The sequence below is a fragment of the Neolamprologus multifasciatus genome, chromosome 10 (genome assembly GCF_963576455.1).
Source record: "Neolamprologus multifasciatus chromosome 10, fNeoMul1.2, whole genome shotgun sequence".
Classification (NCBI taxonomy): Eukaryota; Metazoa; Chordata; class Actinopteri; order Cichliformes; family Cichlidae; genus Neolamprologus; species Neolamprologus multifasciatus.
The window spans coordinates 11,550,282-11,692,750 of NC_140448.1; the positions used below are offsets into that span (position 1 = coordinate 11,550,282).

A 142,469-nucleotide genomic window follows, 5' to 3' on the forward strand; every position below is an offset into this window, starting at 1 on the left:
TTTTTATTTTGACAATAATAATGGCTTTTGCAATAGATGTCATGCCATAAATGAGAGGGGATAAAATTTTAATGCGCTTTGTGGGCAAGTTTGATTTGTACACAATGTCAGGAAGGGACATGAGAGGTTACGAATGACGCCTTCTTTTCAAAAGTCACAGTGTTGGAGCATAAATCTCATCAAAAACGGAGAACAAGCAAGAGCTGTGTGAAAAAATAGAAGAGACGCACATTTTATAGACAAGCTCAGGTTTAGAAACATTAACTTAGAACACACTATAGGTAGAGAGACTAGCTTTCAATATATATAATAACATATTTATATATATCTATAATATATATATTTCTATAAAGGTTACAGACATTAGGTGAAATCAAAATTATTGATATGCTTCTTGCACTCTGTGTGGCTTTGTGAGGTCATTAAATGACAGCACAAAAGGCTGCAGTTAAAGAATGATCGCCTTAGGTGAAAGGCCTTTCCAGACCAAAGACCTGCTGAATTCATTTTAGGATCCAGACAGTAAAGGTGCATTGTAAAAAATAAGTGAATATAGGAGGATTATTTAATAACCTGGTCAAATAGCAGAAAGGCCCTATGGAAGGCTCAGTGTGAGTGAAAAAACTTTTTTTATGTGTCTCCAGAGGAAATTTATGAGAAATATGGTGAGTATTTATTACACCGTGAGGATTTCACAGAGCAAGGTTAGCATTTATTTTGTTGCATTGACTCTTTATACCCACACACAACCACAACTGTGGTTTTCCAAATGCAGAAAGGCAAAATAACAGTGGGGACTCAGCTGGAGACTGCAGTTTTAGATTATAAATGAATGGTTAAGGATGGTAAATGGTAAATGGACTGATTCTTATATAGCGCTTTTCTACTCTCCCGGAGTACTCAAAGCGCTCTATACAACATGCCACATTCACCCAATCACACCCATTCTCACAAGCACTTTATCTATACTTAGTGCTTTTTCTAACTACATTCACACACATTCATACTCCGATGGACGCATCGGAGAGCAACTTGGGGTTAGTATCTTGCCCAAGGATACTTGACATGCAGACTGGAGGAGCCTGGGATCGAACCTCCAACCTTCTGATCAGTAGGTGACCTGCTCTACCTCCTGAGCTACAGTGACAAGGATAAGATGTCACATCACTTATAAACATTACCTCCAGCGTAGCTTCCCTAGAAATACAAGTAAACGAGTCAGCGGCATGAATATGGCATCAGAAACCGCAGAGGAAGGTGCTGTGGTAGCGCTGCATGTGGTGTTTGCTCTTCATGTGGTGGCACTGAATGAATTTGGGTCAGATGTTGTGTAACATAAATTAGGAGGCAGGTGTTTTCCCCTGTTGGTGTTTTGAGGCAGAGGGCTGAGAGCTGAAAGGTCAGACTGGAGTTCAAATCCCTTTGAGAGGAAAACAAAGCTGTGAGGGGAGAAGGGGACAAGCTGAAAGCTCATTGATTGATTGATTCTTGCTTAATGTGCCAAAACTCACCGTGCACTTCATCACCTAATCAACATCAGTGTTTTACCTGACTTTGTTTCTATGAAGGTGTGCTCTTGCTGGAGAGGTATGCAGGCCTAATTGAATCACACACACACACACGCACACACACACAAGTCTCCTGGTAATAACAAATCAGACCTTCTGATGTAAATAGTTGCTCTGTAAAGCAACCACAAACAATTTATTACAGGGACTTTTTGAGTTGTTTGAATTTCTGCTTTTATCATAACAGCTTCTGCATTTCATTTCCTCTGAAACGACATAATCTGATTGTGACATGTGACAGGATGATCTTAACCTTTTACTTCACAAAGGTCTCAGAACAACAACAACAACATATGAGACCCATCATACACTAAATGCAAGTCACATTGTATGATGAAAGAAACAGAACCCCATGAGTGAAATATGACCAATTCAGGCTGGAAATAGAGCAACTTTTTTTTAACCTCTTAGGACCTGGCGTCCACGTATGTGGACATCACATTTTGGCTTGTCTAGACCAAAATAATACATTTTGCTCTACAAAGGCCTGATATCCAGATACGAGGACATTATACTGCCACTTTTCTATCAAAATTTAAAATAAATGTCCTTATATGTTGATCACATTTCTCTCAGAAACAAAAATCAGGTAAAAAAAACAAAACAAAACTGGAAATTCTTTGTTTGTACATTCATCAGGTCCCAACGTCCCAAATATCAAAGAGAAATTAAAAATTCATGCCATGGAAGAGTTCAGATCTTAGGAGGTTAAAGGAATGAACAAATTCATGTTTCACAACAACTTTGTGGGGATTTTTTTTTTTAAGTTGCAGGGTGGGAATCATAAAAAAAAATACAACTGCAAAACTTTTGAAATTATTGCATTTGTGTGTGTGTGTTTCAATAAATGGAGTCACAGGCATATCTGTGTAGCACAAGTGATTTCCTGAGCTAGGCGGCAGTGCCCCCTGCTGGGTAATAGAGTCACTGCAGCTGAAAATAATGAGTCAGGCTGCTGTAAGTTGAATAAATATGATTTATGTGGGGAAAACACAAATCTAGGCTGCAATTTTTGGCTTCTGCTATAAAAACTTGGGAACAACTGTCATGATAAATGAGCCTCTGTGGCTGTTTGTGTGAGCTGTTTATGGTCTGAGGGAGATGATCTATTGGTTTGATAGCCAGCAGCGTGTTTCATCTGCTGCACCGACCATTCCACCTGGCATAACGTTACGAACCTTTAAAACACAGGGTCATAGATAAGATGAAATCTGGGGCAGAGGTGAGCAGAGCAGGAACCGCACAAAGGACCAGGAGCAGATTACATCAGGGTGTTTCCTCTGATGCCTGCTGGGATTACAAAGTTCACATTCAAACAGTGTGTTGACAGAAGGAAAATTGCAATATTTATCCTGGGTCTACATGGCTGGCTTTTAGAGTTACAAAAACATTAAAGGGATATTTAGACTAAGCGGTCTGTAGACAGGGTGTACATGTGTTTATTTTCATTTTTCACTGATCCACAAAATTAAAAAAACTAAAACAAAACCTGTCAACAGGAAGAGCTCGTGCCTCTGACAGAAAGAAACAACTTTATTTGTACTTCAAATTCAAAAAAAGAGAGTTACAAAATGCTTCCCAGTTTGAATAAAAGCCATACATTCAAGATAAACATCCACATTCCACCAGACAGACACATTATCAACTTTACGATCAGACATTCAATCCAACATACACACAAATAGCGACACTATGGCCCAAAATAAAGGGGAAAAGATTAAGGAAAGGCTAAGCAATAAAATCAGAGCTGGGGACAGCTAGGAGACCCTGGCTAGTGGATGGGAGAGGCTGGCATTGTGCCAAAAACTGATCGTCTGCCAAAAAGTGATTCCCGGCATTTGCCAGAAAATTACTGCAGGAATTGAAACTGTTATAAAGGACTTGTTGGCCTGTAATCTGTCATCTCTCATATCACTCATGAATAACATGAAGTCATTTTGAGCCAGAAAAAACATTCACAAGGTAAAAGCTGTTGTTGGCAAAGTGACTTTCATATATTCTTTATTTATTTATCGGGATATAAAGTCTCAGTGACATTAAAAACGTGTTTTTCAAGAGAGATCAGGCCAAGAGTGCAGCAAAAATTGTGACAAATATAACTTCCAAGAAGGTCCCAGAAGCTCTGTCCATGTACAGCGTTTTATGTTAACATCGGGGTTTTAAAGTGGATTCTGAATTTCACTGGAAGCCAGTGAACGGATGCAGGAGCAGCTGTGACTATGGAGGACTGAGACGCATGTGAAAAATGAGTTACAATAATCAAGGCGCGAGAAAAATGTAACGTGCGCACAGAGTTGAGCAGTGCACCTAATCTGTTTAATGAGTCCACACTGCAACCAAGTGCTGTTGAAGTGTTACATTAGGGGGATAAACTTAGTGAAAGCAAACTAATTAAGCATTGAGAAACTCTTATGGAGCCAAGGAACAAGCAGTGAGCCTTATTAGTGTCTTTCTCAATTTGGCACTCTGATTAAATGGCTCCTTTGTTGCCGTGTAACACTTACACACAGCACTGAAAAATATAAGAGCGGATCCAGCACCTCAAATTCATGTTTCCTCTTATTTTACAAAGTAAATCATTATTTGCTGATGTCAAAGACAAAAAAACAAAACACGATTAGGTCCTTGTTTTTATTATTTATTGGAATGCTTTACCTCAATAACATAACAATAAGCCAGAACAGTGCAAATACTGTGTCACAGCAAACACAGAGTCCAGCCTACAAACATCATTCTTCCCCAACATTGTCATTTCATGACACTCACACAATCCGGTACCGGACACGCTGTACACACCCGCCCTCATGAACGCTTAAGGCACGCACACGTACACCATTTATATTCAACACGTCACACAAATGTGCAGAGCTTAAGACAGCAGTAACGTTTGACATCTCGATGCTCGACAGCAGACTCTCAGTCGCAAACAGTGTCTGTTTGCAGCAAGCTCACAGACAAAAGGTTTTCTTTACATGGCCTGTGATGCTTTATAGTAGTTAGCATGATTATAGTACGTTCAGCTTAACCGTGTGGCTAGACTCCCCCCCTTCAATAACTACACCATGTTTTTATTTTATTTATTTATTTAGGACAGTGCATGTTAATGAACATAAATGTAAAAAAAAAATTACATGAATGTAAACATGCCAGATTATAGCCAAAGGCTAATTTCCATCTGTTGTCCTTAAACATAAAAAAATAGACAATAACTCATAAAAAATCATCATTCATTCATAATAAAAACTCCATCACCAAACTTACACATACACACCATTCTGTTCCCAAATAAAACATTAAAACTATACAACTCATACATGATCACACACTTGATTTGTCCATAACCAGTTTTTAACCTTTGCTTTAAACAAATTGAATGTCGAGCATTCTCTAATGGGTTGAGGAAGACTGTTCCACAGATGGCCACCCTTAACAGAGAGGACGTTCTGCCCAAATGCTGTCCGTCTGTGGGGTATAAACAAGTCTCCTCGGATTGTAGCTCGAGTGGTCCTGTCTGAGCTTTCTTTATGCCTAATAAACTGCTTTAGTGGTGGTGGAGCAAGGGAGTGTAAGACTTTATATATTAAACACACTCTTTTAAGTTTCACTAAGTTATTGAAGTTCAGTAATTTATGTTTTTTTAACACATGACAGTGGTGGTGGGAAGTCGGTTTTTTGTCAAGTAGTTTTAAACTTCTTTTATAAATGTTTTCAATAGTTTTAAGTGTTGTTGGACAAGCAAGTGACCAGGACGTCAAACAATAGTCCATATGAGAGATGATCATTGAGTAAAAATAAGTTTTTGCAACATTCATATTTAAATTATTACGTATATGATTAAAATTTCGATTATTAAATTTAAGTACCTGGGACACTTTATTTATGTGACTCTTGAAGGATAATGTTGGGTCTAGAATGATCCCAAGATATTTAAATTCTGGAGCTAATTCAAGCTCTACTCCATCCAGGAATATGTTTGACTGCTTCAAGTTTAAGGGGCGTTTTGAAAAATACATACAGACAGTTTTTGAGGTGTTCAACATTTGGCATGAGTCCTCCAGCCAGCTATGCATTAATGCTAAAGCAGCTGTAAGATCTTTTGCCACCTGCTGGACACTATTTGCTTGCGTATATATAACTGCATCATCCGCATACATTTGAGCAAATATATTTGGACAGACTTCAGGTAAGTTATTGATAAAAAGAGAGAACAATAAGGGCCCAAGAACAGATCCTTGAGGAACACCTGTATCACAGTCTAAATATGGAGATTTAACCCCATCCAACACCACACACTGTTTCCTGTGTGAGAGATATGAGGCAAACCACTGAAGAGCCTGACTGGAGATATTAAACTGAGTCAATCTGGACAACAATATCTGATGGTTTACAGAGTCGAAAGCCTTCTTCAGATCTAAAAATACAGCTCCAACACAGGGACTCTTGTCCAGCAAGCTCTTCAAGTTCTCCACTAACATACACAGGGCAGTATCTGTGGAGTGATGTGCCCGAAAGCCAAACTGCAATGGATGTAATGAGGGTTGGGTGTTTTCTAGGTGAGCAGTGAGGAGTTTAACCACCCACTTCTCAGCTATTTTAGATACAACCGGGAGTATGCTTATGGGGCGATAATTAGCCATGTCAGTCTTCACACCTGCTTTGAAAATTGGTGTAACTGCAGCAATTTTCCAATCTGTTGGAACAATGGAATGTTCGAAAGACATATTCAAAACATGAGTTGTTGGACGTACAAGCAAATCCATATGTTCCTTTAGGAAATTTGTGTTAATACCATATACATCAAGTGCTTTTGATTGTTTTAAACCTGTAATTAGTTTAGCAACTTCAGTGTCTGAAATATGAGTGATGGTGAACAAATTTTGACCAACATCATTCACATTATCAGAGCATACGACTGAGTCAAAGCTCTGACTGATCTCCTTAACAGATGAAATAAAGAAAGTGTTTAAGTTACTGGCAATAGATAGAGGCTCTCTAACAATAGAGTTATTTACATAAAGTTCAATTGTATTTTTACTTTTGTTTGAATGACGGCCAAGTAATTTATTTAAGTGTTGCCAGATAATTTTACCATTACCTTTGGCTCTTTCAATTATATTTATAAAAAAATTTGCTTTGGCCTGTCTCAAACTTCTTGTTACTTTGTTCCGCATTGAAGTAAATCTCTGTCTATCCAGAGTTAGACCTGTTTTCAGGAACTGTTTTAGTAATTGATCTCTTGTTTTCATTAAATTCTTGCACTCTTTGTTTAACCAGGGCAAATTAGATGTTGTCTTTATTTTTTGTCGACCTCTAATGGAGTATGTTGATATAACATCCTTGACAATGTCAGTGAAGTGACTGCTGCAGAATTGTGGATCATCACTACACAATAAAGGCTCCCAGTTAACTAATGCTAATGCTTCTGCTACATTTTGTAGCTGACTTCTTGGTATAAATTCATAAAAGGATCTCCTATTAGATGAACTTTGAAAGTCATTCTTAACCCGTGATTTTATAAGTTTTCTAGAAAATAATATAAAATTGTGGTCTGAAATACCAGTGATAAAATTATAAGATTTAATAATTCGCTCGGGCTTATTACTGAAAACCAGATCTATTTTAGTTTTCGAGTGTCTCGTTATTCTTGTGGGTTGTTCAATGTGTTGAGTAAAGTTCAAAGTATCCATTATGTCCTTGAGTGTTTTTCTGTCCTTTTCACAGTCCCAGTTGACATTAAAATCTCCCATTACAATTATTTCATTAGACTTATTATTTATAGTATGATATTTAAGTAATCTCTGTAGTTGTTCATAAAAAATATTCTTTGCGGAAGGAGGGCGATATAAACAGATCAACGTAAATGACATTTCTGGGGAAAGAGTGATTTTAACAGAAATATGTTCTATTTCGACATCTATTGGTGAACTAAGTAAAGAGCAGTCCAGGTGTTTTTTTACATACACAAGTATTCCTCCTCCTCTTGTTCCAATTCTATCCCTTCTGAATACTGTGTACTCTGGAAAGACAACCGCAGACTCAGGAGAAGAACTTGTGAGCCAAGATTCAGAGATACCCAAAATAGAAATATTGGAATTGCTTAGAATATGTTCCAGTTGCTCATGCTTTGGTAACATACTGCGAATGTTAATGTGTCCACATAGAAGCCCCTTTGGTTTATTTTTAGTGTCCCAGATTACTTTAGCCTGATTAAATGTCTTGCAGATCTTTGTTCCTCTGTAAATTTTAATAGCAGGATTTCTTGTCCTTTTGTTGACAATGCTATGAGCATTTAATGATGAGAAACCCTTTACCGGAGACTGTAATTTGGGTAGAGCAGGTGGGGGCCCAGGCAGCCGAGATGGGGGCCCAGACAGCCGAGGTGGAGGTCCGAGCAGCTGAGATGGAGGTCCGAGCAGCTGAGATGTAGGCTCAGGCAGCCAAGATTGAAACCCAGTCAGCTGAGGTGGAGACCCAGGCAGCTGAGGTGGAGGCCCAGGCAGCCGAGGTGGAAGCCCAGGCAGCTGAGGTGGAGGCCCGAGCAGCTGAGGTGTAGGCCCAGGCAGCTGAGGTGGAGGCCAAGGAAGGTGAGGTGGAAGCCCAGGCAGCTGAGGTGGAGGCCCAGGCAGCTGAGGTGGAGGCCCAGGCAGCTGAGGTGGAAACCCAGGCAGCCGAGGTGGAGACCCAGGCAGCTGAGGTGGAGGCCCGAGCAGCTGAGGTGGAGGCCCGAGCAGCTGAGGTGAAAGCCCAGGCAGCTGAGGTGGAGGCCCGAGCAGCTGAGGTGAAAGCCCAGCTAGCTGAAATGTAGGCCCAGGCAGCTGAGGTGGAGGCCCAGGAAGCTGAGGTGGAGGCCCAGGCAGCCAAGATTGAAACCTAGGCAGCTGAGGTGGAGGCCCAGGCAACTGAAATGGAGGCCCAGGCAACTGAAATGGAGGCCCTGGCAGCTGAGATGGAGGCCCAGCCAGCTGAGATGGAGGCCCAGGCAGACCTAGGCTAACTAGGCTAATTAGTTGTAGCCAGTCCAAATCACTGATGTTTGAATTAGGTCCAGGATTTAGTTCTATATCACCAGCCAAAAGTAGCATCAGAACAAGTTTCAGAATCTCCAGCGACAGTTGTGGTATATTTGATTGTTCATGTTTACCTGGGGGTGGTCTAGCATGACCAAAATCCAAGAATTTTGTGAACAAAAGATGTTGACTCCATTTGGCTGGGAAAGTGGTATAATTATCCAGTTTTCTTGGACATGTCGAACTCCACAGAAGATAAAAATGTATAAAAACAAAAAGACAAGTTGATGTCAAGATCCAGGGGTTTTTAGGTGGGTTTTTTGGCAAACGCACAGGACCTGCCAAGCTGTGTGTCTGCACCCTAGCAGCCATCTTGGATCAAGATGTGTCAAGATGTACAGAAGTAAGTCAGGATGGCAGGGTCGGGCGAGGTTCAACCACAAACACGACGGGCCACAAATAAAGAGGCAAGAAGTGAGGAGGAGAGATTACTGTACATCTAGGTGTTAAGCAGGGAGAGGGAGAGAGAGCTGGTCTGAGAGTCTGAGTATGAACATTTGGATAATGCAGTATGTAGCACATCAATCAGCCTAACTCAGGAATTATTCATGATCAGAAATACTTTAAAAAGAAAAAAACTAAAGCAGGACAGCCACTGATTTTCTCCAATCTTCTTACTTTGCTTTATAAGACAAACAAAATCAAGCATACTGTTGCAAAAAAGCAGCACATTTTATGCATATAACCTATTTTAAAAACATTCAAATAATCTAATTAATGACGCTATTCCACAAACACAATGTAAACACTACTGCTAGCTTGGACAGAAGCTTCGTACTTTAGCAGAGAGGCTGGAGGTATTTTGGAAGACCTAAAGATTACCAGAGAAGTGGATTGAGCAGCATAAATCTCACTAATGAATATGCAGCAATGTGTGACATTCGCTGACTGAGTAATATAACACAGAAGCCTTTTTACATTTAAGCTGAGGCTCAGTTTCAAACAAGCATGACGCGAACAGCAAGATGTGGCTCGAACTGAACACTTGAGCAACACGGGAACCAGAATAATTTTAATGTGCGCGCGCATGTGTGTGTGTGTAGCAGTGAATTATGCAGTGATACATTTCATAGTGATTAACAGTTTCAAACAATAGTTACACACAAGTTCAAAAGTGAACATTAAATAAACTACGTGCTCTCGCTTCGCAGAGCAGTTGTTTACGTACACAAAGACATAATTAGTGAACTGAAAAAACTATTAGAGTGATTTAATATGCTCTATGCATTGCAGTGTTACACATTAAGCAAAAAAGAGTTAGTTCTTTTAGATACTGCTCACTGGTAAACAGCGTGCATCTCAGCGCTATCTTCTCTGCAGCAGTTGCTTTTCATCTCGTGGACTGTTGAGGGGTAACTTGATTGATTCTTTATGATTTTTGGGAGATTGAATGACACTGAAGAGATTTAAGTGTAGCAGAAATATCTCTTTATTCTTAAAACTGACTAATGAAAGTTTATTTGTACCTTCAAGGGAAGGATTTGGACCCCCTCTGTGTTGGAAACCACCGCTCTTTGGTGTACTGGCCACACTCATAACATTGTCCAGTGTTGACTAAGGTTCTGCCAGCTAAGCGCACGATGAGCAGGGACATGTGTTTGACAGAGATACTTGCCAAGGAATTGTTTTATGGATATTAAAACATGAAGAAATAAATTAGATGGTGCTTTGTGTTCCTGCAGAACAGGTGAGGGACAAAACACTCGTTTTATCCACGGGCCGAGATTAATTAGTGTGCACGTGCCACTGCAGTCCCTCGTGATCTCATTAAATCTAGTCTAAAATTAAGAGTTGCACGAACTTGGTGAATCCGTTTCACATTACTACTGCAATCACAGTGTCTACGTCGGTAATGAGGTCTCTCTCCCGCTTCGCCACCTCTCCCACACTCAACCCTATGCTCAAGAATGTGATCCCACACCCCACATGGGCCCACTCACATCAGGTTTCTTCATCCCCCTGAGCATGAGCCCTTCCTCCTTCAGGTACCAGGGGCATGTCTCAGCCACTGCAGCAGCAGGAGATGAGACATGCCTCTGGAGACGTGTGCTTCGTGGCCGTAGCCCTCAAACCAGCGATGGTCGTCTCTCCTCTGGCGTCTCCTCAAGAATCTGCAGCAGCAGGTCACTGAGGGGCTTGGCCACAGAGTCGTAACCTGCTGAAGTAAGGTGAAGGAAGTCAAACATGTCCTGAGTGCTGATGGTTCCATCGGAGTGGACGAACTCCCTGCTCACATCCAAGAGCTGAGCCTGGCTCAGCCGTGGCAGCCAGGAGCGCAGGTGAGCGTTAACAGCAGCGTTCTTCTCCCTGAGTGCGTTGGGCCGTTCCCCTCGAGGCAACAAACCCTGAGGACCACAGAAACAGAGCTGACTTATTTATTGAAATTATTATATTAAAGGAGACATATCGTGCTAATTTCAAGCGCCATATTTTTATTCTTGGACTCTACTAGACAAGCTCTGAATGATTCACTGTTCAAAACACTCCTTGGGCACCTCTGAAGAAGCTGTTTTAGCTTCCTTCTCTCTTTTTAAGCCAAATATCTCCTGATGGATGCCTCTGAAACAAGATTTGAATAGCAGATGGTGGGAGTTCTGTGCTCAGCCAGAGTTATAACCATGATCCTACTGACTATACCGATCCAACGCGAGAAAAAACTGAGCTCTGAGCTCACAGTGATGACTTGTACATAAGTAAAAGACATGTACTTTATTAGCTACACATGTTCAACCAATCTGTATGCAGACGAGTTTCTTTCACCGCAAACTAATATCAAACTGTGTGTCCACAACTAAAGGAAACTAACTTTCCTCTGTCTGTTGGTTATATTGTGGCATCAACTCCTCAGTCATGTTATTTAAGTCACCTGAAATCGTATTCAAGTTGTGTGCATATGACCACGTTAAAGAGCCTTTGTGTTAATGCTCAGAAAAAAATGTCAATATAATTAGAAGTTCTAGCTCAAAATATGAGTTTAAGACAAACAAGCAAGACAAGATGCAACATATGACTAAACTTACCAGGACAACTATCTTTGCCTTGGGGAGGCGGGTAGTGAGCAGTTCTGCAATGGCAAGAATTCCTCCTGCAACCTGCTCTGCTGTGTGCTCATAATTGTTGGTTCCTACCCACAACACCACCACCTGGACAAGAGGACAGACAATTTATTCACTTCCGCTAAACACGTCCAACCCTGCAGAATTTATATCAAAGCGAATGACATAACATATGAGATACAACACAATTAAGTGACATTTTGATTTTTTTTAGAGCAATTAAGCCAAATGGATGAATATCAAGTTTAACAAAGAAGTTAAAGTGCATTGACTTCTGCCGAGGTCAATGCTGAAACTTGCACTTATGAAGAAAGAGCTCAAGATCTACATGAAAGTCACAAAACTCAAGACACGGAGGTCAGAGTGTGTGAAATGTGAAACTGTGGACATCAGTGTGGACGCATTATACTGTCCTCATCTGCCTTTCTGTTAGCGGGCTCGTCTCACCTTGGGGCGAATGTTCTCCAGCTCTCCATTCTGCAGCCTCCACAGTACGTTACAGGTGGTGTCCCCTCCAATGCCAAAGTTGAGCGCGTGAAGAGGGGAGAACAACTTCCTCCACACCTTTGGACAGAAAACCATGAATATGCATTTGAGTCAGGTCGATTACGATAACTAGTGTGTCATCAAGAAAAATCAACAGTGAGCAAAGACAAACGTGTGGCTTTTATTTGCTGTCTTTATTGTGCAATTCAAGACACATGAATCACATCCAGATGTGTCCTGTTTAATTTAAAAATGTTTTCTAAGACTTTACTCTGACCTCATACTGATGCATTAGTTGTACCATGGAATCCCCCACAAAGAGCACATCTGGCTCAGCATCCTTGCACTCCTGTACAAACCTTGAATGCTGTAAAAACACAAGAGAGCTGGTGATACGGTGCATGACAGACCCGATAAATACAAGAACATCTTTAATTTATTAAAAATAAACACCTCTCTGCTTGATTCTGAGAACTTGCCCCCTGATGTAAAACTTTGCGCTTTGACTCTCTAAATCTGAGCGGTATGATGACAATCGTGAGCCATCAGAGTCAGATAAAAAACCCTTAAGCTTGTTATAGGTGAGATGCATCTGGTGCCCTATCTGACAGAGAGCTCTGAGTAAAACAGACTGTCTCAATGACTGCCCTATTAGCTTTGGGAGAGTTAACTTTGTGCAGACTTTCTAGAAAGATACACTAAACAAGCCAAACAAAGTGATGCACTGAAACAAACAAAGTCTTCTTAGTGACTAAAAATTGTGAGCACATGGTTGATATTTATTTAGGGGCCTTGAGTCAGATCATGAGCTTATAACTACTATAATAATATTATCAACATTATCATCCATTCTTATTCAGACACTAATATTATTAAGAAGATCAAAACATCAACTGACAACACTAACTGACTTCACGGGATTGCAGCACAGTCATAAACATTTGTGTTTAAGAATTAGAAATAAAAACATAATCTCAGACTAAGGTCACCAAATCGAAGCGATGTCTCGATCAACATGAGAAATGTATATTATACTAAGCTTTAGTTTAATTTGCAAGAGTTTTCAGCAATGAAAGTCTCACAGCACCATCCTCCTCCCCATTGTAAGCGCTCCAAGCGTCACACAAAAACTCCTGATGGGGACAGCGTGCAAAATTTAGAAGACTCCTACTAAGACTCCTAGCCACACATAGGTGCAGATCCAAAGTGCCATCCCATCTGAGCTGAATTATACAACTGGTTTTATTTATTTATTTATTTACTTTATTTAAACACTGACTTAATACTAACAATTACCATGGAAACACATAAGGGAACTATCTTTGATAAATAATGCACATCATTCAGACCGCCTCCATACATCAGAAGGATATGAGGTATTAATGATAAATGTTTGGTAAATGTTTACAACACTTTAACAATAGAGATTCCCTAATTTCCTTCGGGATTAATAAAGTATTCTGATTCTGATACCTGTGACAGCCACCGTCCATCTCCTTGAACATCTTCTACTGGCTGAGGGACTGCTGCTGGGTTCACGTCATCCCCACTCATCCTGAAAGAAATCCTAGCGCTTATTTACACATGCAATAAACATGGTGCGACCTACAGGAGGGGGAAGGACGTCATGCTGATGCAGGGCACAGAGGAAAGCATCTGCACCACCTAGCAGAGAGCAGCGGGGTGATGCTTAGCGTTTCGGGAGCAGACAGACTGGCCTAATGCGGATTGCAGGCCACTCTCGCTCTCAGTGCGGGTGTTTAGAGATCACCGAGCAGATCGTATTAACTCCGCTAGGCTACTGTTTATCTGACGTTAGCTTGTTAGCTGCTTGCTAATGACTGGAGACTGTTGTGGCTGCATCTCTGATACACGTCTGTCGTGCTCGTCGTTAATTAAAAAATAAACAAAATAAAAACATTTTTAAAAAATGAAATTACTTATTTATTTACAAGACAAGCTACCTGGCAGGGTGTCACTTGTCGGCTCTCCTGGGTGACCCTTAACTTTTTATTCCCCGGCCTCGCTGCACCGCTGTCAGGCAGTCGACGCGTATGATGCTCGCTAGCAAGTGTTAGCAGCCTCGAGCTAGACGAGACAACAAAAGGTGTGTCAGAGGGAAAGCACAGAGATCGTTCCAGTGGCAAGAGTGCCCGCTCGACACCACCAGCCGTAACACCGATGGAAGGAAGAGTGGATTCTTCCGAGTTCAAAGTCTTATCAGTGCTATCATGCACCTGACCGAAACCCGGGCACAGCTACCTTCTGTAATCTGCGGAGGTCGCTGACACCAAAACACAGCACCGAGGGGAGGTTTTTCCTCAGGAGAAACCGCAGGGCAAAAACACACCACAGCAACAGCTGATCCCGCGAGGAATCATGGGTAGGTGGTCGCGTGTTTGAACAACTTCGCATTTTTCTTACAATGAAATTAGACAATGAAATTATATCTAATTTTTTGATGGTGATAGTTAGTGTAAGACCAGACATGAAGACATGCTCCTATTTCTGAGTATGTCGTGCAGTTTAGTTTTCGGAGTGCGACGGTGATCTCTCGTTGATCCCAGCCCGGCGTCAGCTGACCGCAATGCATCACGGCCACGTTAGAGCAAATGCTGCATTCTAGTACTGTGGAAAACACAGGAAATAAAACATTCCTGCTCTCTGGCCGTAGGTCTACATTTGGCAGAAATATGCTTTACATCAATAATGTCAAACCACCACTAGCCCACCAGTGGCCACCACCACATACACCCCGCTTTGATCTTAAGTGGAACAAACAGTGAAATCCCCCCTTTCTGTCAAAGTAGTTTTACCAACACTCTGAGTACCTAAAGTATCTTAATATATCAAGAAGAAGTGCAATTTCAATAGTATGTTGCAGTTTTTCTAGATAATAGAGAAATCCTGCTGTAGTAAATAAAAGACATCTGTCAGCAAGACCTTTGGGGCTTAAATGTTAGCAAAAACAAATTTGTAAAATTACTTTAAAAAAACAAACAAACTGGGGGCTGTCATGTAACTATAAAACAGAAAGTTAAAAAAAAAACAAAAAACAGAAATTTCTATATTAGCTAATGAAAAAACAAGAACTATAATAAAAAACAGTTAATCTTTATCTACCTTTCACATTTTCCAGAAAAACAAAATGAGGAATAAAAAATAAAAGACAAGATTAAGACTGTGCAAAAGAGAATTCTACCACAAATGAGTACAAAACATTTTAATAAATGTCATTAATGAATCTAAGAAACAGCCGCAAGAAGGTTTGATACAGAAATATCTCTGTAATCCTATGTTCTGACAGGTGTGTTCACCTGTCACTAAAAAGGAGAGCTGTACAGTTGTTTAGACTAGGAGTGATTTCCTGAAGTGTTCAGCGAGGCTGAATGAGTCTGAGGAAGAATGGGCTTTGCAGTCTCTTTAGTGTGTGGCTAATGGAGCGGGAGCAATGGTTGTGAATGATGATCAGTTTGTTCAGTGACTTCCTGTCCCTCACTGACTCAAACACCTCCAGTTTCCGACTAAACAAACCGAGCCTCAGTCATTGTTAATGCAGATTTTCTTTTTTCAGTGTAAGCATTTTTCATGACTCCTGAAGAACCTGTGGCTTTTTCAGTAACAGAAATGAGCTTTATAATAGCCTTTCTTTGTTCCTGGGATACTTCGAGGTTGCTTTTGTTTGGCTCACTTTTACATTTTACAAACTGTCAGATAAGACATGCTAAAAATATATCCTGGGATATTTATTTAAACACAAATTGTCTTTACTTTGATTTCACATATGGCATGATTCACCATCACTAAAACCTTTTTAAATTCTTTTAGTTCTTCCTTTATTTTCTCCTGTTTGTATTATGTTTCTATAATGCCTTTTCCCTCTTAATCCTTACATTGCCCAGCCAAGTCCCCAGCGGTGTTTGTTAACCAACTGAAACAGTCCACTGCTTTACTGCGTGTGTAGACGTGCCCTGAAAGCTCAATGAAAGGTTTGAAAGAAGTGTCGCTACTCTTAGGAAAAAATAACTCATACCAAAATGAACCACCAGATGGAGCCCCTACACATCTCTGCTTAAGTTTTCAGTAGATCAAACCAAGCCACCCATACCAGCTAAAATACCCCGCACAGTACAACTGAGCCATGCCAGATCTCCAGGATTCATGTTTTCCATTTAATTTATCACTCATATTGTCAGATGCTATTTTTTATACAATACGTTTACCTCCTAAAACATACCTGGAAGACCTCTGAAAGTAAATAAACCATTATGAATTTTCCTCAATGTCAGAACTTTTTAATTTATTGTTTTGTCATTTTTTAAATCGAGAATAACTAAACATCAATTAAACTCAAATTAACAGTATCATCGGATTAGCTTTGTAAGTATTTGTTTGTTTGTGAAGACAAATCCTGAAGGATATCAAATTTATCAGTAAACAGATAAAGCCTTAAAATGAGATTTTTACAAACACTGGCATCCTCTTTACAGATTTACTGGTATCCCAGACCATAATTTGTAAAGCTATAGTGAATATCTTACTTAGATTTGGTGTGTAGACCACAGGTCCACTACGGAGGAAGACAGACTCAGTTGTAATGACATTAGTTGCCTGGTCAGACCTAATTGGAGAGCTTCTGATTCTGCTGTACATTGCATTATATTATAAAGGTATATATTCATCTAAGCATGTATCAGCATAACTACATTTTTAAGACAAGCGTATGACATAGACTGTATGTAAAAGCTGGATGTAGCTACTGTATATGTTGTCTAGAGAAGTTGGGAAAGTATGATGATAGCCTGTGTAATATAATATCTCTCAGTATTCATTTTGACAGCAAATCTTGGTATTATGGTGTAAAAATGTAAATGTGTCTATCTAACCTTAATTGCACAAAGAGGTAACTTCTGATTGCACCACTTCCAAACTTTTAACCATTTTCTTTGGATTTCAGTGAGTTCAGATTGGACCCTGCCTCTCGCCCTATTATAGGACAAGAGCGCCTCCACGCAAAGTGCTGTAATGCTGGTAACTCTTCTTTTCCAACTCTGGGATAGTTTTTGACTGACTGGAGGAAGCAGTTTGCCTTCAGGGCGTTTTTTGTTGTCTTGTTTACTGTTTTCTATAGCGGGTTGGTAAGTTTTAGGTGTCTGACGCATATAGCTGTGTAAATAACTGAATGTGCTCTTAGAAAAAGGTGCAGCCTGGAGGTCTGGAGTAAGAAGAAGGCAGGGTTCAAATGTGTCAAGTTTCGACTCAGCGGCTGTGAGATTGCGTGGGCATGTGTTATGCAATAGGCAAAACTCCGCCTACAGGTACACTGAGGTTTTCACTGTCCAAAAAAACGGCTTTGTCCTTTTGGCAGCGATAGTCGCGATCCGGACTCTAATAAACTTTCATGAAGGGATTTATACAGAAGAATTAATCAGGCGGAGTATGCATCGGATATTACCTCTGCTCCTCCTGGGAGGATTCTTCCTGACAGGTGAGTTTTAGGAACTTCCGGGAGGTACATCGCATTATTAACGTGTTTCACAAACATGGCAACCGTGTTTAATAAAACGAAACACAAACGAAACATCAAGTTCCGAATCTTATTTGGTGTCTGAGCTGTAAAGCCCGTGTTATTCTTTGGGCGCTCACGGTGTAGTACAGAGTATAAAGTACACTTACGTGTACTGCGACCAGTTTCTGCTAGTATGCCTGTAGCAGGCGTTGATAAGACTGTGTTTGGATTTGAAGCCATGGATTATTTCTTTGTATTAGATCATACTTTTAACTGATCTATCACTTTATCAGGTACACATATTCAGCAGCTTGCTAACGCAAATATCTTGTCAATCACATGGCAGCAGATCAATGCAATTAAGCAAGGTGACCTGCCGAAGTTCAAACTAAAAAACGGGAAGGAAGGGGATCCAGGTAACCGTGAAAGTGGCATTTTTGAAATACTTAGACCAGACAGGCTGGTCTGAGTATCTCAGAAACTGCAATGGTCTGAAAAAGAAAGCACATCCAGTATCCGTCAGAGGAGAATAATGGGCCACTACCTTGAGTTTATATGAAGGCAACAGTAACTTAAAATAACCACTTGTTACAACCAAGCTGTGCAGAAGAGCATCTGAATGCACAACACATCAAACCTCAAAGCAGATGGGCAGCAGCAGCAGAATACCACACTGTGTGACACTCCTGTCGGCTAAGATCAGTAAAATGAGGCTACAAGTTGCACAGACTCACAAAAATGGCACAACAAAATACAGATAGACAAAGTGGAAAAACGTTGTCTGGTATGATGAGCCTGGATTTCTTCTGTGACCATTCAGATGGTATTCGATGTAAACAACATGAAAGCATGGATCTGTTCTGCTTTGTGTCAGTGATTCAGCCTTGTGGTGGTTTAATGGTGTGAGGGAAAGAATTTCTTTGCGCACTTTGGGCCCCTTAGCACTAACGGAGCGTCGTTTAAATACCACAGTATTGTTGTTGACCATGTTCATCCCTTTATATGACCGCAGCACTCATCTCCTGATGGCTGCTTCTTAAACTGATCTCAAACTGTTTTCCTAAAAATAACAATTCACTAGCTAGGACCACATCCTCACTTTGGTTTCACACCATTTCTAGTAGATAATGGCAGATGGCTTGAGCATAAATTGAGGTTTTGGTTTGGGGAAAGCTTGAGAGTTGACTAGCAGCAGCTCTCAGGCCAGGCAAATCCCCGTGTACCAATGAGAAGTGAATGAATTGAAAAAGGAAGGGAGGGAGGGACGGTGGGGCACGAAAATGAGCAGCTTGTAGTGCCGGGAGGGTCGAACTACAATGAGTTCACTGTACCTAATAGTCTCCACAGTCACTAAATCTTTTTTTTTTTTTTTTTTTTTTGCCTGTCCCATTTGGTTCTTTAGCCGTCAGAATTGTTGTCTGAAGACCAACAAGGATACCCAATGGATTTATTTTGCCAAATGGATCATCATGGCATTGCCGAATTGGTCCATTTGATCGACCTTTGTTTTTATTATTTATTTTATTTTATTTTCAGTTGTTACAGATGGGACAGACATGAGTGAGGGATAGGAAAGGGAGAAAGAAAGAGGAAGGAAAAGAAAAACAGAAGGGGAGAGGGACAGTGAGAAAGGGGGAAAAAATATCTCCTGGATCACCTGTTGAGAGAAAAAGAATAGAAAACAAGCAAAAAAAAACAAAACAAAGCAACATACTAAACACAACACCATCGCATTAATCTAGCTAAGTGTAAACAGCAGTAAATACTAAATATTGAATGTTGTTGTGCAGCACGCAGGACAGACAGCGCACAATGTGCTTTGAAGTAGCAGCCAAGAAAGGTATGATTTAAGTCTACGAACAGTGAACACCCGTGTGCACACCTGTGTGGATCGGCGCGCTTGTATTCAAATGGTTTCCCCATGTAATGGTCTGCAAGAGGATGTAGAGAGCCATAGCCCTGTCCCCCAGGGCATGAAGCAGGCATGGAGGAGATCCAGGCCCCAGACATCCAGAGAACCCAGAGTGCCAGAGCCCAAGGAGGACCACCGGAGGGGCATCCGTGCCACCCTCATAGGAAGAGCTGAGGATCCCCAGACGAGGGGTCACCCAGTAGCCACTGGGCAGAAGCTAGAGGGGGCTGCACCACCGTGCCCGCCGGCTCCGCCGGCTCAGCCAGCAGCCAGCTGTGCCAGAGTGAACCGAGCCGCAGGCACAGAGGCCGGAGGCCCGAGGGCCCCCCGCGCCCCGGAAGAGGCCTGACCGAGCAACAGGCGCCAGGCCCCGCCAAGTAGCCACCGGGAGTGAGCTGGCACATGACCTGAGCGCCCAGCCCCGGACGCCAAGAACCACCAATGCACCGACCCCTGAGGGCATCAGTCACCGGCAGGGAGTGTGGTGAGGGGAGATAGGCCTCCACACTTGGAGGGCCTGGGAGTTCCCAGAGAGGTGGAGTCTAAGACCCGACCTGACATATAGACACAGACAAACAGGCACACACAGACACAGACATGCATTCCCACCCTCATGCACACATATACAAACACTCAGCACTCACCCAACGTAGGGATAAACATAAATGGACATGTACACACAATCATACTCCCCAAACATACTCTATACCCCGGGTCCAGGTACCCTCGCCCCCAGAGGGGGAAACGGCACCCAGACCCAAGAGATGTTACCCTTCCCTCCGGGAAGCAGACCGTCCCACAGTCACTAAATCTGAATCCGTCTTTGGGATGTGCTGGAAGAGGAGATCATCACGCATATGCAGCTGACAAATCTGCAGCAACTGTGCAATGCTGTCGTGTCAGTATGGACCAAAATCACTGAGAAATGCTTCCAGCTCCTTGTAGAATCTATGTCACAAAGAATAAACACAGCTGTGAAGGCAAAAGGGGGTTCAGCAAGGAACACCTTAGTATTAGTAAGCTGTACCTAATGAAGTGCCCAGTGACTATATATGCCACACATACCATTACTATCCACAATTCATGCCTTAATCCATGCAAGTAATTTCATTATTATTTATTTTGTTAATATCCACTTTTTTGTGGATATTAAAAAAAAATCAACATGCAATGTGTCGGTTTGACTGTAGACATTTGAGAATTACTATTTAAAGGCTTCAGCAACAGCTGTAATGTTTACAATTGAAAGCCAAACACTGTAAAAGCGTATTGTATAAGAACATCTTATATATAAAAGAGGAAGTCAGAGCCCCAACTTTCTATATAAAATGACATAATATAAATAAATATGTATACATAGCTGCAGCTATGTATACAAAGACTTTATGCAAAAGACTATAAAAATGACCTTTAATTTATTTTGGAAGAAGTTCAAACATATACATTCAAATTAAGTACAGCATGTTTGTGCTGCTCATGATGGATCCCAAACCTTTATTTTTCCTTTATTGTGGCTTCCTTTTCTTTCACTGTGTTTCTCTGCATGTTGTCTTGAGGTGTCTTATGACTGTTTTTAAGAATGCCAGTCACTCTTCTTCCTTTTTGCATGTCATTCTGAGCAACTGACGCCAAAATCCACTTGAACAAGCTGCTATTTGCAGCTTAACTTGTGTGGTGTTTTCGAATGTAAATCTAAGCCATATGCAACATGGATTTTGCATTCTTGTTTAACTAACATGTGATATGTGAGCTGGACAGCATTTGGTCATACAAAGTCATCTCTATATCTGATATCTGAGCAGGAATCTATTCAACATTTTAGGAAACATCTTTAGTATTAATTAACAAAAAATATCCAGGTTTGCAGTGTGATTCTTACTTTTAAACAGGAAACTTGCACATAACCTCTGACTGCAAGGTTGTTTGATGTGTGATCATAGTACTTTTGTTTTTTTCCAATTAGTTTTCATTTTGTTTAGTTTTGACTTTTTTCTCTTTAAGTCATCTTAGTTTCAGTTAGTTGCACAGAGTGAAGTTAGTTGTCCAAGAAAATAGTTTCAGTTGTATTTTTTTCCCCCCAAAAGTTAAATTTGATTTTAGTGAATTCAATATTTTTTCACTTCTGTTTTCAGTTTAGCTGTAACTAACGATATTAACCTTGGTCTGTAAACACAGCAGATACATTGACGGGGTGTTCCCACACTCTCGGCCATGGAGGAGATAATTGAGAGGAGAACTGAAACTGACCTTGTTTGTATTTGAAGTGAGCCTTGGAAAGGGTTGATAAGTTTTTCAGTAATTCAGATTTAAATAGTTATTTCTAAAAACTTACCTACTCTACTATTCTTTTATTAAGGTTAACGTGGTTTCTTAACTTTTATTCTTCTGTCTGTGTTGAGCTGCTTCCTTATTTACCGGGGATCTGTTAACCATTATACTAAAGAGCTTCACATCCCATTAATTTAGCATGCAAAGAAATCCTGTGTCTTACTGGTGCTGGAAGTCTCTGAAACTGCCATCTTTCATCTGCACCATACCACTAAAATTTGAAACATCCTAATCTGTTTATTGCTTCCAGGCTGGACTATTGTAATTCGTTATCATCAGGTTTTTCTAAAAGTTCCCTAAAAGGGCTCCAGTTAGCAGATCTTGAGGTAGATTAACACTAACCTCATAGTAGGTGTGCAAGTACAGATGTTGTTAAATTACAATTTGCTGTGTTCGTTGTTGTACTGGCAGACATGTAAAACCACAGTCAGGCTGTGGAATAGATTGTCATGTCGTTGCCATAAGAAAGTAACAAACTCACATTTTATATTGAAAGGCAGTAAAGGTCTGAGGCACATGACATGGTGTGTCAAGGACATTCCTGTGTTTAATGAAATGGGCAGTTTGAACTACTAACTTGAATCTTGATTGTTCTCGTTTGGTCGTGTTTATTTCAGGCGTGCGGCATGTTACTGGGATAGAAATTAGAACGGAGAAGGAAATGGACGGAGTCAACGGGACGGATGTGAAACTAAGCTGCACCTTCAGTAGTACTCATCCGGTGACTCCAGGTTCTGTCACAGTATCCTGGTACTTCCAACCCCTGAATTCAAAACCCGGCGAGTCTGTGAGTATAAAATAGAATTCTTTTTAAATGTAATAAAATTCAGTCCATAAGACTTTCAAATAATACCTCATTTCTTCCTCTCAATTTCAGTCTTGTATTAGCTTCTAGTTTTATATGTTTAAAGTTTCCAGTGTGTGTTAATATTTTCTATTTCTGCACTTCCTTTTTTTGTCTTTTTCTGTAATGTATGTGGCAGGTGTTTTACTACGAGAATGAAACGCCTCACCCTCCAACGTCTCCGCAGTTCAAAGGGCATGTAGTGTGGTCGGGAGATATCATGAGAAAAGATGCTTCCATCACTCTCCGGACAGTGAATCCAACTTTTAATGGCACCTACAGCTGCCAAGTGAGAAACCCTCCAGACTTTCACGGCAATATTGGAGAGATCAACCTCAGAGTGGTCAACAAAGGTTAGACTATTGGGCCTCAATACCAAAAATGACATCTCGTGGATTGAATGATATGATTCATGATTTGGTTTGCTACACAGTTTGTTATCTGCTAAACAATCTGCTAAACTGCTAAAAAACCAAATAAAGGAAGACTTTGAAAACATTAGCTCACAAGGATCAAAAAAGATCATGCTCAATATCTTTTCTGATCTGGACTGGATGATGTGCTAGGCGCGAAAAGATGCCACATCGTTTGATGGAAATTAAAATGATTAATCCACAGAGGGCTGAATTCAAAGACAGAGAAAAATACAGCAGGCTGGTCTATTTGGCCAAAATTTCATTGCAGTAACTTCAAATGATGGTCAGTAGTTTGTAGGGCACCAGAGACACTTGTATGTGTATGTATTAGAATAAGTCTTTTAAAGACTGATGCGTCGCATATATGACGACTCTGTTACTTTTGAGATGAAACGTTTGACTCACTCATCGCATCGTTAGAAGCACTACAGCGAGTAAAAAGAAACACTTAAATGGGGTGCCTGTAGCTCAGGTGGCAGAGCAGGTCAGCCACTAATCAGAAGGCCGGTGGTTCAATCCCAGGCTGCCTCCTGGCTGCATGCCAAATATCCTTGGGCAAGATACTAACCCCATGTTGGCCTACTGGTGGTGGTCAGAGGGCCCGGTGGCGCCAGTGTCCGGCAGCCTCGCCTCTGTCAGTGCGCCCCAGGGCAGCTGTGGCTACAATGTAGCTTGCCTTGCCGCTTTGGGGTCCTTGGGGACTAAGTAAAGCGCTATACAAATGCAGGCCATTTACCATTTAAAAAAAATAGAGAACGTTTTAGTATGTGTCATATGATTGAATGAAGCGGGACAGTGTGATTAACCACTGGGTCGCTCATTCATCTTTACTTTGTTGTCTTCTTTCTTGCTCCTAGTGTCCCTCTCTGAGATAAGTTTCCTGGCGATCATAGTTGGAGGTGCTTGTGGTGTAATCCTGCTCATTCTCACTATCATTATGGCAGTGAAGTTCTACAAGAAAAAGAGAAGGGAAGATGACTTTGAGCTGCACGAGCACGATTTCAAAGACCCAACTGTGTGGTGAGGGCCAGAGAACTCTGTCTTTTGGCACTGGTGTGGACTCTGGTTGGCTGTTGGGTTGATTTTGCTGGAGGAGATGACTAATAAGGATAAGGGCATCTTCTTCTATGTTTTTTCCTCTATTGTGAATGTCTTGAATATAAATGTATTTTTTTATTCAGTTATTTCAGTATTAGAGCTTAAACATATGTGTGTATATACTATTGAGAATTTTTTTTTACAAAGTTGGTCCGGATTGTGACTACTGAATACTTTGTAACAGAATTTTTTAAATGTAGGTTATGAATTGTAATCGTGGTTGGTTTTTATAATGGTGGTTATTAATACTTGTTCACAGCAGCAGTTCTAACTGAATGAGTGAGGCTGTTTTATGTATAATCTTTAGCATTTTACCATTTAGTTAGCATCTTTCAATCGCAGGTTATTTTATTGTAAATTTTTATAGATGTCAATTTTAACTAGAGCACCTTTTTGAGGTAATTGTACACGGTCTTCAACATAAAGAAAAGCTGATACTGCTGCGGTGAACTGAGTTGAATGCGCTCTGCTGCCTGCTACTAATGGGTTACATTACAGCTTTGGCAGATGAAAGCTGTCTGGGCAAAATCTTCTACTTTCTCGGTGAGCGGCAGCTGCAAAAACAACTGTTGTTTCACAGCCCTTGTCATTTTATAAATCCAAGATCCAGGGAACAGTGAATGGGTTTTAGTGCAGAAGTCTTGAACTGTCGAAGGTAAGAATCAGTTCATTGATTTTCTGGGCTCTGGGCTGGGTTGGTTTCAAGTCGAGGAGTCTGGGTGTCTCCTTCTCTATATATAATTTTTTTTTTTTGCTGAGGTAAACCAGTGTCTTTTGTATATTTGCTTCCCTTTTGATTGAAGCCAGTGTCCCACACATAGTCCTTCTCATTGCATCTGTGTTTGTGTGTGACTGTTTGGTGGGGGTGCTTCAGCAAACCCGAGGAGGCAGAGCATCTGACAGCCTTGCAGAAGAAAAAAGAGGTCAGTTCAGACGATGAAGAGTCTGAGCCCAGCAGTGGAGAGGATGATGATGACGATGATGATGATGCCGACGACGATGGTTAGATAGATGCATTTTTCTTGAATTCAGTTTGTTCATTCACACAAATTTATTAGGCTGATCATGCGGATGTGATGCATTCAGAAAGTTTTGTGAGCGCCCATGAAAAGCAAAAACTTCTTCTGATTGAAATCTAATTTTTCCCTGTAAAGAAACTCTCCCCGTGCACCTCTGGAACACTTCCACCACAGAGGCTACTTTTTAGATTTCTAGTTCCCAATAAGTTTAGCATTGTGCTTCCAAATATCCACCTACAACAAAAAGTTGTGATACTGTAAAATGTGAGTAAAAACAGAGAAAAGCAGTGACTTGCAAATAAGTTAAAATTTTTATTTATTTGGAAAAAAAACCCAAAACCAAATGTTGACATATTACAATGTTTTTGTTTTGTTTTTAAATTTTATGTCAGCAGCATGTTTCATAAAAGTCTGGACTTATTTCACAGTTTTTCTTAATTTCATCATGTTTTTTTAAGGAAGACTTGTTGACAGTATAAAAATGGACACTGCTCCCTGGTCTCTGAAGTCTTTGAAGTTTTGAAGCTTTCAGATGACGTTGCCATCTTGGTTTTAAAAAACTGATATGATGAGGCTGATATGAAACCGGATCCTTAGATGATGTAATGCTGGTTTGTTTTAAGACTCTTTCATACAGCTTCTTCTTCTTTCTTTCTTTCTTTCTTTTTTTTTTTTTGTCTCAAAGCTACTTCCATGTTTTATACTGTCTATGGATAAACTGAGCTTCTCTTGGATTCTCTTCTGAGACTTCTAGTTTGCTGCTCTCCAGTTTAAGATGAGCATATACAATAAAATATCTGTCAACATTTTATATCTCTTCTTAGTACTTTTTCAGTTAAATATCAGGTTATTACTGCATTCTGCTTTATTGACATTTTACTTGCTGCTATAGTGTAGTTGACAGCATTAAAATATATTTGGCTGAACCCACATGTTATCTTTGCAAAGCTACCTTTTTTTTCTTCCTTGCCAAAAAGCTTGCATTTGCAGACAGCAAATCTCAACCAATGACATTTCAGCTGAGAAAATCAAGTGTGTTAAGCTCCTAGCATTAAACAGAAATCATGTGCAGGTTACAACGGTTGGCTAAGCTCACTCCTTTTTAACTATTACAAATTATTTCCACTGTGATGCACCAACCAAAGCTGACTGATTCCAGCTTTTTCTGCACGAATAAAGAACTTACACAACTATTTCAGAACTCCACATACATACTCCAGTATATAGGCACCGATGTCTGAAATGTGTTGAGTTGTCATTTCATTTTTTAATAACTGGGACAAATAAATGCCAGACTTGTTCACTGTACTGTTTATGATCGCTATGTTGCTTTGTTGTTTGTTGTTGTGTAATCTCATTGGGGATGTATACTCAAAAACTGGACATGTATTGCCCTTCTGGGGTGTCCATGAATGTTTACTGTTAAATAATTGAACTGTAGATGTGTAAAGCGTAGGCCCTAGTAAAATGTTTCATTGCTAACACTACCCTGTTGCCAGTGTAGATAGTGCTTATCTGTGCTGCTGCCACAAAAACGTGTCTCTGCATAGATTTCTTTCTGAAAGTTCACCAACAGGTTTATGAGCAACGACTACGGTTTACTTCACGGACAAGTAGCAAGTTTGTGTTCTGCTTTTTGTATAAAAAGTGTAAAATAAAATTTTCTGTTCAGCGACTTTGGAATAAAGTTTTTTGTTTTAATCATAAAGGCTTGTGAATTCTTTTTGAATAGAAGTGATCAGGGTGTGTACAGAGAGGCTCGATATTAACAGCTCAGTACCGCGGAAGAGAATGCAACATACCAACTGTCAGCCACTCCTCGGTGCGTGTGTCCACATGTCAGTGAGTTATTGTAAGTCACTCTGCCCTAAAACAGTTGATTGCAGCTTACAGTTTGTGCTGGAAAGTCACTTTGATGTTTTCTGTGCCTTCAAATAATTTGAAACACTCTCACTGGGACAATTATTGAAAGGATATTGGTGACTTTACTTTGACACTGCTCACAAAGAGCATAAATTCACAAAAACATCAAACAGACGTGGAACACATCACTGGTAACTTGAATGCTCATTTTTTATATTCCTGAAATTGAGTTACATTGTTACCTGTTCTGTTCATATCTCTCCTAAGATAAATCTAACTCAAGCTGCTGGAACAATATTAGTTACTAAGGCGGGGTGGAAAGACTGGGACATGCAGGAACTTGCCTGGAATTGTCCAAGCTTGTCAAAAACCCCATCTGTCTCCCTACCATTCATTTTTTCATTTCATTTTATAATGTATTTGTTATCATTGAAAACAACTCGCTGAACCACTTTACTTTATTCCTTTTCATTAGATCAGTGTAAGTGTGCCATATTTAACAATCACAGAACCACATAAATGTGCTGTGCTTTTTTTTTTTTGCTGTGAGAGATTAACTTACCTCTCATTAAAAAAAAATAATGTTTTGGTGTGATATGACAGTTTAGTGGCTAGGTTGGGTATCAAACAGGTGTAAATGTTTTGAAGTCTCTGGTTGGATTCTCTGCTGGATAAATAGTTCCCGTCTTTTCCCACTGCCGATGTCAGATAAAGTCATTGTGGCCAAACATGTCGACTCTGGTCTTGTTTGTTCAAAGGACTTTTTCAGATGCAACTTTGTAAACCTAATCTGCGCTGCCATGTTCTCTGCAGAGAGAAGAGGCTTTCTCCTTGGAAGCTCTCCAAACACGCCAGACATATTCAGACTATTTCTAACTGTGCTGTCATGAACTGTAGCTTTTCACATGCTAACCGAGACCTTTTCACTGCTGTTTTTTGTACACATTCTAACCTTTCTCTTTGCACATAAATATATCTGTGAAATGCACTTTATGAAATAATCTTACTTTTTTTTTTATATAACTGTACTTACAGCTGTCAGTATATGTACACTCATCATGGGCATGAATGTCATAGTAATTTAGGACTTTTAATGATTTCTTTGTTCATTTTCCAGGATTACACAGTAAACATTTAATTAATGTAAAAAAACAAGAAGGTGCCCAAGTTTGAATTTATTTTGGAGAAAGTGTACATGTGGGCTGAAAATAAATATATACACTCACACAAGGCTCTACAGTGTTTTATAACTTGATAAGGCCAAGGCCTGTTAACTACTCATTGCTGATTATGAATGACTATAACTTTCTATAACTATTTTATAACTATAAAGTTTCTCTTTGCAAGCATAAAAAGGATTTGTCTCACAGCACTCACTGGATTGGCCAATATTTATCAGGAATATGGTTAGCCTGTTCAGCGACAACCTAGTAACAACAAAGTGAACACTGCTGGATGACTGGCATCACTGTCCACAGTGAAGTGAGTTTCACATAGCCACAGGCTGAGAAAGAAGCTCCTGCTCCAGAATCGAAAGCTTCAAGCTTGACTGAAATTTGCAGCTGCCCACAAGGACAAGGCAAATGACTTCTGGAGAAAATGTTTTATGAAAGTGAAGTAAAGGTGAGACTGTACCAGTTGCAAAGCATGGCAGTGGTATAATCATGCTCTGAGGCTGTTTTTCTTTAAGTGGTACAGATACATTACACGTGATTGGGGGCGACCGTGGTTGGGAAGCTCATCTTGTAACCGGAAGGTTGCCGGTTCGATCCTCTCTCCTGCTCTGTCTGTCCTGGTCGTTGTGTCCTTGGGCAAGACACTTCACCTACCACCTACTGGTGTTGGCCAGAGGGGCCGATGGCGCGATATGGCAGCCTTGCTTCTGTCAGTCTGCCCCAGGGCAGCTGTGGCTACAACTGTAGCTTGCCTCCACCAGTGTGTGAATGTGAGATTGAATGAATAGTGGAATTGTAAAGCACTTTGAGTGTCTAGAAAAGCGCTATATAAATGCAATCCATTATTACATTACACAAAGTGGGGTAAGAAGGTGAAGGAATACCTCCAAATTCTTTAGCTTCACCTCAAATCAACAGCTAGACAGTTGGAGCGTGAACATACAGCGGCATACATTACATCAAAACTGGTTTTGGAATGGATAAAGCACACTAACATTAAGCCGTTAGAATGATTTTCCCAAAGCCCCAGCCTCGACCCTGTTGAAAATTTTACAAACTACACTTGAAAATCAGGTCAGTTCAAGAAAACCAACCAATTTAAACAATCTCTACCAATTCTTAAGAGAGGAGTGCATGGTCAAATAAACAAGTAGATTTATGCCAGAAGCTTGTTGACGACTACCAAAAGCATGTGGTTGCAACTAGCTAAGGTAATTTTACCAAATATTAGTGGGGATGTTTGTATATATTTTGGCCTGTGTGCATACCTTTGACCCTGTGTAGATTAGAGAAACTCCAAAATCATTTCAATCTTGTGCCTCAATTCTTAGTTTTTCAAACTTTTTCAGGCTGTATGCTGTAGAATTATTCCACCCTGTAAAAAGTTCAAATAAATCATTTAAACACCAACATTAACATCACAGTCATGCAGCAACACAGGAACCACCAAGGCTCAAGCCTGCAACATTATGGAAACTGCTGAAACACCAGCGTCACTGTCCACAGTGAAGCAAATGTCACGTAGCCTCAGACTGAGAGTGTATCAAACAAGAAAGACACAAGAACTATGAGTGTATGCAAACTTCTGACCAGAGCTGTAGTAAGGCTAACAGGAAAGGATTTTTACTTGTACTGAAGTATTTTTACAGAGTCACGTGTTTTGCTGCAGTAAATCCAGATACCAAGATTTTCTTTTAAAAGCCTGAGGTAAACTTTAAAACATCTGCAAGTCATAATGCATTATGTGAGGGACATGTCTACCGGTAAATACAATATAATTATGTTTTGTACTGGTTGTAAATTGACGTGCTCTCTGCGTAGTTACAGTCATCCTGCACAGGTCTGCAGTAGCTCTCTTGTCTTCCTGCAGCACGATGCTGTTGTTTTTTTCCCTTATTGCAGTTCTGGAAGAGTTCCCGCTGCTGCTGCATTGATACTCCAGTGGAGGGGCCTGCAGAGGAGAGCAGCGAGCCTGCAGCCTGCCCACGTTATCTCCCACCCATGAAATGTCTCCACTCTACCTGCTGTGACCTTGCACCAAACCTTACCTACCTGTACGGGTTTACTAATGGAGGCGTGAATAAGCCACATCAGTAATCCCTGTTAGTGTATATTTGAAATCCTATGATTATCTTATTCATGACGTACGTGGGGTTACTCCATTCAGCCTCATGCTGTTTAAACAAGCACAAAGAAATAACTTTGCTCACTCAACTTCTTATGAATAATACTTTAGTTTACATACCAACATGCATGCAATGCCAAGCCTACTGATTGTATCATATACTATAGAAATAACAGTAATAACATAATATTTCTATTGCTGACTATCTGAAGTTTTGCACAACTAACACAAAACAATGTATTTTAAAGAGTGTATGAACTTGTAAATTAAGAAACAGAAAAGGTGCAGTTCGTTATTCCCCCCAAATAACACCTTTCTCAATAATCACAGCATCAACTTGCAAATACGAAAACACCGTTATTAGCATGTAAGGCAAATACTTGCAGTTAAAGCTCTTGGAATCGTAAATCTCTCCATTTCTTTTTCTTGTAAACGGAAAAACAAAATTTAAAAAAGTACTATCAGCAGCGGAAAACAAGCATGCATGGATGTGAGCAGATGTGAGTTGTCCCTGTGTCCTCTATCTGTCTAGCTGTACCTCGACTCAGGTGACAAGCTCTGTCACATGGCCTCTGCTGCATCCTCTTTAAAACTCACAAATCTCTCTCTTTCTTCTTTTTTTTTTTTGTATTTGAAAAACCCTTTGTGGCCATAGAGGCACCTAACAGATGGAGTCTGACAGGCAAATAAATAAATAAACCAATCAAATCTGTAAGTTAAGTGCTAAGCATTTTCTGCTGCGGTGAATAGTGCTGACACAAGGCATTGCTGAGCTGTTGTTGACTGATGGTCTGTACATTTATGGCAAAGAAGCTGCCGTGCTTTAAAAAAAAATGACTGTACACACTCGTGTATCATAATGGACTTGCAGCAGAGTTTTAGCAGATTAAAGAACAAAATAACAATACACAAGATAGTGTGACTTTGTATGCACTAAATAGGGCATACTGCACATAAAATATGCTAATTCATAGCTCTGAATGGTAATGCAATGCAAGAAATCTTCACCTTACAAGACAAAACGACAGAAGAAACAAAATAAGAGTAAGGGGCAGCTTTTAATGATTACAATTAAAAGAAAAAGACATTTTAAAACAAGTCTGTGCAAACAAGAAGCTACTTTACTGCTTTCCTCACCCATTGTAAATCTCTCACGTTGCAAAATATGGTGTTACCCAGGAAAGAACGATGAAAGAACTATTTATGATCGGAGCTTTTAAATGTGTGTCTTACAGGAGACCTGGGAGATCTGTGGTTACGTACCCAGCCTCCACGTCACCCTGCACTGCAGAACTTTTCTCTGAGCTTCATAAACACTGTCAAAAGTGCCTGGGTGTGTACACCAATGGGGGGGTGAATGAGACAAGGAGTTGTCTGGGGCATTGGAGGGGGGGGGGGGGGGGGTGCAGAAGTGAGGTAAGAGAGAGGTGGCATGCAGCCAACTGAGAGGACAGAGAAAAGTTGGGAGTTAGCCGGAGAGAAGAACAGGGAGATTTATCTTCACCGAGGCTGTGCTGAGGAGGGATAAGAGCCGCGGCGTTTTCCCTGGATGTCTGTCTCTCGGTACTTCCATTTTTTTGCTTACATCCCCCCTCTCTTATTTAATTGTCGCTCTTCTTGGCTGGCACTGCAATGTGGCTGTCTCTGCAGTGAAAGTGCTGCCTGGCAGATTCTCCTTGAGTGAACCCTGGTTGCGCAGTGAGTGCTGCTCTGCCTCCGTCCTGTCCACACTGACTCAGCTGTGCATGCAGTTGGTCAGCCCCTGAGTGAGCACCAGCTGCAGGAGCAGGTAGGCAGTGCTTAAACTGTGCTTATCATCAAGTCATGTTTCTTTTCACTCAGCATCCTTTATTTTTATTTATTTATTTATTTTAAAAAAAGGTTAATGTATGTGTAGGAGACTTGCATTTTCCGTGCACTAATATAACTTTTTACTGTACTGCCTGTGTGTTCATCGCGCCAGATTTTAGTTAATTAACCTTTTTCCTTCCTTCTTCTCACCCTCCTCCTCCTCTGCCCACTGTCTAACCGACAGTCCCTTCTAAAGGAGTGCTACCCTGAAACAGCTGCAGGTGCAACACTTGGAGTACAAGCATCCACAGAGCAGCTTCCTGATTTTTCCAGTGGATAGAGAGTATTCTCCTAGCTTTCGGGGCCAGTGTTGGATACTGCAGCATCATTTGTTTTGGAGCAGCTCTAGCAGCCATGGAGGTCCGGTGGATTGGGGTTGAACCCGTGAGGCTGGGCCCTCCACACACAACCTGTGGCCTGGTCTTCTCTTTGCTGCTTGGTAATGTCTGTCTTTATTTTTATGTCATATGATGTGTGCAGTGTTAGAAAGCTTAATCTTTTCCTCACATCTGTATTTATTCATGTGTTTAGGTAGAATAATGATGCTTTTGTATTTCTAGGTCTTATACTGACCTTCATCTCTGACCTATGCAGAGCACAACAATTTGTGTAAGAAATAAGAAACACTATGATTATTTTTGTTTGGGTTGTCCTTGTTTTTTTTGTTTGTTGTTTTTTTGCATGATGTTGCATTTTACATATTGCTCTGAGCTAGATGGAGTAGAAGTAGGACAGTAGGTGGAAGTCTTGTAAACTAACTGGTTTTGTTAAATTCATATGAGTCATAAAGTTTTGATGGCTTTTACAAGTAAGCACAAAGTAACAGTACAAGCCTGAGATTATTTATAACCAACAGATAGGTAATAATGTGGCTTGACACTTCAAATAATCATTCAGAGCTGTTACTTGATGCTGATACTTGTGCTTTGAAATACCCACATCCTTTTTAGAGTCATAACTTAATTTCTATTCATGCCTCTCTTGGGGCATCAGTGCAGCAAACACACATTAAACATTTAAAGCTCCCTTGTTTAAAACATCTTGTGTAGGAGATGTAGGCTGCAAGGTTCCCTTATTGTCCCAGTCCATTTCAAGTCCTGTAAGGTGCATAAAAATGAATCTATTGCAATAAATATCCTGTGTTCCCCACTTTTACCAAATTCTTTTCTTTGCATTGTGTTACATTCACACACAGGAACAGATGAGTCACTGTCACTGCCTGGCCAAGTTTTTCATAAACAGATCAGCGATTTTTCACAGGTGTTCTTTTTTTTTCTTTTTTACACTGTAAAAGAAACGTTCAAGAAACACGTGCGGAAACTGCACAATAGACCAAATCTGCAAATGCAGGTGGCCAGCAGCGAGAAAGATGCTACAGCAGTTAAACCATAGCTCAGGACAGTGATTATATTACAGGAGTACAGAATGATATTTGCCTTATGTAATGCATTTATTGTATGATGCACTGTAAGGTGCTTTAGAAGATGTGGCTAACAGCCTGAACAGAGAGAATAACAGTTTTATAGCCACATGTAGGATAAAGAGAGGCAGGTACTATGGAAAATAGATTTTATTTTATTTCTGAGTTATTATTACTATCTGAATTATGACTTAGACAAATCATCTTATGTCTTAAGCATTATGCCATTGATGGGCTTCATTTTTAGACAGTGTTTAGTCAGAGCCTTTAAAAGGTAGATGTCATTTTCATGGACGGTATGCGTCTTTATTTTACCTTCAAATAATGATCTGTTCTTGTCCCCACATAGCCCTCACAGTAGTTGGTGGTTTTTTGCATACATCGGTTAATAAAAAAAGAAGAAGAAGAAGAAAATGTTGACATATGTGGGTTAGAAACTGGAACACCAGTGTGCTACTTTTATCTGAAATACCAAGACTCACGAAACAAGTTTTAATGAACAGTTAGAACAAAGACACAAAGTACAGTAGTTGGATTTCGAAGAGAGCAGTAAATACCAGAAGGTTTTCAGTGTGTCAGGGATAAAACAGAAAGAAGATGGGTTTTTTTATTTCCTGATCTTGTGTGAGAGGTTCAGTATCTACACTGTTAGCAACAGTGTCCTTGTACTGGAAAATGTGTTAGTTAAGGACACACAGAGGGGCTAAAAGAATGAAAATAAAATCAAACAAATACTGTGAAAAAACTCTAGTGATAAAAGAATAAAATAAAACATGCACGCATGAGACTGCAGAGTGATTGTGCTGCTCTCTCATTACTCCTTTTCTGGGCTCGCTGGATTGCATATGAGCAGCTGAGGAAAGATTAGAAGGTGTGATTTCTTTTTTTGTCAGGGCAAGAGTGAGCTGAGAGTGAATCGATAGCATGCACACTTACAGTGCCCCTCCCCCGTCTTTTGCTGTGTCAGTTTGTGTTTCCTGTTCCTGCAAATGGTGCTTGTTAGATGTTGACCTTGAGCATGTTATGCACACAGTGTCCACAAACCACAGGGCAGAATCACAGGAATGTTAGAACGAGTGTAGAACATGTTACTACTCTCATGCAACTACTGATCATATAATAGGTCTGTGTTAGTGTTTCCCTGCATTAAATCTCCAACCTGCAAAGCACACTGTCAGCATGTACTTTACCTCACATCCTTCACAGGAAGCACTAAGCAAAAGGCACATTAGTGGTGTAGGCCAGAGAGAGAGAGAGGAGAGCTTCTGTCTGTCCTCGACCTGCTGAAATTATATACTGTAGCCATCTGCTGTCTGTGACCTTCACACAAAAGCAAGTGCTAAGTTCGAATGTCTTACAGTTGTGGTCTGAAGTTTACATACACTCATCACGGGCATGAACGTTAAGGTAATTTGAGGACTTTTATGATTTCTTCAAACTACATCTGTAATGACTTACAAAAAACAGGGATTGGGTGTTTTCTCCAATTCACACTGGGCCAGAAATATACATTTACTCACATAAAACATTCAGTAAGTGAGGTTGAAAGTTCTACACTGTTTTTGGTTTTTTTGGAGGGTTTTTTTGACAAAGCAAAGGCTTATTAACTACTCATGGTCATGACTGACTGCAACTGGAACATTGGAAGTCCAAGGTACCCAGTGAAGATCTCAGGAGAATTGTAGATTTACACACGTTGGGAAGGTCTCTTGTAGTTTTTTCAGATGTGTCACCACTTTGCTGAGGTCTGTTAGAAGTCCCAAACTGGCACCCTCAGATAAGAGGCAATTGGTTAAGAGGTCCAGGAACCACAGGGGCTCAAGCCTGCCATGAATGGAAAACTACTGGAACTCCAGCATCACTTTCCACAGTGAAGTGGGATTCCCATCATCTACTAAGCGGGCATCGACCAAGGAAGTAGATCGTGTGCCAAAATCAACACTCTAAAGCTCAGCTGAAATTTGCAGCAGCCCACCCCTGTTTTAAGGTCATTATAGACGTGCGCTGTCATTTCACTCTGATAAAAGAACAGTTCAAAGAAATTGTTAAAGGCCCCAAAATACCAGATCATGCATGTCCATGATGAGTGCATGTTAACGTTTGACCAAAACTGTATCAGGTATACATAAATTGAACATAAATAGATAAAAAAATAATTGAATTGAAATACGTAAAGTATAATCACAGCACACTCTGATGCTGATGGATGCTGATGGTCCTTGGTGTGCTGTTACAGTTTTCACAGCAAAGTCACAGCAAGGACATTATAGTGTTCTCTTACCAAGGGTTTGAATTGTTTAATGCTATGAATAGAAATAATATCTGTGGTGTTAAATATATTTTCATAAAATAAAAACTTAAGTGGTTGATAGGATAAATAATTTGTGATCCATGCCCATTACACGCAGTTCTAGTAAGCAGTGACTGTGTATATCTACTTAAAAATGGTACAAAATAATCTAAAAGGTGACTTTTCATTATTAATCATGCATCTCTTTTTACTGTACAAAAAAGTACAGAGCACAACATGTATTCTCCTGCCCATGAACATAAAAAGTTGAAGGTTTTCAAATCGGTTTTAGCATGATACTGAGGAAAATGTATCTGTGTTACTGACATTATAACATTTCTTACTGACAACTAAGATAAGAAATGTAAATGATGGGCTGACATTGTGGGAAATATCCCTTATTCACTTCCTTGTTTAAGTGCTACACTTATACCACATTTCTGATGAATATGAACTAAAATCCAACCATCAGTAATTCTTATTGCTGATGAATTTCTATATTACGCAAAATCAAACAAAATCTTGTCTTTTTCTTGACTTAAAAGCAGCGATGAACTAAAATCTACAGGAATTCACTGTTCCCAGGTCAAAAACACCCCAGCATGTAGCATCTATCTTATTTATTTACATGTGTTTTTCCCCAAATTAAACAAATAAGATGCTATGAGTCAGTGGAGGTTATCAAATCTATTTTACATTAATGTGCAAAAGACTTGAACCACATCCTTCTTCTTCTCATTTCTTTATATTACCCAAGCAAAATTGGTGCAGTGTTTTATTGAAAAGTGTAAACATAATGGAAATACAGTATATAGGCCAAAAACAGAGATTGTATGATACTCATGAGCTTGAAAGTCAATATTTGGTATGACCACCTTTATTCTTCAGCACAGCCTGACTTCTCATCGGCAGCTTTCTTCTCATTTCTTTAAGTATTCCTCAGGAATAGTTCTCCAGACTTCTTGAAGGACATTCAAAGCTCTTCTTTGGATGTTTATGCCGTCTGTTCTGTTCTCTGTCAAGATGATCCCACCCTGCTTCAGTAATGTTGAGGTGCAGTTCATGATTTATATTGTTAACCTGCATGTTTTTCTATTTATGTGTGCTTTTACTGCATCGGCAGTGTGTTTGGTATAATTGTTATTATTTCAGATGGTATTGCGTGAATCAAAATCAGACAGCGCTTTTCAGTTTTGATAAGATCACCAACACCGCTGGCTAAAATGAAATCCCAAACCATCACAGAGTCTCCCAGCCAGGGGGTGCAGATGGCATATTCTCACTGTACCTCCATCCTGACAACCTCCATACACAGTGTTGGGAAGGTTACTTTTAAAATGTATTCCATTACAGATTACAGAATACATGCCCCAAAATGCATTCTGTAACGTATTCCGTTATGTTACTCAATGAGAGTAACGTATTCTGAATACTTTGGATTACTTAATATATTATCATGCTGTTTACAACTACGTGAATGTACTATTGCTGTGATTTATTACTGTTACTGAAGGTCCGCGGCTCCGAACCGTAGTAAAGGGACCTCTGGCTAATACGTTAGGTTCTGTGTCGGGCTTGTAGCCAAAAACTAGCTTTACTTTGTTGTCTGGATCAACTTTGCTTGCGAGAGACAGAGAGAGGCGTTGAAAGGCTGCTCCAACGGAACTTATTGTTTTTGGAGGAAAACACGAACACGGTGTACAGTCGAGTCTTAATAGCTTACTTACCACTGCAGCCACTCTTCTTGGCTGCAGTGGTTATTATTATATTTACATGCTTCCAGCTCCCATTTTTCTCGATGACAACTTGTACTTTTCCTTTTTCTCCCTCCCTTGCTCACAGACACATAACGTGTATGGCAGTCCATTCTCCCTGCAGCACGGACTACACAGCCTATGATGCTACATTCTTTAGAGCTATACCTGTAGCATTTTGCCTATTAGCTTAGCACAACAACAACAAAAAGGCCTCTCTCACCCAGGAAACACGCAGAGAGCGTCACCCTGTAACCATGGCAACCGTAACGCTGCCGCCTGGAACAACAGAACGTAGCTGTCAAACAATACCCAAACAGTCCTGACCCGTGACAATATGAAACAAGGAAGTACCGCTGTAATGTAATCCATTTATTTCAACAAAGTAACTGTATTCTAAATACCACCTTTTTAAACGGTAACTGTAATGGAATACAGTTACTCATATTTTGTATTTTAAATACGTAACGGCGGTACATGTATTCCATTACTCCCCAACACTGTCTATACATATTAACAATGATTTGATCCAAGAAATTTGATTCCTCACTCTATATGACTTGTTTATTTTCAGTCCTGTTCTTGTGTAATTTGCCATAGCTCAGCCTTATATCCCTGTTTCCCATTAAGGATGGCTTCACAGCTCCAACACCATTGTGAAGTTTGCTGACGACACAGTGGTGTTGGGCGCCATCTCCAGCAACGATGAGGCGGCCTACATGGATGAAGTGAAGAATCTGGCATCATGGTGCCAGGACAACCATCTCCAGCTGAACGTTGGCAAGACCAAGGAGCTGGTGGTGGACTTCACAAGGAGTCAGCACAGAGACTACAAGCCCATTGTCATCAATGGAGCTCCCGTGGAGAGTGTACAGTCCTTCAAGTATCTCGGTGTCCACATCTCCTCAGACATGACATGGTCTGCCCACATTCAGGTCCAGACCAAAAAGGCTAGGCAGCGCCTGTACCACCTACAACAACTGAGGAAGTTCAGGGTCTCTCCAAAAATTCTCAGGGTTTTCTATACAGGCACTGTGGAGAGCATCCTCACACAGAACATCATATCCTGGTTTGGGAACAGCTGTGTTAAGGACCAAAAAGCTCTTCAGAGAGTGATCCGTACGGCAGAACGCTGCTGCAAGATTCCCCCGCTTCAGGACACTGAAGATACTGAAGGGCCCGTCCCATCATGGCAACAAACTGTTCCAACTTCTGCAATCCGGTAGAAGGTTCTGCATCATCCGGGCAAGGACAGAGAGACTCAAGAGGAGCTTCTATCCCCAAGCCATTTATAGATTCAACTAATCAAATTAGTTTTTATTCTCAGCTGTGTATAACAATGTGCCTAAAAATAAAATTTAAAATTGGTTCTTTTCTAAGTTTTCTGCCATGAATGGACACAACAATTGTTCATCCTTTTAGTTAGATACATATTTTATGCTTGAATAATTCAGAGGTCAGTGACAAAAACCATTCCTATGAAAATGGTTAGGTACAAGGACTGCACTAAAATCGAATAAAAAAAGCAACCAAAGAAAACCTTTGACCTTCAGAAAGCCTGGAGAAATATTGCTCAAGAGCATTTTAAAAATGACAAATAAAACAGACAACTTGAAACAAATATAAAGAAAGAGTTGTTTAAATGCTTTTTCCGAGCCTTGGTATCAACTAGTTGGTAGGTGTAGTTGTATATTTAACAAACAGATATGAAATTCCTGCCGTTCTTCTAATCTAACTCTCAGCAAGAAAGCAAATAACCAAGACAAAAAAAAATTATTACACCAGCATACAGACCTCACACTGTGGTACTGCACTGTAAGACTGGTGTATGTCCTATCGTCATGTTTTTTGCCATTCTTCTGCTTTTCAGGTGCGTGGTCTGCTCAGGCCCTTGAGATGTCTGTCGGGAAAATTCCCTTCCTTCAGGCAGTGAATGGGAGCACAGTTACTTTGCCGTGCACCTATGCCAGCTGTATTGGCATTGAAAATCTCTACTTCAACTGGCAATTCAATGACAACGGCACCATGCAAAAGGTAAAAACCTTCCACGTGATTCAAAGATTTCTGTTCGGTTTTTTCTAACTTGTGCAGTCGGCAGTAGTTTTGAGATGACTGATATCCTGCTGATCCCATCAGGTCTGTGAGTCAGTGATACCTTCAGAGGGGGTGGTGCCAGATGTGACTATATTCCGGGAGCGTGTGGAGTTTGTGGGGAAAAACCATCATAATAACGTCTCCATCTTGTTGTTGAACATCACCTTTGAGGATGGGGGACAGTACACGTGTTTTGGACGCAATCCCAAAGAGCACCACAAGAACCATAGTGCCATCTTCAACCTCATAGTGGTTGACGAGTGTGAGTGGTCATGGTCTATGACATATGCCACAGTGTCATCTAATTTATTTTTCTTTCATTACAAAGTTAAATATATCCTGTTAGATTTTAAGGACATCATTGTTAAACTGTAAACCAGCTTTTTTTCTGCACCATTGAACCAGTCATTTGAATGTTCATGCTGTCACACTGATATACACCAATCAGTGCATAACACCAACAACCACTGACAAGTGAAGTGAACAACACTGATCTCTTTATCATGGCAATGGTTAGTGGGTGGGCTATATTATAAAGCAAGTGAACAATTTGTTCTCAAAGTTTATGTGTTAGAAGCAGCAAAAATGAGAAAGCGCAAGAATTTGAGCAAGTTTGACAAGGGCCCAAATCTGGTGGCTGATCTGGTGTGTCAGAGCATCTCCAAAATTGCATCTCTTGTGGGGAGTTTCTGGTCTACAGTGGTCAGTATCTATCAAAATTGGTCCAAGGAAGGAAGAGTGGAAAGCCAGCAACTGGCTCATGGCTGGATTATGTGATCCAATCCAACGAATGAACTGCTGTAGTTCAAGTTGTAGAAAGTGTTAACATTGGTTCTGGTAGAAAGGTGTCAGAATACACACTGCATTCCAGTTTGTTTATATGGAGCTGCATAGCCACAGACCACCCAAAGCACCCATCCTGACACTAGTCCACCACCGAAAATGCCAGCAATGGACACATTAGCATCAGAACTAGACCACAGAGCAATGGAAGAAGGTGGCCTGGTATGATAAATCACATTTCCTTTATTATCACGTATGCATTGCTAACCTGGGGAACGCCTGGCACCAGGATGCACTATGGGAAGAAGCCAACCCAATGAAGGCACCGTGATGCTTTGTGCAATGTTCTGCTGGTAAACCTTGGGCCCTGCCATCTATATGACCACCGACCTAAGCACTGTTGGCGACGATGTGCTCCCTTTGATGGAAGCGGTAATCCCTGTGGACTCTTTCATTGGATATTGCGTTGCAAAACAAAACAAAAGGTTCAGGAGAGGTTTGAGGAGCAAAGCAATGAATTTGAGGTGTTGACTTGACCTCAAATTCCCCTGATCTAAATCCAGTTGAGCATGTGCTGGACAAACAAGTCAGATTCATGGAGACCCAAACTCACAACTTACAGGACTTCGAGAATCTGTTGCTAACATCTTGGTGTTAGATACTACTACTACTACTACTACTACTACTACTAACAATAATAATGATAATAATAATAATAATAATAATAATAATAATAATAATAATAATAATAATAATAATAATAATAACTTTATTTCCTCTCTGTGAATCGCTACCTTATCGTGGTGGAGGGGTTTGTGTGTCCCAGGGATCCCAGGGGCTATGTTATCTGGGGGCTTTTGCCCCCTGGTAGGGTTACCCATGGCAAATTGGTCCTGGGTGAGGGACCAGACAAAGAGCGATTCAGAAGACCCTTATGAAGACAACATCGAGGAAACAGTTTACCCTGCCCGGGATAGGGTTACCGGGGCCCCGCCCTGGAGCCATGCCCGGGGAGGGTGCCCCGGGGAGTGGAGGCCCTGGCGGACTGATCCCCGGCGGGTATTCTAATATCCCCTCGGCTAGCTGCCGGTACGGTGGGGTTTTTCCCGGTGGATGAGAGGCTTTGTTCCCTGCGCCTTAGGGTCGGGGAATGGGTCCTGACTGTCATCTGCGCTTATGCGCCGAGTGGCAGTTCAGAGTACCCAGCATTCTTAGAGTCCTTGGGTGGGGTGCTGGAAGGTGCTCCACCTGGAGACTCTGTTGTCCTGCTGGGAGACTTCAATGCTCACGTGGGTAACGACAGCGAGACCTGGAGGGGCGTGATTGGGAGGAACGGCCTCCCTGATCTGAACCCGAGCGGTGTTTTGTTATTGGACAAATCACAGTTTGGCCTTAACGAACACCTTGTTCGAACATAAGAGTGTCCATAAGTCCATGTGGCTCCAGGACGCTCTAGGCTGCAGGTCAATGATCGATTTTGTAATCGTATCACCAGACCTGCAACCATATGTTCTGGACACTTGGGTGAAGAGAGGGGCTGAGCTGTCAACTGATCACCACCTGGTGGTGAGTTGGATCAGGTGGCGGGGGAGGATGCTGGACAGACCCTGTGCACCTAAACGCGTAGTGAGGGTGTGCTGGGAACGTCTAACAGAGGCCCCAGTCCGCGAGATCTTCAAAGCACACCTCCGGCAGAGCTTCAACAGCATTCCGAGGCAGACTGGGGACATTGAGTCCGAATGGACCATGTTCAGCGTCTCCATTGCCGAAGCTGCTGCATTGAGCTGTGGCCGCAAGGTGGTTGGTGCCTGCCGTGGTGGTAATCCCCGAACCAAATGGTAGACACCAGAGGTGAAGGGAGCCACCAGGCTGAAGAAGGAGTCCTATTGGGCTTGGTTAGCCTGTGGGATTACAGAGGCAGCCGACAGGTATCGACAGGCCAAGCGGAATGCGGCTCGAGAAGTGGCTGAAGCAAAAACTCGGGTGTGGGAGGAGTTCGGAGAGGCCATGGAAAAAGACTTTCGGACTGCCTCGAAGAGATTCTTGCAAACCGTCAGGCGTCTCAGGAGGGGAAAGCAGTGCTCTACCTGCACTGTGTATAGTGCTGGCGGAGCGCTGCTGACGTCGACTGAGAAAATTGTCAGGCGGTGGAAGGAATACTTCGAGGACCTCCTTAATCCCACTGACACATCTTCCGAGGAGGAGCAGCAGAGTCTGGGGATGAGGAGAATGACCCGCCAATTTCCGGAGGCGAGGTCACTGAAGCAGTTAAACAACTCCTTGGTGGCAGAGCCCCTGGTGTTGATGAGGTCCGCCCCGAGTTCCTGAAGGCTCTGGACGTTGTAGGGCTGTCCTGGTTGACACGCCTCTACAATGTTGCGTGGAGATCAGGGCAGTACCCCTGGACTGGCAGGGGACTGGCAGGGGAGTTCCTGAAGGCTCTGGACGTTGTAGGGCTGTCCTGGTTGACACGCCTCTACAATGTTGCGTGGAGATCAGGGCAGTACCCCTGGACTGGCAGACCGGGGTGGTGGTCCCCATCTTTAAGAAGGGGGACTGGAGGGTGTGTTCCAACTACTGGGGGATCACACTCCTCAGCCTCCCTGGGAAAGTCTATGCCAGGGTGCTGGAAAGGAGAGTTCGTCCGCTAGTCGAACCTCAGATACAGGAGGAACAATGCGGTTTTCGTCCTGGTCGCGGAACACTGGACCAGCTCTTTATCCTCTCAAGGATACTTGAGGGTGCATGGGAGTTTGCCCAAGCAGTCTACATGTGTTTTGTGGACTTGGAGAAGGCATTCAACCGTGTCCCTCGGGGTGTCCTGTGGGAGGTGCTGCGGGAGGTGCTGCGGGAGTATGGGGTGTCTGGCCCATTGCTACGGGCCATTCAATCCTTATACAACCGTTGCAAGTGCTTGGTTCGCATTGCCGGCAATAAGTCGGACTTGTTCCCGGTGGGTTATGGCATCCGCCAGGGCTGCCCTTTGTCACCGATTCTGTTCATAATTTTTATGGACAGGATTTCTAGGCGCAGCCAAGTGGCGGGGGCTTTCACTTCGGTGGCCTCAGAATCTCATCTCTGCTTTTCGCGGATGATGTGGTTCTGTTGGCTTCATCGGGTGAAGGCCTCCAGCTCCCACTGGAACGGTTCGCAGGCGAGTGTGAAGCAGCGGAAATGAGGATCAGCACCTCCAAATCTGAGGCCATGGTTCTCAGCTGGAAAAGGGTGGAGTGCCCACTCCGGGTCGGGGATGAGTTCCTGCCCATCCCCAGAGTGGGCAGGAAGTGGAGGAGTTCAAGTATCTCGAGGTCTCGCTGGCCTCTCCCTTAGAGGTAGGGTGAGAAGTTCAGCCATCCGGGAGGGGCTCAGAGTAGAGCCACTGCTCCTCCACATCGAAAGGAGCCAGCTGAGGTGGTTCGGGCATCTGACAAGGATGCCTCCTGTGCGCCTCCTGGGTGAGGTGTTGCGGGCATGTCCCACCGGGAGGAGGCCCCGGGGCAGACCCAGGATACGCTGGAGAGATTATATCTCTCGGCTGGCCTGGGAACGCCTTGGCGTTCCCCCGGATAAGCTGGAAGAGGTGGCTGGGGAGAGGGAGGTCTGGGCTTCTCTGCTTAGGCTGCTGCCCCCGTGACCCGCCCCCGGATAAAGCGGATGAAGATGGATGGATGGATGGAATAACTTTATTTATAAAGCGCTTTCAAACAAAATGCTGTACCGCCATTTGACTGTACTATAGTCAAATAGCTACAGTACATTGTAACTCTATTGGAGTCCATGCCTCAAGGGGTCAGGACTGTTTTGGCAGCAAAAGGCAAATGACACAATGTTAGGCAGATAATGGTAAAGTTATGGTTGGTTGAGGCACGATGTGCCGGGAGTGCGCTGTTCTCCCCGGCTGTAGTGGGCCTCGTCCTCCCGCTAGCTTTGAGATGGTGGGTAATAGACGTCTCTGAAAACGTCGGAGCACTTTTGCAAATATGTGATGTCATGATAAACTGAGCAGATATTAGACATTTACACAGCTACATTTACACCTCAAAATATCTTAAAAGTTTATTTTGTGATCCACAAAGAGTAAAATTAAAACTAAACTTGTTGGAAACGAATTGGCTGGGCCGCGCTATGAATTCTGGGATAGGTTGGGTTACGAAGGATACACTGACTCGGCCTTCAAATGCAACCTGCGAAGTACGCAGTCTATTTTGCGAGATCCCGCAAAAGTTTTGCTACATCCCAAGTTAGTTTTGTGAGATCTCGCAAAAGTTCATCCTTATTTTTTTTTCTCCCATGTCCCTTGCGGGCCTCCTTAAAAAATAAATCAGGTCGCACATAAAATAAAACATATATTTGTGCCATTAAGAAAAAGAAATCCGGTGACATTTCATATATTTTTTATATATATTTAAAATATTTTTAAATGTATGTAATTTCATATTTACCTTTCACAGCTTTTTTTGTTATTCTAAGACTGATAAATGTAGAAGGAGCAAAAGTCACAAGATCAGCTAAAACAGGAGGTTACCCTGAGACAGACAACGCCCGAACAACATGTCATCATGTTTAGCTACCTTCATCAGTTTTTACCCGGTCATTTGCTAATGCCTGCAGTGAGGGAGGTGGACAACACGCTGACCATCATCATAGCTTCTGCTGTGGGTGGGGCCATCGCACTGCTGATGGGCTTCATGCTGCTCAAGAACTTCACTCTCTTTGTTCTCACCAAGCTTGAGGAGAAGAAGTAAGTTTTCTTATAAGCAATGATCTTTCACTAGATTACACAGTTGGTTAGATCAGCCAGTATACGTACATGCTGAGGATTTTCAGCTTTGAACTGTTGTGTGTATACAGCTTTAACACTGTCTCTTTTACCTCCAACTGCAGTAAGGAGTGCCTTGTAACTTCATCAGGGATCGACAACACAGAAAATGGCCTCTCAGGATCCAAAGCTGATTCAAAACCAACACCAAAAAAGAAATGAGACAGTGCATGTAAAAACAAGTGTATATAAATATGACAGTGCTCATATTTATATACCTTCTCTGGATATTTGTATATGCTCATGTGTTTGCGCACATGCAAATTCATTATGTTCAAGTTAAAAGCTTAACTCTGGTTGTGGCCTTCAGAGAGGGAAATTATATCAAATGTGTAAAGAGAAGTAACTGTCCAGATGATGTACAACAATGTTATTTAAAATGTGCACATCATTTTTGCATAACTGCATAATTTACATAAACAGTAGCAGATTAGAGATTAGATGAAACTTTATTAATCCCTCGGGTGGGTTCCTCCGGGAAATTCAGTTTCCAGTAGCACAGCACCGACAGAAGTTGCATGTTATAGAGTTGGAATACCAAATAAAGGGGAAACAACTAACACTTGACTTATTTAGGATATCCAGACACTAACTGAGCCTGATGAAATGTAACAAACAGGTAATATATTGAGGCTTGGTGGAACACATCAGAAATCTCAAATGATCATTATCCCCATGTTGTCTGTGGGTGGGTCAATTCAGACGTCACTGCTCCAGCAACAGCAGTGAAGGTTTGAGCTTAAATGGACTCAACAACACAATACAACATGAAGAAAGAAGATACTTTACAAAAGACTATGTATTTCAGGAACTTGAAATTAGTTTAAGTGATTAATTTCCTATTATTTTACGGGCCCTGTAAAACAAGACGTTTGAATAATTTCTTAAATGAATATTTGGGAATTCAATTCACAACTACAGTCTTAATCTGATACATTGTTACCAAGCTGTGAAAAAATAGTAATATATCTGTTGGCATAATTTTTTGTTGTTTTGTGTTTATACTTTGACCATTACGTATTATTTTATATACACAATTGATACCAAATTTAAATGTTGCTTTGTGTTATACGGCAGTATAGCATATAGCTATGTGAAAAAGAAAGTACGCCCTCTTTCAGTTCTATGTTTGTATATCAGGACATAACAACAACAACAACAACAATAATAATAGTAACAAATGTACTTAGTGTGTACACTAAGTAGTGTGTACACTAAGTACATGATTCATTAGCTTGTACAATCATATTTAACAGCAATAAATTGAAGAGGTCAGTGTCTCTCATGTTGTTTTTAGAGGAATTCTTTAGTCCACTGAGATGTGCAGGCATTCAGGCACTGTATGTCTGCACACCTCTACACTCCTAAGTACTACCTCAGCATTTTTGTTTCTTTTTCAGCCATTCTGTACATTGCATTACCCAATTTAGACCACGGCTTTAGCTGTCAGACAAATGGCTTCACATTTAACATCAAACTGACTCTAGAATATTTTTGTAATAAGAGGAGTTTGTGGTTGACTCCGTAACTGTGAGGTATCCAGGTCCTGTGGCTGAAATCAGCCAAATCACCACACCGCTACCACCACGTTTTACAGTTGGTGTGAGGTGTTTTTTGCTGATGTGCTGTGTTTGTGTGGTATTGTGCATTAAAGCCAAATGTCTCCACTTTGGCCTTGTTTGTCCAGAGGACATTGATCCAGAACTTCAGTGGTTTGTCAGATGCTATGTTATTTTTAGAGAGAAGGGACTGACATGTTCAGCCTTTTTTAAATTGGTGTGTCATTACCTTTAACATTTACATGCTAACTGAGACTGTAGAGCCAAAGATATAGCTCTTAAATTTGTTTCAGTTTCTCTGTGCACTGCATGGTCTGACCTTGGGGTGGGTTTTCTGGGATGTCCACCCCTGAATGCTCCTAATTGCAATATTAATTCCTAAAGATCCATTTTTTTTTTTTTTCATCACCTGAATTTACGTAATAAAATTCCTGTTAAGAACCAGATGGTTTGTTAACATGTCGTGTCATGGAAAACCTTAGAACTGAAAGAGGGTGTTCTTTCTTTTTTCGCATGACTGTACGTACTGTTGGCAAGTGCTTCTTGAAAGGATACTACTGGGTTCCTCTCTATAATATTTTAAGACTTACCTTATCATGTAAAGGCCCCTGAGATACCTGGAGCTATATTAATAAAACAAAAATGAACTAAACTGAATAAAGGGAAAGCAAATGCAGGTTGTTTTTTTTTTAACCACTCAGATAAAACCTTCAGTATATTGTTTTATAAAGAAAAATGAAAAAACAATTGATGTGCACATTTTATGACATCGTAAAATGAGGATGTGATGTAATGTACACAAGCAATACTGTGTGGGTCCATTGCTGAAGCGATTATTAACTGCTACCACAACCAGAGTTGAAAAAAAAAAATGTGACTGTTTTTCATCTGAAGTCAAAGAAACTTTCTTTGTTTAGGTGCTTGAAACAGGGAAAAAATGCAATATAATACAACTGGTCTGAACCGTCCTTTAACTAACACCAAATTCACTTACAACAGTAAATATATCTGTATAACCTTTTACACAACATTCAGATTGTCTGATTTATTCAAACAACTAACACAAAGACTGTATCGACATAATGCGGCAGGACTCAGCCCAGTTCTTCATCCTCTTTGCTTGATATAAAACACAGGTGCCTGTTAGTGCTTCTATGCTTGTCTGTCACTTAGGACGGCTACATGTGGTAAAGCAGTTTTTAAAAAATCAAAAACAAAAAGTAACACAACAAGCTTCTTAAAATAAAGGATAGACAATCCCCTGAAACATCCTCCCCCTCCTAAGGAAAATGAATGACCCCCAAATGCTGCTTTTAAGACAAATAACCAATGCATTTAAGCATGTGCAATATGGGCAAAGCCTTTAAAAGATGTTCCTTTGGAAATACATGTTCTGCTATACCAACACTGGTAGCATCAGCTCTGAGTTAGCTGTAAATTCCATTTTGTACCACGCTAACTTCATTGTGCTAACAGTCTGAGGTTAAGCACTACATATTCCCTCTGCTTAGTATGCGCCTGTTGAAATGGCTTTTCTAAGCACTGACAAACAATCATTTAGTTAGCGGTTTACTCTTTGCAATAAATAATTCTTACCCAGCGCACTGCTGAGAGAAAAACTGACTGGGTATCCATGCATGTGCACTCAGTAAACCACCCATAATAATGTGGGAATACAATTGGTTGGTCTGGATTTTCGCAGGTTGAGTAGAGGGGCTGTATGGCAGGGATAATCTGTTCAAGCAGGAATAAATGATTCTCACTGACTGTGCCAGACAGGTAAAGGGTGACCAGATCCCAACAAACTAAATGTGGGACAAGCTTGGTGTTTGCGTGGCACAAAGTGTGACATGTTAGCAATGCTGGGAGGCATTCAAATATTTGATATATTGAATATATATAAATCCAACTTTCTAACTCTCTTGCTCAGTAAATGCAAGAAAAATAAAAGGAAGCTGAAGTTTGGGGCTAAAAATGCTATGCAGTACTATTTAAAATGGGACATCTGTTCACCTGAGACAGGATGAACCAGGAGAAGAATTAATCAGCACCAGACTCAATGAAATAGTCATATAATATTTCCGGGGAGTGGCGTGTATGTGTGTCTGCCATCACCGTGGCGCTCCACATTTATAGGTAATCCTAGAGTGATCTATTCTCAATCCTAAATAACGTGACGGTTTGATGGCTTTCTGAAACTCACCCTTATGTTAATAATTATGTGCCTCTGGTCTTTTAGCAATGGCTCAAAGCAATATAGCTATTACAGTGCTATTCTAAAGATATAGATGTATGTTTCTGTGTATGTATTATCCATATGAGTGTTGGTTTTCCATTGTTCAGCTAAGTTAACCAAACAGATGGTTAAAGGCTGTTGTTGAACACTGATGATGATGATGGTTTTTTGATGGCAATCGATGGCAACAGATGAGTGTTACAGAAAAAAATATGCTTATTTGCTTGTCCTCCTGTGAGTAAAATGATAAAATTGGTATCACTCTTTCACAAAGCTACTACCACCAAGTCAGTTAGCTGAACTTACCTGGCTTTTTCCAAATGTGACAGCACCTCAAAAGCTTTATCAATTCTGATGAACACATGTGAGTGTTTGTATCAAAGCACTCATCTAACTCTCAGCAAGAGAACAAGCAAACCGATTTCTCATTCTCAATACCTTTGAAAAACATATTGCAAGTAAGCAAAGCGCTGGAAATATTATGGGCAATATTCATTTGATGTTCCAACTATGGTAAATTATTGTTTTGATTGCAAAAGTAAATCCACCTTAGAGTCAGATCTTAACTCCTAGGCCAGGGGTCTGCAACCTTTAACACCCAAAGAGCCACTTGGACCCGGTTTCCACGCAAAAGAAAACACTGGGAGCCGCAAATACTTTTTGAAATCTAAAATGAAGATAACACTGCATATATTGTTTTTTTACCTTTATGCTTTGTGTGAACAACTAAAGTAAGTAAGTAAAGTTTATTTATTAAGCGCTTTTCACAGAGAGGCAGTCACAAAGCGCTATACTCAAAGATTAAAATAAACAATACAATCAATAGACATTATACACAATGTAAAAGATCAAATGTAAATAATGTAAAGAATCTAAAATACGTAGATCAACAAAAGGCTTGTATGAACAGAAAAGTTTTTAACTGCTTTTTAAAAGAATCCACAGAGCAACTGAGGTGTGTTGCTTATAAAATCCATGAAGTGCTACAGAGAAAATTACATTTTATTTATGTAATTAACACATTTTGAACTCTTAAAGAAATATAACAAAAGGAAAGACACCCAGCTGAACTAAAATGATCCAGCAAACAAAAACTGTTGTGAGCTACCACCCTCATATCGCCTTTGGGCTTTTGGAGCCTTGACCTGACTTTTAAAAAGTAATTGGAAAAAAGCACTATGCTGCTAAAAAAGGAAAAATAGATATTTGCAAAATTCCGCCTAAATATGTATTTTACCTGGTTAATGTGTGTGGCGGGGCGTGGTCTGCAGCGCCGCTGGGAGGCGGACGCACCTGAGCTGCACCCGCAATCACGCCTCGCTGCCTTCAAGTCTGTGCTCTCTGTGCTGTTGTGTTGTCGGGCTGTGAGCTGAAAAGCTACAGCCGGCTGTATGCGTACAGCAACCGTGTGTGAAAATTGGTCAGTAAAGAGATGCTGAAAAGCATGTTCATGGAAACATCGTCGGGTCTGTCGTGATATGTTTACAATAAGACTTATGGTCCCGACCGCTGCGCACAGCATCTGCAAATCGGGGCTTTCATCTTTACGCAGGACTTTAAGCTGTCATCTGTGAGGCGTGAGCGGTGTTTGTTTTAACATAGTTCATGGTGGAGCTGCTGACATAATGTGGATCCGAAGATCCATAACTGGCCTACCTGGGGTCAAAAGTCTCGATAAATGCACGGCGTTTCGGCGGGTATACCGGCTTCCGCGAGTGTGACGCTTATTTTGAGCGGTGAAAAAATAATATAATATAATTTTATTTTTATATTTCAAAATCACAATAATCTTCCAATTTAGAACTACAAGTTAAAAAAAGAACTAAACAGAAATAAAATACACTTCAGCTAAATACTTCTAATTTATTTTCCCAAACCACCTGGAGCCGCAGTATAGGGACAAAAGAGTCGCATGCGGCTCCAGAGCCGCAGGTTGCCGACCCCTGTCCTAGGCTGTTGTTGTGACTTTGGAAACACGAAGGCAAAGTTGTGCAAGATCGTAAGTTTAAAAATATTTAATCGCAATAAATATATTTAATTGTAAAAGGGTGGATTTTCTCTGAGTGTAAAAGATCCACTTCTGTCAGATGTTGTTGGTTTTAAGGTTGTTGTTTTTTTCTTTTTCTTTTCTTTTATTATTGTGTCAATGAATTAATTAACTGAGGAAAATAAGCTTTAAGTGGATGTGCCCAAACAAGCTTTGGGTGAATGTAAGATGACAAGCGACTCTATGCAAATCACAACAGAACTGAATGTGAATTTGTTGTACTGTACCTTGGCTTAACTGTGACAGCTCTGTATGCAATACAATAGCAGGGGATGTCGTGGATCAGGGAGTTTTAATGATGGCCCTCATATGGATAAGAAGCAGAAAGCTCTACAATCCAATGGCACACGTTGTTGCTCTACATGTAAGTCGTATTAGACTTAGAGCTTATTTTGAAAGAAGTGCATGTTATGTTATATGACAAAAGCCCAAAGAGTAGACTTTAATGTAATGTATCTTTTTTAAAATTGCGTTTTTCTATTTCTTTTCCTTATAAGGATGTAGGGTGAATGGGGAACATCCAAAGGGGAGCACGGAGCTGACTGGAGCCCCTGTACTCGATCGGACCTCAGAAAACCTAAAGACTCAGAAAGTCATACTCAACCGCTGCTCTCAGTAGAAAAATACAGCCGTGATACTCTTGCTCGCCCTGAAATGATGTCCCCATTTCAACCTCTAATTCATGCATACCAACTCTTGATCTCTTTACTATAGAAAAATAAAGTTTTGGATATAAATCTGTCTCGTGCTGTTGGAAGTGATGCATCACTAAAGTAGATCTTTGACCTCACTGCCTCCTATTGGGCAGAGGGAAGAAGAACAATGAAAACTCACCATTTCTTACCCTAAAAAAAAAAATCAAAGATTTGAAGATGCAGCAGTGGCGTCTAAACACATGAATGGGGATGTGGATAGGAAATTCTCAGTGCATTGTGGGAAGTCCGCTAACAGCCCAAACCTATAGCAGCATAACTGAGGGATGGTCCAGGATCATCTGATGAAGTAGTAACTATACGTTTCATCAAAGAGGACAGCTTTAAACCTAATCTTAAAAGGGGGGCGAGTCTGCCTGTTTCACAGGAGGGCTCTGCCTCTCATTCTACTATTAGAAACTCTAGGAACCACAGGTAAGCCAGCAGCCTGTGACCAAAGTGCTCCACTGGGATAATATGACAGCAAAAGACATGATTGGACCTAATTATTCAAGACTTAGACAGATTTTAAATTCAGTTCTGGATTTAACAGCGAGCCAATGAAGAGAAGCCAAAATGGGAGAAATATGCTCCCATTTTCTAGTCCCTGTCAGTACTCTCAATGCAGTGATCTGGATCAAGTGACGGTTTATCAGGGGTCTTTTAGAAAAACCTAGTGTTACTGGAAGCCAAGGTAAAGCTATTCAGAGTAAGCATTTAGTTAAACACTGTGTTTCTGACATTTACAGTGCCACCTATAATAACTTTAATTTTCGAATAATTCAAAGTAAAGTGGAAGCAACAATATGTTTATATCCTTAAATTATCTTTTAATTTCTGCTTTAAGGGAACCTTTTTACATTCTGTGATTTTGATAGCTTTCTGGTCACAAAATGTGCTCTTAGCCTGTGGAACACCATTAAATCTACATAATGGTTGCATAAAACTGGATTAAGTTTTAAAAATTGTGTCACATTGAATTATGGGAAGTGTAGTATCTGGAGGTTTGTGGTGTAAAGGGTACAAACATTTTTAAATTTTCTCTCCAGACATTTTAAAGTTACAATGTCAGATGGCAGAAATTTTAAATAATAAGATGAACATACATGACCTGATCCCTCAGAGATGGTTCTATTTGTTGGTAACAGCAGAATAACATTTTAATAGCTTTGTTGTATTCTCTATATTCTATATTACTAATCCACACCTATTTATTATGTTTCTTGAAGGTGAGAATCACAGACACCCCACAAAGCAATATTAACACAGATCTGCACTTACAATACAATATTATTGGAGTTTTAACATTTTTCCAGTATGCAACAAAATTATATTTTATTTCAATGACATACATTGAGATTTATTGACTTTTTTCAACTGCAATTTATGCCCTTAAAGGACCTTGTTAGTATCTGTTTTATTGAATAAAATAAAGTTCAGTTATTTATTTCCTTCAACTAATAATAATAATAATTATTTTTATTATTGTTGTTGTTGTTGTTTAAACCATTTTTTGAAATTCTCGTTATCTTTTTATATATTAATTTTCCTTCTGTGCACAACTATAGTGGATTTTTAAATCAAACGATCAGTGGTTTTGCCAAAACAATATGTACTGATTGTTTAGGAATAACAGCCATCATTATACACACAGTTTTTACAAAGTCTCCTGCTTTCAGAGGCTCAAAAGTAACCGGTTAGCTGAGGCTTGGTCCTTCTTTCAAATTATATAATTAAAAGTATGAACTTGATTCCAAGGAACTTTTAATACCAGATCCAAAGATGTGCATATGTAAGTGAAGGAGGCCGAGAAGTTGCTAAAATAGTAAATCACTGTGATGAGATTTGCTCAAATTAGCCGTTTACATGTCTGATGTTAGTTCCACCAGCAGATGTCAGTAGTGACCTGCATGTGGAATTAAATGCTCAAACCTCGGGTCAGATCAGAGCACAGCAGCCTCTGCAGACTCAGGGAGGGGTGGAGAGGATACCGGCTGACAGACTTCTGTTAAAACAGGTTCAACACAGACTGTTTTAATGAGCGACTTCTGACCCCTTTAGTGTCAAACACGCATAGATGCACTTGTGCCACTTCTATCATAGGCTGTTTCCTGTTTTGGATGCTACTGCAACTTTTTTGAATGTGGAAACTGTTACTAACATTTAGGAGATGATTTATTATTATTCCAAAGACCTCCAAGTTGTATCGTCACATCACATCATCTGATTCACTTCATAGTGAAGGGCAAGTCTTAATGTTTACCTTAAAAACCCAGAATCAAAAACGAAAATAAAAACTTGATAATAGATTTTTTTTTTTTTTTTTTTTTTTTTTTTTTTTTTTTTTTTGTAATATGCGAAGTAAATTTGACACTCAGTAACATTTTTCACCGACTTTTTCTGAATTCGGTTCATTTTCTATTGGGTTTATTCATAAGTGTAGATCGTCGGTCTTTCTGTTGGCTCCTTGAATGCACACTGATGTGTAGCTCCAAACAGAGGATCACTTTTCAGATTCACCGCCCGAATCCACAGTGACTTTAAATATTCCATGAACTGGGAGTGTCCTGCAACTTGCCTCTCTCCATTCATTTCTGTGAACAGTGGAACTTCACATCGCGACACGGAGCGGAGTGAAAGGGGCGAAGCAGCGATGTAGGAACTTAATCACAATCCGCGAGGGCTTCGCTCAAACCTGTTATCCTTCATTTCATTTACCTGCGGCGCAGTCTAAAGTGTCATGCCCCACACCTTGCTACTACCTCCTCCTTTCTTTCAGTCTGCAGTGCATTTCTGTGCGCAAATGTCTACGCATATGCACGGCTCCGAAAGACAAAGAAAAAGAAATCAGTTGTGGCTTACTGACATCTGCAACGTCTCGGCCCTGTGATTAAAGCCTAAAGTGAAAGGAAAGCATAGTGACAGATTTCTACTCTCTAGGCGGCTTTTGTAGCTCCACATTGCGCAAAGAAAAGGCGATCACCAGGGGCGCACAGGTGGGTGCGCTCTCCAAAGGTGCCAACAGATCTGTGTGCGCAGCTCCACCGCTCAAACAGTGTGACAATTTGGACAAAACTGGTCCATAAAACACACTGTTCGCCTAAAACTAACCATCGGCTTAGCTGCAATCCATCGTTCCGCTGTGTTTGATCAGTATAGGGAGGATGGATTTGTATGCACTGTAGTCTTGGGAGGAGAGGAGGGACATGGGCGGGGCTGAGGCGCCTCTCGTTTCCCCTCCATGCTTAGCGGGGCAGCAGGGCTGGAGAGACCTCCGGGGAGCACAGTCGCCAGTCCAGCACGGAGACCCGCCTGGCCAAAAAAACGCGCCTCACACTTGCCAGGATTGCCAAATATTCCTGAAATATATACCTGCTATTTATGGCATGTGGCTTGTAACTTTACTCCTGCTGTACTCTCTCCAAGAAGGTAAGAGAAAAAAAGAAATGCTTGGGATATTTCACACCATTCATACTGAATGTTGGAGTTCTTCCTTCCTTCTTTCTTTTTTTTTTTTAAGTTGGATGAAATGTACTGAAGAGGATTACGATGCATGTGATGGTTTGGATGATTTGTGGCGTTTCCTTTTGGTGCATCATCGAGTATTTTGTAATGAGTAATTTGTTGAAAAAACAAAAGATCATTTAAATTAAAAAAATGCATAAAGCCTCCGCGCTGAGTAAGTAGAAAATGTGTGAAAGTAAAGGTGTGAAGTGCTTTTTTTCACCTGGATGTGTAGTGGTTTTATGCAGCGGACCCTGATCTCGCAGATGGTGCTGATAGCACGGATTGTTTTCGCATTACCAACTCCAGTTATGAATATGTAAAATGGCTGAATAGGGAGAATGAGGTGCAAATATAGAGGGAGGGTTGAGACAGAAATGAAAACATGGAGCGGCCTGCAATTACATAAATTGATTGGCAATTTTCGAACACATTCCCCTCAAAATGTTGCCCTCTTGTAAAGTTTTTTTTTTTTTTTGAAAGGGGTTGGATGCGCGTGATTTTTTAAATCTTGACGCTTTCATTGTGTAGCATTTGCTAATTGCAGCTGTTTTGATGGGCTGTATTTGACTGCGGGCGCTCGCTTTCTCTCTCTCTCTCTCTCTCTCTTTTTTAGGACGAGATTTTAAAGGGTATTAATGGATTTTCCTGTGTGATGACAAATTGTTCCCATTTTAAAATGGATGACAAATAAAAGGCCCATTCTCCTAGAATGGCCTTATTAGTTTAATAGGTCTCCACCCACATAAAGGCCATAATTAAGTGTATTCAGATTATGTTCCCCCTTATTTAATTTATTTGGTCCTTTTGAAAATTTCCCCATTTTTTAATTCTGGCTGAAAATGTAAAAAAAAAAAAAAACGGAGTTGCATTTGTTTAAATAGATTCGGGTTTTTTTCCTTTCTTCTTCAGTATATGCAGCAAATCCCTGACCCTATTGCAAAGTTGATCTTCTGCTATTGCATTGCATTATAATAATCCCGAACAAATCTGCGTCCAAAATACCAAAATTCAACACCATCTCTAGATGAGAGCATTTTATAGGCCTTTGTGTAGCCTATCTATTTAGAGACTTGTTTAAACATTGTTTTTCCTTATTAGCAGTGGCTCTGAGAAGCTGTAAATTTATTTAGCAGAAAGTCCGGGATACGGTGTATTGACAGGAAGAAGGAATATGGCCGTTCTCAGTGCAAACGATCTCAAGTAGGCCATTAGGTCCATTTGCCATTTTTAAGTTGTAATATTTTCTGTCTTTCTATTTTTTTTAATTAACTAATTAATTTATTGAGGTTTTTTTTTTAGTTATCCAATAATATGACTTAGCTATATGCGCTACATGATTTTTATTCAGATTTAATTTTGATTATTCATACAAATAAATTATTCAGTTTGAAAGCTGTCATTTCATTGCCTCGCTGGCTTCTGTGGAATCGTATTAATATATGCGCAAATTTATTTCACCAAATGAGAAACTCCAGGGGCGTGGGTGCAGATTATAGACTTGCCCGGTCATGTTCCTCGCTAATAGCGCACCTGGACCCCGCGGTAGTGTTCGCGCGTGTGCCAGCGCGTGCGCCCCGGGTTCTTGTTTGTGTGTTTGTGTTGGCGGGCGCGTGGAGGAGGGCAAGTGACTGGGACGTCCCTCTTGGTTTGGTTGTTAGCTTGTGTTTTGAATTTTCCTGAAACTCGAAGTTATTTTACTTATTTGTTTTAAATATAAGGTTCTTTACGATACAATTTATACACGAATAATGTTTTTAAAGGGTGCTAAATCATGTCAGAGGGTTTAGCAGACAGGCTGGACGTAGGGTAAGTAATAAATCTTCAAAGAATAGCACATACATACATTACAATTAGCATTATTTACAATTAAACGAGGATTTATTTATAGCGCTAACTGGTGGTTTTAAAGTGAAATTAGGTATTTTCATTTTGCTGCTAATGAATTATAGCCACAGACCGTATTCAGTGTAACTGTGGATTAATTAGCAGGTTATAAAATCAAGTTTCACGTGTAAGGCCTGCTGTAGGCCTGTTTTGAATTTTAATGTGAAATCTAATTAATTAAAATGGCAAATTTTATGTATAGCATGTGAATGATATATCCCAAATTTTAATTGGAGGTGTGTAAAGCGCTAAGGTGAACCTGCTCCCTGCGCTCTCCATTGCTCATCCCCCTTGCCAATAGAAATGTGAAAAAATCCCCCCTTTTCCCTTCCCAGCCCAATTCCCTGTGCTTCTTTGCAGGGCTACACAATTAAAGCTGCAATCTGAGCTTTATGCACCACTCAATGACAGAGAGGGGTGCCAATCATCACTCAGGAAGGACCCAGGCCTCCATTTTATTTGCCCTTTTTTAACCAGATCAAGCCTGGCATCATTTAATTTTACATTTAAGAATGTAAAATTAAAACTTAAAGAGGTTAAAGGAAAAGTGAAGAGCTTTCCGAGTGACTTTGCCCTTTTGAACAGTAAAAATACCCAAATTCTGACTCATTTATTTCAAACTAAATGAAATGTTTCACAGCTGAAATATGAATATAGAAATTTCTAGGAAAAGATATTTAAAAAAAAAATACAAGAGTTTAATGATAACTGATCAGACTTTATTTAGCAACACAAAGCCCATGTATCCTTGACGATTTAACAAAGAAAACATTTCTGCAGTCAAATTCATTGCCAAATGGTGGGGAAACTGTGCTGGTGTTCGGCAGCAAAAAAAAAGGGGTTTATTGCACTTCCCAGCTCACCAATAGGACGTCACAGCTCTGTCACTGTCATCCTGCTCTCCCATTCGCCCTGAAATCTATTATACATGCAAATGAGTTTATAAATAAGAAGTCATCAATGAAAACAAGAGAAAAAGGGTGCAAACAAATATCAATTACAGTAAGAAATTTGTTTATTTTTTTATTTTTTTGTTTCCAACAAGAACTCTGTGTAACAGCACCAAACACAGTGCCAAACAGATCCAGACCTCCTCCAAATTTTATTGGATGCCGGCGCTGCACATTTTTAGAAGGAGGGAGTGTTCAGCAAATGTCAAATCTCTGAAGCAAGTAGTTGTTTTTGTTGGATCTCCCTCTCTCTACCTCCATCTCTCCCTCTCTCTCTCTCCGTCTCTCCCTCCCTCAATCGCTTCCTCTCGCAGTAACTCCCCTCCCTCTCTTCTCCCTCATCACTAGGCAGAATTAAAGGTTGGGGGAGGGGCAGTTTATGCAGACTGTGCTGGGACTTGTGATCCACAGATTTGATATTCACATTAAGAGAGAAACTGGCTGCTTTGATGTGAGGGGGAGCAGGTCCCAGGGGACTGCTGAAGTAGCACACTTTTTTTTTACTGACACAGCACACTCCGGGGTGGTTGGTGGTGGGGGTGGGTGCAGTGGGGAGCATATTGTTGGGGACGGGGTGTACAGAAAGACAGTGGGTGGGGAACAGCGATACCCCTTCGTTGATTAGATGTAACCCAACAACCCCCCCCCCACACACACACACACAAACACGCACACTTCTCCACCCACCAACCACCTACTTATGCCAGACCCTTGAGAATTATCCTTAAGCTTACACCTATCTTTATCCCCCCCCCCCCCCCCCCCATATCTCACCAATATTCAATTCACACCTCTCGTGCCAGTGTGTCTTCTTCTAGTGCATCCTGTGCCGCTTTGTTTCCACACACACTTGCACTCCCTTTGCCCCCTTATCAAAACACAACTCACAACTTTCTGTCGCAAAAACAGGATGAGTGATGGAGAGGTGGCAGGCAAGGAGTGTAGTCGGTGTAGTAGCCACAGTCTGCTTGGAAGTGAACCTGTTTCCAAAATAGCAAAAACTGGAGGAGAGGACGGGAGAGGGGTTTTGACATATGCCATGGCAAATGTAAATCCTGCTTTTGGCCTTTACTGCACGTGCCATACCAGTTAATGAAAGATGAAAATGCTGTGAAAATTATTGTAGCACTGGGAAGGAATGGGAAGATAGAGATGGATGAAAAAAGAGGGGGAGGAAGAGAAGCAACCTGTGGATGTAATATGTTGATGGTTGGTTGCAGGCACATCTGAATGGGACTTTAAGAGTTTCTTTTCCTCCTTCATTACAATATAGTTATGAACGTCAGGTGTGTGTGTGAGTGTGTGCTTGTGTGTGCATGCACTCCTGTGCATAGTCCCATCCCGTCCTGGAGAGGCGTAGATCAGCTGCATTATGCATGATGAAACCTTGCATAGGTTATGACTTCTGCCTCCTCGACATACATATTCATGCGTGACTCTCTGGCAGGATGTATAAAATAGTGGCTGTGACTCTGACAGCCTAAGCTTTAGCTCCAGCGGTGCCTTCGGTGCTCCAACACCTTCCAGTGAGGGCTGCTTTGCTCTCTGGTGCTGTGTCTGAACGAGCTTGATGAAGCCTCCTGGGTGCAGTTGAACTACAGCAGCAACAACACTGAAACCCCACAGCTTTGGTCAATACTGCTATTAGGGTAATGTCTGTAGACATACTGCTAGACTTAAATTCTTATTATGGTTGGAAATCACAACTCATGATTTCATGATACAGCGCCCACAATAACAATGATATCACGATACAGTGATTTTGCAGAAAAATGGCTCCTAAAAAAGGCAAAAATCAGCTGCAAAGAAACAAATGTGACAAAGGGCGGGTCTAACTGTGAAGAAGAAACTCATACTACAGATAATCCTCCATCTTGAAACACAGTATGACCAAGATTTACAATTTTATTATTTTCTTTTCAATATGATCACCGATGCCCATAAAGTCAGTGGGAAAGTGTTTACCGAGGTCAGAGCAAAGCAGATTTAGAAACTAAATATCATGAGAAATAAACAAAAGTTTTCTCCTGCATTTGTGCTGAACTTTAAGTTTATATCTCAACTTTTTTGGGTGGGGGGATAAAATTAGGGGTGGGATGGCAATTTGGCAAACAGTTTTGCAGTTCCTGTGTCAGAACATGGTTGAGAACATGTTCTGACATGCCCCGTAGGAAGAAGATGTTTGGTGTTTGGGGGTTTATTTGGGCAAATAAACATTTGAAAGCCTCACATTGGACCCTCAGAAAATGTGGTTTTTTCTTTAATGGCACTTGGTGGAACTCTATGATATGAATATGTGATCAAATGAGGTTTTATTCAACTACCCTGTTTTTTTTTGTCCTCTAATTTGGAGTAAGCACAATGGGCATTTAGATGTGGGAATCACCAGACACCCCATGATGTGATATTATCTAAATACGTTACTCAAAATATGACATCAATGCGATTTTTAACATTTTGTGATATGATGAGTATTGCAATAGCATATATTGAGATTTTTTTAAAATCTTTTTCAGCTCCAAATTATGTTCTCAAAGTTAAACTGTCAATATCCAATTTACAATCAAAACTGCTCCCAACAAACATAGATGTTTACATCAGCACTGTAACTTGCACTATTTTATCAACCGATTCACACTACAACCTGGGTTTGCCTCTTATCTGTATTTAATTTTATTTAATTTTAATTACTGTACAGTAGAGCAGGCAAAAATATTTATCATGATATACATTTGAAAATTTGCGATAACGACATAACTGACAATATAATTGACACTAGACAAAATACAACTTTACAACTTTATTAGTGCAAAAAAAAAAAACCCAACATCAATGTATTTTCACTTAAACAAGCAGCTGTTTTTTATCCGCATTAAAGTTATATAAAAATTTAACAGTGCAAATGCAAATTCCTTGCTGACAGTTTAACCAAAAGGCATTTCCAGTGGAAATTGGCCGACATATCCTCAGCATAACCATGTTTAATATCCACAAAACTTAGAAAGAGGTTATACACACACAACGTGGTAACATTATGTTGAAGCACAGTACGTATCACTCCGCGAGGCGCCTGCCTACGATAGCCCTAATGCCCCAACAATCCATCAAGCAGTGCGGCTTCGTAGCTTAGCAAAGTCATACTAAAACAGTTGACAGATTTTCGAGCGCAGTGTACAACATAAAATCGTGTCCAGGTCAGTAAACACAACCAGAATTTATACATAAAGCACACGGGATTATAAGGGGCACTGTCAATTTTCAGAAAAATCAAAGGATTGATTTTAAGTGTGCCGTTTTGCGCTACCAAAAATAGTGCTTTGTTGTGTATCTGACGGACGAAAGCTAAACCAGTTCCACACCACTGAAGTTGCAGCATTTTTACAAACCAGTTCTGGTTCATCAGTTTCATTCAACAATCCGCTTTCGCCATTCTCATTCTCCGTCACCGCAATGCTTTTTCCGCCATGTGCGTATGAAAACAAAGTCACTGCGCATGCACGTTTTACGCATATTCTATCGTGATATTTCATTTTCTTATCGTTGCCAAAACATTATACCGGTATTACCGTGAAAGGTATGATATGGCCCAGCCCTACTGTACAGTACTCTGTTTTTGGTAACTATTGTCCTTGATGTAAGTATGTAGGTTATATCCGTTTCAAGCTATGAGTGATGTAAGTTGTGTCACTTCAGTTATTCATTATTGATTGATTGATTGATTGATTGATTGATTAATGAACTTTAGTATAAATGTTTGCAGTAAGACTGAGTCTGATATCAGTCTGTGATTGATTGTCAAGTTGACAATCATATTCAATCTATTTTTGATAATATAGCAATTAACTGATGGATCGTCAAAAAATCACATATCCGTTGCTGTCTACGTAGACAGAAATTGATATTTAAATGTTACAACTGTTTTTTATGAATATAACCATAGACTGATACCAAGTCAGCTTGCCAGACCAAGACAAGCTCTGGGCAATCACTTAGTCACCACAACTTAATTCTGGCATTTACACTGTAGTTGTAAGGAGGTTGCTGTCCTGTCCTGTTTTTACTTGTCTGACTGAGCCGTTATGCTCCAGTGTTGGATAGTATTTTCATTTGTTTAATAAAATATCAACATTTGTTGTCCCTGTATTAACATAATATCACCGCACACAATATTAACGCTATACAATTAGTTTGCACTGCACCAGTTTCAGTTAAGTTTGTCTTTATGAACATGTTGAATAGTTTAGTGTGGACTGTCTGAAGGTTAGTCTTCATCTTCTGCATCATAGCATTTGTCACCTGGGGATAACCATTACAAGCTATGCATAAACACGTGTGTTTACAATGTTGTTGGCATTTTGATGCTTGCTACACAAGCCTTGTACACGGGCACAGGTCATAAGTAACATTTTATCTGTCAGTTTTAAATTGAGTGGAAACTCTGCCAGTCTGGCACAAACCAGTGCCAGTTCAGCTTTGGAGTGCACCTGGTGGAGAGGGATGATAATGCTGTCCCTCACACACTTAACAAAATAGCAGTTTCTGGTATGTCAGTGAGTAAAACACGTTTTTTTTTAACCGAGCTGTAATGTGTGGCTGTGCTTAGTTTGGAATCTTTTCCATTTAAACATATTTGCTCACTTCAGCAGCTGTTCATATTTGGAAAAGTATGACAGACTATGGGATTTGGTTGTTTGCAGTTTCTAAATTTAGATTGTTCAGTGGGTCATTGTTGTTAGGGTAGACTGTTGCATTGTTTTTTGTTTTTTTATATTCAGTCACAGCTTTCAAGTGCCAGCACCACCATGGCAACCCGCTTCCTCCACCCCCCAGTGTGACTGAGCACTGAGAGCTACTTTGGGATGCGTATGTGAATGTATTTATGTGTCTGCATGTCTGTTTATGTCAGCTGAGTGCACATGCAGTTTGCCTGGCTTTGACCAGCTCAGGAGTGGAAGTACTCTGATCCCCTCGTATTCCACTTCCTGCTCCATCAGTCCCAGTGCTCCCAAGCCCCGCCTGGTGCCAACGCCCCCAGGCCATATAATCTACTGTATGAGAGGTTCTCCTGATGCCCAGCCCCCCAAGCTCAGGGTGACCCCCTCACTCTAGTACTTTAGTGCTGTCCCCCCATTGGGAGATTATAGATATTGCAATCTTTAATATGGGCTTTATGCTCAGGGGCCATTACCAGTAATCTGCAGAGGGGAGGGAGTCTGACCTGGTTTTTGCAGCCCACCACTGGACTGCCAGACACATTTTCATATACCATCTGTAACATGCTGCCCAGATTTATCAATCCCTACATCAGGGACAGTGGCACTTCTTTAAAAGGAAGCTGGAATTATTGACTAACCCCACTAAATGGATAAGATAGCTGCATTATTCTTCGATCTGGTACATTGAGCTTAGTCCTACCATGATGATACTGTTGATGGTGTTGATTTTTTCTGCCAGACTTCACTTGTTAATGTTTGACCGTAAACATCACCCATAGCTTGAAGCCACCCTTCACTGACTACATGCCCAAAATCTCGAAAGGTTGGATGTTCCCAACTAAAGAAATGCATTGTAGCAGATTTTTTTCACTCAAGATTTAATGTGATAAGTTTATATCATGTCTTTCATAATAAGATAAGTTTGATAAATTGAAAATCATTGCAACAATATGAAAAAACTTAGAACATCTCTGGGTTTTATTAGGCTTATAGGACGGTTGCATTATTATTATTATTATTAAAAAATGATGTCACAGTAAGACTTCTATTTAGTTGATACAAAACAATTACCATTATAATTAGATCATTAATGATGGCAAATAATGAAATATTTTGTGTATTAAAACATCTGAAGATTGTTGGCTGTGATCATTGTTGTTTGTTATCATCTTCCTAGAAACTTTTATACAGTAAAGTGCATTTGATGTCAAAAACACTCAGGTGATCAAGATCATAGGAGAGGAGTTGGTAACGTTATCCTTGTGTCGTTTTCCGGTTCTTAAAGCTGAAACAATGAGATGGCTAATGAACAGCCTAATAGGATGAACATTTTTTGTGATTAATCCAGCATAAAATTACAAAAAAAAAGGCAAAAATGAGGTAAAAACAAACAAACAAACAAACAAAAAAAACAGACAGGCAAAAATGTCAAATATTCCCTCACTGACACCTCTAAGTATTTAATGCCTGCCTTTCTTTTCATGGGTTTTGAGGACTGTTAAAAAAATGCGATTTGAAATTTAGACAAGTTTTTTCCCATTGTAAGATTTTGTTGACTAAAGTGATCAATAAAATAGTGACAAAAGTAAATGATAGTTAGTTGAAAGTCCTGTGCTTATATCAACGGATATGAGGTTTACTGTTATAGCTCTGATTTTGTTTTATTTATTCACATCAGAAATTTTGTGCTAAATTACTTTAAAAAAAAAGAAGATATTTTCCAATCCATTTGAGCTCCAAGACGCTCAGCAGTTGTGTTTTTTTCCCCAAGCCAATTTTCTCGAAAGGCTTTGCAGATTGTCATCAGATCTGTTATGTAACTGCATCAGAAAACATTTTGATGCAGTTACACAATGCACTCATTTATTGATATGCAATAAATGAGTGCATTAGATATATGGAGGAAATTAAATGAGGAATAAATATGAAAGAAAAAAAGAGAATTCCATAAAAGTCAGTGATCTCACCTAAATAAATACATTTATTTGAATCAGTGAATGTGATTATAACAAGGAGAAAGTTATTCATTTTGATCAGTTTTACTGATTAAATTCAGTCTTTAAAAGCAGTATTAGATATCAGGGCTATTCAGAGGAACATCTGTTGGATCTATTTGAAACTGAGTGCTAAGTTTAACCTGTTTTGATCGAAATCCTTGATACTTTAGTATCGTTTAGCACCTTTGGTGATGTTTTAAAGACTTTCTGTTCAGAGTATAGCTGTACAAGGGTGACCATTTGGTGGACAGTTTGTATTAGATGACATAATTTAGAATTAACATCCACATCTGTGCGGTGTCTCCCTTCCATTTTTTCTTCTAATCTTTCCTATACTGACCTCAAATTTGAGACGGGCCTGCCTCATTCCTTTTTTCACTGTCCTCTCAGTGCTGGAGGTGTATGTGTTTAATCTGAGTGCCAATGAATACCATTCTTGTGTGTGTGTGTGTGTGTGTGTGTGTGTGTGTGTGTGTGTGTGTGTGTGTGTGTGTGTGTTAAATATGTAAGGAGATTAAATAGACTTAAATCTCTGCGTCTGGCATAGAAATTCCAATCACATAACCTATCTACATGCTCCCTTCCTCCCTTCCTCTCTCCCTCTCTTTCTCTTGCTTTCTGTTTGTCTTTATGTGTTTGTACATGAACTGTATGGAGGTAACAGGCTCCTCCTTTCCCACCCCCCAGATCCACCTAAACCATCACAGACTTTGGCCCAAATCCCTTGCTTTCTGCATCATGTGACTGATGTTTGCAGCTGGACATTTGACACACATTTGTTATGATTATTTTGCCACAGATTTGAAGGACATTCCCTGTCTGTCCAACATTTTCACTTTACTGTGGTGCTTAATGCTTTAAATCAGTGTTGCTGAAATCTGATAAGTTTATTTTGACACTATTGTGTGTTTTCAGCGTGTGCACAGCGTGTAACAGGTGTTTGTTATTGACTCTTTACTTCCATCTCTGCCTGTTAAGTGATGATGTGTTGTATGTTTGCCCCTGCAGTACACAGTGAGGATGTGGGCTCTACCAGGCTGTACTTTGTGAATGCCTCCCTGCAGAGGGTAACCTACTCAAGCTCGGTGGGGGTGTCCCTGCCCTGTCCAGCAGGGGGCACCCCCAGTGCCATACTGCGCTGGTACCTGGCCACCGGCGACGACATCTACGACGTGCCCCACATCCGGCATGTGCACGCCAATGGCACGCTGCAACTGTACCCCTTTTCGCCCTCTGCCTACAACAGCTACATCCACGACAATGACTACTTCTGCACCGCGGAAAACCAGGCCGGCAAGATCCGCAGCCCCAACATTCGCATCAAAGCCGGTGAGTTGAATGGACAGCCAGGAAGGGAATAAACTCTAGGGTAAAGAAAAGTGGGGTTATGGAGCGAAAGGTCAAAGTGAGACATGGCAAGAAGAGACTGTTGCTGAAGCATAAACTAGAGCAGATGTGATTGGCAGCTGCAAAAAGCCCAACCCACACACAGAATCACCTGCCCTAAAATAGCCTGTCTCGACCTGAACACAGATTGACCTAGAACACAGTCTACAGAGAGAACATCTGCATCACGTACTACATCAGGCCTTGGCCTTTGCTCACACCTATTTGACTGAGCTGCTGATGAACCACTGCACTTTACACCAACATAACCCCTTCATCTATGGCGTGGCACCATATGGCAGAAAGAAATTCAAAACACAACCCTTACAGTACTTAGAGTGAAGTAGCAGCTCTACTGTGAGATATAACCACATCCGGTAAGGAGGAGAACTGTGACAAAAGGTTATGAGCTAACTGGCTCATCCTCGTTGGCAGTCCTTACATTTATCAAAGGTCAGCACAACAGAAGAAACAGGAGCTCGACAGTCACTTGAATTTTTCTCAAACAAGTGCCTTTAAATGCTTTGCAGAGTGTGAAAAGCAATTCACTGCATAAAAAAGAAATGTGTGTACTTAAGTGTAAAGTACTAAAATTTAGGTCCATACACTAAGTTTTATGCTCTGTTGTGTATTGTTGTGGGTTTCAGTTATAGTAAAGGATACACACAAAGTATACACCACTAGACTCTCTACAGTCTATTTTTGTGAATTTTGACCGGAAGCTGCCTCTGTTGCCATCACATTCCCATTTCTGTCCTCCTTCTCCTCCCTGCTCCCTCGTTCTTCAAACTGTCCTCTTGTGCCAGACTAAATTTAGCCACAGCACACTTCTTTAATTATCTCTCATTAACAAACCTAATTGGTGCTTTCCATTGATTAGCGCATGTGAGGCTTTAATAGGCGAGACCTCATCTAAAGTAAAATAGTACATCAGGGGTTTTGGGAAGCTCCAGCTCTACAACGAGAAGAGAAACACGAAGAGAAAAATTACCCGGTAAACAGATACGTCAACATCCGCAGATACATACACTTACACTACATCTATCGCCCTGCCCTCCCCCTTTCCCATCATTCATTCAGGCCAGTGAGTCCCTCCCCCTTCCCGCCTGCCATCAACATCTGTTTTCATATTCTGCCTCCCAACACCGACCTGAACTAATACTCATATTCATTCTAATACTAATACTAGTGCCAAGTTGAGGATTTGAGCCAGGACCCTGAGCTGTATGCCAGCCGCTTGCTGCCTTCATTCCCACATGACCCAAAAGCCAGGCCTCAGGAGCCGAGGGATTAGCATGAACCAAACATCCTGCAGCCAACGGCTTCAGTCAAGCCTTGGTGCACAGGTTATACAGTCAGACAGGATGTGGGTGTTTTGTTTGGGATTTTATGGCCACAGTTTTGCGCTTGCACTGCCACTGAGCAGCTATTGACAGGAGTCAAATTTAATTCAGTGCTACTGCCTCGTGGCTTACAGCAAAGTGTAAAGAAATTCACAACAGAAGCGTTTCAATATACTGTTTCAAAAGAACTCAACAGAACGGGTTAATTTAATTTATTTATTTAAAGAAGATGTAAATTTTGGCAAGTGTTTTCTTCTTGCGGCAGGAATGTATGCATGCTGTCATCATGTCTGTTACCAGGAAAGGGATTCCGAACCAGTTTCTTAGCAACCTTCAGATACGTGCTAGCTTTCATGTGATTTCGCTAATGAGCTCCTGCTCATTCAACAGAGTGTAAAATATTGCATGAACCTGAATAAACCAAAGCACCATTAATCCTTCAGTGCAGCTCAGTCTGTTGTATACTTGGGAAGTTATGAGCAAAAACATCAGTGTTTTATTATGATGTCATCCCCGAGCTAGAAAATGATTTCCATGATTATCCTGCCTAATGGTGGCTTGTGCCATTTGTGCCAAAAGCAGAGGCAGGATTAGAAGAGTTCAAACAATAGACAGGAGTAGTTCAGTAATTTCCAGTGAATACATGTGGAGTGCTGTGGTAATTGATGAAAGGGCGTTTTGCTCTGGAGTGTTAATGCGTTGTTTTTGATGATGTAAACACAGCGCTGATTGTTGTTTTTGCCTTGGCAAGAGGGGTAATACGACCATGTTGATGGCGCTCATACTCTGTCGACACATCTTCTAAATGGAACACTTCTGGGATATTTTATGTAGATAATCATCATCTTTCAATTTCATCTCTTTTAATGTTCATAAAAAAATAGGGAAGTCTTTATTCCTTGGTAGAAAACCCCATTTAAAAGATCGAATCCTTTCTACATGCAGTGTGTTGTATGTAATATTGTGTTTGTGTTTGTGTAGTTTTCAGGGAGCCCTACACCGTGCGGGTGGCGGACCAACGCTCAATGCGGGGCAACGTAGCTGTGTTCAAGTGCCTCATCCCCGCTGCTGTGCAGGAGTACGTCAGTGTTGTATCCTGGGAGAGAGACACTGTTTCCATTGTCCCAGGTAGGACATTAAATGAGTGAATTTGGAGTGAGATGGTGAAGGCACACTGATTGTTGACTGTTGGATTCAGGGTTGTCTTTATGTGTGTGTGTGTGTCTTTATGTCTGTGTCTCTGTTTGTGTGTGAGAGCGGTTGATGTGCCACTGTGCTCTGTGTTTGACCGAATTCTTAACTCGTGTCTTCTGTCTGTTCACTGTTCTGGATCACTGATCCGGTCCTCCTCCTCCTCCTTCTCCTTCCTTCCTGAACATATCTCCACCCTCACCCTCTTTCGTCTACCACCTTCTTTCTTTGGACGGTTCCATCTTTCCAACTCTGCTAGCCCTGTTTTCCACATCACATTTAATTATCTCAAGCTAATGTCAACTAGTGCCTTTAATTGTGTTTGACACCAAAGAAAATGAAAGACAGACATCTCTTTCCACATCGCACGACCGTTCCACACTTTCTCCTCATCAGATCTATTTTGGTCCACTCCCTGCTTGTCTTGCCACTATGTCCTTGAAGAACAGGGCCACAATTAGAGATACAGGATGTCAATAGGACTGTGCCCCTGCATTCATCTTCATTAACCTCATTAGTGTATGTGAGCGTGTGTGTGTGTGCGTGTGCGAGAAAAGATAATTGTTGAGATCTGTCTTTATGTGTTTTTCCAGCTTTTTTTAGGTACATTTTTCTCATGATTTTGTTTGAGATGTGGGCCTAATTATTTTCTGCATGTAAAACCCCTTGCAATAACAATAAAGGGCAGAGGGAGGAGAGATGGAAAAGAAGAGCAAACCAAAGGAAGAGTAGCAAGGAGGGTAGTAGGGCAAGAACGGCCTCAGGTCCTGGCAGATGGCGTTTTATATTATATGTATGCAAAGCACACAGACTCTGTGTCACACATGTACATGCACCAAGGTTGCAGTAATTTGTCATTTTCAGACATTTCAGGGTACAGTACTTTTTTTTATAATACTGTAGCATTTTTGTGTATTTAGAGTTATTTTCTTGTCCTCAGTTACCAATGTGACTGCTTTAATGGGCCACATTTTTCAAGGCTGTGACCAAATCACCCACTTTTTGTATTTCTTGCCATACTTTTATTTTGGCATTCACTATTAACACTTACAGTGTGTAGGGAAAAATACTTTATTGCTTTTTACTTAGCTAAATTCATGAAAATTCTCATGAATGCTCATATTATACACACATCAGCCAGCCAGACATAAATGTTCTACTCGTATGCTTTCATATTTGTGCTCTCTTTCCCTTTCCTCAGTTCGGCTCTTAAGATTATGAGTTGTTGACGTCACGCTTGGTTTACATGTGACTTCTGATGATTCCTGAACATAAACATAGTAGATCTGCTTTGGGTATGCCAGCCCTCTGTGTCTATATTTGTGATTTCTATGTATGGGGTGTTTCTGTACTGTCATGAGGCTCCAGTGTGTAATTAGGGGTATATAGGTCAGTTGATGAGCAGTGAGTGTGAGGATCAGATGCTGAACATGATGAGCTGCTCACTGAACTCAGCATTCGTTTCACTACAACAGCAGCACACACAAACAGGGCAAACACTGGCAGCGTGGTTGCATTCAACCTTGACCCTCCAATCAGCAAAGTGACCTCGTCATCCTCACAGCCAATCAACATAGTCTGCACAACAGCTCATAATCTGAATATTGTTATTGCACTCTTACATGGGTGCACAATATGCAAACGTACTCATGGACACATATAGTAAATGTCCACATACAGCTGATACATGTGGTTATATAAACAGTCCAGTGTATTCATACTGATCTCCTACTCCTCACTAGATCATTTCAAACACTACAGAGTGATGCTTTTTCCCTGCTTGTCCAGCAAAGGACTGTCTGGATAGATCTAATGAAGATGTGAAAGTTAAAATAGATTTTATGATGGAAAGCTCCCGATGTGCACGTGAGTAGGTGACTACTTGTCACAGCAGGAGATGATGGTGAAATTTGAGGAAATAAAGCCACTGTGCAAAGACACACATAGTCAGACTATTTCATTGCACCATTTTCCTTTTCTGCTTGTTACAATTTAGGGTAATGAGAAGCAGGGGACAGATAAAAATCCTTTATGTTTTGCCACTTAGTAACACAATAATACGACTGTCAACAAATAATATTCAAACATCTGATTAGTACTAATCTTTATTCTGATCAGACCCACTTAAATGTATCTCTGAGAGCAAATACTCTGTTATCTGTTACTGATGAGAGAGGGCATTGTCTGATGGAAATTGTCTGCAAGCACCAAGTCAAAGCATTCAATCATTCAGTCCTATGTATTGTCATCTGGTGGGCTTTGGCTAACTGTCACAAAAGAAAAAGAAAAACTTTTTCTTATTTTCAGAAATGCATTTCAGCTCATAGCTCAGTGCTTATTTATGACTTTATCTTTTTTAAATGTAAATTGAGGTATTTTAGGCGTAGTGATTCACTGATGTTCCCCACCTTCAAAGCAACATTTGTGGCACCACCGAACCAACAATGAATCTGATCACAGTTCCTTCCTGTACCTCCTCCTTGTCATTTGTCCCTATCTCAAAACAAAAGCACAGTATGAGTACATACATGAATAGACAGGCCTGTTTTCTTTACATTAGTGGATCAGACAACACAAACTGAACCAAGTCATAGACGAATCTGACTGATAGCATTATTGCTAATATGTTTTTTTTTTTTTATATATATATGGCAACAGTGTTGCTGTGATGTGCAAATCTGATATCATGACAGCCCTACATTGAATTAAAAAAAGAGTTTAAGTAGTTTATCTGCACTTCATATCTGTGCTTTTGCACAGAGGCATTGCTATGTGTAGACTCTGATCAGTAGCACAGTCACATATTGGTGTGAAGGTTGAGTTGATGACATAACACAACGCAGCCATGCCCTTTGAACCACAACAGGTTCTATTTTGTCAAACACACATGTTTCCCTTCTGGAGCATTTTGTGTGTGTGTGTGTGATTATATGTGTGCATGATTATGTATGTGTGTGTGTGTGTTTGTCCCCTTGCCTGTCCCACTTTCCCATCCAGCCAGGACAGGGGGGGGGGGTGGTTAAGAGGGGAGGGGTGCAGGCAGACTGACCTATTTCCCTCTCGCTTCCCCATCCCATACTATCCTTGTAGTTAAGCTTTGTGTGCGTGCGTGTCTGTGTTTGTGACCCTCGTGAGACAATTGAGGTCTGCTAATCTGAGCAGTGATCTGAAGGAGGCGAGCTGGAGCAGAGACAGAGAGATGGAGGGTTTGTGGACGGGAATAAAGACAACAGTGGGACACAGAGAGGGTTCAGCTTGCCGATCGAGGCCGTCGGTCTAATCAGCAGAAAGCTAATGAGTGGGTCCGATGAATAGAGACTGGACCAGCAGATGGCTGTAGCCACATGGTGGTCCACAGAAGATGCCCAACCATGCCCCATCTAATCCACCTGCTACACTGTTTGGTCTTGTTTATGTATTTGCACAGTAATTTGATAAACATTTCCTTAAAACCTCAGGCCGAAAAGCACAAAATAGAATTACAGTGTATATATAAGATTAGAAAACCAGGTTAATAAACTCCTGTCCTACACAGAGCAATATTTTCTGCTCTCATTCAGTCACACTCCAAACTCTCATTCTATCTTGTTCTACCCCCTCTTATATTTTAACAAAATAGCCGCAGTATATCATAAGTCAGGCACATTTTGTACTGTAACCTGTCATAACCTGTCAGTGTGTAAATGCTCAGTATCAGGCGCTAATGTAAAATTGGATTCTAACAGGAGTCACCAGGTGGCGAGGTCACTTACAGGCTACATTACAAATCAATCTTCGGCCCCCTTGGGTGCTGGACACCAGGAGGTTACATAGACTCAATAGTACACAGCTACACACACACACACACATACATCTACGCAAACAGCTAAAACATTGCAGCTGAATTGACTGGTTTGTAGGATAAGTTGATTCAAATACACATGGGAGTCTGATGATGCTGACAAGCACACTCCAGTCCACTTTGTCAATTAATATGCAGATTATTTATAAAACAGATCAATTAATTGTATTTTTTCTCTGAAATATGCTTGTTATAATTTCTTTAGGACAAAAGGAAAAATAAAAAACTAAGTATACAAAACGGTGAAAAAAAATAAAATAAACACACACACATAGGGAATACCATTATATAACAATACTGTTGTATGTGTATAGATGGTTATACAGTTTTCCCTCTGTGTAATTAGAAAGTTAGTGTCATAAGGCTTCACACAGGTGCAGGAGAGAGGTGACAAAGGCAGAGGGACGTCATGGAGAGCAGCAGTGTGTTAGGACACCATGTCTGTAAATCTGTGCTTGTGTACTCAGAGCAGGAATACATTAATGGATACACTTGTCTGGGACACGGCAGACGCTTGTAAACACACTTTGACACACACACTTGCTTCTAGTAAGTACAACTGAACAAGCCTCTCTGCACACACAGACACACGCGCCCTTCAAAAGTAACACAATAAAGCCATTTTCAGATTTTGCATGTACCAGCCTGGATATGGCGTACTCATTAAACATTAACTTGGGATACATTAAGGCTGCGGTTTGCTCTGCTTTGTGACGCCTCGCCTGTTGTTGTGCTCGGGCCGTCTGAGTACATCAGGACGTTGTGTGATAGAGGAGGATGGGGAATACGTGGCATCCCCAGGGCTCTTGGAACATAACCCCCCCCAACCCTTGGGTGTCACATCATCCCTCTCTCACCTCTCCCTCATCTACCCCTGCCTCTGTCCCATGTGGTACACAGCAGGCAATAGGGAAGGGTTAATGGGGGACTAAATCATGCAGATGAAGCCTCCACCATGAGCATACACCTGCAAACGTGTGGCAGTATGTCTAAAACTCAGCAATGAGGTGCTGGAAAAACTGTCTAAAACTGACATAATCAACATGACAGGGTGGAAATGTATGTCTTTTCACTTGTTTGTGGTTTGTTCACCTCTGTCGGTTGGTCTTTCACTTTCTGTAGATATTTTTGCCCCTCTCATATTTGCCCCAGTGTGCTGAGAGCGACTGAGAGCCGGACAGGAACAGATGGGGTGCTGGCAGCCATCTTTTACTCAGTTAGGTTGAGCAGGCACGTGGGTGGGTGTGTTAATTAGCACAAACCAGTGAATGTGTATGCGTGTGTGTGTGCGTGAGTGTGAGCGCGTGCTGCAAGGGGCACAATAGACATAATTATCTCTGCTTGAGAAGCCCATTTGGGAGGGGATGGGGGGGGGGGGGGGGGGCTTGGAGGGATGGCATGGAGAGGCGGAGTTCAACAATGGCCCAACCACAGGCTTTGTGTGTACAGAGCAGAGGGCTGACAAGTGTCGGCTGTTATTGAGTATTTACACACTATTACACTCGCCTGCTCACGTGCACTTAACGCAGAAATGCACACACTCTGACGCTTCGGCCGTCGGTCTCGTTTGCTTTTTCGCCTCCCTGTCTCCATCAAAAACACGAAGGCTCACACACAGCTATAGACACACACATGCAGCATGTTTATGTTTACAGTGCATCAGTGTATCAGTGTCACTCAGAGTAAGAGGGAATGATAGGAAAGCCCCTGCGAGCACATCAGTCTGACAGAAACCTGGACACTATGTAACCCTTCAAGCCAGGCTGTGAGAGTACAGAAACTGAGGGAGAGAGGAAGCGAGAGTTTAGGAAGTTTCTTCTTCATTGACAAATTACCAAGATTATTTTGCTCCATTTGCTTTCTTTTTTTTTTTTTTTAGTGTAAAGTCACATAAAGCAAACCAATAAAATGAAACAAAGCCAACCAGGCCAAATCTTACTGTTTTGAACTTTTCCAACAAGTGTGACTTCTCTTAAAATGCAGAAATCAGCTTTTAACTTATATTGTAATTAAATTATGGAGACACATCGGTCAAATGTAGTTGATATAGTGGGAGAATCAAAGTACCAAAATTGTAAACTTTTAATTTTCAGTAAATATCAATGGATACGCAGTAGCAAATAATGGCATCTAAACAGAATCTTAGTAGCTTAGTTACTAAAGTTGTTGCATTATAACTGAAGACCAAAAGCTAATATGAGAAGGAAAGAAGATCAATAAAAGTAGTTTATCTTCATTGATTTCAGGTCATATCCACAATCCTGAGCAATCATTCCAATCAGTCAGTATTATTATCGTTGCCATTATTATTGACACTTTTTGTGATATCAAGGCAAAGAACGGGTCCCCAGTGGCGTTGTAAGAGATAGCTGTTAATCTGCATTTCCGTCCACATCCACAGTCATTAAGGAAAGTGAAAGCAGGAAGGCTTGTGTCAAGGCTTAGAGTAAAAGAGTTGCAGGGTTTATGTGGCGTGGATTGGGTTAAGAAATAGGATTGGAAGGAAAGAGGTTTTACCCCTTTTTTCCTACTTCCTTCCACGCTTTTGTTTAGGCAGGCGAAAGCAGGATTAGAGTGAGGAGATTACAGCAGGATCTACTAAGAAATTGTATTTAAGGAAATGCTTATTTTCACAACCACTCACAGCAGAGACTAGAAGTTTGGTGTCCCTTTCTTTCTTCATTTCTGTGTTGCTTTCATTATTAAAGGCAGTGATTTGTTTGCTAATCCTGGCTTTCTACAATGCAAAAACTTTTAGCTTTACAGTGTTGCCCCACTGTTTTATCCTGAAATGTTATCATATTTGATGTGTGGGATTGTAGTAAAAATATATGTTTACATACACTCAAAATTCTGGTATCAATTTTCTACTTTTGTGAGTCTCTCTGTGTGAGTGAGAGGTTCTTTTCCTCATGTTTCTGTGAATGTGGTTTATCATTCACAGTCTCATGAGGAGGCATGATGAGGGACTGGATGGGATCCCCGGTGGTCATCAAAGTGCCATGTTCCTACATGACCTCTCAATCAGACCTATTGATCTGCTTCACTATTAGCTATCCAAACACGCACAAAGGCTAGATCAACATCACAGACCCCGACTGATTGTAGCGTGGGTCATAGTGAAAAGCTCCTCTGAGGTTTTAATGTGACAGAAACGCCTCTCTGAGGAAGCGGTGGCTTGTTGCTTATAGATTTGTTAGCACATAGGAAATGTTCAATAATTCATTATTTTTGCAGTAGGTGAGTGGTTTGATCACTATAAAGTGAAACTCTGTTAAGACATCAGTCAATAACTGAGCATATACATACTACGGGGAAGAAACAAATAGCAGCCCTCATTTTCCAGAGTCAGCCTGACATCACAATGAATTTTCAGCATTGTGCTGGTAAATGGGTTGGTATCCGGCAAAAAGTGACAATGAGATGCAATGTTTTATGCTGCAGGGGAAATTCATACATTGAATATATATATATATATATATATATATATAGAGAGAGAGAGAGAGAGAGAGAGATACATACATATATATATATACATATATATATATATATATATATATATATATATATATATATATATATATTCAATGTATGAATTTCCCCTGCAGCATAAAACATTGCATCTCATTGTGAATTTAAGAGGTATGTCGCAAGAAGAGGAAGACTAGTGGTGTAAAACAAAGAACAAGAAGCATTATCCATAATCAGGTTTATGAGTCCAAGTAGGTGATTTAGTGCCTGTGTCTGCATCTGGATCCAGGAAATTTTAAGAAAATTCCTTATTATTTCTATATATAGCATCACAGCGTAGTCCAGATCTGTATATCTTTCTGGACACAGGGACTAATCAATGCACGGTGTGGGGGGAGAAATTTCATATCTTCACACCTTGGCAGATATATGCAGTCACAGGCTGTTCTAGCTATTTTTGAGCTAATTTGAAATGCTAACTATGAAGACTGACAGCAGAAGAGTGAGTGTACTTCTATTGTGTGTACACATTTGTCTTGTGTAGCGTTACTGTGAAGCTGGACTCTGTCATAGGGTTACAAATTCAGACTGACAGCCTTTGGACTCTTGAGCATTCGATGCAGACTCAAGGAGAAATTGCATCATAGAATTCACATTGAGCATTTGCACATGCTGTAATGTAACTGTAGCTATACTGTACGCTAGACATTTTCTTTTCGGTTCAGTTTCACCTACAGATAATTTTTACATATTACAGTCACAAAGAAGGTCACAAAGAAGGTTGCTTACACTGTTTCAGAACTAAACTTTAAAAACTGAATCTTTTATTCTTTTATACTGACAGAATAACCAAGTTAGTGGTTCTTTAAATCTGTGACTTCCACCTCTCAGATGGTGATCTCCATTCTTTAATTGCAGTAACGATGATGAAACTCAGGATATTTGATACTTTGGTTATATCAGTCATGCCCCCCCCACCTCCTATCCCTCTCCCTCTCTCTCCCTCATACTGGGCAGTGACACTCCTCTGCCACCAGCACTCTAATAGGGAGGGACCAGGCAGCTCACTCAGTGCTGCTAATGCAGCTCACTGCCCCAGGCCATGGGGCTAAGCTGGAGTACACTACATCTCATCTCATCTCTCTCTCTCTGTCTCACACACACACACACACACATATGATGGCAGGCACACACCATAAATCCAACATCGTCTCTTATCTGCAACTAAATCAAAACAAGGTGGAGGAGTGGAAAGCTTTTCATTGCCGGATGTTTACTTTTATACTGAGGTGCATTTTTTTGAAGACCAAAGTTACTTCAGTGTTTAAGCTTTAGTGCACAGAAAATGAGCTGTTCAATAGGAATTAATGGGACATCCAGTAAAGAGAAGGTGTTTGGACAATAGTGGCACGTGTCTCTACGATGCCATGCATTGGGATACATGTGTGTGTGTGTGTGTGGTTTCTGTCTCCCGGGACTCTCATTATCACTGCTGTCCCAGATGTCACCAAGCACATGAAACACACGTCATGAATAATGGAGTCCTATTTCTACATCTCTCCCCATTTCTCTCCTATCCGCCCACTCTCTTTCCCCTGCATCCCTCGTTTCCTCTGATGCTTCCACTGATGCTTAATTTTCTCTATCTGAGATGGTCCATTTAGCTTTACGCTGCATTGTCGCCCTGTCTGGTTAGGGACGGCTTTATGGGGGGTAACATGGCACCTCTGCAGCGTTCTGTTGAGGTATATCTATGCAAACAATGTCTTTTGCATACAATTGGTTTCATGTCTGTCCCCGACGGTCCATTCAGTCTCTCAATACCCCCCCACAAACCCACACACACACACACACACACACTTCATCCCCTCCCCCAGTGTTTACTGTTTAAAGTCACACAGGGCAAATTGGGACAGAGCAGTCAGTGGAGCAGAAGAGACGTGGTCCCATCATGGTGGAAAACTGGACTCTGCTTTCTTTTCTACCTCATCCCTCTGTTTCCCTGCCTCTTCTTAGCCTCCATGTTTGCCTCTTCCTCACTTCTGTCCCCCCAACTTTATGTCATTCGTTACCCTCACGGTGAGTTGGTGTACAACATCACGCAGCGGCAAGGGGCAGGGCAGGGAAAACATGATTGAAAGATGAGGTAAGCAGTCACAATTGGTTAGGAAAGAGGAGAGCAGTTAGGATTAGACAGTGAAGCGTGGCTTTTTAATGAAAACATGACAGAACCGCGGCTCCCTCAATGCCCTGCAATCTCGACCCCTTTCCAGAAAATGAGCGAGTGACAAAGAAGCGAGTGAGAGAGAAAGAGAGAATCGAACGCTGACACACAGATATTGTTCGTGTGGCTTTAGTCCTATCTCGCACATTGACTCATGCTCTGTGTGTTGTTAACAAAGTCTCTCGCATTAAGGAGATGCAGTGGCTCCAGTTGCACAATTCGTTTTTACACCTCAGTTGTGCCAATAAAACCTGCTTTGAATATGAATTAAAAGGAGTTAAGAGGGTGCCATTCATAGATGTTAAGTAAGTGTGCAGCAGAATAAAAGCCAGGACAGTGTATATATTTAAATGGTTGACACCTGCTTCTACTTGGGCTTTTAATGTACACAGCATAGAAAAGGGAGAGAACAGAGGGAGGGTTGAGAGGGCTCCCGCTTTGAATACAGATGTAACACCCCCTTTTTTGCATAAAGGAGTGGAGAATACAGACGTGGGCTGTTATCTCCTTCTTACTTTACCCAGCATCATGCCCTTTACTTCTACCCTTTTTCTTATCCTCTCTTTCTCGTTATTAAAATCAAGTCAATGACTCATCGATGGCCCTCTTCCACTTTAAAGCATTCCTCTAGTGCAAAACTGGTCTACTGCCATTCACAGGATCCACTGTGCTAATTTTAACACGTAGTTTATTATTTTTTGTGCCAGCAGGCTAATAGTTTTTGTCCTATTTTAAGCCCGGTAGGTGTTTCTTTGTGTGTGCACGTGCCTGTGTGTGTGTGTGTTTGCACACACACACAAATCCAGGCCTCGTGTGCCTGGATTTGTGAGCACCAAGCATATTCCAGCACTGCAGAGAATATCTCCGGAATATGTTGTGCTTTTTTTTTCTTTTGTCTTCTTTCTGTGACAGTCACAAGTCTTTGATCTGCTCCTCCTCCCCTCCTCTGTCTTCTCACCTTCTTTCAAAATCTTCTCTGCAACTTGCCGTTAAGAGCACAGGTATAATGCAGAAATAGAGAATGCAGTTTTTCTAAAGTGAGACTCAGAATGCTGTTTTTTTAGCAGCTCAAAATCATTTTGGTGTTTAACCCCCTAAAACCCGAACTCTTCCATGGCATGCATTTTTAAATTCTCTTTGATATTTGGGCATATTAGACCCTGATGAATGTAAAAACAAGGAATCACCAGATTTTTATTTTTTTTTTCACCTGATTTTTGTTTCTAAGAAAAATGAGAGCCACATATGAGGATATTTGTTTTAAATTTCGATAAAACAGAGGCAGTACAATGTCCTTGTAAGTGGATATCAGGCCCTTGTAGAGCAAAATTTAGTATTTTGGTCTAGACAACCCAAAATGTGATGTCCACATATGTGGGCGCCAGGTCCTAGGAGGTTAAAGGATATAAAATCTATTTCAATTAGAAAAGACTAATAACGCTTTGACACTCAGGTGCAGATGCATTTTTGTGGGTCTGGAGCTCAAACCCTTCTGTTACCATCTCCAATCAAAATATTATCAAGGTTAATTTCTTTACACTGTAATTAAATACTTTGAAAAACCTGGATTTTAGTGTCATAACTTAAAACCTCCAAGCCATTGTGAAGAATTATGTTTTAACTGTAAAAGATACACTGCTAAATGTGGCATACTGTACTATACATATACTTAATAGATACTGACAGGAATATTAACTAGCAGTAAGCTGTTATTTTACAATGTCCCTACTGTATTCTACACTAACAGTTTCTTACATTGACATATAACTGCATGTCCTCACCCCTGTGCCTCCTGAGACCCACGTTTTCATATGGGGACATTTTACATTCTGGGTTTTCTGTACTTTACACTTTATTCTGCTCAATAGTGCAGATGCCGTCTTTAACAAAGTGTTAAAAATGGCATCTGTATCGTTTATGCTACAAAATAAACCCAATGTCAGGTTTATTATTTATAGTTTTATATATTCTAATTATTTTTAGTTAGATTAGTTTCAGGTAGCATCCAGAGTGGATTTACTAGTTTTTTTCAGTTCAGCTTTAATTAACTATTCAAAAAATAAATTTTTTATTTATTTATTTTTATGTATTTTTACATCTTAGGTTTACTCACTTTTTTGAGATGTAAAAGTACCAGAGCTCAAGTCTCAGGCGTAGTTTCTGTCCTTATTTATTTAATCAATCAATCCCCCGACTTCCTGATATTCTTTCGGAATAACAAACTGTCAACACTTTGTGGTCAATTATTAAATTATTAAAATGTTTAATAGTTTAATGCTTCTGATTTTAAAAAGTATTGTACAGTATTTAAAACAAATTATACATTCAGTCACAATTTTTCCTGCATTTTTACAACAGTTTGTTACAATGAATCAATTTACATTAAAAGCCTCAGGTAAATATTAAATATCAGTGTTGTGACACGTGAAATGTGCAGAGAAACGACAGTCCCAATTTTGTTTGAAAGCCTCTGTGTAGAGAGAGGGACTGTAATGTTGTGATTGTTTGAAGGAATCTAAAACCTTTGACCTTCTTCGTGTGCTACCTTACACTCGTCATAATGCGCAGTAACCTTCATTTAACTGGGGAAGCCCTTAGAAACAAGCATCTACTGCCTTTGACCATCAGCAGGGTTGAGTAAGATGAAGAATCCAGGGGATTGTAGTGATCCACCAGGAGGAAAACAGGAATCAGAGTTCGATAGCTCATTAGCCTTTTCCAAACTCATTAGATATGGGGTCCATATTGGAAGTCCCATGTTTTGTTTTGTTTATTTGTCTTCTTGTCATGTACACTGGAAAATCTGAGCAGGTTAGTATCATAACAAAATTCTTGCTTAGGTGCCTTTAAGTAGACTGACTGGTCTAATATAGGATATTGTGGAAATTTGCACCTCTAAACATGTAGGTCGGATTCCCTGTTGGGAATAGTGCTGAATAAACTGTTCATGAATGAAGTTCCAAATATTTTATTAGTTCGTTAAAGGAGGTGACAAATTGTTAGTTATTTTCATGATTTTGAGGTGCAGAACTGGATTAAATGATCTCTGAAACCAGCAAACCTCCAACTGAGGCTTAGGAAATTGGGAAGCTATAACACGGTGCATTGTGTTGTATGTTTTTGTAAAGTATTTGTGATTGGATACAAAGCTACTTGCATGTGAAAAGCTATATTTAGCCACTTCAAACTGATCCTACTTTTCTTTATTGATTTAAGCGACTTCAACAGCCAGTTTGCCGTTGCGATTTTTGCATTCACACAACACCTAGGGTATCAACATTTGGTCCTTGATGATTGTAAACACGCTGTGCTTTAATAATTGCTGAAAGTACACCAAAATCGTAACAGGATGCCAGTGAGAAGACCCTAGCAACAGGGAGAGGATGAAGAAAGCGTGAGAGTGGGAGGGAGGGGGAAAGATGCAGAACATCAATAAATAATGGCCCCACTGAGGAGGTGGAAATATGGGCCTCGTTATCTTTGCGCCGACGCCTTCATTTGCATGTGAGAAAATGAGGCTGCTACTAACTCGCACACATGGTGCGCACACATACACACTGCTGGACTCACATGAGCTACAGTATACATCCTATTTATAGACTATTTCTTGCTTTTATTTTTTCCTATTCTCTCACACATTTACACTTCTATTAATTCCCCTTTCCTTCCTTCTCTTTGGAATTTGTCAGAGCAACTGCTCTGGTCTGTGTGACTGTGAGGCTGCCGGCATTTTGTTGGTTTAAAAAATAAAGTGAAAGCACACCTTTATCACAGGCTTGGTAGGAACTTTAACTTTATTAATGCCCCGTTTAACATTGCAGAGCATACAGCTAGAGTATACACCGCTACAAAGCCTGGTGAAACACCATTAAGTGATTGAGTAAAGCAGGTGGCTTTTGCAGTGCCTTGCTCATGAGTAACTGGGCTCTCTTATAGACTTAGAATAGCAGACTTAACCTTAGTTTATCTCTATGTGCCAACATTTACATAAAAAAGGGGAAAAAGTGCAAATCCAATTTAGTTTATTTTAAAAATTTCAACAAAACTAAAAAATGTACACTCCTGATTAAACTGTTAAATTATCCACACTATATACAGTTTTTTTCTGTCAGAAATAAAAATCCATTTCCCGTACTTGTAGCTGCAGAAGGAGATAAAAATAGTTCCCCTCTGGACCTCATCTGCATCTGGGCATCACCCTGTTTTTGCCTGTGAATGCATCTCATTGAGAGTGACCAAACTCATACAGGATCTAACAATGTCACAATCCTCTAGGCCATGCAGCTTCTTTCAAAGCGCTTCTTCTCGGGTGAAAGGACTCTTTAAAGAATCATTTATACATGATACAAAATTATATAACCTTTTAAATGGTTCTTTCAGAGCATTTCTGAGGATCTGTAAGTGCCTCGCTCTGTTTCTTTTTTTAAAATTTTACAGCCGGTTGGGTTAGATGTTAAACAGGTTGGTATTTATATATTGTTTGTAGTCTTACTAAGCAGTCACATTGCCTTTTTTGTTGATCAGTGTTTTAAAATCTAATGCTAAGGTAATAAAACATTTCAAAATGCAAATCTTGAGCTGTGTAAGTGCTGGGTTATCCCTGGATTATGCTTTAGCAGGAAATCTACACAGTAACTTACAACAAAACCAGAAGCTCCTACAAAACACTATGCTGTAACCTTCCACATAACCTGAGATGCACTTCCAGAGAAATGTAAATACACGTTGGTTCGACGCAGCCCGAAAAGGCTTGAATGGCGTGCAAAGGTTAGAAAGGGGTTTGTGGTGATGTCGGAGGTTAGGACGTAGATTTCCCAGAATAGTCTAAATCTGACTTTAGAATCTTTATTTTGCGGTTTATCTCAAAAGTTAACAGTTTTCCAACTTAAGTTTTATCTCCTGCACTTGTGTTTTTGCATCTTTCTTCCAGATTAAGTACATACATACATGTGCATGGCTCTGACTTCCTTTATGCTTAGTATACATGGACGAGTTGAAACTAAAGACAAAATATAGCTTCGAGTTTGACAAATCCAATCCATCATCTTCAAGCTCTGTAAGGGTCTGTGCAACATGAAGGAGGTACAACGAAAAATAAATCTGCAACAGAAACTACTGTACTGTTTTTATATTCAGAATGCCTGTACAGTGTGTGTGTGTGTGTGTGTGTGTGTGTGTGTGTGTGTGTGTGAGTGTGAGAGAGAAAGATGTACAGTTCTGTTTCTCATTGTCTAGTCAAGTCAGCATGAATAAAAGCTGAGGGAGCACAGTGATTTCGGATTTAGTAATTAATATTTTACTCTGTCTGCCACTCTGCTTAGAAACTCAGAGCAACAAAAAAAAAAAGAAAACAGCGAGAAAGCGAGAGAGCAAGAGGAAAAGGGTGAGACCGATGACTGATGAGGGTTCACACAAAGACATGAAGTGAGTCAACCAACGATAGACTGATTCTATGAACAAACCACTCAGTTGTGATGGCTGGATAGTGAGAGGACTAATGTGATGTGTATTGTGTAATAAGTGTTGTTTAAGAGGCTGCAGATGGGATGAATTCAGTTCACTGCTGCAGACAGGGACAGAAAAAATGGCTTTGACAGATCCTGCTGACTCTCTCTCTCTCTCTGTTTCTCTCTCCCTGCCTATGTCAGAGTGTTGTGACAGGCTAGTCGTCGGTGTTGTGGGAGTAGCAGTCTTAAAGTGCTCATTATCCTGTAAGGCTTCATTCTAAGGGGGCAAACAAAGGCTGCTGTGAAATTGCAGCCTGTGCCTCCTCCCGGGTCATACAGTATATTCGATGCAAACACATTCACAGCGCATAACTGCTACCTTCCGTATACCTGCTCAACCCTCTGAAAGACCCTGATAAACACAGACTCTGTAGTTTAAATATTGATGCTGATGAATGTGAAAGCAGCCAGTCCAGTTGTTGCCCCGTGGTTGGATGCTAAAAGGCACAATTGATAATTAATGCTTACAAACCTAAAGAAATCTTATTGTAATGACCGTCACACTTAAGGTAAACTATGAGATTATTTGTGCTATGAGGACATAGTACAGCTTCGTTAATGTGAGGTTTGTGGACTTTATCAGGAAATGTAAGATAGCTTACCTTTATGCAAAGAAACAATGTGCTGTATAAATTACGCAAGAATATCTTGGTAAAGGGAGTCATTGCAAACTGATGTCTGCCTTCGCTATACACAGCTTGAAGACTTTGTAATGCTGACATAACTGTTCTTTGAGTAGCATAAAACAAATGCTAAGAAAGAGAAGACACAGAGGCACACTTGATCTTTGGCCTTCCTGGTTTCTTATCATGCATAAAAGGAAGAACATTTAAAGAGTTTTGTGATGGTAGTTAGTGTGATGTGCAAGAGTTATAAGCTGTGTGTGGAGGGAGACAGTAAATCTGTCTCTCCTCTGTCTGTGGGTGGTGTAAGTGACCGCTGGGTGTCCTCCAGGTCTTGAAAGAGTGCCAGGCTTTGGGAAGCAGCATTATTAGGCAGGTAGTGCCAACTGTTCAGGCAGCTGTTTGTTCTAAGAACAATATGGTTTTGCAGTATGCACTATGTATTTGAACAAGAGTGATCATCACAAAAGTGTGGGAACAGGAGGGAGTGAAAAGTTTTTTACACACGAGGTCTTCAGAGTGATGTTTTACCTGTTGTCACTTCTCCTTGGAGAAGATTAATGTTGATCTTTTCTTAATGTGTCTTCCTCAGGTAACAGGTTCTCGCTGACCTCCTTTGGGGCTCTTTACATCTCCGATGTTCAAAAAGAGGATGCTCTCTCTACATACCGGTGCATCACCAAGCATAAATACAGTGGCGAGACACGGCAAAGCAATGGAGCCAGGCTCTCTGTAATGGGTGAGTAACTGGTGTGTGAACTTACCTTTTTCTCTTTGTCTTGACAAAAATGTAACACCATGTCTGCATTCCAGACCCCAACGAGTCTGCACCCACCATCCTGGACAGTTTCCAAGCAGGGGAGGTCTACGCAGGCCATAGCATTGAGCTCCCCTGCATAGCGGGAGGATACCCAAGCCCTACTGTGCGCTGGCTGAAAGATGGTCGCCCACTACCCTCAGATGCCCGCTGGACGCGGCGATTGACAGGGCTGACCATCAGTGACCTGAGGCAAGAAGACAGCGGCAGCTATGCATGCGAGGTCACCAACAGTTTTGGCTCAAAGGAAGTGTCTGGACAGCTTCACGTGATAGGTGTGTGAGGCTCATTACACACAGATACGCACACACGCTCACACACATTTGCAAAATATCTGGCAGACTGGCTCATTGTCTTGTCAGTGAATCAGCCTTGCAGACAGACATAGTTGTAAGCACCTTTAAGTGTTTGGTTTAGGGCGCACATGTAAGTCCAAGCTAAAGTGTGTCTGTTACAAACATATGTGTGAGCTGTAGGATGTCCCATCATATCAGACCTCAAAAGGAGAGACAGGGCGGTAATTCGCTCAGGCTGATTCCATATCACAGCTGCCAGCACCATTTACCATCAGAAAAGAAGAAGAGTGAGGAAGACAGAGATAAAGACGAGGGGTCACGCGGGGGGCGGTCGGACACCCAGACAGTGCTGGAATGACATTATCTACAATGTAATAACGAGATAATAAGAAAGGCTGAGATAAAGTGTGTAAAGTATACAAAGAAACAAAGGGAGTTAGGCGAGATAGAGCGAGAGAACAGAGAGGCGGTAGGCTTTGCCAGTGGGCACATCATGGCAGCACAGTCTGTGACTCTGACAGGGTGAGTAGGGGGGGTTGGGAGGCACAGTGATGCCCCCCAGCATATACCACCAGCTGCCTTATTGCTCACTGACATTTGCGTACACACACACACACATACACACATGTAGACACGCGTTCTCGCTGACACACAGGCACACTCACACACACAAGTGGACAGAGATGTGAAGCGATATCTCCAGCTGCTTTTTTAATGAGTGCGTCCAACTGATTGAGTCACCACTGCTGATTGTACTCGCTCTCTTTCTCCTCATCTCTGTGAATGAAAACGCCTACTGTAAGCACCATGTGTCATGTTTTGAATCCAGTTTAATGATTTTAGAGTGAGGCAGGAAAGGCAAAAGACACAAAAAACACCTTTTGAAGTAAGATAATATAATTAGTAAATAAAAAAGGTAAGTTAGAAGGCTACAAATCACATTGATGCCTTTTGATTATTATAGCAGATATACTATTAAAGTGATCCACATTTTTGTTTTATGAACTCCTGTGGTCTTCTCTCAGATCCACTACGAGTGACCTTGTCCCCTAAGAATCTGAAAACGGGCATCAGCAGCACACTGTTCTTCACCTGCACTGTGGAAGGCTCTCCAGAATACACCATCACCTGGTACAGGAACACAGAGCCAATTGTCCCAGACGAGCACATCTCCATCCAAGGACAACACAATGACACCCTGCAGATCACTGCAGCACAGAAGCTTCACTCTGGGGCCTACCAGTGCTTTGCTTCCCGAAAGGGCCACACTGCTCAGGACTTCTCTATTATTCTGCTAGAGGGTACGTGGTCAGTGACTTAAATAAGTGCAGGTATTAGGCGCCATAGTCTTTGTGTTCAAAGCTAATATGTTTGCTGTGGGCTTTGCAACTTCTCAAGTATTCTGCTTTTCTGTCAGAACTTCTCACTTTCTATTTATGTCCTTCTGTTTCCTCTCTCCCCCTGTCCTCTCAGATGGTACTCCTCGTATTGTGTCTTCCTTCAGCGAGCGGGTGGTAAACCCCGGCGAGCCTTTCTCCCTTATGTGTGCGGCCAAAGGAGCCCCACCCCCTTCTATCACATGGACACTGGACGATGAACCTGTGGTTAGAGATTCAACCTACAAGACCAGCCAGTACACCCTGTCGGATGGCCTGACTGTATCGCACGTCAACGTCAGCAGTCCACTTATTCCAGACGGAGGAGTGTATCGTTGCGTCGCACGCAACTCGGCCGGTAGCGCCGAGTACCAAGCGCGCATAAACGTAAGAGGTGCCTGTCTGCTTTTCAATATAAATGCACTCTACACCTGAATCTATACAAACATACAGGAGCTAGTGAGAGGCATTGCACACATCTATCTATCTATCTATCTATCTATCTATCTATCTATCTATCTATCTATCTATCTATCTATCTATCTATCTATCTATCTATCTATCTATCTATCTATCTATCTATCTATCTATCTATACACACAATACACTGAGTGAATATGTGATTAGGCTAAAATCAACAAATATCCTCTATCAGATTTTAGTAAAGGGGGCACAACTAACCTCCCTTTCCACCTGTCAACTGGCCCCAATCACTCTATCCCTCAACCTTTATCTCTTCCCTTCCTGTCTCCGTGGCTGCCCTCTATATTCTGCCATGACCTCCCTCACCTCATCTCCCCCTTTCTCCAACCTCTGTGTTTCTCTCTGTCTCCTCCCTCCATCCCCTCCCTCTCTTCCCCGTGTCTCCAGGTCCACCTCGAATTAGACCCATGCGAGACATCACCGCAGTGGCGGGCAGAAATACCTATATAACGTGTCGTGTGATTGGGTACCCGTATTACTCCATTAAGTGGCTGAAGGACGGCATGCAGCTGCCTGATAATCATCGTCAAGTGGTGTTTGAGAACGGCACACTGAGGCTCACAGACGTGCAGAAGGGCGCAGACGAGGGGACCTACTTGTGTAGCGTTTTGATCCAGCCCCAGGTGTCAATCAACCAGACTGTCCACGTCACTGTCAAAGGTAAAGCTGAAGAGGAGTACGGATGCACTGGGCAGTGTTTTTGCTAAATTTATACCTATTTTATGAACCCAATTTATAGAATTAGGCTGCAGTAGAGATAAAGTGACACATCAGTTGACAGGGAGATATTGCATCTTCACGCTTTTCCCAAATCTATTTCAACTAGAGGTAATGCTCCATGCATACCCAAAATTCAAATTCACTTAAAACAGTAGTGAAAAAAAATCTTAAGAAATCAATCACTGATACTAATACTACTTTTGTTTTCAAAGTGCTTCCTTTAGCTTAAAAAAAGATGAAAAAAAAAAGCGATGCAAGTAAAATTTCTTGATGAAGAGCAGCTAGTCACTGCTACTTGGGGGACACCAGTGTACAAAGCTGTCAAGTGCAACTTTAGTAATGCTGTTGAATGCAGATGAATGGTGTTTTGGGGGTAGATTTATGTTTGTTGTGCGTATTTCATTTAGTCTGTGAGCGGGATAACGATGGCAGTAAGCAGGGCAGCTGCAGAGGTGTTTGAGGGTGTGTACATGTGCCTGTGTGTGAGTGTGTCTCTGATTTAATTAGATGAATAATAATGAAGCCTAGATTAAATCCCCCAGATGTCTCAGCTGTAGTACCCCCACCTCTACCTCCATTACCATGGCAACGGAATGACTTCCCCCTGCCAATTGGACTGTAACCAGAGCAGCTATTATGGGCTGCGGGAGATGTGGGGTGGTGGTGGTGGGGGGGGGGGGGGGGATGCTGAAGAGGGGCCTACTGGCCAATGACCTTCTCCCTCTCTCTCTCAGACTCTTAGCATTGCTCCAGATGGCCACATTGCCACTCTTCAACATCTATCACTGCCCTTATTCCACTGATTTCCTATCTCTCTCCTCTAGTGCCACCGCTCATCCAGCCCTTCGATATCCCCTCTACCTCAGTGGGGAAGCTCATGTACATCGCCTGTGTGGTGTCATCTGGGGACATGCCCATACGCATCACCTGGCACAAAGACGGCCAGCTCATCGTGCCAGGCTCTGCCTCTGGTGTTGCAATAGAGACCAAAGAGTTCATGAGCTCCCTGCAAATTTCCAATGTGACACTGAAGCACAATGGAAACTACACCTGCATCGCCAGCAATGCTGCTGCAACTGTCAGCTGGGAAAGACAGTTGATTGTTACTGGTGAGGGGTGACGTGTAATGTGTAAAGTAACCGTGGAACTGTTTTGTGATCACTTACTTTTTGTAACTTTTACCAAGTTTTTCCATTTATATAAAATCAGGATTTCTGTTTCTCAGTGCCGCCGCGTTTTGTGGTGCAGCCCAACAATCAAGACTGTATCTATGGAAAAGCTGGAGTACTTAACTGCTCCGTGGAAGGTTACCCCCCTCCAAAAGTCATGTGGAAACATGCCAAAGGTAAAATCTGCACATTATCCTCATGGCATTGCAGTAAAAGCTACACACGAACAAGAAAGTGTCATGCTTCCATACATGCTTTGTGTTGTGTCCTGCAGGTGTAGGAAACCCTCAGCAGTACCATCCTGTCCCACTAACTGGCCGTATCCAGATCATGTCAAACGGTTCTCTGCTGATCCGACATGTTCTTGAAGACGACCGGGGGTACTACCTCTGTCAGGCCTCCAACGGAGTGGGCTCAGACATCAGTAAAAGCATGATCCTTACTGTCAAGAGTAAGTGTCAATCCTCTGCTTTTTGGCATGAACCCACTTCTTTTCAAACCCACATCTCCTGGATTGCGCCGAGATAAGTCTCAGCTTTTTGGACAGGGATCAGCTCTTCTAAGATGCACTTTTGCCCCAGGCTAGTGCGGCCTGTGCTTAACATAGCCTAACCTAGTCTGTGTCCTGCACATCCTTCACTGGGGGTGCCTTTCCTATTGACTGATGTTCTCTGGCTGTCAGCCTGTGTGCTACAGAATGTTTGGTAGGGAAAAGGGTTGATGAATTAGTGATGAAAGCAAAACCACAGGAACCTCTTCAATCAATAATCTACGTCTAAGTAACAGAGGAGGAAGAGAAGCGAAAGTAGAGACCGAAAAGAATAAAAAGAGGAAGGAGGTGGTGTTAGAGGCCAGTGGGGCTTGAAGCATGAAATGAAAATGGGGAATAAAATGGAAAAAAAAGAGATGTCTATACATGTGTAATATATCCTTGCTCAGTTTCCAATACTACACGCCCGTTTTCCCTCATGTCATTATTCCATACAAAACGATTCATCATGCTGACACTTGTCTATGAATTTGCTCAGTCCCTGCCATGATCACCAGCCACCCAAACACTACCATGGCGAGGAAGGGCCAGATCAAGGAGCTGAACTGCACAGCACGGGGCGAGCAGCCCATTATTATCCGCTGGGAGAGAGGGGACACAGTCATTGACGCAGAGAGAAATCCCCGTTACTCCATCAGCATCAACAAAAAGGGGGATGAAGTCATCTCCACCCTAAAGGTCAGATAATATATACTTATACTCTTCAGGCCTTTAGTGTAGCTTAATGCCATTACACCGAACTATGCTGAAAAAAAAAATCTACTTCTACTATAGGCTATTGCAGAGTTTAGTAAGCTTTAGAGGTGCATGTTTTCAGATTTTATATTTATTTTGGGATGTTTTTGCAAAAGAGTTCTAGAAATATTTTCTTTAAAAAAAGTCCTATTAAAGGAAGTTATTATGGGAATATTTTTAGGATATTATATTCCTAAATTTCACACGTCATCTTTCCCTGTTTGTGCTGATGCTCGCAGCTTAACCCAGCCGAGCGAGGAGATTCTGTCTTCTTCTCCTGCCATGCCATCAACTCCTATGGAGAGGGCAGAGGGCTCATCCAACTCACTGTACAAGGTATTTCTACAAACAACTGCAAATCCCTACTTCTTTTATTTAAATAAAGAATTAAGGGGGGGGGGGGGAAAAGTATGTAAACAACCTAATGAGGAACGGTTATTTAACGAGATACTGATGGTGGTAAAAACAAAGGAAAATTCTTTTTTTTCCACCCTCACACAGAGCCACCCGATCCTCCCGAGCTCGAAGTACGGGAGGTGAAGGACAGAAGCATGAACTTGCGCTGGATCCAAAGGTTTGATGGCAACAGCATCATCACCAGCTATGACATTGAGTACAAAAACAAGTCAGGTGGGTTATTAAAAACAACAAGCCTAATCCCTAATGTAAAAGTTATTTCAATAATTAAAAACTGAAAAAATAAACCTCTGCTCATATTCAACAGACACATGGGATCACATGTACACAACTAGGAACATCTCACCCACCAACAATCAGGCCAACATTGTAGAGCTGCACCCGGCATGCGTTTATAGTATCCGCATGTACTCCTACAACAAGATTGGCCGCAGTCTTCCCAGCAAAGAGCTCACAATCAGTACCGAAGAAGCACGTAAGGGATTGTTTTTCTCTAAATATCACGTCTTTTTGCCTATCTAGTATTTGTTTTTGCTGTCTCTGTATGGAGTAGAGTCATCACTATCTGATATCTTCCATCAACAGCACCTGACGGGCCTCCGATGGATGTAATCCTGCAACCAATGACATCTCAGAGCATACGAGTCACATGGAGGGTAAAATCACTGTTGCTTACGACTTCATTTAAGTATTAAGCCTAGTATCAGTGGAAATAACTAGAAAGCAAACAATGATGGGATATAAAGATATGCTCCATGATTTAAAACAACAAGGTTTCAGTGATCTCACAAACAAATCCAAAATGTTAAGAGACACCTGTGAAATTGTTGGTTACAGAAATGCAAAAAAGAACTAAAATTTAGAATTTATCTCATTTAATTTCTTTTTTATTTACAAATTGCTGTCAAATTTCATAGTAAAACTTTTTTTCTCCAATACTTTCAGGCTCCAAAAAAGGAGCTGCAAAACGGCGTGATCCGCGGCTACCAGATTGGATACAGAGAGAACGGTCCAGGTAGCAATGGCCAGTATAGTATTGTGGAGATGAAAGCTACGGGGGACAGTGAAGTGTACACCTTAGACAACCTAAAGAAGTTTGCCCAGTATGGGGTGGTGGTCCAGGCCTTCAACAGAGCTGGGACTGGCCCATCCAGTACTGAGATCAATGCTACCACTCTGGAAGATGGTAAGTGGACAGCAAGACGAAGAAAACGAGGAGAAGACTGTGAGATACAATTTAGGAGAGTATGGGAGGAAAAGAGGAGGGACTGGAAGAAAGAAATTTAAAGATCCAAAAGGAAAACATGAAAATAATAGTCAAATGCAATAACAGGATGAAACACGCATGAATGAACATAACATGCATGTAGAAATGCATGCTCAAACAAAATGTTAGAAATAAATTTGCAGCACATCCCCCATTATTCTTTCCACTTTAATTAGCACCTTCATTAGGCTGGTAGAGAGCGAGAGAGGAACAAGGAACCCCATTACTCTTTAAATGTCTGCCCACTCTACCTCCCTTTTCCCTGGTCTGCCTTCTTTATCTTCGCTTTCTTCCCATGGGTTTCCTTGTCATCCTCCTCACTGGTCCTCTGTCTATTATCCGTGTTTTTATTTCTTATACTTTTTTGGACCCTTCCTGTCTGAGAGGAGAATAATGACGGGCACTTGGATGATGAAAATTGGCCACGCAGGTAGTCAGAAGCTGCCTCTACAGCTTCAATTAGCTTAAACAAGAACATTGTCTTCCTTTAGATTGTATCCTCCACATTTCAGCTCACACCCTGCTCATCTGCATTTTGACCCCTTTGGTGTAGCTCTTTTACTATTCATGTTGCTCTCTCAGTGCTCTTCCTCCTCTCCATCAACCCCCCTCCACTTCTCCTCTCCTCTCTAAAAGCTAGGAATGAACAAGGAGCTATTCAGGACTAATTTGAGCTTATTTGACTGATTTATTTCAGCAGAGATTTCCTGTGGTTTGTGGCATTGAGTTATTATTAGTTATCATTGCTCCGGCTGCCATGCTACGTCGGACCAGATTTCAGTAGAAGCCATTAAAACACTACTCAAATATAGTTTAACAGTGCAGCACTAACACTCACTCTCTATGTTCCCCAGTGCCCAGCGAGCCTCCGCAGAACGTGAGAGCAATCTCTGTGACATCAGATGAGGCAGTGATTACATGGGCAGAGCCTCCACGGCTGACGCTGCACGGTGTGCTGAAAGGCTACCGAGTTGTGTTTTGGTCCCTCTTCCCTGACGGAGGTGGGTGCTGTGGGGGCCAGGCCCAGTGGCCAATGCAGAGTAATTATCACCTATCTCATTCTAAGATTCACCAACCCGCCCTCCCACTCACCTACCTTTCTGTCAGTGCTGTGAGTCAGAATGTGTTAATGTGTATCCACACCTTTCTCATAAAGCACTTCCTGGTCCTGTGTGTTTTTGAATTTGTCTGTTTGTCAAATAGACTGTATGTCCAAGATGGAGATATGGCTCAACTTTAGCTTAAGGGGTAGCCTTTGATTTCACAGAAGTGACCACATTTAGATGAGAGGGTGATGCACCCATCCATAGGCAGCGGGGGTGCATCACACAGGCACAAATACCTACTATTTACTACATACAAATAAAACTCTTGGAAAACTAACAGTTAGTTGCACAGCGTGCTATATTATTTGCCAGATAACTTCTCCAGAAGCACCAACACCCCAGACACGATCAACGTCATGCACCTAATAATACAAAGCATAAGTCCTAATCACATTTAATTGACTGAGTTATATAAAAAAGATGCCTCTGTAGAGTTCTTATGACTTGCTACAACATCATTTTTATGTAGCATATTGCAAACATGGTTTTTTTTTTCAGCTCTTAAGTTAGTCATTTTAATTTGAAAGTTGCCTTAAGGTATTTGAGTTTTTGGCACTTCTGCACTGGTTTCATTTTTCACCCCCAAAGGTTTCTGTTAAGTCTGTCATAGTTTCTTAGATTTTTAATAAGACTTGTGATCAGAAAGTCACACAGTATAGCAATGAGTGTCTGTGTGTTGTAGGTCCAATATCTGTGCAACTCTGTTTCCTAAAAAAATATTTACTCCTCCTTTAGACACAATGTTGAAAAAGGAAGGTAATTGTATTCATGAAAAAAGAAAGTAATGGCCACGTATTACATTACCAAATAAATGCAACTGCAAATAAATATATTTTGTAGGAGACAGAGTTGGTGTGTGTTGTTACTCATATCATCACCTATAGCTTCTAAAAAGAGTTTTTCTCTCCCTCAGAATGGGGAGAGATGCAAAACATCACCACCACACGTGAACAGGTGGAACTGCGAGGGCTCGAGAAGTTCACTAACTACAGTGTTCAGGTGCTGGCCTACACACAAGCTGGCGATGGGGTCCGCAGCAATGTCCTCTATATCCAAACCCGAGAGGATCGTGAGTATACAATTCATTTGTTTTTACATGAAGAAAAGTGTGCGATGTAAGGAGATGGGAAATGGGATAGAGGTAGATTTTAAAAAAGGGAGCTGGTTGTATGTCAAACCCATAACAAAAGCTCATAACAAGCTATGCTGGGAATCTCCATTAGCTGTGCTAATGAGAATTAAGAGGCTTTGAGTCCACAGCTCAAGGCTAAGGGAGGTGTTTCGAGAGGAGGAGGGAGAGATGATGTCTTAGAGCATATAGCATCCAGGAGTCAGCCATCAGCCTGGGCCTGCATCCTTACCACCAGCCCTCTTGCCATAGGCATAGGGATTAACTCCTTTTGGATTAGAGAGAATTAATTTTGTGCTTACACCATTGGAGGCAGGATTACAGCCAGATCCATGTCTCTTTATAAAGGAGGAGGAGGGGCCTGGGGGGCTGAAGATGGAAAGATACAATGGTGATCGCACAGCCCGTTCTTGGCTGACAAAAAATAATGAGTGAAAAAATTATAAGAGAAACACCACAGCTGAGGTGTTTGTTTATTTGTGTCTAGACTGCTGTCCTCTTCTGATTGACTCAGTGTTCCATCGTGTATTTTTGTAAATGAGACTGTTCACTTAGTAGTGTTCTCTTCCTCATCATCACTTGGGTTGTGCTAGTTCTGCAGCAGACTGTCTTGGCAGACTGTCTGTCTGTGTATCTGTCTGTCTGGAGTCCTGGGCAGATTTTGGGCACCAGATGGGACCTGACTGTCCCATCTCCTACTGGTGCTTTGACATGGGGGTCCAGTTATGATAATGATAGCCTCCTGTGCGCCTCCCTGCTGCCATCGTTACATGATCCCTGTCACTTTTTCCGTCCCTGCTTACTTCGTTTAAAACTTGCATTTCTGCTTTCTGAGTTTTTGTTGTTTTCTTGCCTTTGTAGGGGAAAGAGACCTCTTCATGACCTCTGTAGGGGAAAGAGATCTGAGGGTAGAGAGTGGCAGTATGACGGCATCAGGGGGCCTCACAAAGAAAAAAACAGGAATGGGGGATGGATTTAGAGGGCTGGGTCTTACACTGTGGTAGGCTCCTTCTGTAGAGGCCAGATGAGGCCCACTGTCAGGCACAAGTTATATTTATGGTTTGGTTTGAATAGGGTTGATAGTGTAGACCCAGTACTGTAAGACCGATGAAACAAAAGCATTATTGTTCACCTTTCACAGTATCCAGTGTCCTGATGTGTTTTTGTAAAGTGTGCATGTTTTTTAAGCCCCTTTTGTGCCATTATCTCGTAATCAGAGCATTAAACAGTGTCCAGTGCCAAGCTGAAGTGGCTAGCAGAGGATCAGACACTAATGTCTAATCTGTTTGAGAGTTTTGAGAATGCTGGGTGTCACAGAGTCAGAACTGCTGACCAGTGTCTGAATGAACATATGTCACAGCCATCCCCTCAAAAGGATGTTTTTCAAAGTCCTTCCAGAGCAGCTTAGTACAGGCTAAGACTTCCAATCCGCAAAAAAAAAGCCTGCTCACTTTAATAGCCATCCAACACCCAGCATGTGCCTGCACAAACACAAACACACACACATATGGATGCCCGCCATGCTGATGTTGCTATGTCTTTTCTCCTAGTTCCTGGTCCACCGGCTGGCATCAAGGCAGTTCCCTCCTCCTCAAGTAGTGTGGTTGTGTCCTGGTTGCCTCCTCTCAAACCAAATGGCATTATCCGCAAGTACACCATCTACTGCTCCAGTCCCGGATCTGGACAGCCAGTAAGTGCCTCCTCTGTGGGTGTGATTCATATAGGGCCAATTTATCTCTGAGGTCCGTGAAAACCAAGTAACTTATTAAATTACCAATGGAAATAATTCATTTGTAAGCGCTGTTATTAAATGAACTTGTATGCATGCATTTGTGTGTGTGTATATGTGTGTGCGTGTGCGTGTGTGTGTTGCGCATGTCTCTCTTTCACTGTGTTTGCACCATCGCTTTATTTCCTGCCCTCCCAGATGAACAGATGAGGTTGTCTTGGCAACGTGATGAGACGTAGATATGCAAATGAGCCAGAGAACAAGCTCACACATGCACACTGCCGCATCAGAAGCACACACTCACAGAGACATCACATTTCGACATTTTCTATTTATACACATACGTGCAAGCATTTCAATTGTGGTTAGATCATGTACACACAAACACCAGCACACGGTGAAGTCTGATATCAGGCTAGAATCTCACTTTCTTATTATTCACAAATACTCCTCCCTCTCTGTGCATGAGTGCCATGTAAATGAGCACAGGCAGGGAGGAGAGACGGAAGGAGGGAGGGGGGTGGAAAGAAGGTTGAGAGAGAAAAAGAAGCACACCATTAGAGGTAGGGAAAGACCGAGGGGAAATGAGAGAAAAAGAGAGGGATGAGGGAAGAGGGAGAGACAAGCAGGGTGGAATGGAGGAGAGAGGAGGGTATCAGTCACATCGAGATGAGAGTGCTTTTGTCCGTCTTTTCATTATCTCCCTGTATCACTCCCTGGATCACCACAACACCGCCACGATGCTGAAGGAATGTTCGAACCCCCTGCACACAAACACACACACACTTATGCACATCCTCCCCTCCCTGTGTCCCTCCATCCAGTCCTCTTCACTGAGCTAGACAGAGAGGAAAAGAAAAAGCAAATGGTGAAAGAACACAGAGATGAACAGATTAAAGAGAGAACAGAGGATCATCTTAAGACACAACAGTCTTTTTGTGCATTGCCATGTATGTGTTTGTGTGGATGCAGGTGAGTGTGTGTTCATTCTCAAAGGTTTGCTTGGAGACAAAATACATCCAAGCAAACCTTAAATCCAGTGTTGAGTACAGCATTATAAGTAGCTGTAGGTCATTTGCATCAAATTTATTTTGAGTAGTGGGACAAATAGACAGCTCCGCACAAAGGTTTACATTTTCTGTTTTGCCTTTTTTGTGTTGACCTAAAACCTGTGTTCAATTCTGAGCAATCATACTGCTCGCTGTGCATATTTTCTATAGTTTTTGTTTTTTTTTAAAAAAAACATGGTTTTATGGGTTTTGCCTGAACAAAAAAAAAAAAACAGAGAGAGAGAGAGAGAATACCACATACCACATCTGTTTCTCCTTTACAACCTAACACTCAGTTTGCTCTGCAAAAAGCTTTAACTCCCTCAAAACATTCAAATGATGTCAAGTTGTATACAGCATAAGATCTACGTTGTTCAGACAATGAATTCACAAGTTGATCTGGGTGGAAATGGAATCCATAAGGAGGTCAGCCATAGCTGAGAAAATCCGGCAAAAATAATGCACAGTATCATCCTTAAATTTTGGGAAAGACAAATAAAGAAAGAGTCAAAAATGCAAGTTGCTCTCAGTGTTACAGAGACAAAACATCTCAGTGGACTCTGTGTTTGTGCTTTGGATTTAAGTGATTCGAGAAACAATATATGTATCATTTCTGCCTTTTATCACGAGGCAAACACTGCCAGTGAGGCTAATAAGTTAAAATTTTAAACAAACAGGTGACATTGACAGATGTATTTGGCTTTCCCTTTCTTTCTCCAAAAAGTATGCTTTTTTGTTGTTTCAAGATACCGACAGTGTTCAAGGAAAATTGCACACCTCCTTTTTCACTGAGCGCATTTTGATGTGTCACAATAGGAAAATGACAGATGTAAAAAAAAACAGTTTAACCTGTCAACTGCAGGAGCATTAGTTTCAGTTTCCTGGTGTCACGTAAGTTATACCAAAACTTAAACAGAATAGAGCCTAAATTAATGTTATGTTCATCTTAATTTCCTTTGTAGCTTTATAAAATGTAGCACTTTAATCAAGTCCACAAGCTGCCACCACTCCTGTTATATTACCGTTTTATTTGCTAACATGACATTGCGTGCCCTCTGTCCCAGGCTCCCAGTGAGTATGAGGCCAACCCAGAGATGCTCTTCTACCGTATCACGCACCTTACCCGCGGTAAACAATACCTCATCTGGGCTGCAGCTGTGACAACTGCTGGAAGAGGCAACATTAGCGCAAAGGTCACTGTGGAGCCTGCTGGGAAAGGTGGGTCCTCCAGGCATGCCAGTTGTAGAGAAGAAGGGTAAAGAGATTTGTGCAAAGGTTATCAGGGAGAGCGCGCTAAACATGGCTATGAACTGGCAGCATGATCTCCTTTACACAGATCACTTTCATCAGTCTCCCTCCCTCTCGCTCTGTGTACGATCTCTGCTATTGATTGACAGCCGTGGTATTGATTGAGCAGCGGCTGTGTTGCAAGAAACGTTGTTGTTAATTATGTGGTGATGAACAGGGCCTATCCAGTAAAATGACCCTTGGGGAGAGAGATAGCAGGCAAAATCAATAGAGGGGAGGATTTATGGAGAAATGATAGACTCGAGACTAAGAGTTTTGACAGGGGGCTACATTAAAACACTATGGTACAGCTTTTTAATCCCTCAAGAGAAAGGATTCAGGCCCACTTAATCATCCAAAAGCAGACACAGAAAGACAAGTTGAAGTATGAATAGAGTCATTCTGGTGTAATGCTTACTATTTGAGTTTAACATCATGTGCTAAAGATGCATGTTGAGTTTTACTGGTTGCATCTTTGTGTGCAGTCCCAGCTAAAATCCTGTCCTTTGGGGGCACTGTGACCACTCCCTGGATGAAGGAAGTACGTCTGCCCTGCAGCTCAGTGGGAGAGCCTACTCCCACAATTAAATGGACCAAAGACAGGTCAGAGCGGTCACTGTATACCCTTAGATATCAGAGATATCATGCACACATGCTGATGCTATGTCTTGTGAGGAAAATTGATTTTTTTTTAAACTGCCTACTTAAATATAAGGCTCTTAATCCTAAATAAGCTGTCTGCTCTTTATCAGTGAGGACTCTGCCATTCCTGTGACAGCTGACAGCCAACGGCAGATCTTATCCAATGGTACACTGGTGCTACGCTTAGTCAAAGCAGAGGATTCTGGGTACTACACCTGTACGGCCACTAATACCCTAGGCTTTGACACCATCATAGTGAACCTTGTGGTACAAGGTAAGAAGAAACAGAAAATGTATAAATGTATTTGAGTGAAACAGACACTTCTGTCCTGGTGCTAAGTTATTGTGTGTGTGTGTGTGTGTGTGTGTGTGTGTGTGTGTGTGTGTGTGTGTGTGTGTGTGTGTGTGTGTGTGTGTGTGTGTGTGTGTGTGTGTGTGTACATCCAGTTCCTCCTGACCAGCCTCGTCTGACTGTCTCCACTACTTCCACCTCCTCCATCACCCTGGCTTGGATTCCTGGGGATAATGGAGGAAGCTCCATCAGGGGTATTTAAATATTGTTGACCTGTTTTTTAAGGGTGCTTCACACTTTTGATGTCATATGTACTTATCCAGTTGTGCAACAAGCTTATGTTTCTAGGTAAAAGGAAGTCAAACCGCAGCCGGCTGTAGCTAATTGTAGCTGATTGTTGCCCCCTGGTGTCCAACAGATGGAGCTGCAGCAAGGATACACCACCATTAGTAGCTGTGTTTGACATAAATGTGTACTGGTGTGCCTGCAGGATTTGTGCTGCAGTATTCTGTGGACAACACAGAGGAATGGAGAGATGTGTTCATCAGCTCCAGCGAGCGTTCCTTCAGGTTGGACAATCTCCGCTGTGGAACTTGGTACAAGGTCAAGTTGGCTGCCAAGAACAGTGTGGGCTCAGGACGTATCAGTGAGATCATTGAGGCAAAGACGCATGGAAGAGGTGAGGGGTCTAGAGAAAAGTGTTGAAGCTGGAATTAAGTCAAAATAAATCTTCTCTTTCTTTGCTGTCTGTTCTTGTAGCAGCAGTTACAACTTTCTTCTCAAACATGAAGCCATCAATGCATCACAGATAAATACATCTTAAATTGCTATTTTATGATTATCTTTCTAACCTAGTGTCTTTTCCTTTTCCAGAACCGGTGTTCAACAAGGACCAGCCACTGCTAACGCACATCAACTCCACTCATGCAGGCCTCAACCTTCAGGGTTGGACCAGCGGGGGCTGCCCTATCACTGACCTGATGCTGGACTTTAGGCCCAAAGGTACTTGGGCCTGGCAGAGCCTCAAGGCCAATTCCACAAATCAGCTTTTCCTCAGCGAGCTGCGAGAGGCCACCTGGTACGAGCTCAAAATGAAGGCCTGCAACAGTGCTGGGTGTGGCAACCAGACTTCCCAGTTTGCCACAACTGACTACGATGGGAGTAAGTCTCTCCTTTTCCTCTCATTCATGTTTCTGTTACTGACCCTTGTAAATTTTATCAATTTTTTCTTCTCCTTCTACTCTCATTAGGTACAATCCCTCCCATTAAATCAGCTCGTGGAGAGGGGGACGATGTGAAGAAACTGTTCTCTATCGGCTCTCCTGTCATTCTGGTTACCCTTGGCGTTGCTTTGCTCTTCATTATACGAAAGAAACGCAAGGAGAAGAGGCTCAAACGACTTAGAGGTGGGAATTAAACGATTTAATATACTAACACAAGTGACAAGCTGAAAAAATATGTCTAATTATATAATTATACCGTCTTCTCGCAGATGCTAAGAGCCTTGCAGAGATGCTTATCAGGTAAGAGACAGCTAGCTTTATTTGTTATGTGTACTGTATAGAATAGCGGTATTTTGCATAAATAAATCACTTACAAGCAATTTCAGGCTTAATATATATGTTTTTGTTTTTTTGTCTCTGTGTAGCAAGAACAATCGAAGCATAGACACTCCAGTGAAGGGTCCTCCTCAAGGACCAAGGCTCCATATTGACATCCCACGTGTCCAGCTCCTCATTGAAGACAAGGAAGGCATCAAACAGATAGGCATGTGACCGCACATTGACAGGAACACAGCTGCCATTCATAGAGGGGTTTTTAGAAGCCTCTAAAAGATCTTAGTAACTCGTTTATTTCCTTGCTTGCAACAGGAGAGGACAAGGCAGCAGTGCCGGTGACAGACACAGAGTTCAGCCAGTCAGTGAATCCACAGAACTTCTGTACAGGCGTTTCTCTGCATCACCAAGCCCTTATCCAGAATTCAGGCCCTTTGATTGACATGTCAGACATTCGGCCTGGCACAAGTGAGTTTGTTTTATGTTCATATTTGTTCTGCTTGTCACAGCTTTCAGTGAAATAGTTTGAGCCTTTAAATATGAGCAACAGATTTGATCTCTTATTGAAGTACATCTCCAATACATTTGAGAAAATATAGACTTATTGACAGCTAATACATGGATACCAAGCATCTTTGATCCTAAGATGTTCTCTGATCCCTGTGACCTCTCTCATCTCAGACCCAGTGTCACGAAAGAGCATAAAATCAGCCCACAGCTCTAGAAACAGATACTCCAGCCAGTGGACGCTTAGCCGCCCCAGTCAAAGTCAGTCAACAGCTTCTGCACGAACTCTGACGTCTGACTGGCGGACGATGGGCTCTCATGGCATCACAGCCACCGAGAGTGACAGCTACAGTGCCAGCCTCTCACAGGACACAGGTGGGTTAAAATTAAGAAAACTTACTCTCTTGTAATTGAGCAGCTAAGTAAATAGTTGAAAAAACTACACTTCTTTTCTTTCAGATAAGGGACGGAACAGCATGGTGTCCACAGAGAGCGCGTCCTCCACCTACGAGGAGCTGGCTAGGGCGTATGAGCACGCCAAGCTGGAGGAGCATCTACAACACGCCAAGTTTACAATCACAGAATGTTTTATCTCTGATAGCTCGTCTGATCAAATGACGACAGGTACCAATGACCCAGCAGACAGCATGACCTCCCTCAGTACACCCTCTGAACCAGGCATCTGCCGCTTCACTGCCTCACCACCCAAACCGCAGGACTACGACCGCGGTAAAAATGTGGCTGTGCCCATTCCCCACCGTGCTAACAAAAGTAAGTATCAGAGCTGAGACCCATGTGGGGACGCTGTTCTTTTGTTTTGTTGTTTTTACTTGTTTTACATTCAGTGCACATCTAGAATGACACATAATTACAGTTAGGACACCCATATGTATGTATTGCATGCCCACAATTAAAGACACACAAGGATGAGAGTAACAAAAAGCCACTGGTTGCTAAAACAACAACTAGATTTTTGTTCCAAGCCATTTTGCAACCTACTTCCACATCAGTTCCTCATTTTCATACTATACAGTGGCTTGCAAAAGTAATCGGCCCCCTTGATCTTTCCCACATTTTGTCACATTACAGCCACAAACATGAATCGATTTTATTGGAATTCCACGTGAAAGATCAATACAAAGTGGTATACACGGGAGAAGTGGAACAAAAATCATATATGATTCCAAACATTTTTTACAAATAAATAAATGAAAAGTGGGGTGTGCGTAATTATTCAGCCCCCTGAGTCAATACTTTGTAGAACCACCTTTTGCTGCAATTCCAGCTGCCAGTCTTTTAGGGTATGTCTCTACCAGCTTTGCACATCTAGAGACTGAAATCTTTGCCCATTCTTCTTTGCAAAACCGCTCCAGCTCAGTCAGATTAGATGGACAGCGTTTGTGAACAGCAGTTTTCAGATCTTGCCACAGATTCTTGATTGGATTTAGATCTGGACTTTGACTGGGCCAGTCTAACACATGGATGTGTTTTGTTTTAAACCATTCCATTGTTGCCCTGGCTTTATGTTTAGGGTCGTTATCCTGCTGGAAGGTGCTGCAGACTCCAAGAGGTTTTCTTCCAAGATTGCCCTGTATTTGGCTCCATCCATCTTCCCATCAACTCTGACCAGCTTCCCTGTCCCTGCTGAAGAGAAGCACCCCCAGAGCATGATGCTGCCACCACCATATTTGACAGTGGGGTTGGTGTGTTCAGAGTGATGTGCAGTGTTAGTTTTCCGCCACACATGGCGTTTTGCATTTTGGCCAAAAAGTTCCATTTTGGTCTCATCTGACCAGAGCACCTTCTTCCACATGTTTGCTGTGTCCCCCACATGGCTTGTGGCAAACTGCAAACGGGACTTCTTGTGGTCTTCTGTTAACAATGGCTTTCTTCTTGCCACTCTTCCATAAAGGCCAACTTTGTGCAGTGCACGACTAATAGTTGTCCTATGGACAGATTCCCCCACCTGAGCTGTAGATCTCTGCAGCTCGTCCAGAGTCACCATGGGCCTCTTGGCTGCATTTCTGATCAGCGCTCTCCTTGTTCGGCCTGTGAGTTTAGGTGGGCGGCCTTGTCTTGGTAGGTTTACAGTTGTGCCATACTCCTTCCATTTCTGAATGATCACTTGAACAGTGCTCCGTGGGATGTTCAAGGCTTGGGAAATCTTTTTGTAGCCTAAGCCTGCTTTAAATTTCTCAATAACTTTATCCCTGACCTGTCTGCTTTGTTCTTTGGACTTCATGGTGTTGTTGCTCCCAATATTCTCTTAGATAACCTCTGAGGCCGTCACAGAGCAGCTGTGTTTGTACTGACATTAGATTACACACAGGTGCACTGTATTCAGTCATTAACACTCATCAGGCAATGTCTATGGGCAACTGACAGCACTCAGACCAAAGGGGGCTGAATAATTACGCACAACCCACTTTGCAGTTATTTATTTGTAAAAAATGTTTGGAATCATGTATGATTTTTATTCCACTTCTCACGTGTACATCAATTTGTATTGGTCTTTCACGTGGAGTTCCAATAAAATCGATTTATGTTTGTGGCTGTAATGTGACAAAATGTGGGAAAGTTCAAGGGGGACGAATACTTTTGCAAGACACTTTATCTGACTTTCATATCACTGATGCCTGCTCTGTTCTGTACTTTTGCCATTTGCCTTTCATTATACACAATGAAGGGCAAAGAGGTGTGATCAGGTCAGAATATACAAACTGGAAATATTGTAATGGGAATAAAAAGGTCTCTGTGTAAAGTTGGCATTTGTATAAACAAAGAAAGGTTTTTATTACACAATGAAGATAAATGTGCAAGCCAATGAATTATTGCTACTCTGGATGATTCAAGGATGAATCAAAAAATATTTAATAGCACTAATAATTGCATGCACGTAACAGACTTATGATACACAAGCAAAATATCCCACTTGTGTCTGTTATAGGAAGTGGTTATTACTCATATGAATGAATTGTATGGTTTTGTCCTGACTCTTCTGTGGCCTTTTTAGGTGAATTCTGTAACCTACCCCTTTACATGAAGACAGACCCATTTTTCCGCAAGCAAGGGGAGCTGCATGACCCATGCCCAGCAGTGCCGCCGCGAGAAGCGTCGATCCGCAGCTTGACGCAGCGGGCGTATCACACCCAGGGCCGTCACAAGACTCTAGACCCTGCGAAGCAGCAGGCCCAGACACTGGGCCACTCTGGGCTGGGCAGCTTGGGTGCGAGCTCTGGCACTGCCACCTTGCCTCAAAGGACTCTCACCATGCCCAGCTCCAATAATGCAGCAACAGCTTCCACTTCCAGCACGAGCAGCAACCCCACCAACAGTAACAAGGTGGGGGGCTCCAGAGACTCGCTCCTAGAGAGCAGCTCCTCTGCACTGGGGAGGTTGCAGAAACAGAGTGTGGGGGCCTACTCCAAGTCATACACGCTGGTGTAGTCCATTCTTCTGCACAGACTGCTGTCCCACTCCTCAGCCAGCCCCACTCTGGCGCTCTGAATGGGTCTGAATGGGCATGCAACCATTTTTTCTTCAAACCCAATTAATGGTGAACTGCCCAGCATCCTGTCTGATTTACCTTGGGAAAGATGTTCTCCCAGACAGAGACCCAGCTAACCCTACTTTTCATGTTCATGTGGGACTCTTATAACAGAACTACTAACTCCAACTAACAGTTCCAGCCGGCTGGTGCTCAGCTCCATTCAGCTCCCGCAGGAGCTGCACAGCGAAAAACCAGGAAGCGATTCTGTGGTCATTTTGAAATACTGACTGTAACCGAGGAGCTAAAACCTCTGTGTTTATGAATATGAAGATTACCAGTATGAAGCTGTGTGGCCATCCTGTCTCATACACACACAAACACACACACACACACACACACACACACACACACTGTCCTCCATAGTTTGAGTATTATTGTCAATTTGCAAGCCTTCCGATTAAGTTCCCTCTTCTTACTGTATCTTTCACCCTCTTTGTGTCTCTTAAAGCCCCATAATGCTATTGGCAGATTCTATAATGTTGATTCCCAAAAGTAATGATTCAGGTTCCCTTCCAAGAAGATTTTAGTCACATTAGCATCCTCCACACATCACTCTGCAGCTGAACATTGTCTAACTTAAACAAATCATGACAACCCAAATGAACCAGCTATAATTTCTCACATGACAAATACAGAATATTTGGTATTATAAAGAATTTACATATATATTTCTATGTAGGTATATTATTGACATTTAAGTGAAATTATGACAAAGTATAAATTTTACATACTACAATAGTGTAGTATTATATACAGCAATTTAATGTTAATGTCAAATTTTAAGAACGAGACAATCGCTCAATCATGAAATTTTAAAAAGAGAAATTAAAAAAAAAAGAAGGTTCGACTAAAGAGAGAAAATGTTTAGTATATATACAGGATGTTTTGTATGTTACTGTATGTAGGGTGACTAGAAGAAGGGTGTTTTGCTTACGTTTGGACAGAGAGGGATGCTTTCCTATCCGCACGGTGTCATGGGAGAAGCGAGACAGTGCAGCAGAACACGACATCCTTGGATCGCAATGCCTCCTTGGTTGTTTGGTGAAAACAATCATGACACAAGGCCTTCCAGGATTTCTGTAATAATATAAGTCTACCCATGAGGATATAGGCTCCTTGACTTTTTATTAAGCGTGTCAGTAGCCTGAGTGGCTGGTAAATACAATAACATTCAGAAACCAAATCAGTGTCTCAGAGGATCCCCGAGTAAGTTTTATGCTGGGAGAAGGTTTGCTGCAAAGTGGTCACAGACTTTTAGTTATTATAGAGTATTAAGGCTTCTATTTGTGGCACGGGCGGCAGAGATTGACAGTCACGGATAGAGCATCCTGCCAACTTCTCCGTCAGCCGTGTCACACAGCTAGGCTTTGCTCTTCGTAGATTAAAAAGACAGCTAGCTGAAGGAGTCCCAGTCATGATGTGAATGAAGTAAGATAATTTAATGTCGAGAGATGTTATATGTCAGGGAGTTCCGTTTTGAAAATTATATGATCGATATCATTGTTGTTGTCCAGTTTTAAGTACTGTAAACGCCACACTTTCGTCATCTCGATGCCCCTCCATTTTTTGCGCTAACGTGCATTTACACAAGAAACTATTGGATCGGTTGTTTCAAGCATTTACAAAGCAGCGGTTTTATATTTATTTATCCATTTGCTTTGTTTGCTTGTTTGTTTGTTTAGGGGGAGGGGAATCTGTTCTTCGGTTGATTTTCACGTTTTGATTTTACGTTCAACTTGTTTGGTCTAAATTTTTTGGTACCAGAGGCCAAACGGTACAAAGCTATGTGGCCTGTGGCTAAAACTAGTTCAGCCAAGTGAAAATCAGGGACTCATAGCTCTTTTGGTCACACAAACTACTATTGTATTGTGTATATACTGGACAGGAGTCTGTCTGTAAACCTGAATCGTTCAGGCTCCTGTCATTTAAACCCCATTCAGATAAATTTAAGTAAAAAAAAATTCAACACCCTATTCATACAAGATCCATCATCTCTACCTTTGTCAGTGTTGTTTATAGATTAAGTCTTGTACATATACACAGTTTTGTATGAAGAGCTATTTTTTCGTCAGAATAAATCAGGGGACACATCAGGGTTGAATGCCCCAGTTTCAAAATTGAAATAGTATTAAGAAAAAAGTATTTTACTTCTGAAATGGGCAAAAAAAACCCAACATTTTTTCTTTCCCTTTACGTTTTTTGATACTAATTTGTTGAATTTTTATTCTTTTTTTAAAGTCTTTTGATGTTGTCATTTGTCCTTTTTCCTTTTTTAAAAAAATTAGCATTATTTTATATTTTGTTCATCCTCAAATTAAGTCATTGCATGCTTGCTAAAAGGGAAAAATTGAAGGGAAAAAGTGTATGAAAATCCAAACTTAAAAAAAAAAAAATGTTGAGGGTATCCCAAACATTTGTTTGAGTTGCTTGTTACAGCAATTGCTTGTGTTCAAAGGTACATTTTCTATGAAAAGAAAGCAAAAACTAAAAAGATCATTTAACACCTTGTGCAATAAAGCTATCTTTCATATGTCACGGCTTCTGTCATTATCTAGAGGTCTGTTTGTATGTCTTGTGAAAATGTCTGGACCTACACACGCATGGAGTTTACAGCCAAACCAGTGTTCATGAACACATACATATATAAATATATACATATAGTAAATGAGCTGCCACATGAATGAAAAAGTCTTGAAAAGTTACATAATTGTGGTAATTGTGGTAATTTGATGGTTGACCTTCTGTTTTGTCATATGTATGCTGTTATTATGGTGGATGCTCTCTAAAGGTCATCTTCCATGGATTTCCATAAGCCAAAAACTCATGGAAATCAAAGAAATGTTTGAAAGATTCTCTACAAGGCAGATTTGTCTACACTTGGCTCCTTATGATGCCTGATATCCTCGATAAGGTCCTCTCAGGTACACGGTTGTGGCGCTAAGCACAAGAGCCCATCCTGATCAAACCCTTCTTAGACAGCTGGCCTAAAAGATGGGAAAGGAGCTAACACAGATTTAGGCAGACAATGAACTGAGGGAATGGACCTAGACTCAGAATATGACAAAAAAGGATTATTTTGAACTGTGCAAAGCCTCTCGAGTGAAATCCAAGAACAGAAATAAGTAGATGTTAGTAAAACATGATGTTTTATGCTTTCATATTGTTTACACTAAATTCTGAGTTACTGTTGCCTTCCTGTTAGCTCAAAGCAGTCTGGCTATTCTCCTCTGATCTCTGATATCAGACCATTCTCTGTAAACTAGAGATCCCCATTCTGATGTTTCATTCTGAATTTCAGCAGGCCTTTCTTTATGCATTTATATATATGCTCAAATCCATCAAGAACCCATTCTCAATCATGTGATTGGCTGATTAGATATATGCGCTAATGACCATCTGCTTTTATTTCCATTAGATCTGCATACTGGAAAGAGAAAGACTGACAAAGAATTGACTTGATCAGTGTCCAAAATACTGAACTCTACACCTTCTTTCAGCTCAGGATTCCTTAGGTTTATTTGAATAGTGGAGCCATGATAGGTAATAATATTATTATGACATCATGTGGTTTATTTTCTGACACTTCAAGAAGTTCTTAAGCCACAGAATTGATCGTGTTTTCACAAGCCCACCGTAATAAGTAAATCCGATAGAAATGGCACTAAAAGTAGCAGTACATAAGGACACACACACAGAGACACAGGCTTGTAAAGATTCGCCAGAAAAGTGTACAATATGGACGAGAATGCACTAGATGTAATGAAACACCCACCCACTGTGTCAGATCTACGGCCACAAGAGGGCGACATAACGCTATAATGTTTGACCCTTCCCCACAGAGGTTAACAGATACTGTGACGACAGTGCTCTCCCAAAAGCGTGCAGTCACTCATGACGGATACACTGTGAATAATTGATGCTTTTCAGAGTCACAAGCACCATGTGTGCTTCACTAATAGCTCCTAATACTACTGTAAAGGTATTTCTGCATGCATGCTGTGGAGAATAACCTTATCATGATGATGAAGATGATGATTATATTAAAAGTTTCATACAACACAATCTTCAATCATTGTCCTTGGCAATATGTGCCAGCAGCCATGTAGACTATTCATGCGTTGCTGTGCTTGTTTATTACGCTGTCAATCAAGAAAATAGTAGTAATAGAAAAAGCACACTTATTTACTCCACAGCTAAAAAGTGGAAAATAACAACCTTATATGTTGTCGGGTGGGAGCACAATACAGAATGGCTTTTCAAAAACTGTCATTAGCCCTCCGCTCCATTTTCCCACAACAGTGACTTTTTTAACTTACAAAATGGGATGATTGATATTTTTTAATTCCTTGGTCTCTACTGTTGTGACAACCTTCGTCTGGCTGCTATTGTGTGGCTTCGCAAAGCATAATCAAAAGAATGCGCTTTTACCAGCGGAGCTCTAATCTCATTTCAAACCTGAACAGAGAAAAGGATCAATGGGAGACAGAGGCAGCAGCGAAAACTGGGGACAATTTTACAAGATTTAATTTATTAACTATTATACAGTTCACATAAGGCCTTCATCTTCAAACACTATTCTCAGTCAGACAAATTCCATGGTTTGCTTCTGGTGCACAGTACATCAACTTTCACGTTGCAGCTATTTTCACTTCAGTATTGGTTTTCTTCTAATTTCACGTTTTAAAACAGGGAGGGAGGCTTTCGTCCTTCTCCCCTGGTGTGTGCATGTGTGTGTATGTGTGTTTTGTATATTTTTTTAAATCATGCACTAAACTCAGGTGGCCTCGAACCATTCACAAAATTGTAAAAATGGACTTTCAATCATTGAAATACACACTAGAAATGTTTTCTACCATTGACTAAAAGGTGGTGTCCCCCTCCCCTCCCCCCCCAAACATACAAATAAACAACCATCATAGAGTAGTACGCACTCACTTTTTTTTTGCCTCAGCAGGATCTGCCGAGGATGGGCATCGAGAGCGATGCCGTAACATTTATATACTCCAGGGAATCGTGTTGTCTGGTCGGTTCTGTGCCAGGTTCAGCTGCAAGCACTGCACGGTTTGAGGAAAGCCCTCATTTTATACTCCTGACGAACAGGTATAATGACTGACTTCCAACAGTATTGTGATCCCAAAAAGTACCAGTAATTGTTGATCCTAAATATTCATACAGTTGATCCCACTATTCTGTGGTCATAGCAACCGAGAACTACAGCAGAGCTGGTCCTCTGGTCCACATCTCTCACCTTCATTGAAAGAGACAGTGCTTCCTCTCATGGACTTAACCGTTATTAAAGTTGTTAGGCCTTCATTATCAGTGCTGCTTGTTTTCAGCGAAAATGAAGGACGATATTGCAGCGCAAAACTAATCAACTAGAGCAAGTAAACTGCCACGGGTGCTTCCTGAACGTCTCGATCCGCAGGTACTTCACTTCCACTGGTCATTGTGTTTCAATAGCAGGACTAGCAGTGACAGTGCGTTGAGAATACTAAACCTTCAGAGTTAATAGTACATGGATACAAAGCGCTCGGTTTGATAAACAGCCACAGCAACACGTCCGGAAACCTATCATGTTTCAAGTGTTTGGTTTACGTGGACAACAGATGCTAGCGTAAAATTTGCATGGATGGCGTGGCTGGGTTACACATTCAAAATAGCAAAAGTTTTCTCCTTCACTTGACCGACGGCAGGCAAAGCCTTCACTGATATTCCGACGGCCTAATCGAACTAAGCATCCCTAAATACGCCCACTCTGATCGACCAACAGCTAGAAAAGAGGACAAACAAAACGAGTTTTTCACATGGCTGGATGAATGAGGAACACGAGCGGATTTGGATTTCCCACCGACCTAAAATGGGAAACCCCCACCCACCCACACCGGATCCACTTTTTTTCCTTTTCTTTTTTTTTTTTTTTTACAAAAAGGATCTTGTTTCACAAGCCTGTACTGATGCCACACTTGACCACTACACAAACAAACATGAACAATGAATCCGTGTGGCATTTCTTCATATTTAAACACTACACTATTAAAAAAAAAAAAAAAAAAAAAAAGTGCTTCAGATAAGTTTGTGGATACAAAAAACAGGTCTGATGTAAACAAAGTTTGATCTGCCAGAGCTCTGTCGTGGCAATGGGTATGGCTGTTTGAGCTGTGAAATTAAAATCACGTAAGAAAAAAAACAGTATGTCAAAAAAAAAAAGAAAAAAAGAAAAACCCCTTTTGAGGAGAAAAAACCCAACAGTGATCATTAAAGTGCATCCCTGGATGTGTTACTCCCAACCGTTCCCTTCCCTCCCATCCCCATGCTGACCCCTCAAGTAGAGCCGATGACAGAAACCCAAAAGGCAGACACAGAGGAAACTCTGCTATATGGAGCAAACTGCTGCCCAAAGGACCTACAGAGGACCAGACTATAAATCCAGTGGCAGTACTTTCAAGAGAAAAAGAAACTAAAAACAGTTTTTACACATACTAAAAACACGGCGGCCCCGAGTCTTTCTCTTCCAGCTTGGCATAGAGGTTTCTATTTCTTTGTATTATGGGATGAGTGGTGGCTCGCTGTGACCGTGACCCCTGCCCTCCACTTCTCTGACCTGACATCCACTCATCCAGGAGATCAGAGGGCGGAAGGAGCTTCACTGGTAATGGTAGCCTCCGCTCCGACGCACACAAGCATGAACATAATTGGCAAGTTGGGGAAGTTTCTCAGACACTTTCCATCTCCAGTCCTCATAACCTGGGTTGTCCATCATGATCAAAAATGAAATGTGCATGTGCACATTTTTTTCTTTTACTTCTTTTATTTTTTTACTTTTTTTTTTTTTTCTTTTAGTGTGTGTTGGTGATAAGGTCCAGCATCATCATGGGCACACATGGTTTCATTGTCTCTCACAGTGTCTCCTGTTCAGCGGGGGAATGGTGGGCGTGGGGGTGCTGGTGGAGGGGAGGGAGCAGAGACTGCAGGGGAGACTGGGGGGTGGTGGGTGGGGACTGCTGCAAGGGGCTGAAGTGAGGGGTGGTGTGAGGTGGAGAGGAGCGGTAACAAGAGTAGGCAGAGCTCCCGCCGAGGGTGGTGGTGGGCGAGGCGGGGAGGCCCCCCAGGCCGGTGGGGGAGTCGAGGAGGGGCTGGTTGTAGAAGAAGAATGCACACTGGTGGATGAAGGTCTCAATGATTGTCTGGTAGGTGCGCGTGGCAGTCAGAGCATCCATGGTGGAGAAGTCTGGCCTCATGAGGGTGGGCCAGAAACAGATGGACAAGTTCTCACTGGTCATCAAGTTCACCCTGTTCAGCTGGCTCACCCTGAGAAAACACAGAAAGGTACACCGACTGATTCCTTCTCATATAGTGGAGGAGGGGTAAAAAACAAGCAAACAAAAGAAAAAATAGGAGATGACAACGCATGAAAGTGATTTAAACCGTAAACAGGGGACTTACTTGTGTAAGTGGTTCGTTACATATTTGAAGACATCATAATTCTCCTTGGGGAACCTCCTCAGGACATCCTTCATGGTATACAGCCTCTGTTCTCTGTCACTGATTTCTGCACAAACAGGATGTTTTTTTAAAGACTTCATCACACACAGTGATTTAAAGCTGAAACGTCTCTCTACGCCGTCAGAAAAATGTTTGTCAAGACTAAAACACCTAAAATGGAGCAGCTCTGCCAAAACCTTCCCACCCCTGTTCCTTTCTAAAGAAATAATCTTTTTATGTTCTAGTAAAGACTCTCCCAGCCCAGCAGTGTTTGCTTACTGAAAGCATCCAGTAGGTCCACCTGCAGAGCACAAGGCACCAGGGGCTCAGGCAGTTCAGAGAAGAAGCTTTTGAGGCCTCCAGCCACAGTGTTTATGGAGAAGTCTTTCTCCACTAGGTCTAATCCGTGGTCTGCACAGGGAGAATGACAGTTAAAGCCCGTCAGTCGTAGCATTCATCGGGAATGAGCAATGAGTTCTGTGTCACTTTCTTCCAGTAACCCTGCTCATGTTTTGATTAGGCAGTCACATAATTACAGCTGGTTCAAACAAGTACGATGAGCAACTCACCCTGCTCAAACTGCCTCTGCATGCTCTCCATCTCCGACTTGTTGCCGCTTACGCGGTACAAACCCTCCGTATTCAGGCCTGAAGGAGAACAAGCGAAGCAGAGAAAAGGGGAAAGACGTGGGTGGGTGTCACAGTGGGAAACAAGCAAAGCACAAACACTTCATCAGCCCCTTTGCAAACAGACGAGGCAACACAGACGCCGAAGATTAAACAGATGCTGAAGATTAAACGCACCCTAGTATTAATTTCACATTGCATTATGGTCATGAGCAGGTGCACAGGTTTAGGAACTCTGCAGGAATGTGAAGATGATTAATCACTAAAATAAATTCCATAAAAGACCTTTACCAAAAGTACAAATTAAAAACCTGATAAGTGATGAGTGCAGTGAGAATTTCTCTGAATGAAACTTTAAACACAATTAAAGGAACAGCACAAAATAAGCTGTTAATTAATGAGGAATAAAAGGCACTTACCTGTTGTCTCAATGAAGCGGACACACTTTTCAATGAAGAGAGGGATCGGTCTGTCTGGGGATACCACATTCACCAGGGGGACCCCGAAGTAGTTGCTCTCCAAGGGCTTGGGAATAGCTGGACGGGGCTTTGGTCTAGTTTTCTGCAGGAAAAAAGAAAAAGAACGAAACTCTTAGTATCTCAAAGCAATAATTACGCTGACACCAAGGTGCACTCCATGGCTTCTAACAAAATGTCCAGTCATTACACTAATTTGAAAGCTATGCAACATGACAAATGGCTTTTCTCAATAATAACACACCTTGGCTGTCCGCCGCAAGCTCTTCAGAATGTTCCTCTTCTTTGGGTCTTCGCTCTCCTCATTCACTAGACTTTCACCTTTAAGGGTCCCAAAGTCATCTTCTTTGGACTTTGGAAGAGCTCCCATCTCGTCATCACTGCCTATGAAGCTCGTGCGAAAGCTACTGAACTTGCCCAGCCGCTTAGAGCGGTCACGGTAAAGACGAGGCTTCACGCCAATTGCAGAGAACTTCCTCCTTCGTTCCAGAGAGCTGCTGTCCGCTTCGCTGTCTGAGCCGTTTCCATTGGAGTGCATCCTGTTTGAGTTGCGGATGGTGATGATTTTTCCTTGTGTGCTGTCATGTGGTACCGAGTAGATGATCTCTTCGTTGCTTGGGCGGGGTTTTGAAACGGCGTCAATGGGTTCGGCGTAGTCTGAGGGATCGTATCCCATGTCGCCGCCAGGAACCCAGGTGACAGCAGAGGGTAAGGACCGCCGATGACCCAGCGTGTCGATATATGGGTTACGGCTCATTTTCCGGAAATCGAAAGTGACGCCTGGTTTCACTCTCACTTGGGGGGGTACTTTGTTGTTCAGTTTGTTCTCAAAGTCCCTGATATCAGATATGACAGAGATGTCACTGGAATCTAAGTCAGGCATGTTGAAGCCGCTACTGTGAGATGTGAGCGTGCCATCATAGTACGGTGGCGACGGCTCTACGTCGTCCTCGGAATCCAGGAACATAGTGACAGGACTAGGAGAGCTGCAGCGTGGGGAGTAGACATTTTCATTGGTACACGCTTCAGCGACATTATCGTACATGTGCGTGGCCTCCACGATGTTGCGTTTTTCTACTACCTCCATCAGAAACGGATGAAACATTTCTATCCTGTGGAGGCCCCCCACCACCCCCCCAGACCCACAAACCAAGCTGTTGAAGCGACCCTCAATCTCTCGGGCTAGTTCCTCCCCCTGGATCAGCTGTTCACAGGCATAATCGCTGTCAGTGAGCTCTGCCTGGCTATCTCCGACTGCCAACAGCTGAATAGGGATGATGTCCTGCACCTCGCACAAGAATGCACAAAGGGTCTCCAGGGAGGCCTTTCGGGAGACCGAGTAGACTGCAATGTAGCCGTGCACTAACCTGCTCTTCCTCAAAGTGAAGGAGGCGTGGTATGAAAGCAGAGAGAGCTCTATAGCCAGCTTATGTCCACCAACTGTCTGCTCCAACAACACGGAGGTGCCGCTATTAGACATGGGCCTGCAGTGCTGATGCATTAAGAAAGGCGATAGGAGCTGCTCAGTGTCGTAGGGGTCTCCGCACATTAAGCACATGACAATGCGAAGGTCTGCCTCTGGGACTGGCTGAGAGTCTCGGAGGCCTGGAGGCTCAGGGAGGAGAGGTGGGGAGCTGCTACTAAAAGATGTGCTCCTCCTAATATCCAGAAGGCCCCTCAGCACCTGGTTTATTTGGGTCTCGCTTATGTTATGGCCGTAGCCCACACCGGGGGAGGCGGGGTCTAAAAAGCTACACTGCAATCTCCTTGCAAACTGCTGCCCCTGTGTTATCAAGTTTAAGGCAGTGTCACCACCTATATCAACGTATGATCCTACACCTCGTTTAGTGACTAAAAGCAGTGAAGTCGGCAGCTGTGCTAGCTGGCTATCTCTTCGGCCCAGAGTTGACTCCCTAAGTCGCTCGAGGCTTTCCACCACATAAGAAAGTGATTCTTTTGAATTATACAAACACAAACACCCATGAGGAGTGAAAGTGGGGGTGTAGAAAGAATTTACCGGAAGACGTACATTTCCGTCAATAGGTCGCAGCGTCAGTTCGTACATCTTCCCGTCTAACACATACCAGTCATCGTTTGTGCAGAGAGCTCTAATCTCATTGGCAAATTCTCTGGCTAGTCCATCCTTCCCAAGTATAACGAGGTTTATTCTGTCAGCCTTGGTGTCCCCAAAATGAGCTTTCACGTCAAAAAAGGGGTAATGGGAGGGAAAACGTGATGCTAACAGCTGCTCGATCTTAGAGTCTACGCAGTGTGGACTGCTAGGGCAGGTCTCCTTGGTGGGATGATAGACAAAGTGGATATGTTTTAATACCAAAGCATCTCTTTCAGCAGGAAGCTTCTGTAGTGCCTTGAACCTCTGCTCCTCCCCAAGAACCTCTTGGATTGCCCCCATCTTCTCCTTGCTGGGTTTAGCATCCACTTCAAGCTCATAAAAAAGCTCAGAGTATTCCAGCAGAAGCTCCTGGAAGTCTTCTTTAGCACGGTCAATGATCTCCTTCTGGTGCCGATTATAGAGATCCAGGTATTCTGGCTCCTCAAGCCACTGGTAGAACTCTTCATTCATGATGAAGCTCCGGGCCTCCTCCCAAGGTTTACCAGGTGTTACGAAAGGGGAGGAAGCCAGCCTGTGCTTAAACTCCTGCCTCATCTCCGCCCGTTTGCACTCATTGCGCAGATGCTCCAGGTGGGCATTAAAAATTTCTTCTGCTTCAGCAGTCTCCAACAGGTCAGAAGGGATTCGCTCATCTTCCATGTTGTCGATGTGAGACGTATCCTCCCATGGCGAGTCCTCCAGAACAACAAACCAGTGGGTGAAGTGTTGCTTGGACTCAAGGACTTTCTGTACCCCAGACCAGCTCAGCTGATCAATCTCATCCAGGTCAGGCACTAAAGAGCTAAGTGCTAAAGGAAGAGTGCTTACGTATATTTTTCGACGCCTCTCAATATGTTCCTGTTTAAGACGGTAGACATGCTGCTGAAAAAGTTTCTTGCATTTAGCCGTTCCCTCCAAGAAGACATATTCTTTGTACTCTGGGGAGTTGTTCATGCGTCGACTGGTGTTTAGCCAGGTTTCATTATGATTCTTTACTATACGGTTGATTAGCCATTCATAGCGATCCTTAGCAGAAGCTATCTGCTGACTCTGGAGTTTTAGGGCCTCAAAGTATGGGATGATCTTAGGCTTGCCCCTGCTCTTGTCGATAAGCTGAACCAAAGTGAGAAAGGCGAGGTCCACATTTATGTTTGAGCGTGCCGATGTCTCAACTACCGGTAGACTCTTTTTTGTGATAGCAAAGGTATGTGCATCTTTAATGTAGCGCTCTACTCCTTCGTCACATTTGGTGAGGACCAGCACAATGGGCTTCTTAGTCTTGCTCAGCTGACCATACAGGTTTGAGACAAATTTCAGCTGGTCATCAAAGTTTCGGTTCATGCCACGGCTTACATCGACACAAAGGAGGAAGCCATCGACCTGCAGCTTACCCTCTGGCATTTGCTTTTGCTCAAAGTCTTGCTCCAGACCCAGCTGATCCGTACAGAAGTACATGAGCTTCTCTGCTGAGGCCAGCTTGGTTGCTGCTGCCCGTTTGATATATGGCTGCATAGCAGTGCTACGGTGCGGCTGAAACGTCTGGTCATCGATGAATTCGGTCTGCTCCACAACATGCATCCTGCATTCGGGCCCCTCCTCGAGAACCCGTGACACCTCCCCCCAAAACAGGAAGTGATCATTATTGACCACTCGACCCCCAAAGTCGCTGGTGCTCAACACGGACGTGTGATCCAAGTAGAAGTCATCAGCGCTAGGACGCACAAACCTATTACACAAGCAGGACTTGCCAACCCCACATTGCCCCTTCTCTTTCTCTGTTCCGGACAAACCCACCACAATGAGGTTGTAAATGGGCGACCGCGCATCTTGCTTTTTGGCCATCATAGCCTGCTGACACTCATCCTGCCTTAAACAGGCACTGTATGAAGGAGTTCACTTGAATGTTTGTCCATAAAGTTGCTGATCTACAAAGGAGATCAGATTTCTCTTTCGTCTGCTGGGGCTTAAATTATAATAAGACAGCGCCGCAGTGATATGAGCAGACGGTTCTTTCATTCACTCGTTGCATGAATCAGATCCTGTCAAAAGAAACAGAGAACAAAAAAAATGAAATCAGACAAAATAAGCAATCAGCCAAAAACTCATTTTGAATTAAAGGGGGAAAACAAAACAGTATGAAAGAGAATGATTGGGCAAATGTCAGGTCCTTCTTCCCCTTAAGCAGCTATAATAATAAAAGCAAATATCATTATGCTACTTTAAGATGTAAAAATGTACTTGTTAGTTTGAATGAGGCATTTTTTTTACTTTTATCCTTCTTAACAATAGATCTATCTATAATAATAATGTAGGCACATATTAATCCATTTTGTGCGTATTCCCTTTGTTTGACAAAGACTGATGAATCCTCTCAATGGTAAATGCCACAAAGAACCCGTAACACCAACCAATACTGGTTCTCATTATTTTTAATTGATTTCAAGTTGCCCGACATCACTGCATTAATATTATATGCACACTGGCATACATCCTGCCACCAGCAAAGCATAATGAAAACAGACATATAATAACAGAAATACCAGCAATGTGGTCTCCTTGCAGGGGGGCAAACACAATCTCAAATAAGGAAGAAGGCTCATTTTTGCACATTCAATTAATGAACTGAATAAAATGGGCAAGTACACTTGACTGCACTTCATCTAAATTTTTGAATAATCTTTTATCTGATCGACAAATTTATTTAATCGACTCATTTCAGCACCGGCTGTACTGACCTCCAGAATTCCTTAAAAACATCTACAGAGGATCAAAAGATGACATTAATCCCTGGAGAAACATGTTGGGAGTGGTACTTTTTCCCCCCTTTTTGTTAAAATGACAACCTCAGCTGATCAGTGAGTGGGGTGACAAGCATTAAAATGACTATGGTGAAAGCGCCTCAGTCAACCCTCTTCAGCCTAAGGGAAACAGCAGCTATCTTTAAAAGCATCTTCCCTGACCAAAAAAATGAATAAAGAGCTTATTAAACAGCCTTAGTCACACTTACCATCATTGCCAAAGGGCTACGGACTTGCTCACACCTTTAAGACACTTAATGTTACTGCCAATTTTATGGCACTGACTAATGCTTCCATTATTATTATTATTATTATAGCACTGATGCAATTCTGCTACAATAGTCAGCACATAATGTGATCTAAAATAATAATAGTAATAAACCATATGCAGAGGTTAATTAATGTGTAATAAGATTTCCTGAGTGAAAAAATCCTGCATTTAAAAAATACAAAACAAAAAAAGCATGAGTCATGAAGAAATATTTAACCTGCCATATGACCATGACTTCATGGTGGGGTCGGAAGCAAACATGGGCAGTCCAAACAGCTCAGCTGAGCAAGGCCTGATATCCAAATGAGCAGACAAGTTCTTTTCAAATAAAGAAAAAAAACCAACCAGCATGCCTTTACCAAAACGCCATCAGCAAAACAGCACACCAAAGCGCCCTTTTAATCAATTCCCTTCACACAACCTACTTTTTTTAAAGCTAAGATTGTGTAACCTTATATGTTCTGCAAAAGGATTAACAGTTAACACGGGCTTGAGGGTGCACAGAGAGGGGTGACCACGCCAGGCCTGCTGTCTACATAATGAAATGGCAGCGCCGGAGAGCCGGGATAGCCTTACCTCCTGCACACCGACAGACAGACAACCTTTCACGGGAATGTATTTACCCAGCTGTCTTGGGGTGTAGCACTCGACAGCTTCGCTAGGAAATAGCCAATAAAGCAGAGCGAGCACGTAGAATACATACCATTGCATTTCTCCCCCTTTCTCCTCTTGCATCTGTCAGGCCAGCTCTTGCCGCAGCCCTCGCCGCCGCCTGATGTGCATAAGCAGCCGCAGAGAATGCACTGTGGGTCGGAACTATTCGCACATGAAACCGATACCTCTACAATTTGTGCGATGTGCTCATCTGAATACAATATCCTTCACCCATGTCTGGATTTCTCCTGTTTTGTTTTGTTTTTTTCCTTGCACTAATGTTTTAACTGAAATCAAACACGGGAAAGGCAAGAAATAAATATCCCGAACAATAGAACAATCCGATTTCTGCTCCCGCAACGCTTTCTTCACCAATGCGAGATTGAGACGCGTGTTTAAAAAAAGAAAAAAAATCTACTCAGTCGTCTTCTCCTCCCGGTTGACCACGTTGCTTTTTCAATAATTATTCTGTCCATTGTTGTGCCCACATAACGCTGGGCCGGTCGCGCACACGAGACAACGGTGAGTTTGATGCAATCGCCGGTGCTGTTTCGCTTAAGAAATGCCTTCTGCTGCAACACAAACTGCTCATGTCCCGATCAATTTATGAGCAGATTGCGCGTGTGAAAGTGGTATTTCTGTCAGCTTTCCGTAATGGCGGCCCTCCTCCTCCCCGGACCTAGTTCTCCTCTTCTTTTCTTTGGGAAAACGGAGCTGTGGAGACAGAGGGAGCGGAGAGAGGGATTCTCCCAGTGGCGCCCTCACACAACTGCAGCAGGTCAGCGCTCTCACTGTTGCTAGCTCGCCACACTATGCGGAGAGGTCGTTACTGAGAAGTAATCGATTTCTCCACGTTCAGTCCGAGTATTTCGACAACACCCGCCTTACAGCAGCTCTTTAAAGTACAATGTAAACTGTTAACTAGTACGCTGCATAAAGAGGGCGTCTGCATCCTCTCTGTGAACTTTATGTGTGTAAAAGTGGTTTAATATCAGGATAAAGGTTTGTAATTAGCATACAGCAATGCTACATAAAGTTGTTGTTGGCTAGCATGCAGATTGACAGTCTGCTTTTTAGTAAGGATAAAAAGCACTACTCTTAAGTGAAAAGTTTGAACTATATAGACCAAAAAGTAAATTACTTATGGTTAGTTTTCAAAACATATATATTTTGTATGAGTTTAGATGTCAAAGTAAAGCAAAGTTGCTGGAAAAACTAACATTTACAGTTGTTTATCTTTATACCCATTTCAAAATGCACGTGTTTTAACTTTAAATGTTTCACTTTTAGCTTAACTTTTATATCCTATGTTTTTGTTGGTGTTTTGCTGTTGTTGGTGTTGGTGTTTTTTACTTTCCCCTTAATCTTTATAATGTGGCATTGTGTTTATATTGCAATATCTATTCTGACCATAAAACTTTCCCCTGAAAAACTAATACCCACATTATAATAATATACTTTACCTGTCAGTGAAATGAATTATACTCAGAATGAAAATGAATATTATTGAAAAATAAAAGCTGAACTGAAACTAGCAAACACAATGGAAACTAACCAAAAGTAAGCAGAACTGAAAGTAAAAATTCTAAATAAAATCACAATCAAACCAGTGAAAAAATATAAAACAGTAATAAAACCAATGTGCGCTGACTGTCACAGTAGCTGTGGAAAGGTTTGCTTGTGTCACACACTGTTGTCTCATTGTTATATGTGCGGTTATGAATGTTCATGTAAGATTCAGCACATTCTCCTGAGCCACTGAACTAGACTACTGTTAATCTTACAGTGCCCAACTGTAAGATTAAAGCATGAATAGCATGGATTGGACCAGTAGGAACATAACTTAGTACATTCACTCGAGTGCTTCATTAAAGTGCAGGTTTAATGTACTGTGTATTTTTCTCTTCCAGTTCTACTTTTTTTTATGCATGCATGCATTTATTTGTTATATTCCGTACAATTTATCTGCAACATAATAAGTCAGCTTTAAAATAAATGGAATTGTATACATCTAATGACACAGCAGTATACGAGTGATTAAAGTCTTCCACAGCTGCAATTATCCAATAAAATAATGGCCTAATTGTAATTCTGAGAAGTCCCAGTCTCTACATAATGAGGACATTTTATTTAGGTACCTTATTTTGAATGTACAACTTGTGTACTCGTAAGTTGCTTAAACGGGGTGTAAATTTAACTTGAGTAAAGGCTCATAAAACTTTTTTTTTTTTGCAGAGCATTTACCCAGCACAAGATTATGTTTAATTCATGTGCAGTTGTACTTTACATGTAATAAATCTGTAATAGGATGCAGGGCATGAGCCTGAAAATTGTGTCCAATGTTTTATACATCATTTTCTACACTTTTATTATTTTACTTAACTGTCTGATTCCCAGTGGCTCTCCCCAGCCTTGCTCTTCTCCCACCACTGCCACCGCCATGCCATCCCAGCAATCCAGGACACCGCTTTCCTGCTCTGCTTGCCTATATCTGACACTGACAGTCAGACTTCTGTCAGAATCTGTGTGTTAACCCACACTACAGGTCAAAATTTTGGCCACACCATCTCATTTAATGTTTTTTCTTTCTTTTTATGACTGTTTACATTGTAGATTCTCACTCAAGGCATCAAAACCATGAAAACACTTATGGAAATATGTGGTAAACAAAAAACTCAAAAAATGTTTTATGTTATAGATTCTTTAAAATAGCCACCCTTTGCTTTGATTTTACTGCTTTGCACACTCTTGGCATTCTGTCGATGAGCTTCAGGTAGACGGGTAGTCGGTCTTGAAGGAGTTCCCAGAGATGCTGAGCACTTGTTGGCCGTTTTGCTGTCACTGTGCGGTCCATCTCATCCCAAACCATCTTTCTATTGGGTTTAGGTTGGGTGACTGTGGAAGCTAGGAGTTGGCTACTGGAACTCTGTGTGGCATTTACGTGGGCTCTAAACTGAGGTGCTGGTGACTTGCAATATGTGAGGCTGGTGACTCGGATGAATTTATCCTCAACAGCAGAGGTGACTCTTGGTCTTCCTTTTCTGGGACGGCCCTCATTTGAGACAGTTTCGTCGTAGCGCTTGATGGTTTATGCGACTGCACTTAGGGACACATTCAAAGTTTTTCAGACCTTTAGTTCTTAATGATGAAGTAATGATGGACTGTCGCTTCTCTTTACTTAGCTGGTTGGTTCTTGGCATAATATGAATTATAACAGTTGTCAAGGGCTGACAGCTGTGTACCAACCTGACGTCTGCACAACACAACTGATGGTCCCCCCATTAAGAAGGCAAGAAATTCCACAAATGAACCCTGACAAGGCGCACCTCTGAAGTGAAAACCGTTTTAGGTGACTACATCGTGAAGCTTATTGAGAGAAGGCCGAGGGTTTGCAGCGCTGTCGACAAAGCAAAGAGTGGCTACTTTGAGGAATCTAAAATATAAGACACATTTAGAATTATTTATCATTTTGTCTTTGCTACATGATTCCATATATCTTGCTTCATATATTTGATGTCTTCAGTATGTGTCTAAAAAGTAGAAAGTAGTAAAATTAAAGAAAAACCATTCAATTGGTGTGTCCAAACGTTTGACTGATAGCGTGTATTTAACCTTCCAGATCACGTCTCTTCAGTGGTGGAGCTGTTTTGCCCTTCCAACTCACAGGCCTGCTTAATGCAGCCTCCTCCCTCAGGCTGCCCTAGCGCTTTACCAGGCTCCTGGAATTTTTGAATTGTTTAAAATAAGATGCGATACTTAATTTTTTATTTTTTATTTTTTCGTTTTTTGCAATAAACAGTGTTCATTGCAAACACCCCCAGAAAACTTACTAGGCATTACTGAGTTTCCCAAAAGTGCACCACATAAAATTCATTTAAATTGCGACATAGTAAAGGAAACTCATAAAGGAAGCCATAAGCTGGTCTGTTTTCTACAGTAAAAGTACAATACAACTCTTCCACCTTTGACAGAGGCTGACTTCAGTCATCTGCGTCATATCTCATTACTTTTAGCAGACAATTAACTTTAACATTACTGCCTCCTAGTGGATTTAGAGTCTGTCAATGGCCTGACATTTTCTATTTCCTTTGCAGAGAAGTCTTCTTTTGGTCACAGATTTTAGCCTTTAAAAAAAATTCAGCCTTGTAGTCTAGAGTGCCTGTGCTTTTCTGTAATTCTATCTGTTTAGACTGTGCAGGGTGGACTGGAGTGCATTCAGTCCCCGCTGCTGTAGAAAATCAAGCCAGCCTTAATGTAGTCTGCAAGCATCGCCTGGAGCTGCACAAGTAACCGAGGCTGTGGCTATGACCCGACTTCTTCTGGAGTTCAGCCTGATAGAAAATGTTTCTGTTCTATTTGATTAAAAACTTAGACCAGGTAAGCATATAGTTCTTTATTTCTGTTTATGCTACATTACAGACATTTATGTGCAATATATTTACATGTGTATATGCGTGTTTATATTTATGTGTGTTTCTGTGATCTATTAGATGTTTGCTTGTACTGTACTTTAGTATGCTTCTGTGAAAGTTTTTGTGCTCAACAGAGCTGGAAGAAACATGGAGCTAGATCTTAAATGCCAGTAGACTTCAGGGAAAGTCCTGGAATCGTATTTTTATGTTCCCAGAAAACGAATCATTAGGTTTCACTTTCTGGGAACCAAATTTAATGGTAATCCATCCCTTTAAAATAATAGCAGAGGAGCCTGTTCACTGTAATTGATATTACAACCACTAGGCAGAGCCCTAAGCCTTCCTTTAATTTAGGGCATCAAATAAGGCTTAACATATTAAGACACTCATGCTTGTTATGGTGAAATGATCATGCAGGGCGAGCTACAAATAGTGAAATTCATCCTCGTGTTGCCTTTTCTTCTTATTAAAAGTGAACAAACCTAACATTGAAGGAAATAGATTACTACACCCAGTACTACATGTTCATTCTGGATTGTTGTAAGTTATTCCACAGCTTGTTTCTTCTGTTGGGTTTAGTTTTACACCTTGGTCAATTTATAAAGCGGTCTTTGTCGTGTAACAGAGATCTGGGGGATGAGAGGCAGCGGAGGTGAGCGTGAGGTGAAAGGGACAGCAGATGGGTGCTGATGGAGCTCAGTGCAGATAGACAATAGGGTTCCCCACGGAGGAATAATAAACAGCTGGGTTAGCCAGGTGAGGTAACCCAAACGATATTAGAATGTCCTTCATGGTTTTAGTTAAATTTATAATATTCATGCATAGTGTGTGTGCAACAGAGGGGAAGAGAGAAACACCGCTTTTCCCTCCATACCAAATAAAACACCAATCCTCTATGATTTATTGTTCTACTGAATCAGAAAACCCGAGCGACTTAAATACAAAATGAGAAAAAAACATTATTAAATCTTCGTCTCCACAGCTGACACGCAGCTTGTGACAAGAAGGCTGGGATCTCTGGATTTCTTCCATAATGTGTCAGATGTTCAGAATTACTTTTTGAGTTTATAATGTGATTATCTGAAATTGAACTCAGGCAGAGGGTTGTTGCATGAAAGGGAAACAGCTGGAAAAAAAAATGGCAGAGATGTGCTTCACTTGACTTGCCTTTGAGACGCTAAAAGAATATTTTTACAGCATTTTAGCACCGAGTTTGACAGAAGTGGGGCATCTGAGGTGAAGCGTTGAGGGGTGTGTTTGTAAGAGGAACTTAGTTTGAGTCAATCAGCTCAGTCTTGTCAACATAATTTAGTTTAGGATTAGAGCCCAGGTCATCAATACACATTATTTAACCTTTATTTTAAGCCGCTAATATACAGTTATAGAAGATGTAATGAATAATTAGAAAAATATTTATCACATTACACTCAAACACAAAGCGCGCTAATAAAGGAAGATCCTGAACATCAGGAAACAGGAAGGAAATCTCTCTTACAGGAACTGCTAAACAAAGATAGGAACAATGATTGAAAAACAACTGAGCTGGAAAATAGCATATCTTAGGAGGCGGGAATGGACTCTGCCATGAAACTGCAATTTCTTCATCACTGACTTTAGTATATGTGGGAGTTTCCTGGGCATCAGCCTGACAGTGTTACTTATACTGTCTGTGGAGCAGAAAAATGCAGATGTTGTTGAGAAAGTGCGTTCATGTTTTCCATATGCATGTCATTGCACATTCGGTATCTTGGATATTTGCTGCCAGCAGTCAGCCTGGTGCATATTATGTCTCAGATGCCTGTATAGTAAGAACGCTTTAAATGGACTTTTCTGTAAGCTTAAATACTGCAAATGGAATTAGGTTTTTACCACAGAGGTATTTGAAGAAAAAAAATTATCATATAAGAGGAAGTATCATTTACAAGCCACCAAACTATAAAGAATATTTCCACGTTATTTGACTTCAAAAGGAGAATATGCTGTGGTTTTTATGACGCAACTTAATGATCAATTATCAGCTCATTGTACACACTTCCTTTTATTTTTGTGCTTCATATAAAGCTGACCTGCAGTGAATAGAGCTACACAATTGGAGGGGGTACGGTGAGAGAACCGAGTAAACAAAGGACATGTTGTGCATAAATCTGTGTACTCATGTAAGAAGTATTTCCTGTATATTTTAGGAGGCAGCACGAGAAATACTCAAGTGACACCAGGTGACATACAGTGATCAGCCATAATGTTAAAACCACTGATAAGTGAAGTGGATAAATGTATCTTCTTGTTACAATTCAATGTTCTGCTGGGAATCATGTGGCCCTGGCATCCATGTGGATGATGCTTTAAGATGAACCACCCATTTAAATAGAGCATGCACACCTCTCCATTGACAATAGCACTCCTCAGTGGTAGCAGCTTACCCCAGCAAGATAATGCATCACACCACAAATAGTCCTTAAGAACAGATCACAGACTCCACAGCATTCATCCAGCCTCCAGACTCTCCCCATCCTAATCCAGCTCATCTGTGGGATGAGGTGAACAAGCCCACATCACAGAGGCCCCACCTCACAACGCACAGGACGCAAAGAATCCCACCAACTCCCAGAATCAAAAACCACAGCACATGCTTAGGCTGAGGTTTGATATCAACATCAACAGCTGTTCTGATAGCGTAAGGGAGACCTCTGCATTATGAAGTGAGGCTGATTGGTTTAAAATTGGTGTATTTGTGTTTACTGCTTATACAAAACTGTTTATCTCCTTTTAAGCACTATTGAGAGTAAGAAGGGAAAAAAAAGGTAAAAGGTTTTCCCATCTGGGCAGCATTATTCAGATTCCTCTCTGTTGGATATTTGATGCTGGCATGTGAAAGTGGGTGTGGCATGGAAACAGACTGAGCTACAGTGAAGTGAGAGGAAAGATGAGGAGTGGGGAACCAGAGGAGGGTGCTGTTCTGTTAGAAAGGTGATGTGGCCTTAAAAGCACACACACATAAAAAAAATGCCTTGAATAGGAGGGAGGATAATAAGAGAGGAATCTGATAATTCATGCGCACGGCTCATATGTTAAGTCAGTGTTAAGTTAAAAATGTGTTGTGTTGTGGTTGTTGCCAGGAAAAGGAAACAGATGGGGAATGTAACACTTCATATTAATATATCTGCGGAGTGATATTTCTATGATGGTGTAAGTTATTTCGTCAGCAGTGGATGACAGCCACTAGGAGACAGGCAGTCTTGCTGGTGAAACACTTCCATAATTCACATCCCATGTGAATCTGCCTCGGCTTGTGGGAGAAAAGGGAGGGAGCAAACTAACAGGGAGGGAAGGAAAGAATGTCCTAAGGGCCAATCATGTGATTTCTGGGTTTTTTTTCTTTTCTTAATAGCTGCACAGTGATTACATGTTTTTAGTCTGGGGCTCTTAGCAAGTTTTTCCTAACCCTCTCCGCTCTCTGTTTTCTCTGGCCCTCTTTTTTTTTCTCATTATCCAACAGCATACTTTCCCTCGACTTTTTTCTTTCTTTCAGAGTGACGTGTGAGTGTAGTTCCTGCCCTTGTTTCATGCAGAATAGTTCAGAAGGAAGGACAGGGAATCACGGCGAGGCGGTGATTTACTTTGACCTGTCATGGACAAGATGAATTGAAGGTGCAAACAAGAGGAGCCGCTTGTGTTTTTGGCCTAAGTGTGTGTGCACGGGGGAGTCAAGCAAGGAAGCGCAAAGACGTGACGGAAGAGACGCCAAGGCAGAGAGAAACAGAGAAAGTGACCGAAGGGTAAGACGTAAAGTTGCCTAATTGTGTTGCCCATGGGCAGAGGTGGATGAGAAGCTGCGTTTAAGAAGTCTGTGAGACAGGAGGAGGAGCACCAGCCAGAGGGGGAACCACCAGTTCAACCTTCTTCCAGCAACAACAGGACAGGATGAGGTACCAAGCCAGGGTAAGGTCCATGATGTTCGTTGTTTTATTTTCCTTTTTATTGCAGCCCACCTACTCGCGATTTGTGGTTACTTGTGGCTATGTTTAAGCATTTTCTGTACTGATACAATAAAGTCGACATCCGATCAACCTATTCCCTCTTTCTGCCATGGAGACACCAGAGGGGGAAAAGCAAAACAGAACAATGAGTCACTTGGAATTTTTTTCCCGTGTATGAGTCAGTGTATATTTGGGGTTTTGTGTAAGCCTTAACTCAAGCAGTCTGGATAAAAGAAAAAAAAAACATAAACACTATTTTTCCATCATATCCCTGCTGGCACAACTTTGGTCAGGAGCCCACCATGGTACCACTGCTGCTTATCCCTGGGACAGAGTGGTGGGGCATGCCTTATAAGGAAGACAATCCGAAATGAAGTTGGCCCTGCAGAGCTTAGTCATGAGGCCTAGGGCCAAGTCCTGCTGTTAACTTTCTTACTGCAGCTGCAGCTGCACCCACAAACCTGCAGATTTCACAGAAGTTCCCCGATACTCAGAGTCAAATCCTACATTAAGCTCTCATGCACCATCAGCTAGATCACACTCAAGGTGCTGTAAAAAGGAGGCGTCAGGTCAGTTCACAGAAAACAAAGCTACAGGGATTACACTTGATTCGGGTTAAATCTCCATCCCAGAGCTATAGCCCTTAACGTAACTGAACCACATATTACCTCCAACACGAGTGGTAGCAATCTTTCTGATTTTGGTATCAAAGAAGAGTACTGAATGAGGCCTCTGATCAATAAAGTTGACAAAAATCTTGTAATGAAAGAAAGCAAAAACACATAACTTGAAAAAGATCCTTACAAATTCAAGCTGGACACTGCGCAGGTACTCTGAGCACAGCAGCTACTCCACAGCACAGAAACTCTTAAGGTATGAGGGCTAAGGAAGCTGAAATGAAAGCTTTAGGCAAAGCAAGTCCGTTAAAGCCCAGAGCTTCAACTGTGGCCCAGTCATCTACAGCGAGAGAACACACTGAGATGAACTCTTGAGTTTCACAATAATGTGGCAGACCCCATGACACTGTACAGAATGTGATGAGTTGCAACCTCGTACACTGAGTGTAACCTAAGCGCTAAAACAAGTGTTATCTAGGCACTTTTCATTACAGCTGTTGCAGAACATTTGAAAACTGAAAACCTGCTACATCATTGCACTCCTTTTGTTAAAAGTACTATAAGGATAAGTTTTTGTCTGCACTGCTCATTGCTTGTCTTTATATGGGTATAATGAGTAGAATGTCAAATTGCATCAAAATCACTGAAAGCATGCCCTAAATCTGACCCTGAAATTCTTGAGACATATCCTTTTGGAAAATCTGACTTTGAACAGTAATTGCTTTTTGTAGGAAGCCCACCTGCAAGTGGGAAAACAATAATACAAGGTGAAGCAGAGAGGAGTGGCTGCAGTGGAAGTGTGCGGTGACTTCTTTGCGTTCACTTCTTGGCTGTCGTCCACTGTTGTCCTCTTGTTTTTTAAAGGATATTCCTGCATGAAGTGGTCAGAGATAATGACCTTTTAGCAGCGTTGGCCGGCCAAATGAGACCCTCGAGAGGTTGTTGCGTTCGAGAAAAACAAACGTCCTGTGGAAGTCTAACCCCTTTGTTCCATTTACTGCTTGTATTTTATGAATGTGAAAGAGAAGGGCTTGTTTCTTAAATGAGCCTTTGATACCGAACATAGAGCACCTTTTGTCTGGCTGTGGTGTATTGTGCATTTAATATACGCTCAAGTGTTTTTCTGGATATTTCTCATCAGTAAGTAATGACTGCTGACATTTCTTTTATCTCTTTGCACGACGCTGCATGTTGTTGTGTGTATGTTATATCTGACTTTAGGGCATATCTAAGAATTTCTCTAGTAATTCGTTCCTGTCTCCACTACGATGTTTATCTTCACAGTGGGGTTGACATGTACACACATTTTTCTAGTTAAACCCCATCTGGTGATATAAAACTTTGTGTACTGTGTACACACAAGATAATACACTGTCTCTGTCGAAAAATAGAGGAGTCTATCCTGTCTGTTTATCATTAGGATTCCTTAAATTACTTCTTTGTTTAATCTTGGCATGCTTGGTGGAACTGTTCTTCTTTGTGCACTTGCAGGACTTGTTTCCACAGCCAAGAAGCACTCTGTAAACTTTAGAGAGCTCCGCTTGGGAGATTTAGGCCTGATTCATTTGCCCTTGCATTTTGAAAGTGTTTTGAAATAAATATTGTGCATTCAAAATCATGTGGTAATTATTGTTTTCTTGTGCGCTGCGTATTAACCTGTTTACTACTGGGTGAAGCTGGAAATATGAATTGTCCTTTTGTGCCCCCTGCTTGTCAGCAGCATGTAATTGCTTATGTTAGATATTTATAAGAAAGATTAAAAACCTGTCTTCGATTGCCATTTAAGGCAGGAAGCGACTCAAGAATGAAGAGAAATTCACATTCCATGTACGTTTGTAACGATTCTATTTTCTCCTTTTCTGTGTAGGAGGTGGACATTGAGGGAAGAGTGCGTCTGGTCATGGAGGGTGCGCTGACTGCCCGGGACAGGGTTGGGGTGCAGGACTTTGTCTTGCTGGAAAACTACAACAGCGAGGCAGCCTTCATAGAAAATCTGCGGCGGCGCTTCAGAGAAAACCTCATTTATGTAATAATTTTTCTTCATATTTTCTAAAACATTTCTAAAACATATCAACATGTGATAAGCCATAACTTGAACGTGGTGTCTACTCCCTGTGTGTTTGATGTCAGACGTATATCGGCTCAGTGTTGGTGTCGATGAACCCGTACAAAGAGCTAGAGATTTACTCCAAGCAGCAGATGGATCGTTACAGAGGGGTCAGCTTCTACGAAATATCGCCTCACATGTGAGTCACTTCAGGCTCCTCAGGCGTTTTTTATTAATGGTTCAGTTTGATAAACACCAAACAAAAACGAAATGTTGCTTCAGTTTTTGCCTTTTGTCTGAGCTCAAAAAACCCTAAATATGCGGTCAGGATGAGAAGAAAGCAAATCACATAAGCAGATAATTATGAACTAAATCTGATATTTTTGACATATTATATATTATTTATAAAGTGATTATAAAATGAATCATGTGGAGCTACTCGCTGTGCCAACCATTTGTGAATAACAGAGTAGCTGAAAGTGGCTTTATGTAAAGTTGGCTGATCTGAGCTTGCTTTTTGCACATATCTGTAAATCTCCTCTTGCTATTCAAATTGTTTTAGCTCCCTACAGCTGCAGCAACCCTTACAAGCTGCTTGGAAACCCACCCTAGCTACTTATAATCATAGTAGTAGTCTTACTGCTCTCCCTACCTTAAGCTTTCCACATATGCACACATAACAGATCCCTACTATCAAATACAAATTACTGCAGATGGAACAACAACCTCTCTGTATTTGCTTTGGGTTTTCTGGATCTACGCTGATTTTTGTGTGACTTTATTCCACTGCTGTGTTTTACCTGCATGTTGATCTGTAGCTGAACCTGCATTTTTGTTTTTTCCTCAGCTATGCCTTGTCAGACAACACTTACCGGGCCATGCGGACCGAGAGAAAAGACCAGTGTATACTCATATCAGGCGAAAGTGGAGCAGGTAAAACAGAGGCCTCCAAGAAGATCCTCCTCTACTACGCTGTCACCTGCCCCACTAATGATCGCATGGCTGCACTTGGTGACCGCCTGCTACAGTCAAACCCTGTCCTGGAGGTATTTAAAAATTAGGCTTTTCAAGCTGATTAGCCTGTATTTGCAGTGCATGATATTATCTGACTTATCTGTTATTTTTATATGGGATTTTTGTGGGATTGTGGGATTTTATTTTGCGTTCTTTCTTTTAATTTCACTTCCTCTCTCTAATTTCCTGTTGTTTTTTTTTTTGGTTTTTTTTTGCAAAGGCATTTGGCAATGCAAAAACACTAAGGAATGACAACTCCAGCCGCTTTGGGAAATACATGGATGTCCAGTTTGACTTTAGGGTAAACGCTAAAACTGATATATTGGATAACATCATATCAGTCATCATAGCATCGAAAAGCAACAACTCTAGAAGAAAACTTGTGTTTAATAGTTGCTCTCAGCTCTCATCTTTTTGTGTAACCTCTTCAAGGGGGCACCGGTGGGTGGTCACATCTTAAACTACCTGCTGGAGAAATCTCGCGTAGTACACCAGAACCACGGCGAGAGAAACTTCCACATCTTCTATCAGCTTCTGGATGGAGGAGAAGATGACCAACTCAACACACTGAACCTGGAAAGAAACCCCCAGAACTACCGTTATCTGGTTAAGGTGTGTGTCGCGCCGTTTCAACAATTACAAATTGTCTGCGCCATTAGTTTTGGCATCGTTTTAAATTGTTTCTTTTTTCAGGGCAACTGTCCCAGAGTCAGCTCCATAAGTGACAAGAATAATTGGAAGGTAGTGATGAAGGCCCTTCCTGTCATTGGCTTCACAGAAGAAGAAGTGCAGGTCAGTAACAGTCAGAGTTTTACCATGTTAAAATAATTTTATATCATTGCAACACTGGAATCCTTAATGAGCTCTTTTCTGACAGTTTTGCTATAAATAATGCTATTCTGAACACTACATCATCGTCGACGCATTTGAAAAACAAATTGTTCATCTGTGAGGTTGTTCCCAGCTGTTCTTTCTGTCTCCCACCTCAGAAATTGCTGAATATCATCGCCAGTGTTCTCCATCTGGGAAACACACAGTTTGGGGAAGGGGAGGAAGGTGAAACCTATATCACCACTGAGATTTCTAATCTTGCAAGGGTCAGTACAATCCCGCTAGTATTGACAGATGTTTAAATATGCTTAGAAATCTTACAAAACAGCCTGACTGAGAGCAGATGTGTTGTTGTTCTCCAGCTGCTGGGTGTCGATGGCTCAGCCCTTAGGGAGGCACTCACTCACAAGAAGCTCACAGCCAAGGGAGAGGAGGTCATCATCTTTTCATCATCACTCCTCAGGTTTCCAGTTGTTCGATGCACATGTTTTTACTGGGCTGTTTTTATGTTTATGCAGATGATCACCCCGCTAAATTTTGAGCAAGCAGAGGCTGCCCGTGACGCCTTAGCCAAGGCTGTGTATGGCCGGACCTTCACGTGGCTGGTGGAGAAGATCAACCAGTCGCTGGCTCTTAAGGTGCAGCACTCATAACAACTTAGAGATAACAAGAGAAATTCCTCCATCTTATTGTGAGGCCGTTGTTGTCTTCTATCTCTGTCTGAATGATGTGCACTGTATATGCTGTGCAGGATGAAATCTACCACAGCAGCAAAGGTTCCTCAGTTATAGGGCTTCTAGACATCTATGGCTTTGAGGTCCTGCAGCACAACAGGTATGGATTATATTCTTTTCCTTTTCACTGTCATCTGCTTGTTAGCGCAGTTCGTCAACCGGTTTCGCTGTCAAAAGTAGCCTCCATTGTCCCTGCAACGTGTGGTAGTTTTGTTCTGTTTTAAAAGAAGTTTCCCGTCTGCAGTTTTGAGCAGTTCTGCATCAACTACTGCAATGAGAAGCTCCAGCAGCTGTTTATAGAGCTGACCCTCAGATCTGAGCAGGAAGACTATGAGACGGAAGGAATTGCAGTGAGTACAGCTGCTAATTGCGTAGTCAGTGTGAAACAGCTATTGATATCGAATTTCGATGCTAAAACGACATTCTTTCCCATCACATGCAGTGGGAAACTGTGCAATACTTTGACAACAAGATCATTTGTGACCTGATAGAAGAGAAGCACAAAGGCATCATCTCCATTCTGGTACGTAAAACAACGTTGAGTTTGTATCTTTGATTATTTATTTCTCTTTCCCTTTTTGAGAAATTAAATAGTGTGAATAACTTACAGGACGAGGAGTGCCTAAGGCCCGGAGAAACTTGTGATGTCTCCTTTTTAGAGAAACTGGAGGACACAGTGGGCGGCCATCCCCATTTTGTCACGTAAGCATCGTCTTATATCAAAGACTTGTACTTGTACTGTACAATATATGTGAGTAAATCTATACGCGTGTGTTTATTTCAGGCACAAGTTGGCAAATGGAAAGACTCGCAGGGTGATGAGCAGGGAGGAGTTCAGACTGCTGCATTATGCCGGAGAGGTCAACTACAATGTCAATGGTAAACTGTTAAGGCTGGATCAATAGCGTATTCATACTTACATTTCCTGTTATGAGACAACACATGGAGAGGATGATTCACAAGCAGCCTATTCCTCAATGACCGTGTTTTTGCTTCCATTCAGGTTTCCTCGACAAGAACAATGACTTGCTGAACAGGAACCTGAAAGAGGTGAGGATAGTGAAAAGGGACAAGGTAGAGCCTCACCGCAACCTTTGAAAACCACTCTGTCTCCTGCCATTGCTTGAGTGAAGAGGAAGAGGGGGGGGGGGCATCTAATGTTGACTTGTGGTTTTGTGGTTTGGTCTCTGTTCAGGTCATGTGCCAGTCAGACAACCAGATCCTAAGTCACTGCTTCCGCAGAGAGGAAGTCATCGACCAGAAACGCCCAGAGATGGTAACAAATCAGTCACACTCTCTATGTTGATCATTTGTAGGCATGATTTAAAAAAAACCCAGAAAATACACTCTGAGAATTTCACATCATTTAATTTTCTTTTGTTGATCATTCAGGCTGCCACTCAGTTCAAAAACAGCCTGATGAAACTTACAGAAATCCTCAGGTCTAAAGAGCCATCCTACGTGCGCTGTATCAAACCAAATGACGCCAAGCAGCCAGGTACATGTTTCACATCCTGTCATATTAATTGGGATATATAAGCCTCAAATAAAGGCTTTATTAGAAGATCCTAAATACAGATCAAGAAAAACAATGTAAAGGTTACCCGTCTAATACTGGCTGCTGTGTTCTCAGTTTTGTCACATGGCAGTGAACTAGAAATGACGTTTAGTTGGTGATTCATAAACTAATTATGTTTGACCTAATTCTTTTCTTACGTTTCCCGTTCTCAATCAAAACCTCTCAGAAAAGGAAATACCTTCTTAAACACTCTAATAGTGAAGGTGGAAGATGTGTTTTGTTTGATTCAACAACAAACTAGCATGTGATTAAAGACGTTTATAAGTTAATCTAACAAAAGGAATTTTGATGTAGTTGCAACTGTTTTAATAAAGATGTCCTTTTTATTTCAAATAAATAACCCCCCCAGCTTCTTAATGTATGTAATGAAGCTTATCCTGCTGTGTGGATTGTGTTTCATATCATTGGCCAGAAATATTTCTTTGTTACTAATAAGTATGGTTTCTGTCCCTGCAGGAAGGTTTGATGAAGTTCTGGTTCGACATCAGGTGAAGTACCTGGGTCTGATGGAAAACCTGAGGGTCAGGAGAGCTGGCTTTGCATATCGTCGGCGCTTTGAAGCCTTCCTGCAGCGGTAGTTCACAGTTGCAGTGGCTGTTTACTTTATGTTCATTCTTCTTTTATTGTAACCGTTCATAAATGCTCTTAGGTATAAGCCCCTGTGTCCTGAGACGTGGCCCAACTGGCATGGCAGACTCGCAGATGGAGTTTTGACACTGGTTAAGCACCTGGGATACAAAGATGAAGAGTACAAACTGGGGAGGTAACTTGTTTAATGTTGTATGCAATTTCATTTAATCACACTTAATTGCAATAAGTGTCCATTGAAAGGCACACTGATTTTGTGTTGATCACAATTTTTTTTTTTTGTTGGCTGCTTTCTGCAGATCAAAAATCTTCATTCGTTTTCCAAAAACTCTTTTCAATACTGAAGATGCTCTAGAAGCGAAAAAGCCAGAGATAGGTAAGCAGCAATAGCAAAGATGATCAAACTGAGGGCGTCACAACTGAAATAAAATATAAGGTAGTGATGCAAATATTCATGAAACACACTTCTAATGAGTTTAGAGTGTCAAAGATGTGAAGCTTCAGCTTTTTGGGAGGTTTTAGTGAAACAGCTCCTGACTTTAATAATCAAAATGAACACATTTTAAATACAATCATAAGGTACGCAGTAAATATAGTACACAAAAATAAAACTATATTCCTCATGTTTCAGCACTGACCCTGCAGACATCATGGAGAGGCTACAGAGAGAGGGCCAAGTACCAACGCATCAGACGTGCAGGTCAGACCACCTCCAGCTGCTGGCGCTCTCATACTTTGCCACCTTTCTCCTTAAAGAATAGCCCCTAAAATGAGAATATACAAGTGTTTAATGTGTTTGTATAGTATTGTTACATTGGACCTACCTGCTTGGTACAAATGCATAAATCTGCATTACAGCTTTGTTTCATTTTCCCAGCATTCCTTTGTGGGTCTAAACTGACTTTATATGTCTGCTGCACTAATGTTGGGGTGTTCTCTTTGGCTGAGTATAAGAGCTGTCTTGGTGTTCATACGTGCATGTGTGTATATATATATAGTGATAGTGATCCAGTCGGGGTGGCGAGGGATGAAAGCACGCAGGAGAGCTAAAAGGCGTCGCCAGGCTGCTGACTTAATTCGCAGGTGCTTGAATGAAACTTTTTTTTGGCGTCTAGTTTTTGGTGCTGTATTTTGCAAAATATAATCATTTCCATCATGATTTTTGCATTTTTTTTCAGGTTCATTAAAGGCTTCATCTACCGTCATGGGGAATACGGTCCTGAGAATGACTATTTCCTGGATCATGTTCGTTACTCCTTCCTGAAAAATCTACGCAAAAACCTGCCCAAGAGTGTTTTGGACAAATCCTGGCCGACACCTCCTCCGTCCCTCGTTGAGGTGCAAAAACCCCACATTCAAATTGAGTCCCCCTGCTGTCTAAGATCACACAGATAATATGATATTTGAATAGATAGTCTGCATTGTTAATTCTATGGTCTCCTACAGGCATCGGAGCACCTGCAGAGGCTGCACATGCGGAACATGGTCACAAAGTATTGCAGGATAGTCCAGCCCGAATGGAAGAAGCAGGTACACTGATAACAGAAGATGGTCTACCTGTTATCTTGTTGTTGTTTTTTCCTGCAAGATGGTCAGATTGCAGCTGACTGGCTTTCATTTAGTTGTTTTGTTTTCATTTTTATTTAAATCTCACTTGATTTTTGTTTGTCCTCTAGATGATGCAGAAGGTTGTAGCCAGTGAGATCTTCAAGGATCAGAAAGACAGCTACCCTCAGAGTGTTGGAAGGCTGTTTTTGGACTCCAGGCTTGGTACACGTTTATGTATTCATTGTCTTTGCACTTGTTATCCACCACCCACTGGCAAGCATAAAAAATTCACAGAGCATTTCTACTGCTTTATACAGAACGTGAGCAAATCAGTCTCAAAGTCGTCCAGACTCTGGGCAATGACAAAGTGCAGGTAGGATTCATTTTTTTTGTTTAAAGTCTGATGGCGATAATAAATACTGCTTTGGATTAATGCGTCTCCTTGTCCTTTTCAGTACGGTGTTTCAGTCATAAAGTATGACAAAAGGGGTTTCAAGCCACGCCCTCGCCAGCTGCTCCTCACTAACACCTTTGCTGTGTTGGTGGACAAGACCAAAATCAAGCAGAGGATCGACTACACAGCTCTGAGAGGTGAAAACCGGCCCTGAGAAGGGGACAGTTTTACAAATGTAGTATATTGAGATAGTTATTGAGATAATGTTCTTGAATTCATCACTTGTAAATGCATATTTTTTGTAAGGGAGGAATCTTTACAGTTTTAAATCCTGCTTCTTCTGTTTTTTTAAACGTCCATCTGCGGTCACAAAACCTAAACGGCTTTTTCTGGAAACTTCAGCTCAGTCTCTAGAGACTCTCAAGCAGAAGTTTCCATATCTGGATGATAAAGTGGACCGTGAACTTATCAGCTACTGCTAGCAAACTATACAGGTTCAAGTTCACACACGTATTCTAATTAGTGCTGTAAAACAATGTAATAAAAACCTTCACAAATTCGTGGATGGGCTTTACACGGGAAGTAGTTATGAGTCAGATAATTCTCTGCAGACTTGAATCAACAGAGGGGATGTCTAGCAGGCAGCTGCTGGCTACAGCTGCCTCTGCAGGAACACTTGTTACTCATAACGGCCACAGACTTAACTCCGCTGTGCATATGAATCAGCTAAGAAGGATTTGCCCCATACAGTTGTTATCGTAGGGGAAAACTATCCACAGAGATCAAAACTGTTTTGCACCAGACTGTAAAAGATGTTGTAAAGCTGGGGACTTTTAAAATCGGAGTCTACGGGGAATAACTTGCTTTTGGAGTTAGCCTCAAGTGGCACTTTTGCAATAGCTTCGTGTTACGGTTCAGGAGGTCACCACAACACTGCTAGGTATTTCATTATGCACATTGTGACTGTTCAGTGTGCATTTAGTGATTTGTTTTGTGTTTTTTCTTGAAACAGATATCACTTTGAGCTCTCTCAGCGATGGGATGTGTGTTCTTCACATCACAAGGGAGGACAATAAACAGAAGGTACCAGTAGGACACAACAGTCATGCCTGTGTGGAATAAAGCAACCATGCAGCCACTCTAAAGCCCGCTGTCTCTCCCACAGGGGGATCTGCTGCTGCACTGCAGCCACTCGATCGAGATGGTGACAAAACTAGCCATGATGGCCAACAAGACCAACAACGTCAACATCAACCCGGGCAGGTAAGATTCAGACTGACTGCTTCTGTGTGGTGGTCACCATCAGTCCATCTTATCATCTGTTCTTGGCACGCAGCATCCAGTTTACTGTGGCCCGAGGCAAGGAAGGAATAATTGATTTTGTGAGGGGCGCAGAGCTGAAAGTGACCAAAGGCAGACGAGGACATTTGCTAGTGGTGAGTCAGCGGCTGCTCTGATATCATGTGGGGAGCCTGCAGACGGGGAGGGGTGTTTTGATACCAAAAACATTTGATAGCTGACTGTGTTCGATCTGATTTCACTCTTCAGACTGCCCCTCAGATCAACGCCACATGAAGACACAGAAAACCAGCTAACTGATCAGTTTGCAGCTTACAGGAGAAAACCACAGAATACAAAACATGCCCGACAGAGTGCTTATTGATACATATTCTGTACATCTTCATTATAACAAGATTATCATCAGTGTTGCATTAACTATTGATAACCAAAGATGAAAATCAAGACATGAAGTAATCGCCATTTCAAATGCTGTAACTCTTTATTGAAAAAAAATACAAAATATTTATCAAATATAAAATGTCTTCTGTAAAACACTGTATTACATATTGCAAGAGAATTAAAATAAACCACTTTGAAATAAATAGCATTGTAATAAATATTTCAATAAATAGCAAAATATCTTTGGAAAGTCCACTAGATCGAGGGCGTGGGTGGAAAAACAGGATGTTGGGAAGCGTTCTCGCCGTTCTGAAAGCTCATGTCTAACTTACAGTCAGAGGTGAGACAGAAACTCTGGGAAATACCCAAGAAAGCCCTTAAAATTAGAATAGAATAGAATAAATTAGAATAAAAAGCAGACTCGCAATAATCAGAGCCCCTCGCGAAATGTTAATAAAAACACTTGAATGAAAAATATCACAATCTTTCCAGTTTGATCAAAGTGCTGAGAGTCAGTTCAACTATTTCTTCCTTTTTTCTCTTTGACTTTGTGCGTGTGTGTGTCTGTGTGTGTTGTCTTTTTTTCAGTTTTGAGTCATGACTGTATTTTCGTAGCCAGTAAAAGAAAGTCTCTTGCCAGCTTGGTGAGGTAAAGGTCCAGATCCCTCAGGATGATGTAACCTTCCACTCGGCTGTCCCATACTGTCCTGGACCTGCTTGCTGGGTTCAGGGGTGTTTGTGCCAAAGCAGCTGCTGGCCTTTTCCAAGAGCTTCTCAAAGAGCTCATCTAGAGGAGAAAGCAAAACAAATCTTATATCAGACCATTTTTGGTGTCATTTCCTCCACAAGGAAGGGGGATGATGAAAAGTGGGTGGATTTCAGTAAAAAAGACTGTTGATACCTGAGTGCTAACTTGGCTAATCAGGTCCCGCAAGTCCAGCTGAATGTGTCTGATGTTCTGAGTTAGAGTTGTCCGAGCATCCTGCACCATCTTCTGATCTTTCTCCTCGTTCTCCAGCTGTATTCTCTTCCACTCCAGCATATTCCAGTAGGTTTTCATGTCCCAGAAAGCGGCATGCAGTCGTTCCCACTCCTGAACGCACAAGTGACAAGCATATGATTGCATAATGAAGCGTTGCACAACCCCATCTGTGCTTGAAGTTTCAAAAAGGGGAATTCCATGCTAATTTTTACAAGCATTTTTATTCTGTAAGAGCAAACCTTCTGACAGAGTCATCAGGTTTCTTTCTTTTTTTTTTTTGGTTTTTTTGTTCTCCTCATAATGGAAAAGGTCAAAACAAGAAATTCTCAGAATAACACCAAAAGTTAATCAGAGAATGATTTTCTATGAAAGTGTTTTGAAACACAGAGGGACTTACTAACCGTCAGACTAATCCACCGATAGAATTCTGTGGAAAGTGAGGGCAGGTCCTTCAAGTGTCGGCTTCTGTCCTCAAACTGCCCGTTTCCCAGCTGCTGCTCCTTCTATAAATATTACACAAAACAATAACTTATAAGTTGTAGCTGAGAAAAAAAACAACTAGTGTCAGACCATGGAATAGTACTGAATTTAGTACTTACATATTTCCCTAGCAGCTGTTGCACACGAATTCGAGTGGACCTTGTGTGCTTGAAGCAATTAAGATACAGGGAATTAGTCTGAGCAACTGGTAATGAGGCAGATTGCTCCATGCAGTCCAGTATACAAAAAAGGAGGAAGAGCACTTTCGAAACAGTCATCTGAAACATCGGAGACAAGACCAGAGTTATAGGTTAGAAATCATCTGCGACCACGTGCGCCTTCTTGGGATGAACTAATGAACAAACAGTTTGCGCAGCTGCTTAAACTCCCAACGATTAAGTAAAATAAGCTGACTTGGACTTCCTGTAAAATTGCTATGTATAGAAAGTAACACTTCTGAAGAAAATGAATATGGCAGATGGGAAATTTAACAACATTTCTCTAAGAAATTCCACGCCGCATCTGTCATCCCCTGCCACATGACATCCATATGCTTTCTTTCTTAAATTCCAATAAATGGTTAAACTGTGAAAAGGAAGCTCTTTTTTTCTATGTCCTCTTCTTTTTCACCCTTGCACCTAAAAGTGTCTGTGCAAAGACCTGAAGTCAAATCTCTTGAGTACAGATAAAACTGACTTCAGCAGGTGGTTGCCACTGCAGGAATCCTGTAATTAGAAGCGTTGTATGTCTTGTCCCTTTCAGGTTTCCTGACTCAGTTGAAATTAATCAGCAGAAAAAAGAAACAAAAATCTTCCTTTTTAAAAAAAGTTTCTTCTTTTTGTTGTTACATATGCTCTCAATGCAAAACAGTCTTCATGCTGAGTCAATCAATCACTTATTAACTGGAAGGATAAAAGTTCCCTAATCTCCCAGTTCAATGTACATTAAGACAGCACAGTCATTAAGCATACATAAACATTATAGTGTATATACATAATAGAATGACATAATAAAAGTGTCATTCAGTAGTAAAAAATATCTGTATATATATATATATATATATACATATATATATATATATATATATATATATATATATATATATATATATATATATATGTGTGTGTGTGTGTGTGTGTGTATATGTATATATATATACACAGACACACACACACACACACACACACATATATATATATATATATATATATATATATATATATATATATATATATATATATATATATATATATATATATATATATATATATATATATATATATCTGAGGGTGTTTGTGTTTTTCTATCAGAAAAACACAAACACCCTTAGACTCTTGTAAACTAGTGTAACATGGACTTACCTTGGAGGAGTAGTGAGTAGTGGAGTAGTGCCACTCGCAGCAAGATAATTTCATGCTTTACTGGCACTCACAAACACTATATATTCTCATGTTCTTGCTTTCGGTTTCACATGGTGTCTGGACTTTTTGCTTTTTTTTCCTCTCTCTCTGCCGTCTCGCTCTCTCTCTCACTAAGCATCTTGTGGTGAACTGTATGATTCAGAAAAAGTCATTCACTGTGAAACTAAAATAGGACTGCCTTCTTTATTTTTTTGCTATTTTTCCCCCCACTTGTAATCATCATGCTTGTAAACTGCTTTTCCTTTGTGTCTTTCTATTTCTATACTCTATACTCACCCATTTATACCCATTTTTAGGTCATTTAAACATGGACGAATTGATAAGACAGAAAAGAAAAGGAAGCATGACAATAAGCATCTACTTTTAAAAAAATCATCTGTTTGAGCTGTAACTGCCACTCTGGCAAGTTGACTGCAAT

General features: G+C 41.4%; 7 protein-coding genes across 17 annotated transcripts; 4 read left to right on the plus strand and 3 right to left on the minus strand.

The window, feature by feature from the left end:
- Positions 1–4,197: 4,197 nt before the first annotated feature.
- pafah1b2 (platelet-activating factor acetylhydrolase 1b, catalytic subunit 2) lies at positions 4,198–14,419 on the minus strand. Its single transcript, XM_085174851.1, has 6 exons — positions 14,142–14,419; positions 13,651–13,732; positions 12,455–12,544; positions 12,139–12,255; positions 11,656–11,778; positions 4,198–10,980 (listed from the first exon to the last, which is right to left on the minus strand). The coding sequence occupies exons 2-6, from the start codon at positions 13,729–13,731 to the stop codon at positions 10,702–10,704; spliced, it is 690 nt and encodes a 229-aa protein (XP_085030977.1). The 5' UTR covers position 13,732; positions 14,142–14,419; the 3' UTR covers positions 4,198–10,701.
- A 37-nt stretch (positions 14,420–14,456) lies between these two features.
- Positions 14,457–27,011, plus strand: mpzl2b (myelin protein zero-like 2b). 5 transcript variants are annotated; one of them, XM_085174846.1, is made up of 5 exons: positions 14,457–14,560; positions 22,544–22,713; positions 22,910–23,123; positions 24,044–24,206; positions 25,159–27,011. In XM_085174846.1, exons 1-5 carry the CDS (start codon positions 14,557–14,559, stop codon positions 25,289–25,291), a joined length of 684 nt encoding a protein of 227 aa, XP_085030972.1. In that variant the 5' UTR covers positions 14,457–14,556; the 3' UTR covers positions 25,292–27,011. The 5 variants fall into 5 exon arrangements, 4 of the variants coding, with proteins under 4 accessions (XP_085030972.1, XP_085030973.1, XP_085030971.1 ...); XM_085174847.1 differs by lacking the exon at positions 14,457–14,560 and adding an exon at positions 17,211–17,315; XM_085174845.1 differs by lacking the exon at positions 14,457–14,560 and adding an exon at positions 17,326–17,665.
- Positions 27,012–31,870: 4,859 nt separating this feature from the next.
- Positions 31,871–52,351, plus strand: scn4bb (sodium channel, voltage-gated, type IV, beta b). 4 transcript variants are annotated; one of them, XR_014876463.1, is made up of 8 exons: positions 31,872–32,029; positions 32,117–32,255; positions 32,502–32,756; positions 39,652–39,815; positions 39,918–40,137; positions 45,270–45,399; positions 45,543–51,683; positions 51,817–52,349. XR_014876463.1 is itself a non-coding variant. In XM_085174850.1 (6 exons), the coding sequence occupies exons 2-6, from the start codon at positions 32,672–32,674 to the stop codon at positions 45,637–45,639; spliced, it is 696 nt and encodes a 231-aa protein (XP_085030976.1). In that variant the 5' UTR covers positions 31,872–32,255; positions 32,502–32,671; the 3' UTR covers positions 45,640–51,797. The 4 variants fall into 4 exon arrangements, 1 of the variants encoding a protein (XP_085030976.1); XR_014876462.1 differs by having other exon boundaries at positions 31,872–32,255; positions 45,543–49,845; positions 51,225–51,683; positions 51,817–52,326; XR_014876464.1 differs by having other exon boundaries at positions 31,871–32,255; positions 45,270–45,403; positions 45,550–51,683; positions 51,817–52,351.
- Positions 52,352–54,648: 2,297 nt separating this feature from the next.
- LOC146509667 (cell adhesion molecule DSCAML1-like) lies at positions 54,649–107,862 on the plus strand. 3 transcript variants are annotated; one of them, XM_085174458.1, is made up of 33 exons: positions 54,649–55,440; positions 66,073–66,393; positions 68,775–68,921; positions 85,243–85,389; positions 85,464–85,742; positions 86,789–87,064; positions 87,237–87,533; positions 88,010–88,282; positions 89,167–89,451; positions 89,568–89,687; positions 89,786–89,962; positions 90,540–90,739; positions 91,036–91,132; positions 91,298–91,426; positions 91,521–91,688; positions 91,799–91,869; positions 92,159–92,399; positions 93,335–93,520; positions 94,500–94,655; positions 96,266–96,405; positions 98,558–98,711; positions 99,266–99,383; positions 99,533–99,696; positions 99,870–99,968; positions 100,205–100,393; positions 100,588–100,875; positions 100,965–101,120; positions 101,207–101,237; positions 101,363–101,481; positions 101,586–101,738; positions 101,952–102,152; positions 102,237–102,548; positions 104,791–107,862. In XM_085174458.1, exons 1-33 carry the CDS (start codon positions 55,218–55,220, stop codon positions 105,222–105,224), a joined length of 6,351 nt encoding a protein of 2,116 aa, XP_085030584.1. In that variant the 5' UTR covers positions 54,649–55,217; the 3' UTR covers positions 105,225–107,862. The 3 variants fall into 3 exon arrangements, with proteins under 3 accessions (XP_085030584.1, XP_085030585.1, XP_085030586.1); XM_085174459.1 differs by having other exon boundaries at positions 54,650–55,440; positions 93,335–93,481; XM_085174460.1 differs by lacking the exons at positions 54,649–55,440; positions 66,073–66,393; positions 68,775–68,921 and adding an exon at positions 80,586–83,944.
- Positions 107,606–120,566, minus strand: arhgap35b (Rho GTPase activating protein 35b). Its single transcript, XM_085174461.1, has 7 exons — positions 119,797–120,566; positions 114,156–118,063; positions 113,855–113,996; positions 113,379–113,456; positions 113,089–113,220; positions 112,771–112,876; positions 107,606–112,635 (listed from the first exon to the last, which is right to left on the minus strand). The coding sequence occupies exons 2-7, from the start codon at positions 117,867–117,869 to the stop codon at positions 112,224–112,226; spliced, it is 4,584 nt and encodes a 1,527-aa protein (XP_085030587.1). The 5' UTR covers positions 117,870–118,063; positions 119,797–120,566; the 3' UTR covers positions 107,606–112,223.
- Positions 120,567–123,613: 3,047 nt separating this feature from the next.
- On the plus strand, positions 123,614–139,371 carry myo1ca (myosin Ic, paralog a). Of its 2 annotated transcripts, XM_085174462.1 has the most exons (33): positions 123,614–124,124; positions 127,689–128,098; positions 130,621–130,779; positions 130,884–130,999; positions 131,648–131,846; positions 132,035–132,115; positions 132,247–132,426; positions 132,508–132,606; positions 132,804–132,911; positions 133,008–133,079; positions 133,164–133,283; positions 133,397–133,479; positions 133,624–133,729; positions 133,822–133,902; positions 133,990–134,081; positions 134,164–134,258; positions 134,383–134,429; positions 134,575–134,655; positions 134,772–134,877; positions 135,415–135,532; positions 135,608–135,721; positions 135,846–135,922; positions 136,178–136,246; positions 136,545–136,629; positions 136,725–136,884; positions 136,993–137,076; positions 137,223–137,316; positions 137,412–137,467; positions 137,550–137,685; positions 138,501–138,571; positions 138,654–138,751; positions 138,825–138,924; positions 139,037–139,371. In XM_085174462.1, exons 2-33 carry the CDS (start codon positions 128,081–128,083, stop codon positions 139,061–139,063), a joined length of 3,132 nt encoding a protein of 1,043 aa, XP_085030588.1. In that variant the 5' UTR covers positions 123,614–124,124; positions 127,689–128,080; the 3' UTR covers positions 139,064–139,371. The 2 variants fall into 2 exon arrangements, with proteins under 2 accessions (XP_085030588.1, XP_085030589.1); XM_085174463.1 differs by lacking the exons at positions 123,614–124,124; positions 127,689–128,098 and adding an exon at positions 128,113–129,893.
- Positions 139,372–139,741: 370 nt separating this feature from the next.
- LOC146509670 (uncharacterized) lies at positions 139,742–141,605 on the minus strand. Its single transcript, XM_085174464.1, has 4 exons — positions 140,750–141,605; positions 140,552–140,653; positions 140,070–140,261; positions 139,742–139,955 (listed from the first exon to the last, which is right to left on the minus strand). The coding sequence occupies exons 1-4, from the start codon at positions 140,915–140,917 to the stop codon at positions 139,764–139,766; spliced, it is 654 nt and encodes a 217-aa protein (XP_085030590.1). The 5' UTR covers positions 140,918–141,605; the 3' UTR covers positions 139,742–139,763.
- Between the last annotated feature and the right edge of the window lie 864 nt (positions 141,606–142,469).

What these genes read in the sequence shown, in the direction of transcription:
- pafah1b2 (XM_085174851.1), bottom strand. Translation starts at nt 13,731, where the DNA reads ATGAGTGGGGATGACGTGAACCCAGCAGCAGTCCCTCAGCCAGTAGAA. An exon ending in AACTAATGCATCAGTATGAG is followed by an intron (nt 12,256 to 12,454) that starts GTCAGAGTAAAG and finishes TTCTGTCCAAAG; the next exon opens with GTGTGGAGGAAGTTGTTCTC. An exon ending in AGGCAAAGATAGTTGTCCTG is followed by an intron (nt 10,981 to 11,655) that starts GTAAGTTTAGTC and finishes TGTGGTCCTCAG; the next exon opens with GGTTTGTTGCCTCGAGGGGA.
- mpzl2b (XM_085174845.1), top strand. Translation starts at nt 17,617, where the DNA reads ATGCATCGGATATTACCTCTGCTCCTCCTGGGAGGATTCTTCCTGACA. An exon ending in GGGAGGATTCTTCCTGACAG is followed by an intron (nt 17,666 to 22,543) that starts GTGAGTTTTAGG and finishes TGTTTATTTCAG; the next exon opens with GCGTGCGGCATGTTACTGGG. An exon ending in TTCAAAGACCCAACTGTGTG is followed by an intron (nt 24,207 to 25,158) that starts GTGAGGGCCAGA and finishes GGGGTGCTTCAG; the next exon opens with CAAACCCGAGGAGGCAGAGC.
- scn4bb (XM_085174850.1), top strand. Translation starts at nt 32,672, where the DNA reads ATGGAGGTCCGGTGGATTGGGGTTGAACCCGTGAGGCTGGGCCCTCCA. An exon ending in ACAACGGCACCATGCAAAAG is followed by an intron (nt 39,816 to 39,917) that starts GTAAAAACCTTC and finishes TGATCCCATCAG; the next exon opens with GTCTGTGAGTCAGTGATACC. An exon ending in CCTCATAGTGGTTGACGAGT is followed by an intron (nt 40,138 to 45,269) that starts GTGAGTGGTCAT and finishes TAATGCCTGCAG; the next exon opens with TGAGGGAGGTGGACAACACG.
- LOC146509667 (XM_085174458.1), top strand. Translation starts at nt 55,218, where the DNA reads ATGGGCGGGGCTGAGGCGCCTCTCGTTTCCCCTCCATGCTTAGCGGGG. An exon ending in CAACATTCGCATCAAAGCCG is followed by an intron (nt 66,394 to 68,774) that starts GTGAGTTGAATG and finishes GTGTTTGTGTAG; the next exon opens with TTTTCAGGGAGCCCTACACC. An exon ending in TGGACAGCTTCACGTGATAG is followed by an intron (nt 85,743 to 86,788) that starts GTGTGTGAGGCT and finishes GTCTTCTCTCAG; the next exon opens with ATCCACTACGAGTGACCTTG.
- arhgap35b (XM_085174461.1), bottom strand. Translation starts at nt 117,869, where the DNA reads ATGATGGCCAAAAAGCAAGATGCGCGGTCGCCCATTTACAACCTCATT. An exon ending in GGACCTACTGGATGCTTTCA is followed by an intron (nt 112,877 to 113,088) that starts GTAAGCAAACAC and finishes CTGTTTGTGCAG; the next exon opens with AAATCAGTGACAGAGAACAG. An exon ending in GTAACGAACCACTTACACAA is followed by an intron (nt 112,636 to 112,770) that starts GTAAGTCCCCTG and finishes GTGTTTTCTCAG; the next exon opens with GGTGAGCCAGCTGAACAGGG.
- myo1ca (XM_085174462.1), top strand. An exon ending in AGTCAAACCCTGTCCTGGAG is followed by an intron (nt 131,847 to 132,034) that starts GTATTTAAAAAT and finishes TTTTTTGCAAAG; the next exon opens with GCATTTGGCAATGCAAAAAC. An exon ending in TCACAGCCAAGGGAGAGGAG is followed by an intron (nt 133,080 to 133,163) that starts GTCATCATCTTT and finishes ATGTTTATGCAG; the next exon opens with ATGATCACCCCGCTAAATTT.
- LOC146509670 (XM_085174464.1), bottom strand. Translation starts at nt 140,917, where the DNA reads ATGTTTCAGATGACTGTTTCGAAAGTGCTCTTCCTCCTTTTTTGTATA. An exon ending in ATCGGTGGATTAGTCTGACG is followed by an intron (nt 140,262 to 140,551) that starts GTTAGTAAGTCC and finishes TTGTGCGTTCAG; the next exon opens with GAGTGGGAACGACTGCATGC. An exon ending in TTAGCCAAGTTAGCACTCAG is followed by an intron (nt 139,956 to 140,069) that starts GTATCAACAGTC and finishes TTTCTCCTCTAG; the next exon opens with ATGAGCTCTTTGAGAAGCTC.